Source organism: Heteronotia binoei, chromosome 3 (genome assembly GCF_032191835.1).
Source record: "Heteronotia binoei isolate CCM8104 ecotype False Entrance Well chromosome 3, APGP_CSIRO_Hbin_v1, whole genome shotgun sequence".
Classification (NCBI taxonomy): domain Eukaryota; kingdom Metazoa; phylum Chordata; class Lepidosauria; order Squamata; family Gekkonidae; genus Heteronotia; species Heteronotia binoei.
In genome coordinates, this window is record NC_083225.1 from 167740310 (window position 1) to 167884488 (window position 144179).

At 42.3% G+C, this 144179-nt stretch overlaps 1 protein-coding gene across 1 annotated transcript; it reads left to right on the forward strand.

Annotated features, from left to right (window-relative positions):
• The first annotated feature begins 919 nt into the window (after positions 1-919).
• On the forward strand, positions 920-110184 carry CWF19L2 (CWF19 like cell cycle control factor 2). The gene is made up of 19 exons (XM_060234864.1): positions 920-1161; positions 20969-21079; positions 23207-23323; positions 24855-24968; positions 32896-33015; positions 34579-34663; positions 35986-36101; positions 37263-37733; positions 37923-38176; positions 47133-47229; positions 47634-47729; positions 68076-68201; positions 68980-69117; positions 87078-87290; positions 90947-91063; positions 100239-100394; positions 103922-104002; positions 108307-108408; positions 109564-110184. The coding sequence occupies exons 1-19, from the start codon at positions 1078-1080 to the stop codon at positions 109702-109704; spliced, it is 2739 nt and encodes a 912-aa protein (XP_060090847.1). The 5' UTR covers positions 920-1077; the 3' UTR covers positions 109705-110184.
• The last annotated feature ends 33995 nt before the right edge of the window (positions 110185-144179 follow it).

Consider the following 144179-nt stretch of genomic DNA (forward strand, 5'->3'; position numbering starts at 1 on the left):
TTCTGCAATTAGGTATGAGTAGTAAAGGGCCGAGACATCCCTGGGATGTTACTGATGGTTCTTAAGCAGCACTACTGGCTTTTGTCATCGTGTTTGGTGGAGAAACTTCAGTTGTTATCATGGCCCGTGCCTTTGCTGGTTGTGGACATCTTATTCTTTAATTTTGCTTGCATATTTTTGAGCTTTAAGCCAACTGAGCGTTTTTGCCAGTTATAGAGAAATGTGGAGACCCTTTGGTTCCTTGAAAACTGAGTACAATTGTCTCCACTGTTTTCGATTACTTGTTTGTTCACAGTTCTAGTAATCCTGTGCCTGAGGAAATTATTAAAACAGGAAGTGAAAATTAATGGTCCTGTCGCATTTTGCCATTCATGGGATTAAGGCGTGTGGACCATATTGTTGAAACTATGTATTGGACACTGTATGGAATTGCGTATTATATGTTGCAGAGTATGGATTTTTAACCTTATACCTGTTCTATTAAATCGTTATTCTTGCTTTGTTAAAATTTGTTGCAATTGTTTACATATAGCCATTCATCACAGTAACCTTTTTCAGGTCAGTGGTTGCCATTTCATACTGGAGAAGATGCAAAGTTAGTTATACAATTTTGTTTACTACATGTTTCTCCTGTCCTTCCTACAAAGAGCTGGGGGTGGCTCTCCACTCCACTTAGTTTCATCTTTTGAGGTCGCTGCGCTAATCATTCTCCGTCAGCCTTATTACAATCTATCCGTATTACGTATTATTATAATATTTTAAAAGAACAAAATGTCGTTCTCCATAAATTTAACCCCCCCCCCCAAACCAACAGGGCTGCCAGCACTCATTGAACAGCGTTCTTCATTCAGCCGATCGACGTGCATTCAAATACAGCGCGGAGGCGTTGACAAGACAACGCAGAACGCCAATTGTGACGCAAAGAGCGGCACGCGTGGGCGGAACGACGAGAAGCAGAGTCCCGCGGCTTTGACGTTACGTCGGTCAAGGGGACTGCGCAAGCGTACTGAAGAGCGAGTCAGGGGCGGGCTTGCTTTACGGCAGCAGCCAATCGCCCTCTTTTGGCCCTTGACAAGCATGGCGTCCGGGTTTGAAAGCGAGTGGAGTTTGGCGGCGCGGAAGGAAGAGAAGCGCCGCCAGCGTGAGGCGTTGCTACAGCAGGTGACTGGATCGGTTCCCCCCCTCCCCCTTCGAGGAAGCCCATAAAACGATGGAGCGGTTTCCTCACCGTTCCCAGGTCCTTTCAGTCCCTCCTTCTCAGTGCGTAGAAGTGACTGGGAAAATAGGTCCCCTGTAGGAATTCCCTTCGTTTCTGAGCAGCCGTACTCGCCTGCTATGGGGTGCCTTCTCTAGGGAGTCGCTCTAATTTTAGGGGGCGCTTCTGGGAACTGTAGTTACTCTCAGCTCCCTCTTCAAACTACAATTCCCAGGGATCTGTGGGAGGGGAAGGGCTGTGGCAAGGCAGGTAGGAAAGCCAGCCCCATAGTGTGTAAGGCAGAAAGGCCCATTGTCACATTGTTTGCAGACGGTCTTCATTGATGCACCTGTTACTCCTCAGCCCTGTTATGCTTTGGCAATAAATGTAATTGCCGTGATGTTTTGTGCCTTCCGTTCCGTCCACTTGGTTTTCATCCCTCCTCAGGGGTGACAAGATTAATTTCCTGTATGCTTGTTTGTAGGAAATTGCTTGAACACTGTATACTGTGTCACAGTTCTGCATGGGAGTGCACGTGGGAAGCAGCTGCCAGTCATTGCTTGCGACAGATTACATTTGTGATCCATTATTAGCGTGACAAAGGAAATGGTATTTGTCTGTGTGAAATGACTCTTGTTTTTAATAAATATTGCACCACTTTTGTAAGACTTAATTGATTCTCACAAGGCTCAACCTGAAGAGTAACACTCTAGTTTTGCATGTGCAACTGCTGATAGACATCAGAACTCCCACCTCACCTATATGTGTAAGGATTCTTCCACCTTCTTGATAATGAATATGTTAGTGTGGTTAAAATAAAATGCTAATAGGGTTATTTCCACATCCTGGTTGCTGTTTTTTTATGCAGAATGCAGAGAAAAGTGGCTTTAGCCCAATTTATTTTTAGGGCATTTATTTCTTGTGGAATAGTAGTAGTAGAATTCATTGTAAATGACCAAAGATTGTTACAATCTTGGACTAAATACCATACATAAAACAGCAGAGAACAATGATAAAAACTGGTTAAAAGGAATGTTAAAATTTCCAGACCTTGTAGGGACAGTAAAAGTAAAAACATACTAAGACATCAAGCATTGTCTGTACAATAGTAAATAACATCTACAAAGTACTACTTAGTTTGCTTTCTGTAAATAAAAAAGCACCCTGGTGGTTTGATGGGATATACTGAGCCCCAGATGAGTAAAAGAAATAACAGATAATTTTTGATGTCCTTGTAGCTAATTCTCTAGCATGAACAGCTTGCACTGACCAAATTAATCTAGTCAAATCAACCCCCTAAGTATTTAAAATAGAATCAGAGTTGGAAGGGACTTCCTGGGTCATCTAGTCCAACCTGCTGCACAATGCAGGAAATTCACAAACACCCCCCCCCCCATTCACAGGATCCTCATTGCTGTCAGATGGCCATCTAGCCTCTGTTTAAAAACCTCCAAGGAAGGAGAGCCCACCACCTCCCGAGGAAGCCTGTCCCACTGAGGAACCGCTGTAACGATCAGGAAGTTCTTCCTAATGTTGAGTCTGAAACTTTTGATTTAATTTCAACCCATTAGTTCTGGTCCTACCTTCTGGGGCCACAGAAAACAATTCGGCACCGTCCTCTATATGACAGCCCTTCAAGATGGTGATCATATCACCTCTCAGCCGCCTCCTTTCCAGGCTAAACTATGGGGGACCTCCTCACTAGAAAAGAGCAAAAGTCCAGTAGCACCTTAAAGCAGAGGTGTTGAACTTATTTGTTATGAGGTGCCATAAAATATAATGCCAGATATGGAAGATATAAACCTTATAAAGGACACAGGCAAACCCAGTTAACATTAGTTTTATTCAAAGTATGAAGATGCTTAAAACATTAACATTCTTACAGTATGTCCTTAAAGTTTCTTCCTGATGCCCACCTTCCCACTTCCACTGACCATTACTCGTTAGCACTGGGACAGCAGGGGTGGCCAACGGTAGCTCTCCAGGTGTTTTTTGCCTACAATTCCCTCCAGCCCCAGTCAGCATGGCCAATGGCTGGGGCTGATGGGAGTTGTAGGCAAAAAACATCTGGAGAGCTACCGTTGGCCACCCCTGGTCTAGTGGGACATAATGCACAGCCTCAGTCATCAGGCAATAAAGATAAAGACCAGTTGCTCATGGGAAGGATAAGAACTCTGGATGGGCTGGTTCTGGTCTGCGTGCTGTATGTTTGACACCCTTGTCTTAAAGACTAACAAAATTTGTGGCAGGGTATGAGCTTTCGTAAGTCACCGCTCACTTCAGTTAAAGCTGGAATGGGAGTCCATCCGTCCTATATATTGGAAAGTAGAATAATTTCAGATGCCAAATGACAATAGTAGATGAATGGCAATAGCAGTGAGGTTTGATTGGATTAGGTGTGATATGCAGAGGGATAGTAGGCATGGAGAAATCATCATTGGTAACGAGACAGGAATCCTAGGTCTCAATTGAGTCTAGGTGGATGCATTGTCTTGAGCTTCATTATCAGTTGCAATTCAACAATCTTTCTAATCTCACTTTAAAATTCCTTTGTAAGAGAACTGCTACTCTTAGGTTAGCAATTGGATGTCCTGGAAGGTTAACCCACAGGTTTTTAGATGTTGTGGTTTCTGATGTCAGACTTATGTCCATTAATTCTTTGTTGAAGGGATTAGCTTGTTTGTCCACTATAGAGGGTGGAGGGGCTGTGGCTCAGTGGTAGAGCTTCTACTTAGCATGAAAAAAGTCCCAGGTTCAATTCCCGGTATTTCCAGTTGAAAGATCTTGCAATATGTGAGATGAAAGACCTCTGCCTGAGATCTTGGAGAGCCGCTGCCAGTCTGAGTAGACAGGGATTCCATATAACAGGGGTGGCCAACGGTAGCTCTCCAGATTTTTTTTTGCCTACAACTCCCATCAGCCCCAGCCATTGGCCATGCTGGCTGGGGCTGATGGGAGTTGTAGGCAAAAAAACATCTGGAGAGCTACTGTTGGCCACCCCTGCCATATAAGGCAGTTTCATATGTTCCTGAAAAACGATGACCTTGGATTTTTGATAGTTAACTGTTTGGCTTCCTCCAGACAATAATAGACAAAAGCCTCTAGCAGAGAGGACAGTCCTGATGTTCTTGATAAGGAACAAAAGGTAGAATAGAAACGCTGATAAGCAGCAAAGGGTAGAATAGAAAATTTAACATTAGCAATGGATGGAGAATAACAGTCCCGGGCAGAGACAGCAAAAATAAAAGATGCCATAGGATATCTGCAAGTCAGTTAACTATGTAGTTACCAAACTGATCCCAAAGAGTAACATTTGACTTCTTCACTTGCTGCGGAGGCAAATAAAAATTTACTAAGACCTACGTTGAGCCTATCTCAACAAGAACTGCTAATGTCCAAGGGGGGAAATGAGGAAGTTGAAAGCTTGTAAAACATAAGGAAAGGAAAGATCCCCTGTGCAAGCACCAGTCGTTTCCAACTCTGGGGTGATGTTGCTTTCACAATGTTTTCACTGCAGACTTTTTACGGGGTGGTTTGCCATTGCTTTCCCCAGTTATCTACACCCCCCCCCCCAGCAAGCTGGGTACTCATTTTAACGAAATCGGAAGGATGGAAGGCTGAGTCAACCTTGAGCCGGCTACCTGAAAACCCAGCTTCGGCTGGGGATCAAACTCAAGTTGTGAGCAGAGTTTAGGACTGAAGTACTGCAGCTTTAGCACTCTGTGCCACGGGGCTCAGTGATACAAAACTAAGGGTTTTCCCTTATCACCAGATTTAATAGCATCAAGTGAATAAGCCTGAAACCCATAGTACAATAATTTGTCTAGGACGGAAGTGGGGAACCTTTTTTTTTTTTGCCAAGGGCCATATGGATATTTATAACATCATTCGCAGGCCATAAAAAAATATCAACTTAAAAAACAGTGCTCCGCCAAGAGAGAATGATTCAGGTCAGCAAAATTACTGCAAATAATTGTTTTTCTATTTGAAGTCGTGTAGGGAGAGTCTAATCTGGCGCACACACACACACACAGCCCGCTGCCCTAGGCAAATGTGTAGGTTCAGAGCCTTTTTGTAGAAAAAGCCCAGCAGGAACCCTGTAGCATATTAGACCACCTCCTCTAATATTAGCATATTAGGTCACACACCCATTAACATATTAGACCACACCATCTGGGATAATCAAGTGCAAACTGAACTGTGACAGTAACTTTTCCAGGCCCTGCAGCAATTCTGGCTGGCCAGCCAGGCCCCAGGGAGGCTGCCGCACAGTACATCTGGGCCCTGTGAGTCCTGCCTGGCCCTGGGGAGGCTGCTGCACAGTGTGGCTGGGCCCCATGATCCTCGCTGGCCAGCCAGGCTTCAGAGAGGCTGCCACATGGCTTGGTTCGGCCCAGCAATCCCTGAGGGCCACACCAAGTGACCTTAAGGGCTGTATACGGCCCTCAGGATGGAGGTTTCCCACCCCTGGTCTAGGGCCCTGGTCTCCTGAAGAAACACACAGTCATTCTGCGCCAATAGTTCTTTAATTACTGGGGAGGAACTTTTAAGTTTCCAACCATCAGTGTTCCCAGAGAGCAGTTTCACATTGGCCCTTTGGTGCATTTGATGCATTTTCCAGTCATAGTCTCGCATGGTTTTGTTGGAAAGAATCATTACAAGATCTAGTTTGTCCAGTTATTTTAGGTACAAGTGGAAAACAAGAATTCTGTTTAACGCCAAAAAAGCAACATGACCTTTTGAGCATCCACCCCAGAACCCTCAGATCCAGATAAAACATTTGTAGTAGCCTAGCAACTCTTGTTAATTCATCAAGAGGAACTTGAAACCCCTTCTTTGTCAGTGGCTCTATAGCGGCCTCCAGAACTACTAATGGCTGATTAATAGGACATTGGGTTAATTCAGAGGAGTTAACTTCTATGCTAGAAAAAGAGGTTCTCTGAAGAGTTTTCAATCAGGTGGGTTTGCTCTCCAGAAGATAAAGCCCCAAATGACTCAGTCAGGTCTGTTTCCACTGGTTCAAAGTGAAATCTTGTAACTGCCTTAATAGTCTCGTCCTTGATGAAGGAGCGGTCATTTTTTAATGTCGAATCCTTGGAACTAATAATTGCTCTTCTTTGCAGTTCCTAAAGAAGGTTTAATGCTTAATTTGATGAGAAATTGATTCAATTTTTGTATGTGGACATGCAATGCTGCTTTGCTTGGGATTAGTTAACTAAATAAATGAAGGTTCACAGTGAAAGCAATTTCCTTAAGTGTGCCATGAAAGCAACATAATAGAAGACATGCCGTCATTTTTCATGCATGTTCACTTAGGGGGGGGGAATTCTCATGGAGTTCAGTGGGATACATTATCAAGCACAAAAATCTTTGTGCTTGACAGCAGCCAAGAAGGTCAGAGCGCCTGCTCCGGCTGCAACGCCACTGAGGATGTTCTCCACAGCCGAGAACGAAACGTCTGGAAGAAAAACTTTCTCCAGTAGAACACGGCACTTGAGCCCAAAAGATTCTACAAACCCTAAAAATCTTTGTGTTGTATAAGATACACAGTGTGATCTGTGATATCTGGCAGTACTTTCTTACCATGATAAGCTTGAGAGGATATATGTATTAGTTTATTAAACCATATATGTGCCAGTTTTGGACATCCAGTAGCTGTAGAGACAGCCTTTGATAAAGTACAATGGCAAAGTATAGTTAGACAGGCAGCAACTAATATATGTATATATGGTATGGGTAGCTATCCGTCTCCAATGATGTATGAGAGCTTGTGTTCCACTCTCTTACCCTTCTCCCCTGTCAGTTGTAGTCCTGATTGTGCTGCAAGTAGATAAGGGTGCTGGAAGACCCCCTGAGCACTTAATTCCTGTTGGAAAAGCCAGTGTTTGGTGTACAAAGAAGAGAAGACCCTGCAGGGGGCAGCAAGAGGACAATTAGATAGGATAGTGAGATCAGCACCTTCTTCTGTTAAGTGCTGCTGCTACTCTTTCTCCAGATTGCTACTCCTAGGGCAATTTCCCCCTTCTTAGAAGTGCCACACTTAGTTTTACCCACTCTCTCAGCTAGTGATGTAGTTAGGAGCTTCTCTCTCTCTCTACTTTCCGATCAAGTATGTTAATTCCTAAATAAAGCTTTATCTACTCTTTAATTAGGTTGTGCACTGTTGCTGCGTTAATTACTCTGCAACACGAAGATGAGCTACATAGTAACAAGAACAGTAATCCAAAAGAACTGTGTACCAATACTGTACATAAAATCCAAAATATAATAGACAAATTAACGTACCCTACAATTCTATATTTTCAAAAAGACAGTACCATACATATATTATACAAATTGTCTTCAAGGGACATAAGGAAGGAGTGTGGTATTTCCAAGGCACACTATTCATAACAACTCCTTAAATGTTCAATATGTTCAATTTTAGTCTGCAATTGTTTTTCACCATATAGATCTTCCTTCTTTCTCTGACGTGAATGCTAGCTTACTCCAAACATGTTTCCCAAATGCTTTCTCAAAGAACAGATCTGATTAGATTTTGTTCCAGGTCGACACTCTGTTATAATTTCAACTGGGACATAGTCCTCTGAAGTGGATCATGCTGAAAAGCTGGTTAAGAGTGTTAAGGTAGCGGTTAAGAGTGTTGGGCTAATATCTGGGAGCTCCAGGTTCAAATCCCTACTTGTGCCATGGAAGCTTGCTGAGTGAGCTTGGGTCAGTCACACTCTTTGCCTAACCTACCTTACAGGGTTGTTCTGTGGATAAAATGGAGGCTAGGAGAATGACATAAGCCACTTTGGATCCCCAGTGGGAAGAAAGGCACAGTATAAATGAATTAAATAATAAACAAATTGTAGTACACCTACTTCTATAGACTTCCATAGAGAGCTTTGAGAACTTTACGTATAATATTCCTGTTTGAATTGCGTAGAAGTGCAGTACTTAATTTGTTGACATTAGGATTTATATCTCCTCTTGAGAAACAGAAGTGGTCACCTTTTTTCTTTGAGAATGGGTGGGGGGAATTCCACTTGTGCTGAAGAACAGAAAATAAGTTAGCTTGTGATAAACCCTCTGATAGCAGATGACGGTAACCTACTGTTTCTGCATGCTGATGTACACTTCTCAGAGTTGTTGATGTTGGACCAGTTTAAATTTATTTATTGTGGGGCTAGTATGTGCTGTGATGGATTTATTTTATTTTTTGGATTTGTTGAAATTCATTCTGAATTAAGCATTGGCATTTGCTTGAATATATGTGATATTTTCTGTAGGCACTGGATTGGATCTTAAGGAGATTTCTACATGCAGAAGGTGTCTTCTGCTCACAAAAATGGGCCCCTACACCACACTCATCTACATTGTTGTGTGCTGAAACTGAAATGAAATCTGAAGCTCTAGGGAGAAATGACATACTAAAGAACTGTTCTGGTTTATGCCCTTGTACAAGCGGAAGCATAAATGCTTCTGTAGAATTTATTAAGTAATTGTAGCACTTGCATGAGCTCTGGTGTAAATATGGAACCCCACCAGTGGCTGCCTTTTTTCTGCTTGTATTAGATTGGCTTTTGGATCCAATCTAAAATAAGCAGACTTGGAACTAGAATTTTATGTGATTTCCATAATACATATGCTTCTGTTATTTAACTAGTATTCCACAAGAGAAGGAAAGGTTGTTAGTCTTGAAGATGGAACTGTGCGTTAAGAGCAATATAGCAAAGACACCAACAACGACATTCCCAAATTGAATTCCTTCCATTCTTAAACTCTTGTTATGATATCATGTGTGTTTTCCCAGTCTTCACCAGTGGCAGCCAGTGAAGTGATGCATTTATTTATTTATCATATAATAACTAACAAAAGGAGCATATCATAACATAAAATAGGTATCCAAGTTGATACAGCAGGTATGCAGATATCCCTAAATATGAATATTTTCAGAAAGTAGATTTTTAGTTTATTTAATCTCAGCGGGGGAGAGTTCAATGATCTCTTTCACATGTTATTGGAAAGCAGGACACTGACATTCCCGTAACACATAGAAAACAGTTTGGCGGTCTGCACCACAATTGAATTTGGGCCCTGGGATTTTACCCCATTTAAACAGCACAAAGTGGGTAGCCAGTAGGCTGGAATGAGGTTAATACATCTGCTGACAGTGCTCATTGTTGTGTTGAGTTGGACATCAAGTCTGTGGACCTGGAGGCTATTGAGCCTCCCTGAAGCAACATATTCTGCAGTACTATACACCCAAAGCTAAACAACTTAGTGTTGTTGCAGACTACATAATTGTACTACATAATACTTGAAGAATGTTGTTCTGCATGCATATTTTCACTGCTACATTGGTAAGATGGTCTTTATAGCTCAAGGTCGTATCCAGGGTAATGCCAAGGCACTTAGGAGTATTGTTGTGTGTAAGTTGGGTGCTATTAAGGTAACCATTCGGTTCACGATTGGCAAGATTGTTCTTGAGATGGAAACAGGAGCATTTTGTTTTTCCTGGGCTTGGGATAAGCCACCATGTATGGTAGTAGTTAGCCAAAATTTCAGGGTCCCTAATCAGTGTTTACTCAGACCTATCAATAGCTTTCTGCCTTACTGCAATCGCCATGTCATTGGCATATGCAAACTTCCTGGATATTGTCTCGGGAACATCAGAGATGTATAGATTGAAAAGAACTGGAGCAAGGGCTGAGTCCTGAGGTAGACTGTTATTCAGTTTCTTCTGTTTGCTGATTGACTGACCCATAATTACTTGGAAAGTTTTGTTGCTGAGCATGTTATTTAAAAGTTGAAATACTATTCTGCAGGGGAAAACTTGTACAGCAGAGCATGTACAACTGGTAAATACAAGTGAAAGTTGTGTTGGAACACTGCAGAATACGTTGCTAAAGTTTGGGAGGCTTTTGCGATCTCCCAGTGCTAGTAGTCTTCTGGGTTTAGTAAATGATGATTTGAAGAGAAGGTCTCTCCCACCGAACGGAGAACAGTGACATGTGTGAAAGGGGAAGGCTTGATTGTGTTCTGTTCACTGGTTTGTGATGAGTCATCAGAATATAGATTAGTTTAATAGAAATGCAGGATTTGGAATATTTTTGGAAAACAGCTGTGGTTCCAGAGGGGATGTCAGAGGTGTATCTGTTGGAGCTGCAAACTCCTTTTAATGCTGGAACTAGTATTTCCAGTATTTCATATTACAACATGTTGAATTGAGCATATACTTGTTCTGTCGGTATCTGATAATTTTGGGAACAAATGCTAAGGCAAGGTTGCACTTTGAATTAATATTTTATTTTTTAAAAATGTGCTTTTTCAGGGCCTTCATGGGCTACATTTGGTTTGAAAGTCTGTGATACGAAGACAAGAGTTAATTTACTACTTCATTTTATGGATATTATTTGGGAGTAACTTCTTGAGTTCAATGGGACTGACTCCCAAGTAAGTGTGAACAGACTTGGTACCTCAGCAATTGCTCAGCATTAATTATTATAATTGGATTATTGTATCTTGCCTTTATTTATTAGAATGGAATTCCTGTCAACAGATACATTAATTTTACATGTTCTTTTTCTTCTTTTTTTAAAAATATAATTCCTAAGACCAAACTGTGTCACTGTTAGGGATGGGCCTATTTGTGGTTCATTCTGAATTGGTTTGGGTACTTGCGCTATCATGACTTGCAAAATGAAGTGGCTTGTTTTCTGGGCAGTTTGTGTCGTTATTGGTGGGGGATCCTCCTCAAATGATACAATGTGCCTGGTGTGATGGCATCACCTGGATGCGATGCTATTGCACCAGGTACTTCACCCCGGCAAACGTTTGCGGTTCACCATTGCTTTCTAGCCTTCCCGAACCAAACCAACTGTGACGGAAAGCTAGGGGTTAACCAGAAACCTAAGACGCACGGCGCCTGCGTCAGGTGACCTGAGGGTAGGGGCAAAGGGCTCCGAACTCTCAGAGGGGAAAAAAAGAAGAAGTTGAAAAACAGAAGCTGCTGAGGCAGTGATTCAGTCAGTTGGTCAGTGTTGGAGCCTGACAGAGACTGAGAGGGTCAGTTCAAGCCTGCCAGAGAGGCTGAGAGGACAGCTGATCCTGTGAAGGAGCTTGAGGCGGAGACGGGGAAGTCTTCCAGAGACTGCAAGCTCGACAAAACCAGCCAAGAGGGGTGTGTGTGTATGAGTCAGTTAAGACCAGAATGGTCACAGACACCTAGAGACTACTCTGAAGATCTAGTGAGGAGTTTGAGGGAGTGGATGTGGGTCTGAGACACCAAGAGGGCTGAGAGGAGAGACTCCAGTCGAGGGGTGAGACTAGACACATCAATCCCAAGAGGCCAGACCTTGGCTAGAGGTGGAGAGTGAGTTATAGGGAAACTGTGGACTGTGTAACTGTGAGAGACTCCAAGAAAGTAAAAGTGATTGTAAAGCTTGAAACAACTGAGCAACATTTTAGCCTATGTAGATATCTCCCATATCCCCAAGTTAAAGACTTTGTGTTACAATAAATCTGTGGTTTAAGTTAAAGTTCTCAAGAGCCTATATTTTGTGGGAAGAACAAACAAAGCTGCTGTGGTCCCATCAAATAAACAAGTAAAATACCCCGAAGAGACTGAAATAAAGAGGTCCAGTGAGGCCTTGAGGCGGGCGCTGCTATACCAACAAATCACATTTTGTTCAGAAAATTAAAAAAAACCCATGAAACGAACTGAACCATCGAATCAGGCAAACCAATGAACCATGAAACAAAACAAACCACAATTTTTGCGTTTCGTGCTCATCCTAATCTCAATCCTTTGGACTCTAGCCAATGGAATGGCTCATTTATTTATTAGACTTGTATCCCACACTCCCTGTTGAATCAGGTTCAGGGCAGTTTACAGATCAATAAAATTCCACATAAAACCAATTTAAAACAATATAAACATAACACAATAATACATTAGACAATACAGGTGCCATATCAAATTGGTTCACATGTAATGCCAAGCCATGGCAAGGTGATACATGAGTGAGTCTCAGGCTCTGTGCTCCTGCCCTTGCACCTTCCCACAGTTCCTTATTGGTGGCAAAATGTAACTTGCTGTTTTGTATGAATAATGAAATTTTTACTTTGCAGGGAAATTGCAAACTGTGGATTTGATGGTTTGGATGAATGGCAGGCTATGCTTTAAGAAGAGTAGGCCTAAGAAGAATAGGGCTGTGCTCAAGCCTGAGTTTGCTGATTTGATGCTAATTTGGATCTGAACTGAGCCAGTGTTGCTATTATGTTAACAGAAGTGGTAGACTTCTTTATACATTCATACATATTCATAGTGATGTTTCTTTCTTTTATCAAAGATTTCAGGTTTTCACGGCTGCTGCTTCTCTCAAATGTGAGGGTTAACACTGAGAAATGTAGAAGAGGGACTTGTGGAAACTACCAGATCTCTCAGGATTGAAGTTATGTGACAGTGTGAAAATGTTTTTCATAGGTTTGTTGGAGCTATTGTGTAGGATTTTACTAGACTTCAGTATCCGTCCATCAAAGGCTTTTCTCTGAAATTTCTCACAGTGGAGGGCTTATAGAAGGATTGTTAAGGAATCCTTTTGTCTTCATCTTGGTTACATGTCTTATCTTCACGTACAGTCTTGCTTTGCTAGAGTGGCTTTGGTTTGCACTGCCTATTATAGAAGGGCATCAGCAGTAGAATTTTGACTAAAAATAATGGAACTTTTTATTTTTTGCATAGTAGTATGAAATTTACTGCAGGTTATCTCATGCAGTTGAGTTAGTAAGGAATGAATTTGGTTTTTAAAAGACATAAAATATTTTTTGATATTTTTGTCTACAATATGTATTCAGAAGGCATTTAGAATTTGTCAGAGGACTATGCAGTAATCTAAGACTCTAAGTGATAGTTGGAATGTGTGAGTGGAATGATGTAGATAGGAGCAGCAGTGATTCTCATGACTTTCTGTGGGGCAACTTAAGTTCAAATCTGCTTGGGAGAAGAAATAAACTGAAATAACTGGGTCAACAGAGCAGGGGGCACCACAGCTCTGTAAGAACCCCTTTCTAGCTGCATGTAAATGAATGGCTGCCATTCATTTGTTTCTGGAGCAAACAAGGTGTCTTACTGGGTGTCACACAGCAGGGGACCAGGGAGGGCCTCCTCTGGCTGCCACCACTCTGGAAAGGGTCTGTCTGGGAGGGCCCAGAGCACCCGCCCAACCCCTGTGTCTTCCTTCTTAACAAACATGTTTTGTCTATGACCAAAGAGATCCTGGTGGAAGCTGGTTTCAGGTAGCCGGCTCAGGTTGACTCAGCCTTCCATCCTTCCGAGGTCGGTAAAATGAGGACCCAGCTTGCTGGGGGAAAAGTGTAGATGACTGGGGAAGTCAGTGGCAAACCACCTTGTAAAAAGTCTGTCATGAAAACGTTGTGAAGCAGCGTCACCCAGAGTCGGAAACGACTGGTGCTTGCACAGGGGACTACCTTTAAAAAAAAAAAAGCGAGATGTGAGGACCCAGGCAGTATAACAGTGACAACAGGTTTATTGTAAGTGCTCAAGAAGAAACAAGTGGATTGTAAAAACTTTTAGGCAACAATAAATATGGGGAAAACCCCCCAGTAAAGGTTGGTACAAAGAAATAAAAGCCCTGACACATTTAACTAGATGTTTGCTTCTTCCAGGAGTGGAATTCTAGCAGGTGCTTCTTTGCATATTAGACCACGCCCCCAGATGTAGCCAATCTTCCAAGAGCTTACAAAAAAGAGCCGTGTAAGCTCTTGGGGAATTGGCTACATCAGGGGTGTGTGGCCTAATATGCAAAGGAGCTCCTGCTAGCATTCCATCCCTGCGTCTTCTTTTAACACCAAGAGATTCACCCTCCTTGGATGAAGGATCCTTCTCTAGCTGCCACCAGCACAGCCTTTCCAGAGAGAACAACCTCCCTCTTTAGCCAGGCCTGTTTATTCTTTCCTCCCAGATCCCACCCCTCTGGGCAAGTTTTCCCTCCAAAACTGCTTTCCACCCAATCAGAGGGGCAGAAGGGATCCTGGGAAATGTAGACCCTGTCACTACTCCAACACAGCCTTCCCTGGAGCCTGTAGGCTGCATTAGCCTAGGATCATGACACTGGGAAAAATTTATTTATATTGTTATCCCATTTTTCCCCAACAGGGAACAAAAGTGACTTACAATATCATTCTCCCCTCTTCTCCTACATTTTATCCTAACTACAACCTAGTGAGGTACATTAGGCAGATAGGGAGTGATGACTCCTAGATCATCCAACAAGCTTCCATGACAGAGTGGGGATTTAATCCGGTGTTTCCTAGATGGTAGTCCAGCACTTTAACCATTGCACCATGTTGGTAGTGTGCTAAGCTTAAACCCTGCTCTGTAATCATAACACTGAGCAGTCCAGATTTTACAAGAAGGATCCCATAGGATCATGTAGCATGTCGCAATGCAGCAAAAGAAGACACTGTAGAAATTTTTTGTTTCCTTCTCCAGTTTTCCTCTAGTTTGGTACAGTGTTTAAGAGCGGTGGACTCTAAACTGAAGAACTGGGTTTGATCCCTTACTCCTCCACATAAAGCTATCTGGTGACGTTGGGTCAGTCCCAGCTCTCTCAGCCCTGTCTACATCTCAGGGTGTCTCCTGTGGGGAGAAGAAGGGAAGGTGTTTGTAAGCCACTCCTAGATTCCTTTGAGTGGTGAAGGAACCAACTCTTCTTCTCCCCCCCCTCCCAACAATAAAGTAGGGTTGCCAAGTCTGACTCAAGAAATATCTGGGGACTTTGGGGGTGGATCCAGGAGACTTTGGGGGTGAAACCAGAAGTATGGGTGTGAAAAGCACAAGTGAACTCTGAAGGGAGTACTGGTGATTATATTTAAAGGGACTGCATGCCTTTTAAATGCCTTCCCTCCATTTGGAAATAATGGATAGGGGTACCTTCTTTTTGGGCTCATGGAATTGGACCCCCTGGTCTAATCTTTTTGAAACTTGGTGGGGGGGGGGGGCGGTTTCAAGGATAGGTGCTGGATGCTATACAGAAAATTTGGTGCCTCTACCTCAACAAACGGCTCCCCCCAGAGCTCCAGATGCCCGCAAATCAATTCACCATTATACCCTATTGGAATCAGTCTCCATAGGGAATAATAGAGTGCCCAGCAGACATTTCTCTCTCCTCTTTCTCATGATGCTGAAGTGAAGGGGGGGGCTCCAAACCAGGGGATTCCCTGCCTCCACCTAGAGATTACTATGGGAAGTAATTGTATTATTATTAATTGTTGTAATTCATTGAATATAAATGCATTTTGCAAATAATTATGATTTTACTGAATTGCATATTCGCGGACGTAATTGTTGTTTTTGGACCACCTAGGGATTGGCAACCTTACTATAAAGATACACGTCTTGATAGTTACCACACCAAACTGAGTTGTATACAAGACACGAGCAAAGATTGTGTACTTGAAGTATTTCTGGGATTGTGAAAATATTTCAAGTCGATAGGTTGCATCATGTGAACTTTGTTTATTCTGTGATGTCATGGCTTTGTAAAGAAATCTCTGTCTCCTTGTCTGACATCAAGTAAATTCTTGCTGTTTAGCAGGAGTTTCAGGAGATTGTCTGTTTCTAAAACAAAAACAGAGCAAACGGGCAAAGGAAGTGAAACCATGTCCTACATCTTTCCACTTCCCTCCCCCTGCATTGGCTGGGTGGGGAAGCACAAAAGTCAAGCTTGCACGTCTCCTGACCAATGTTCCCTCTAAGCTGCGGAGTCCTGTGAGCAAAAATTCTACTTTGTGAGCTACTGGCGTTAACGTTGTGAGCGTCTGCATAAATTAGTGTGCTCTGGTGTCATCCTTCCTGAGCTAAAACAGAAATGTGTGAGCTGGAGGCTAAAAATCTGTGAGCTAGCTCATGCTAACTCAGCTTACAGGGAGCACTGCTCTCTCCCTTTACTATTCTTCTGGCTGCCTGGGAGAGAAAAACCAGACAGCAAAGCACCAAAAGAGCTCTTAGATGTGAATGTGTCCTTCTGGTTCTAAATGTTGTAAACAATTTTGTTTGAATTTGGAACATTTTCTGTGTTTCTAAATGAGACTTGATTTGAATGTGTGCATGTTGTGTGTGATTGTGATAGTTGTTTTAAACCAGGGTGCAATAAATCCCAGGCACCAAATGGCCATGATGCCTAGATATTTCACTGTGGCATCTAGTATTGTCAGCAGTGATTTTGTTGTAGTGTGTCTTGTCTATTCTCAGTGAAACTACAAAGCTTATTTATCATTTTGCTTCAGACTGTTTTGTTGTACGACATAAAAATCAACGTACATGAAGTTCCTGTCATTATATGAACACTTATATGTTAAGGTTATATGTAAACATAATTTTGCACCATTCAATGGTGATGCATGAATTCATTGCTTAACCAGTTGCTTTCTGTACTGGCTCCAGTATTGATTGAGTCTTTAAGGTAATAATGGGATTATGAGAAATTGGGGGAGAAGTTAAGCTAGGAATTAGAGGTTACTTTTGGTTGTGATGCTGACAATCAGGCTTTGTTGTGATGATAACGACAGTATCTTAAATAAAATTATGAGGAACTATGAAGAGGTTAGGATCAATGTTTCCTCCAAGCCAGGGGTGTCGAACTCATTTGTTATGAGAGCAAGATCTGACATAAATGAGACCTTGCTGGGCCAGGCCATGTGTGTCACAAAATGTAATGAGAGGTAGCAGAGATATAAACTTTATAAAGGACACAGACAAACACAAATATTTTTTAAAAACTTAAAACATGCTTAAAACGTTAGCACTGGTTGGTGCTTTCTTTGTATTTTTCCCATGCAATCCAGGTTTTCTCAATTGCACAGCAAAGCTACTGAGCCAAGCCTTTCTTCCTTCTATTGGCTGAGGCTCCTCTCCTGGCCTGCTGGGAAAGGAAGGAAAAAGCCAGAACTTCCTTTGAAGCAAGCTGTCCATCCCTCCCTTCCTCTCCAAGGGAGGAGCCTCAGCCAATGGAGGAAAGAGAGGCTTTGCTCCATAGCTTTTGTGTAATCAAGCAAACCTGGCAAAGCAAGCTGTGATGCAGAAGGAAACAAGAGAGGGAAGCAGATGACAGCCAGTTGCTTGAGGGCCTGATAGGAGCCTTCCAGTGGCCTGATTCGGTCCCTGGGCCGCATGCTTGACACCCCTGCTCTAAGCTGTGGAGTCTTGTGAGCAAAAATTCTACTTTGTGAGCTACTGCTCACAAAGTTGTGAACATGATTTGGCTGCTGCATAGATGAGTTTGCTCTGGGGCCATCCTTCCTGAGCTAAGACAAAAATGTGTGAGCTGGGGGCCAAAAAACTGTGAGCTAGCTCACGCTAATTCAGCTTAGAGGGAACACTGGTTAGGATTAGCGTTTGTAGTGATAGGTTTTCAGCAATGATTAGAAAATACGGGCATTAAAATATGAAACCCTGAAGCCTGCCTCCTAAATTTTTGGCCTGGCTTCTACAGCCAGAGAAAATTGGTCAGGGCTTTAAGCGTTTGACTTCCCTAATGCGTTTGGAACAATCAAAGTTAAATGCATCCAGGGCTCATGACACAAGGCAAAAATCACAGAAAAATATAAATAAATTTGCAAGGACAAAAGAGAACCTAGTCGACATTTCTGTGCTACTAGACAGGTCTAATGAGCTCCGAATGAAATGCTTACCTGGTAAGGCTTGAGGAATGTGAAATGATCTGGCTTGGTTTTTATAGCACAAGAAAGAAACCTGCAACCAGCAGGGGATTTAATTATAAAATGCAGGAGGGAACCAAAAGATTGATGTCAGTAAGAAGCGTGGGATTGTATTTGGCAAATGGAACCAGGGGTCACTGTCTGGAGCTGAAAGTGAAAATCAGTTCGGGCAAAATTATTTGTTATTGTTAGGAAGGTTGAAATAGTGGAGACTGTCCCTCTGAAAGGATGGGATATTTTCATAAGAGGGGATGGAAAGTAACTACTGTATGCTTTTGGAGACAGAAGTACAATGGGTATTATTTAGTTTGGGGCTGCAATTGGTTTTGGGATTACTGTTGTAAAGGTTATGAAAAGAGGATAAGCTTGTTTTTGGATTTTGCAGCTCATTTAATGGGAATGTATTTATTTTCTCTATCCACTTGTTTAGGATTTTGCTGCCGTCTCCAATCTGACAAGCTCTTCTCCTTTGAGCTATTTTTGTGGTTCATTGTTTCACATTGCTTATTCCTGAAACTAGCCTGTAGCTGCTTCCAAGGGGTGAACAGCTCCATTTAGGCAGTACTGTTGGGCATAGAGAGGTCTTTCTCAAAAGCTGTCAACAGCAATCCTTTAAACAGTAATGTCTGCAAATAGGGCTTAAACCCAGTACTTTCTGCCTCTGATAGCAGGACGAGCTATTGCTTCTTCTCCTCTGCACCTCATCTGTTCTTTGCTTTGCATCAGGTTTGTGTAGGATTGGTTTGCACTCCTAAGCTTTCAGTGCAAAGATCAGGGTCATCTCACAGGACAAATGCAGTGTTGTAAGTTGTGGTTTTTGTAGGGTTGCTGCAGTCTTTGTACCTTATCCTAGACATCTGTTTTGCCGCACATTGTTTTTTAGGACTGGACAGCTAACTTTTGTAAAATGTGAGGCAGTAATTCTGTAAGGTAGCGTCAGTTATCATTCCCTGGTTGAGTGATCAATGTGATGGATGGTCCGATAAGTCATTGTGTTTTGCCTGATAAATTCTTCTACAAGAGAGGAGGTCCTACAACTGATTGACGAATTAAAAACTAATAAGTCACCAGGTCCGGATGGCATACATCCAAGAGTTCTGAAAGAAATCAAAGGTGAACTTGTGGATCTCCTGACAAAAATATGTAATCTTTCATTAAAATCTGCCTCTGTTCCTGAGGACTGGAAGGTAGCAAATGTCACCCCCATCTTTAAAAAGGGTTCCAGAGGAGATCCGGGAAATTACAGGCCAGTCAGTCTGACTTCAATACCGGGAAAGTTGGTAGAAACCATTATCAAGGACAGAATGAATAGGCACACTGATGAACACAAATTATTGAGGAAGTCTCAGTATGGGTTCTGTAAGGGAAGATCTTGCCTCACTAACGGGTTACAGTTCTTTGAGGGGGCGAACAAACATGTGGACAAAGGGGACCCAATACATCTTGTTTACCTTGACTTCCAGAAAGCTTTTGATAAAGTTCCTCATCAAAGGCTCCTTAGTAAGCTCAAGAGTCATGGAGTAAAAGGACAGGTCCTCTTGTGGATCAAAAACTATCTAATTAATAGGAAGCAGAGAGTGAGTATAAATGGGCAGTCTTCACAGTGGAGGACGGTAAGCAGTGGGGTGCCACAGGGCTCAGTACTGGGTCCCATGCTCTTTAACTTGTTCATTAATGATTTGGAGTTGGGAGTAAGCAGTGAAGTGGCCAAGTTTGCAGATGACACTAAATTGTTCAGGGTGGTGAGAACCAGAGAGGATTGTGAGGCACTCCAAAGGGATCTGTTGAGGCTGGGTGTGTGGGTGTCAATGTGGCAGATGAGGTTCAGTGTGGCCAAGTGCAAAGTAATGCACATTGGGGCCAAGAATCCCAGCTACAAATACAAGTTGATGGGGTGTGAACTGGCAGAGACTGACCAAGAGAGAGATCTTGGGGGTCGTGGTAGATAACTCACTGAAAATGTCAAGACAGTGTGCAGTTGCAGTAAAAACGGCCAACACCATGCTGGGAATTATTAGGAAGGGAATTGAGAACAAATCAGCTGGTATCATAATGCCCCTGTATAAATCGATGGTGCATTCTCATTTGGAATACTGTGTACAATTCTGGTCACCGCACCTCAAAAAGGATATTATGGCATTGAAAAAAGTGCAGAAAAGAGCAACTAGCATGATTAAAGGTTTGGAACACTTTCCCTATGAAGAAAGGTTAAAATGCTTGTGGCTCTTTAGCTTGGAGAAACGTTGACTGTGGGGTGACATGATAGAGGTTTACAAGATTATGCACGGGATAGAGAAAGTAGAGAAAGAAGTACTTTTCTCCCTTTCTCACAATACAAGAACTCGTGGGCATTCAATGAAATTGCTGAGCAGTCAGGTTAAAATGGATAAAAGGAACTACTTCTTCACCCAAAGGGTGATTAACATGTGGAATTCACTGCCACAGGAGGTGGTGGCGGCTACAAGCATAGCCAGCTTCAAGAGGGGTTTGGATAAAAATATGGAGCAGAGGTCCATCAGTGGCTATTAGCCACAGTATATTATTGGAACTGTCTGGGGCAGTGGTGCTCTGTATTCTTGGTGCTTGGGGGGGGGGGGCAAAGTGGAAGGGCTTCTAGACCCACTCGTGAACCTTCTAATGGCACTTGGGGTTTTTTTTGGGCCACTGTGTGACAAAGAGTGTTGGACTGGATGGGCCATTGGCCTGATCCAACATGGCTTCTCTTATGTTCTTATGTTCCAATGGTTCTATAACTCTTGACCTATGTTGCAGAAAGAAGACTATATGTTTGTCCTGGTGGTGATCAAACTCTATTCTTTGTATATTTGATCAAGAGAGTTACTGTTTATCAAGGCTTAGATTCTAACAAGTGTTGCGTTCTCCACTGTTAGAGAAAAGAGCACAGCCACTGCGAGGCAGTTCCATGTATTCCAGTGGCAGTGAGTACTTATAAAGTACTTAAGAACGAAATGCTGAAGGAGGAGTGGAATATTTATGTGTACTGTCTGGAATTAGTTTTCATCTTTGTTGTCTTTTCCGTTTTAGGCAAAAGCTGATTATGAAAAGGAACAGCGACTCAAAGAGCTGAAGCGACTGCGAGGGGAGGATACGTGGATGCTCAGTGATGTGAATGCACGTGTGGAGGAGTTGGAAAAGGTGGTGCTTGTAGCATGATCTTGTAAAAACCTGTGCCTCAGCACTGCTAAACGTGACCCTGATGTTAGCCATGCAGTTGGTTTTAATGTGTTCTTTTAGAAAACATTTCTAGTCTCTTCACTGACTCTAGGCCAGTAGCAGTAGTTTTAGAAGAAATACCAAGTGTCTTCTTAGCAGTCAGATTTCAGATAATTAATCAACTATGCTAAAGCATAGGCTGTAGTAAGACCCATTGCTGGCACTAGTTATAATCCAGGCCCCCTAAATCCTTCTCAAATAATAATAAAAAAACCTTAACTCTTTTGGGAAATTTCAGGATCAGGGTTTGATGGCTGTTTAGAGGAAAGCGCGCTGCGTCTTTGCCCCTTATCTGTTTGCAAATTAATGTTGAAAGGGTAGTCTGCACATTTATCAAATGAATAATAAAATGTGGCATTGGTGTCAGTGCTAGATTCCAGTCTTATGTAGTTGACACTGAGATGTCTGTTTTTAATTTGCGTCCTGTAAAAACTGAAATATTGTGTGGTTTAAAGAGGCTGAACACACACACACACACACGCGCAGCCTGAATATTTTGTAAGAAAAGCAAAATGTGTAAGTGGAATGTCATTAATAACTTTTGATTGGCGCTTTGATTGGCATGATTAATCAGCGAAGCCTTCAGTCGCCAATCTCCTGTGATTGAATTTGGTCCCCTGTTAAGTCACAGTGATGACTTATGCAAGGTTTTATTTGGGATTCTTGAAGGACCTGTTGCTCTCCAGGCTCCCTCTTCTCTGGATTAGAGCTGACTAGGAAGGAATTTTGCTTTGATCTTTCCTTTCGTATCAGAAGCTAACATCCAGTGTGGGAAGGATGCCCTGAAAGACTGGGTTGTCCTCTGAAACTGGTTTTGCAAGACATATTGGTTAATTGCTATGATAGGGAATGTTTCATGCTCTCAGATATTTTGAAGAGAATTGTTCAGGATAGGGAACTCCTAAATGGAGTTACTGTTACTGATGTAACAAACACGGATTTGAGCAGACTTCAGAGGATGGTGAAAGACAGGAGGGCCTGGTGTGACTTTGTCCATGGGGTCACAAAGAGTCGGACTCAACTGGGCGACTGAACAACAGCAAATGGAGCTATAGTTTCACTTCTTTGATAAATTAGCCCTTAGTAGCAGTTGAACCCTTATCTTCAAAATATTCAGGAGCGTTTCCAGCATGAACATTTACTCATATTTAAACAAGTTAAGTGCTTGTAAACCAGATTGTTAATCAATTGAAAAATCTTTAATTGGCTTTGAATCATAATGCCCATCTCTCTTTTAAGTGTATTCTTCGTTTTTGTCTTGGAACATAGACATCATTCAGCCCAAATTCTTTATAAAATGTTTTTGGACATTGTTCTGTCCAGGTGTACTCAGTGTGATGCACAATGAAATACAATGTTAACAGATTAAAAAAAAAAAGGTCGTTTTACTGACCTCGGAAAGGTGGAAGGCTGAGTGAACCTTGAGCCGGCTACCTGAACCCAGCTTCCTCCAGGATCGAACTCAGGTTGTGAGCAGAGAGCTCAGACTGCTGTACTGCAGCTTTGCCACTCTGCACCATGGGGCTCAGTTATATGCTCAGCCCTGAGCAAAGTTATACCCTCCTATGTCCATTGAAGTAAGTGGTTTTAGGAGGGTTTAGCAGTTGAGTTTAACAGTTTAGGGTTGTACCTTGACAAAGAGTCCAGGATTTGTTGGGTCCTGAGATGTTCAGGAGAAAGGAAAGCATAGAATATATTAAGTAAATAAATAAAAACAACAACAGCAACCAAGATAGGATGCAGTAGCAATGGAGGATTAGTATCATGGTTAAATTGATGTTTGATATCTTCAGTTTAAAAATGGTGCCTTCCTGTACTGGCCTGACATGTTGATATAATTTGAATTACTTCTGTCTCCTGCTCTGCAACCAGGAGGTTTGAATTGTTTTAAAGCATTGATTTTATTGGTCTTAATGTAACAATTTGAACTGTTTGACTGTGTTGTAATCTACCCTGAGCCCATTTGCAGGGTAGGGTGGAATATAAATTCACTAAAAATAAATAAGTAAATACATTAAATAAATAAAATATAAATATATCTTTATGTAGGAACATTCTGTTACCAAAAAGAAGAAAAAGGAGAAGCACTCGAAAAAATCAAAAAAAGAAAAAAAGAGGAAGAAGCCTAAAACCGAAAAAAATGTTGAATCATCCGATAGTTCTTCTGTAAGTTGCTGTGTGAAATCCCCGTTAGTAGAAGGGTATGGCCAACAATATTTGGGCCTGTAATTATGTGTTTCTAAAGATGATTGTTGTGCATGTTTAATGTGCACAGTTGCTGTTGTATTATGTTCTTAAAAGTATTCAAAACAAAACAACAACTTTAGATCCAGTCTACCCATTTCTTATTGTGTATGTGTGTGTGCACGTTCATGCAAAAACTACTTAGAGGTTGGAAGAAAAGACTTCCTCTGTCTCTGTTACAATCAAATACATCAATAGAGACCCACACAGTTGATTTGGTAGACTAATGGAAAGTAGTATCAGTGGCTAATAATGTTGTTTCCCTATACAGCAGAAGGTTGGCATTAATTTCCTCTCAAGGTTCCTCTCCTGAGAACAGTCATGCAGTATGCACAAGCACAGATGTCACTTGCATTATTGCAGGCTTGATTTTCTTGTGGCTGCACTGGCAGTGCTGCTTAGGGGCCATCACAGAATGTTGTAGCACATGCCGGGAATTTATGAGCAGCCAGGTTCCGCTTCTGGCATCTCTGGTTAAAGGATATCTGGTTGCAGGTCCAGGAAAGAGCTCTGCCTATCAGAACAGATAATGCTAGGCTGTATTGGTTTGACTCTGCGTAAGGCAGCTCCTTCTGTCTGAGAGCTAGGACACTTCCTGCTGGTCTGTGGGCTTGATTCTGCCTGCCCTCATTTCAGTGTTTCGGTTATTACTGTAGCAAAATTGGAGTCTTCTGCCTGCAGCTTGATTAGCTCCTCCTCCCTGCCTTGTTAAAAAGTCTCCCCCCCCCAAGAAAAAGTGAGATTTGTAATTACTCCCTTATTTCCATTTTGAATTTTTATAAGCCCAAATAGAATTACAAATTTGCAGAAATCATGTTGTCCACTTTGACCTTTGTAAGAAGACCTTGGTTTTCATTTAAAATGATCATTTTGTACACCTTTAAAAAAAAAAAAACATGGTTGTGTGTGTGTGGTGATCTTACTTTTAAAATATGTCTTATTAAAACAACTTTATATAGTGCCCATGTGGGAAATATCCAGATGAGCCCGTTGCTTCTCAGATTTCTTTCTTGTAGGCAAAAATTGCATCCATAAGTCTAAGATGCAGCCCTCCTGGACTTAGATAGTTTTAATCTGAATGTCTCATTCACGCCATTATTTTTCAGTTTTTTAAAAATCTTATTTACTTTATAGTCTGCCTTTCTCACTGAGACTTAAAGGCAACTACACTGTGTAAGTCAGTACAGTCAACAGGTTGGCACACCCAGTAAATGATGCAGTAGGATTTGGATTGCAGAAATCTGAAACCAAATAGATACCTGAGCAGAGCAGAAATGTCTGAATAGTCTCTTCCATGCTGTACTCTTCTTTCTTGACAAAAATTGATTTCTTATATCTTTATTTTTGTTGAAGTGGATGAGAAAATCCTGTATTGCTAAACAGATGAATTTTAAAAGCATAAAGAAGACAAGTTTTATCATTTTATAATGAGGGGAAAAATATGTCTTCCTAGGATTCTTCAGAAGAATGGGTAGAGGCTCCTGTTTCAGAGTCCTCTAGCACAGAAAATCCTTGGAACGTAAAGAAAGAACAGCCTAGCACTGTAGAAAGCCCAGCAGCAGTTCAGGTAAGAGTCAGAAGTTCCTATTCTGAAGTATAACTGGGTTTTACGTCACACACATTTTACATGTTCAGTGCTTTGTTATTTAGTGTTTATGTAGTTCTCAAGAATGTTCGAAATATTTCCAACACATTCTTAGCACCTTGTCGATTTACTGTGTTGTTATTGGCAGCAGGTGGCGGGGGGAAGAATTGAGGCGCAGAGAAAGTGACTTACTTGGTGACCAGGGACTTCCTGGTTCACAGCTCATTTCCTTAGGCAGTGTCCCACTTTATTTCTTTGTTCTTGAATAGTCCATTTTAGATATGATGCTTTGGAAATGTAAAGGAAGAAGAAGAAGACTGCAGATTTATACCCCACCCTTCTCTTTAAATCAGAGACTCAGAGTGGCTTACCATTTCCTATATCTTCTCCCTCCACAACAGACACCCTGTGAGATGGGTGGAGCTGAGAGGGCTCCCACAGCAGCTGCCCTTTCAAGGACAACTCCTGTGATAGCTATGGCTAACCCAAGGCCATTCCAGCAGCTGTAAGTGGAGGAGTGGGGAATCAAACTCGGTTCTCCTAGGTAAGAGTCTGCACACTTAACCACTACACCAAACTGGCTATCTGGGTCCAAACTGGATCCAAATGTGCTGCTACACCAAACGGGATCCAAATGTGCCCTTTCCCCTTGTGGGAGGAGTCCTTCCACCATCAGAAATGGTCGCAGTACCTATGTATGCAGCTTATGCAGTAATGTTTAACTAAAATAACTTATTTCCTAATCTGACAAAAGCTCTGCTGGCTGAATGGGACTACCATGCCATGCAAACAAAGATCTTGTAGCATAGCTTGATTTGTAGCAATGCAATCCTCCCTGTTGCAATCAGGACTTAACCCTCTTTCTGTGTTATTGGTGTAGATGATCTTTTGCTAGAGTACTCCTGAGGTGGGTGGTGGCCTTTAACATGAGGCACAGTTCCTCCTTACTATGCTGTGTCCTGATCTACCGTTTCTGAGGATTGTGTGTATTATTCCCTATTTCATTTTGAGGACATACCCTTGGGGAATGGAATATGACAGAGACAGCATGAGGGCAGTGAGAAAATGTTATGTGCCAATTAATTGGTCCAATTAAAACAGAACTTGGATTCTTGACAAAACAATGAGAATACTGTTGTGCATACACATGCACACAGACGTACACATAGTCTCTTTCTGGAATTCTTTTGCAACAGTACTTAGCTTTTAGAATACAAGCTCCTGGTTTCCAAAATCTGTATTAGTTTTCCTTTCCAACTATATAATAAAGCGTCCTTAGAGATACCACATTATTGTTGAATTATTTAATCTTTTTTTGTTCACCAGAGAACATACGGTAGAAATGTTGGGAATATTTTTCTTATTTAGGGTACAGCGGCATCCTGCTGATGCATGAAAAGTAAAAACTTTTTTCTGCTCAGTGAAGTTGAGAAACAGATGTCTTTCCTTTCAAACAGCTGGATTCAAATTAGTTTGGTGTGAGTGGCAGCCAGGTGATGTGGGCTGAGGATACACTGCTGCTAAGTGTCATCATGCTGTCTTGAGGTTTTTTCTCATGTTGCATGTCACTGTGAACTCCTAGCTAGCTGCTGTACACTCCCGCCCTGAGGACTTTTTCTGCCATCATTACTCTCCAGGCTTCTCCCCTGTTTCATCATGTTAAGTCTCCAGGCAAAGTTTGTTAGTGCCTAGGCTCTTTTATGACTAAGGTGGTTGGTTCTCTTTTGTCTCCGACTTCAAATCTTCTTGCTTGATTGATATGGGCAGCTGTAAAGGGTGTTTTGACATCTTCGCAACCAACTTCAGGCATAGGACATCATCACTTGTTTCTTTTCTTGTGAGCTTTCTGTCTAAGGGTAAACTCACTTCTCACTTAGGCTTCTTGTTAAGCCCAAACTTATGTAGGACCTTTATACATTTGTGATTCAGCTGCCCCCTTTCAGTACTATTGTTTGATTGTCTGCTAAGGATCCCCTTTTCAGACTGGTTATGTCCCTGCCCCTTCCTGTCAATGGTCTCTCTTGTACATTTTCTTCTGCAGTGTCCTTATGTGCTCCAGTTTAGACTAAAATGGGTTATGCCATGCTTTGATAAATGGACTGTTCTTCTAGCGACATTAGAGCAAAAGGTTCTGTTCCTCTTAGAGAATTCTGATTCCAAATATACTTATTTTGTTGCTTGATTTCTAGAGGCTGCAGAGAAGTGTTGAAGGGAGATATTCTTAGACATGGGTTTTATTTAAGTGTTTCAGTTGTATTGTTCAAGATCTTGGTCTAAGAACAGGGGATGAAAGTAAAAATGGATTCAGCTTGTGAGCTTTTTGATCTGCATAGTCCTGATGAGATAATTCTCCTTAATTTAGCCTATGAGCTTCTCCGATCTCCCCACGTACATCACTTCAGTAACTGAAAATGCTTATATTCATTATTTAAATCTTAGGGCTGTAAACTTTGTTCTTCAGCTGTGGAACTAAATACTCTTTCTACTCCTTGACAAGCACTCTAAGATAGTGCTTGCAAAATCTTCTTTAACTTTTTCTAGTGCATAAATGTACTAAGTAAGGAAAGATGGTTTTGATCCAAGTTGGCCATTGGTGGGCTGTTTTCCTGCGGTTTTATCATATAACATTGCCACAACATTTGGAAGTTGGCCACTTGGGTGGAATGGCTCCACCCAATAGGTCCTATTGTTGTGGCTCCCAATGTTAGATACCATAATACACTGCAATGGGGAAGGTGGCCTCTACAGCAACACTATATGAATCCCCAGACTCACAGTCTGTTCTGCTTTCACACTTCCAAGAGGGTTTCTACCATCACAAGAGAGTTTAAACTGAGTCTGTCCTCTTTGTTGTTTGCTCTTGTTTTAGAACTAGAACTGAAGGCAGCTGTCACCCTTTCTATCCTAGCCAAAGGACTGTGATAATAGGAGGAGGAGAAGGGTGGATCTATGCAGAATTGAATATCTCTTATGACAAAAGATGGTGGGGATAAATATGGACAGCCACATCTGAATGGGCATGTATTATGTCCCTACACTGGGTTGAGATTGTTACTTTGTTTCAGTGGTCACTTTATTCTTGTTAAAGTAGAAGATTTTCTTCAGTAAGGTTTCCCCCCTCTTCATATGACATCCTTGAATGGAGTAATACTAGCCTGAGTTGGAAGGGCTAGAGCACATGATTTATTCAAAATGTCCTGGAGTTGCTCTGCAACGTCTTTTTCTGTTATTTTGCCCAGATTCTGGCAGCATCCATTGCAGTAGCCAGCTCAAACTGATCCATAAAGGGAATAGATACTGTGTTGAGGGTTTCTAGTGCCTCAGCAGTATTGTGACCAGTGTCAAAACCAGAGAGTATTTGAGAGACTTCCTCTGCAAAGAGTTTGTGTGAAGAAATGCATTTTTTGGGTTGAGGTCTGCCCCTCCTCCAAGCAGGGAACAGAGATTTGGAGGCATTAAAAACTTAGAAGGAATTCAGGGAGAAAAGAGCGAGAATAAAGCCTCTCCAGGTGTTGAGAAATCCTCAACACAGTCTCCGTACCCTCTTTAAGTCACCTAGTTCCATAATAAACTAAGGTTCAGGATTCTGTCTTGAGAGTTGGCGACGTTGACAGGGGCCTACCAAGTCAATAACTTCCTGGAACTTCTTATTCCAGGCATTCACTGCAATCTCAACAAGGCTGTCAGATCTAGTAGCCTTTAGACAGATGATTAGCTGCCCCCTTGCTCCTGCAAAGTGTCAGTGCCACATTCATCTGCACCTTGAGGAAGATAGTGGTGAATCTGAAGTCCAGGTTGAATCTCCAGTCCACAGATTATCTCTCTCCCCCCTGATTCAGAGCAAAAAAGTATGTCCTTTGTCATGTGTCGGGTCTGTTACTGCTTGAGATAGGCCCATAGTGGTCAGTGAAGTTATAAAACCTCTTGCTAGCCCTGCTAAGGTGTCAGGGATGTTGAAGTAACATAGAACAATCAATCTGGGCATCTCCAGCATTAATCCCAAGGACAGAGAGAGCCACTGATTATAGTGGGTAAGAATAGCAAACTGTAATCTGGAGAACTGGGTTTGATTCCCCATCTCCACTCTTCCACATAAAGCCAGCTGGGTGACCTTGGGTCAGTCACAGCTCTCTTAGCCCCACCCTCCCTACAGGGTGTCTTTTATGGGGAGAGGAAAGGAAGGTGATTGTAAGCTGCTTTGAGACTCCTTCAGGTAGTGAAGAATGGGGTATAAAACCTCCTCTTCCTCCTCCTCCGATAAGCACACCCCACCATTTTCATCCAAACATATTTGTCATGCAAGCCAGAGAAATATTTTTCTCCTCCATCCACTCAGATAGATGATTAGTTTTATACCTCACTGACCTTTTGTTGCACAGTATTAGCGATGATGCTGAGAGTGAAGGAGCTCTTAGCCTTCATCTCTCATAAACAAACAGAGATTATAAAAGCAGCAAGTTTGGTTATGTATTCTCCTCTGCTTTTAGCTCCTGTACCCCAGGATCTCCTTGATCCCTCATGTATGGGAATGCCTCCCCGGTGCATCCTACCTAAGTACAGAATCACCCCTAAAACCGTGTCCAGGAATCTGCACACAATGGTTTTCTACCTTCCTGTCATTTATGTGTTTAAGGCACATGGAGGTATAATGCTTTCTTATGGTTGTGCTTTCCAGGGTGTTCATGTTGCTATTTGGGTTTGTCTGATTCTCTTGCTTATGGCTTGGTAATGCTTCTACCCAGATGCAGAGTGACCTCAGGCTAAGAGCCTCAGAATAAAAGCAGCAGCAGAGTTAGTTTTTATACCCTTCTTTTCTCTACCTTTCAGGAGTCCCAAAGGTGCTTCTCCAGATTAGACCCCACTGCTCTTAACCACTACGCCATGCTTGCATTTCAGCTCACTCGAAGCGGTTCACACCCTGACAGATGTGCTAGTCTTTCTAGGAGGCAGTCCAGTCTATTCAGTTTTACTTGGACAATTCAGTTTCCTGGGTCTACCTGCTTTTCCTATATGAATCTATACAGAAGATCTAGTGGTGAGATTTTCTTTAGGCCATATCTCCCGTAAATACATTCCAGGCAGACTATACTAATCCGGGCTCTGCAGTTCTAGATCTCCCATGTGAAGAAGTCCCGCCTGATTCAAGTAAATAAAAATCTTATAGAGCAGATGCTATTTTGTAGCTGGCAGTGTCTTCCTATTCATTTCCCCCCCTATCCTAGGCTTTTAAAAATTGTTTTGCTTGAAAGGCCTACGACCTGGCCCTTGACACTGTAGTCACAATTTTATGCTTCCAAATGCAGGCAGAAATAAGTATGTGCACTAATTGGAGCCACTTAATGGTCCATCTGATGCTTGGGCACTGTTTGCGTAGCTAGGTGTCATGAGAGCTCTGCTGTGCACCTGTGACCCATAATGGATGGGGCTCCTGCCAAATTGAATGCAGCAGAGATTGAAGCCGTGTGCATAGAGAGCCATCTCCCCCCAGCACTCCTAGGTTGAGGTGGTATAATAATAATAAATTTATTCTTATATCCCGCCCTCCCCCGCCGAAGCGTTCTCCTGAAGGAACTATTTACAAAATGTGTGACCCTGATGAAAGAATGGAAAAATTTGTATTCATATTGATGAGGATGCATTTGTGTGTTTTCCCAATGTGTACTGCTATCCTTACTCATAATTATACTGTCCAGACTATGCATACATGAAATGACAGAGGAGAACAAAATTGTTGTCTGCATATGAAAGATAGTTAAAGAACTTAAATTTTTACATTTTAGTTTGAATTGTTCTCTACAAGTTACATATAACAGAGGGCCCTAAACATTACAAACAGGGATGTCTAAAATTTTGCAGTTTACATAAGACAGAAAGAAAAGAAAGCAATTATAGCAACTGACAGCTTATATTGAACATTAAAAGGTCAGTTTTATATAATAAATTATATTTAGGAGAAAATGTTTTGCCAGTTAGTGCTTTGACCTGAGTTTATTCTTTTTTAAACAGAATTTGTTTTGGGTTTTAATGTGCAAAAGGAAAAGGAGTCATTTCTTGGTAGAGCTGGAAGTATACCTTTCAGCTGGATGACCTTTGTTCTAGCATCATCATTTCCCTGATTTTAGAGTAACAGGCTGAAATTGTGGGGTGTTTTCTTTTCCCGTTTTTGAGTTATTTGTAATTCAGCAGCCACCAAAAGTAAGTTGGTAAGTTCTTGCCTGTTTGGTAGAATCCATTTATCATCTTTGTGTTCCAGTAGGATTGTTTGGGCTTGAAAGGAAAGAGTACGTGGTGATCTTTTGAATATGATGTTTAATTAAATTTTAAAAATTCTGCAGTTTGGTACAGGGCTACCAGGTATGACAGAAGATACACATTTCTCCTCATTTTGTCCTGTATGGAAATGAGTATCCTTTGTGGATATGTTGCAGCTTTCAAGGACAAATACCACTGCACGATGTTGTTAAAAGAGGAGTTCCTTTTTAATAGTAAAAGCAGGCAGAAGGGTAGGTTAAACCAGATATGAGATCCTTTGAAGTCAAGAGACAAGCCAATGCCTTTTCCCCATTTATATACCAATTGATCATTATTTGTTATGATCATAGATCAGTTGACCATTTATTTACATAACTGGGAGTCCTGTGCCAAGAAGGTGTCTCCAGTATTCTATATCAAATAGTATAGTTTTACATAGATAGCCAGGGTGAGTTATTATCATCTCAAACTGTGTTACCTTCCTGGTAATTCGTTTTTTAATAGCTGGGGGATTTATGAAATGTTGCAATAGAAGATGTTATGACTAGGGGATATTCTTTGCTGAAGTTGTTTCCTCTATATTTTGTTTTGAGAATGTTACCCCTTTTATAGTCATGCCATGTATCCTTTGTAGATTATACATCTTCCAAATAGAAGAACCCTGGTCCCTGCCTGGAGGAAATGAATCTTAGGGATGCCAGCTCATTTCCAGGCTACAGAGATCAGTTCCCATGGAGATAATGGATGCTCTGGAGGATGAACTCTATGGCATTGTTCCTCGTTGTGGTCCCTGTCCTCCCCAGGCTCCATCCCCAAATCTCCAGGAGTTTCCCAACCTGCATCTGGCCACCCTACCCCTCCATCCCCTGCCCAGTGGCCAGGGGAGACCTGGCAACCCTATTCTTAACCCAAGAATTGTATGCTGAAAATATGCCTGGAGCTAATTTTTTTCACAATTTATTTCCAATTTTGATAGTAGCAGTTAAAAAGGGAGTATTTTATAGATCTTTGGAATGTTGTTTATTGTGTATCCAGACAATTTCCTTTAAAGTGTATTTGTTAGTACAGTATCTCTCAGTGTCTACCTACTATCAGGATTTTTTTTCTGTGTATGGGAAAATATTCCTGATCTGATATGCTCCATACTGAAGGTAGAGGTCCCTTTCCCTCTTTATTGGGAGGATGCCTAAGGATGTGTTTGGAAAACCTTGCTTTTTTTCAATCCTGGATTAAGCTGTAATCTTTTGCTGGTCTTTGATATTTTTGTAGGTAAAATTTACTGGTATGTAGTAAAACCTTCATTTTGGTTGTATATTTTCTGTTGAATTAGAAAGACTCCATCGTACCCATTCTGCCAGATCTTTTTTGATTCATTGTTTTAGTTGATAAGATACATTTTCCTATGGGTTTTCATGTAGTGGAAACCCGTATGTATTTTTATTTCTCATAAAAAGAACTTTGAATAGAACACCCAGTTTTTTGTATTAAAAGGGAGGGGCTTGAAATATTCATGACATATTCGTGATCTGTTCTCAGCATCATTGTGTTACCCTTGTTCTTGAATTTGTACTACAAGATAAGGATTTTTCTGAATTTAAAAAAAAATTAAATGTAACGGTAAAATCAAGTTAGATTTTAAAATTTGTTTTGTTTACAGAGGGATGAGTGGATGACCTTAAATTTTATGACTATGAAAACACTTTCTTCAGCATCACTGAAGGCTGAAAAACAGAAAGAAAAATTATTGGAGCAACAAAAAGCTCAAGCAAGTGAGCAGGTTGGTTATGTTGTTAATGCTAAATTGTTCAGGGTGGTGAGAACCAGAGAGGATTGTGAGGAACTCCAAAGAGATCTGTTGAGGCTGGGTGAGTGGGCGTCAACGTAGCAGATGCGGTTCAGTGTGGCCAAGTGCAAAGTAATGCACATTGGGGCCAAGAATCCCAGCTACAAATACAAGTTGATGGGGTGTGAACTGGCAGAGACTGACCAAGAGAGAGATCTTGGGGGTCGTGGTAGATAACTCACTGAAAATGTCAAGACAGTGTGCGTTTGCAATAAAAAAGGCCAATGCCATTCTGGGAATTATTAGGAAGGGAATTGAGAACAAATCAGCTGGTATCATAATGCCCCTGTATAAATCGATGGTGCAGTCTCATTTGGAGTACTGTGTGCAGTTCTGGTTGCCGGACCTCAAAAAGGATATTATAGCATTGGAGAAAGTCCGGAAAAGGGCAACTAGAATGATTAAAAGGCTGGAACACTTTCCCTATGAAGAAAGGTTGAAACGCTTGGGGCTCTTTAGCTTGGAGAAACATTGACTGTGGGGTGACATGATAGAGGTTTACAAGATAATGCATGGGATGGAGAAAGTAGAGAAAGAAGTACTTTTCTCCCTTTCTCACAATACAAGAACTCTTGAGCATTCGATGAAATTGCTGAGCAGACAGGTTAAAACGGAGATTGTCGACCACCAGGGATCGGACCTTTTCAGTTGCAGTCCCCTCCTGGTGGAACCAATTGCCGGAATAGGTTAGGGCCTTGCGGGACATCGCTCAGTTCTGCAAGGCCTGTAAGACCATTCTCTTCCGGCAAGCCTTCAGTTGACTGTAGGAGAAGGAAGAATCCTGGAACAACTGTCATCTTGAGAATTAGTAACATCTGATTTAGTACCAACTGTCTACAGTTTTTAATTTATATTGTTCAATGATTTTATTGATTTTATGATTGTGATCTGTTGTAAGCCGCTCTGAGCCCGTCTTGGCAGGGAGGGCGGGGTATAAATCAAATTAAACTTAAACTTCACCTTAGAGGCATTGCTAGCTAGTGCCTTGATTTGGCCAATTGATTCCTGTTGTGTAATAGGATAAATGTAACTTGAGCAGACAGACCATTTTTAGTTTTAAAAAATATTATATAGGTGTTCAGACAAATGACTTACATATACCATTGTTTGCTTGTTCTATGGGTGTTGCTGTTCCGTTGTTAATGGCTAAAATACAGCATTCATGTAAGCCTTTATATTACAGAAGAATAGGTACCGTAATTATTTTCTGTATGATTTTAAGTTGCTTGTGATAAAAGCAAACCATGGCAAACCATGTAAATATTTTATTTCTTTAATGTATTGCAGATTTTTGAGGGGAGGGGGAACCTTTCCTTTTTCAAATCAGGTAGTGAATTTAAAAAAGTTTAACTTTAAAAAAATGTGTTTACAGTCTTCTTTTTTTAAAAGACAGAGTGGAAGGGGATGGCCTTGATACCCATAGAGAATGACTGAGAATGGTGAGGGGTGAATGGGTATTTGACAAATTTGTAGTAATCTTCTTCCCCTCTCTTTCAGTTCCTGCTTTCTGAAAGAGAGCTCAACCCATACTGGAAGGATGGTGGCACGGGTTTACCATCACAAAAGGATAATTCAGTAAAAGGTATTTTATTTATTTATTTATATATAAAGTTTGTGTCCCTTCTCTCTGTGGCTTGGGCCAGCAAGATGGATAACAATTAAAACAAATTATAACATTAAAAATTATAACCTAAATTGAAATACATAACATAAAAAGCAGAGGAATCAATTAAAACTTAAGGCAGGAAGAAGGGGTCATGGAGGGAATGCCAGATGGAACAGAGAGGTCCTCACTTGTTAGCATAAGCAAGTGATAGGAGGGGGGACCAAGTAATATCCCTGGGAAGGAAGTTCTATCATTTCGGTGCCACAGCTAAGAAGGCAGCATCATCATTTTATAAAAGTTACGGATCGCCCATCTGTCTTCTGTATAACCCCTCATTAATGCTAAATTAAAACTAAATTAATATTTGCATGCAGGTTCTCGTGCTTCCTCTGCATTAAAGTCGCGGCACATAGCTTTGTAGAATATTTTTACCATCCTTTAAAAAAAAAAGAAAAGAAAATCTTGAGTAGCTTGACCTTAAGTTTCGCAATGGAGATTTCCGTTGTAGAACTAATTAAAAAAAGAAGAACCTGATTGTGGCAGGACATGATAAATTGTTGTCATCTCATTTGGTCTCTTTCATTCCATTACACAAATTGCAGCTTTAAAATATTCAGCCACTGAACTCTCGGAATCTCATTTTAAATGGAGCACGTTGTGGATGCAGTCTGTGAAGAATATTATTTATGTAACCTTTTCCACTTCAGTTCTTCCCTTAGTGTTCTGCAGCAAGTGCATATTTTTTTTTTTAAAAAAATGATTCTTTTTAGTGGATTGTGTATTCATTTAGAATATAGCACTAAGTCTGTAGTGCAAGAAATGGCAGAGATTGCTTTGACTCTAGGAAGGGCAAACTCTAGTGCATCCATATCTCCATAGTCTGGAAATTTGTAAGGCTTCAATTCTGTGCATTTCAGCTCTTTGTGATGTGAAGAACAGTAGAATGTAGACCTTGAAGGCCTTTAATAGCAAAAGATGTTATGCTTCAGCACGGGTTTGCTATTTGCTGAATGTGCTGGAAGAATTATTCACATAAAAATGGAGAGTTTATTAATTCTGTCCTTCATTTCAGACATTCCAGTATAGGTTCCCCCCCCCCCTGAAATTGAAGATGAGCTATATTTCTAAATAAGTATAAGAGCACGGGTGCCGACTGGAGAACTTCACAAGCATTAATACATTTCTGTCTGTGCTAAAGTATGTGTGCGTGATGGCGCACCATATGCAGTTAGTAATGGGGTTATGATATGAATTTGTAGCATGCAACTTTCACTTTAAAAATTACTTTTGTTTTGTAGTGGCCGTGGTAGAAGATGGTGGGTTAGGCTGGCTGAAGAAATCCTACCAAAGAATGAAGGAGCAGTCTGAGAGAGAGAACAGGGATTTGGAAGAAATCATAGCCGAAAGATACGGTGTAAGCATTGAAAGAAAAATATTTTCCCCTAGTATTAAAAATACCAGTTGAAAGAGGGAAAAATGGATCTCTCTAGTAAATGGGCAAACAAGTAAAAATGGCTAATGGGATTAGAACAAAGTTTGAGTCCAGTGGAACCTTTAAGACTGGCAAAGTTTAATTCTGGGTATAAGCTTTCGTGTACATGCACCCTTTTTCAGATACATACTGGCATTTTTACTAATTGGTCATTTGGTGGGAATGTGGTGCAGGGGAACTAAATCCAGCTTCCTGTTTCTCTTCTTGAGCAACTGATTGGTGCATTTGCCAGTTTCAACTCAAAGCTATGCATTTGGACCCTGGCAGCTGGACTGGGGGAACTCTACCTTTAACGGAGCATATATAGTTGATCCCAGGGCTTTGATCCCAGTAGCAGGAACTCCTTTGCATATTAGGCCATGCCCCCTGATGTAGCCAATCCTCCAAGAGTTTACAGGGCTCTTAGTACAGGGCCTACAGTAAGCTCCAGGAGGATTGGCTACATCAGGGAGTGTGTGGCCTAATACCAGTTCTTTAGATTCTCTGTTAAGTGCTTCCCTCATGTCAGATCAGTCCGCTTCTTTGAGAAGTGACATCTAGCTTTTTTATTCTCTTTGTTTTGCTTTAAGGCAAAACATTGTGATATGAATTCTTCCCCTACATCTTTCCTCAAAATGTGGCCTATTTGGAGCAATTTGAGACTGTTCTCTGTAGAAACACAATGTTAAGAAAGTGCAGGTGTTTTGTGAGTTTCCAGCTACCGCAGCCATGCATAGTACTTAAGAACAAAATTTTGTCAGTAACAGCTCTTAAAAAGTGTTGCACAGAATTCAGTACCTTCTTGAGGGTGGGGGTGGGGTGAGTTGCCACCAGCTCTTGGATTTATGTAGTAACAGCTACATCTGAGAAATTGGCATGTGAATGATATGTCTCCTCCTTTTTGTTGAAAGCTCACAACCTTCTTGGAAGAGTGGCAAGATAAAAATGTAATTAGTAGTGGATTTCCATGAAACATTATCAGACTTATCTAACTTATGATGCAATTTCAATGTCATTCTTTTAAAATCTGACATAGCACATTTCCTCTCAATATCTGCTTAATATGAAAATGCTGTGTGTTTTCTCCTCTTTTTTTTGCTGCAGTCAGTAGAGCTGTTTGAGTCGAGATTAAAAGAAGCTGAGAGGGCTGCAGTCCAAAAAGAAAATGAGCATCGAAGATGGCAGAAGTCTGAATATTCAGAAGAGAGTCGTGTGAGACAGAGGAAGGACAAAGAGAAGCAAGGGGAGAGGGATGGATATAAAGGAAAACCTAAGAACAGGGAAGGCAAAGACTATTTTCAAGAGACAAGAAATTACGTGAGAGATAGACTCATGGAAGATAAAGATCTAAGGCATAGTAGTAAAGGCTCTGCAATGAAAGATTTTTCTTCTAGGACTGCACAGCATTCTCATCAAAGAAGTTGTGAGGAATCATTACCAAGCCCTGCGAAACCTGCATTTTGGAAGCCTCATGAAGATGGAGGGCAAGAAGTGCAGAGCTTTTCTTCATCAAAATTACATACTCAAGGTTCTGTGACTTGTGGCTTCAGAAAGCCTGCTTATGATACTGAGGATGTTCCAGTGAGACATGGCTTTAGAAAGCCTGATTACAGAACTGAGGATGTTCCAGTGAGACATGGCTTTAGAAAGCCTGATTACAGTACTGAGGATGTTCCAGTGAGACATGGCTTTAGAAAGCCTGATTACAGTACTGAGGATGTTCCAGTGAGACATGGCTTTAGAAAGCCTGATTACAGTACTGAGGATATTCCAGTGAGACATGGCTTTAGAAAGCCTGATTACAGTACTGAGGATATTCCAAGATGGCGCCGAACACAACCAAAGGAAGGAGATGGAAAACCATCCACAACTGAAATGGCAACCCTTGATGAAAAGCAATCCAAAACTGAAATGGCTATCACTAGCATAGAGAATGATCCAAAAGAGAAAAAAGAAGAGATTGCAGAAGATGTCTTGGAAAGCAAGGAGCCATCCCACAGTAAATCATCATATTTAGGGTATCCAAGAATTTATTTTGGGGAAAGATCTTGTGTAGTTGCAGGAAGGATGCAGCTGAAATATGCTTTTTAGAGTTGTGATCTTTATTTTTACTTATAATTTTATTACTTATATTTTTATTTATAATTTATTTATAATTGCATTTGTGGTTGAAAGGCACCCAGGATATTAGATAAATTCCATATGAGAAAAGTAAACAATACCTAATTTTTAGGGAGAAAAATACATTCTGGGGGTTCCAGCCAGCCTGGAAATAATACCTACTGATCTTCAAATGCTGGGGGGACATTCTGTATTTAATTAGTGGGAACAGAAATATACTTTGCACTTGCTCGGGAGCATTTTCATTTGTCCTTACTCCATATGTTTGAGTATTGAGAGTTTTATTTATTTATTTATTTATTCTATGACTTATATCCCGCCCTTCCCATAAAATGGCTCAGGGCGGCTCACAACAAACGATAAAACAATAAACAAAGTGCAAAATTGTTACAATTAAAAAGTCAAAACATTTAAAAACCTTAAAATCTTAACATTAAAACTATACCGTATATTTCACTAAAGTCTGATAAGCTACATTAATCTAGTCAGGCGTAGGCTAGCCGGAAGAGGCTTGTCTTACAGGCCCTGCGGAACTGAGTAAGATCCCGCAGGGCCCTCACCTCTTCCGGCAGCTGGTTCCACCATGTGGGGGCCATTGTAGAAAAGGCCCTGTCTCTGGTTGTCGTGAGACGGACTTCTTTGGGCCCGGGGATGGTGAGAAGGTTTTGCGTCCCAGACCTCAGTACTCTCTGGGGAACGTGTGGGGAGAGACGGTCCTTCAGGTAGGCAGGTCCCAGGCCATATAGGGCTTTAAAGGTAATGACCAGCACCTTGTACCGGACCCGGTATATTATTGGAAGCCAGTGCAGAGCCCGAAGACCCGGCCGAATGTGCCCCCACCTTGGGAGGCCCAATAACAGCCGGGCCGCGGCATTCTGCACCAGCTGCAATTTCCGGGTCCGGCACAGGGGCAGCCCCATGTAGAGGGCATTGCAGTAATCCAACCTCGAGGTGACCGTAGCATGGATCACTGTTGCTAGGTCGTCGCGGTCCAGGAAGGGGGCCAACTGCCTTGCCCGCCTAAGATGGAAAAACGCGGACTTGGCAGTGGTTGCTATCTGAGCCTCCATCTTTAGGGACGGCTCCAGTAGCACCCCCAGGCTTTTGACCCTGTCCGCCGCCATCAGCGGCGCACCGTCAAAAGCTGGTAGGGGGATTTCCCCCCCTGGACCACGACGGCCCAAACAAAGGACCTCTGTCTTCGCAGGATTCAGTCTTAGTCCACTCAGTCTGAGCCACTCAGCCACGGCCTGTAGTGCCCGGTCCAGGTTTTCTGGGGCGCAGACCGGTCAGCCGTCCATAAGTAGATAGAGCTGGGTGTCATCCGCATACTGGTGACACCCCAGCCCATACCTCCGGGCAATCTGGGCAAGAGGTCGCATATAGATGTTAAATAACATCGGGGAGAGAACCGCTCCCTGGGGCACTCCACAATTAAGTGTGTGCCTCCGGGATAGCTCCCCCCCAATTGCGACCCTTTGTCCCCGACCTTCAAGGAAAGAGGAAAGCCACTGCAAGGCCAACCCCTGAATCCCCGCGTCGGCGAGGCGGCAAGTCAGTAACCGATGGTCGACCGTATCGAACGCCGCCGATAGGTCCAACAGCATCAGCACTGCCGAGCCACCCCGATCCAGATGCCGTTGAAGGTCATCTACCAGGGCAACCAACACCGTCTCCGTCCCGTGACCTGGGCGAAAGCCGGACTGGAGTGGGTCAAGGACGGAAGCGTCCTCCAGGAAAGTCTGTAGCTGCCTCGCCACTGCCCTCTCGATAAGTTTGCCCAGGAAGGGCAAATTTGAGACCGGCCTATAGTGTGCCAATTGGGCCGGGTCTAAAGATGGTTTTTTTAAGAGGGGACGGACCACAGCCTCTTTGAGCGGCGCTGGAAAGAGCCCTTCTGTCAGGGATCTGTTTATGATATCCCGTATAGGATATCTGAGATCCCCTTGGCAAGATTTAATAAGCCAGGAAGGGCATGGGTCCAATTTACAGGTTGTTGGGCGGGCAGTTGAGAGAATCCTGTCAACTTCCTCCAGGCTGAGGGGGCCAAAACCGTCCAGAATATGATCCGAAGACATGCTCGGGGCCTCGGTTGCGTTAACTGTCTCTAAGTTGACGGGGAGGTCGAGGCAGAGTGATGCGATCTTGTCCGCAAAATAATTCGCAAAAGCCTCACAGCCTATCTCCAATTCAAAAGAATTTGGTCTGCCCTGGGGCAGCGTAGTAAGATCCCGAATTATATCAAACAATTGTGCCGGGCGCGAAGTTGCGGACGCAATCTTATCCGCAAAGTATGTCTTCTTTGCGGATTTGATTGCCATCTCATAGGTCTTCGAACTCTCTCTATAAGATGTTCGGGTTGCATTGAAAACAGATGCCATGGCCAAATCCTGGCCATCTTAGCACAACTTCAGACTTGGAGCTAAATATAGGGAGCCCTCAGATGCATAATTTGTTCTTGATGGAACTGTGCGGTCATCTACAGGGCTTTTTTTTTTGAGCAGGAGCGTGCAGGAACAGGAGCATACAGGAACACAGTTCTGGCTGGCTTGGTGTCAGGGAGTGTGGCTTAATATGCAAATGAGTTCCTGCTGGGTTTTTTTCTACAAAAAAGCCCTGTGTCGAACAATTGTAGCATCAGAGCATGTGGCCTAATATGCAAATGAATTCCTTCTGGGCTCTTTCAGCAAAAAAGCCCTATATGTCAACATCTAGGATGGGGTGGCCAAACTTGCTTAAAGTAAGAGCCACGTGGAATAAATGTCAGATGTTTGAGAGCCGCAAGACATGAACATAAGGTTTTGAGAGCCACAAGACATGAACGTCAGATGTTTGAGAAGCGCAAAATGGGAAGGAAGGAAAGGTGGAAAGAAAGCAACTTTAAATGCATTCTCTAAGCTACCAGCTGGCTTGGCTTGGAGAAGTGATTTAAAGAGAGAAATGCCTTCTCCAAGCCAACCGATGGGGTGGTGGGGGCTTCAAGAGCTACACAATGTGTGTGAAAAAGCCACAGTTTGGCCACCCCTGATCTAGGACTTAATATTTGCCTTATTGTCTACAGATAATAAAATTTAAAGCCTCTAAATTCAAAGCGAAGAATCTTTTAGGATTGGCTTTTCTTTATTGCTAGAGGTTGTGTGGACAAAAAGTCAGGCAGCATGGGCAACTGTAGTGAGAGAAGGGAGGGAAATTGCTCATCTGTTTCTTTTGAGCCCCAGCATATGGATGACGTTGCCCTTACCTTTCCCCCTTCCTCACGGCAGCCTCAGCTGCCTGTGCTCCATGACATCTTGTTCATGCAGGTCCCTGGCATTGCCTTTCTTCTGTTCTGCTTCTGCCAGGACTTGGTGGTGCATAGGATCCAACTGCTTCTTGGTTACTTCTTGGATATGGTAGTAATTGGTAGCAGAGTTTTTAGTAAGCTTATACTGTTTCCCTATGAAATGGATGTGTGCCGTGTAACATCAGTGTATCATTTTCAGTTTCCCGTTTTTCTTACTTGAAAAAGGCACAAAACTTGAGTTGTAGATTTGAAAGTTATTTGCTTGCGTACAATTTTGCAGCATGGTTACTTACCCCCTTTCATTTCCCATGTTGAGTTAATTTGGATGCAGACAACATGCTGTAGTTTTCAACCTGAATGACAATAGAGTATTGCTGTAGGCTGCTAAAGACATTTTCTTTGCCTTATCTTCATTCTGCCTGTACTTTTATTGTGGAAGTAATGTGTTTCTGATTCTTCAGGGTGAATGGCATTGTATACATGTGGCGTTGATAACACCAGAGCTACTTGGAAGGCTGGAAACACTTCTGCACCGCACTTACGATGCACATTTACCCAAAGTGGAATTGAATGATGGTTTCACTCAACCGCTTCCTACTCACCACAGTGCAGCATTTGTAATCTCCTTGTGCTTTTAGATCAGAAGGCTAAGTCTTGAGAACAGGACTAATGTTCATTAGGTATCCCCATTATCATATGCTTGAGAAGCTTGGATTTATCTTTGGAGTGACTGCAAAGCACTGACCCTGAATGCCATTTTTAGTTCACAGATTTTATTTTGCATTACTGTTCTGCAGGATTCTTGAAGAGATGCCATTTTGAAGCTTCATAGGGCTATCTAGTGTGTTCTTTAAGTACTATGGAAGATTTCTGATCTGAATTATGGTTGTGGGTAGATCAACAGATGTGATCTGGATATTTCTTAACAGATAAAGTTTGGATGGTTTAATTGTGATAACTCCCTTTGATTTTCTCTTTGCTTCTCCCCACCCCCTCCCGAGCATGTGCTTTGCAATATGGAAAGAATTTGGCTGCACATCAATCAGTCCTTGAGGATGATAGCTCTGTTTGTACCCAACTGATTGGAATAAGTAGACAAGTGATAGAGTGCCTTACGCTGCTCTGATGCTATGATATTCTTAAGTGTGGGTCTTCTGGTTCTTCAGGCGAGGAGTTATAATAATAATAATAATAATAATAAGTTTTTATTTATACCCTGCCCTCCCCGCCGAGGCAGGCTCAGGGCAGCTTACAGAGCATGATACAATATCATGGTACAACAATAACAATAAAATCAGTCAACAATATAAATACAAATATAAATTAATTTTGAGAATAAGTTAAAACAGTACAGTGGTGCTACAATCTCCATTCTATGGGGAAGTGCAGAGTCCTTTGTACTTGTTATTTGGATTTTTATGAGGACCCGAGCAGCTCATTCAGTTGTCTGCATTCCTCAGTTAAGGATCTGGCTTGGATAATGGATTGGCTTTCACCTGGGAGTTCATGACCTGCTGTATGTGAATGGAGTTATTCTGTCTCTGAGAATGTGTATGATTTTTGATGCTATTTCCCTGGAGTCTGACTTGCTTCTGCCCTTGATCAAGACTGTGATATAAAGGGCATTTGTAATGTGCAAGGGCAAGCAGTTAGTGCCCCATGAGCTAAGTTCGGAGCCTGAGAGCCTCATGTCTTTCCCAGAAGGTTAAACCAAGTGATGACAGAGGGCTGTAGGGGAAGCTACAATGGTGGGAACTGGATTGGTCAACAGGTTATGAGAACAGTGCATGTAGAAAAATTAGGACACTGCTCTTCCACTGCCTTCTTCAGGTGGTAGGCTGGCAGAAATGGATGATAACTAGGATTATGCTGCGAGGTTATTCTGTGGCTACAGAAGAAGGAACTCTGCTTAAAATTATGTGTATGGCTGGATCTAACCTGCCTATCTGCATCCCTCAACCATTGTTCATTGAAGACCATATTTATTTAAGATTATTTAACAAAGTTTGACTCCAGTGGCACCTTTAAGACCAACAAAGTTTAATTCTGAGTATAAGCTTCTGTGTGCATGCACATTTCATCAGATGAAGTATGCAGTGCACACAAAAGCTTCTACCCTGAATTAAACTTTGTTGGTCTTAAAGGTGCCACTAAACTGAAGCTTTGTTCTATTGCTTCAGACCAACACAGCTGCCCACCTGAATCTTAGATTATTTAGGTTATTTCAGCAGCCAAAATGATGCCAGTGACATGTCATAGGAACGTGGTAGTTGTATGTGGGCATGGCATAGGGCTTGGATTTGCCCAAAAGTAAAGCAGCAGTCAAACCAGATTCATTGTAGAGCGTGAATTTAATGAAATAATCAGGAAGATGTTTTCTTATTGTATTCTTATTGTGCATGTCTGTGCCATCAGTGCAGTGCCTGGCATTAGCAAAAGAGTCATACAACTGGGACTTGAGAGAAAAACCAGATTATTTAGAAAGACATAAAATGTCTGATTAAAGATGCAGGGCACTAAGATGAGTTTTGATTTGTTTCATGCTGTTGGTAAGTTCCATTGTTTCCACTTCATCCTGTGCTCTATTAGCTATTGAACTGAAATTGAAGAGGGTGGAGTTCAGAAGAATGCCCCTAAACAAATTATTAAAATATCTTGGGCTTGATAAAACTGTGTTTTTCGTATTCAACGCTATTTAATCTTGGTGCCTGGATTAATCATATTGAAAGAGTACCAATGGTTTATGAAGGGCAACAGAAAGGAGGACAAATATTGATATGACACAAATTCCAGAGTTCTTTTCTCTTTTAATGTTTAATGAAATGTTTGGAAGCTCTCATTAACTACTCTTTTATTTATTTTCAAAATGTTTATGTTGTCTCTCCAGGGAATTTGCTCAAGGTGGCATAAAAATTAAATACAGTTTGTTAAAAAAATCAATATGTATTGATTAAAACTCAGCAGCAGCATAAAACCACAAACCTAAAAACAAGAACCACTGAGCAGCTTAAAATAAGTCTACAGATGAAAACACTAAAAGTTTATTTTTAAGCCTCCTTTCTTTATATTATATATAAAGATTTACAGCAAATTGGCATGAGTGGGTTGGGTTCCCTTGTACATGTACAGATGTCAATTTCTAAGAGAAATCTCAAGCAGTAAAGAGCTATCTGTAAACATAAGGGTAAATGATCACCCTCCAGATATGGGAGTACGTGGAGGTTTTTAGTCAAAGGTAGTAGAGAATTGCATACCAGCATATAATCAATAGTGTTCATTCTCCTTCCTAACATAAAGGTTTATTCGCCTGGGTGGTCACCATAGAATGCCCCATTTAAAATATGGAGCTCTCTTCTATGTGCTAATTTGGCCAAACATAGGCCCGCCAAGTTTGCACCACGATCTTTAAAATATCGTATGAAGGGAAGTCTAATCAGTCCCTGTTCCTTATCTCATGCAGTAATAAATTCCACACATGAATTACTGCACAGGAATTACTTATGTTCCAGAGCTTTAATTTTTAGTTTATTTCTTGAAAAATCACCTTCTTTCATGAGCTAGATTTGAGTCCATGAGCACCTTAGAGACCAACAATATTTTCAGGTAGATTGGAGTCCAGAAACTCTCAAGAGACCAACAAGAGTTTTGAGAGTCAAGGCATCTGTTTGCTATTATACCTCCAAAATATTGTTGGTTCTAAGGTGCTACTGGACTTGAGTCTAGCTGTTTTACTGATTTATTTCAGAGAGGTCTATCAGTGACTACTAACCATGGTGACTGAGGGGAACCTCCACATTCAGAGGCACTAAACCTCTGAATCCTAGAACCAGGAGGCAACATCAGGAGAGGTCTCAGCTTCTATGTCCTGCTGTTGAAACTCTTTGGCCACTGTGTGAGACAGAGTGCTGGACTAGATGGACAACTGGTCTGACTCAGCAGGGCTCTTCTTATGTTCTTATATGACCAACATGGCTACCCTCTGAAACTCTCGTTGGTCCCTAAGGTGCTACTGGACTGACTGGATCAGTCACAATTCTTTCAGAGCTGTTCTCTCAAGAGCTCTCGTTACCAACTGTCTGCACTCTATGCATAACCTCATAAACCCCTTTTCCCTAGTAATTCTTGTCTCAAAGCTGCAAAGTCTCAGCCTCTTCAGTAAGGAAGGAAAATCAGCCCATTGAGCTCTTGGGTTGCCATTTTGTCACTTTCCCCTGCTCTATACTCTCTCTTTTTACAGTTTAAAATAATAGCTCAGAGTATGAGAGGCATGATAAAAAGAAAGAGGGGATAGAGAGGGAAGAAGACAATAACTAAATGAGTTCTTATTCCATTAATTTGCATAGGACTTTACAGAGAAAAATAAGCAGAAGGAGCTCTTGCCTTGAGGAGTTTGCAGTCTGAATTTTGACTGGACAGCATAGGGATGGGTATTTGGAGCTGGCTTTATGATGACAACAGGTGTAGTGGTTAGAGTGTTGGACTAGGGCTTGCAAAACCAAGTTTGTATCCCCATTCCGCTGTGGAAACTCACCAGGTGACCTTGGACCTGTTTTGCTTTTTCAACCTAATGTCCGTCACAGGTGGGTTGTTGTGAGGATATGGTGAAGGAGGACAGAACGATGTGATAAGCCACTTCAGGTCTCCATTGGGGTCAAAAGCATTATATAAACAAAGCATAAAAATAATTAAGATAGATTCAGGTGGGTAGCCATGTTGGTCTGAACCAATAAAACAAACTTTGAATCCAGTGGCACCTATAAAACCAACAAAGTTTAATTCTGGGTATAAGCTTTCATGTGCATGCATGCTTCTTCATTATACAGTAATAAAAACAGGGAGGGATGTGTTGATTTTTCTTTTGTGTGGAAGTGGTTTTGAACTCCTTGGGGGAGTTAAAGATTAGGCACTAGGCAGAAAATAAAGATGGAAGGTACTAGTGTTGCTACTAATAATAATAGCATATGACAATTCCAAAAATATCTTGAGAAATAGTTCTTCCTAGCCTTGCTGCGAATCTGAGTAGCAGTTTGGTTAGAAAGCTGCTCATTTAGTTCTACATTGCCCTCATGGCAATCAAGTAGGTTTTTAGAACACATTTTCTTTCAGTATAAAGGACCTCCAAACAAACCATAGGGGGTTCACACGTGTACTAGGCTTATTTTCTGTAGGTACACTGATGTGCTTGAACAGTGGACTCTGGTTAAGAGGAAGCTCTGTTTTCTACTTATGATTCAGTTCCTATCTACATTCTGGAAATTGTTGCTATTTGTTTTAGCAACTTGGACAGGGTTGCAGACGCAATAGGGGGAAATCAGTAAGACTCTATGGTTTTTGCCAGATTGCTTAACATTTATAAACCAAATACAACCGTTATATGACTTTTAAAGTATTGTTTGAGAACAATGTAAGAACATAAACTGGGGGAGGGAGAGAAAAAATGACTTCAGAATTTAATTTATTTTTTGGAAAACTTGTGTTCCAGGCTAGTACATTAGGAGACTTACTGTAATTAAATGTTTTTCCTTTCCTCTTGTCTGGATGTTGAATGCTTTGTGTGTGTGTTCCACCAGTTCTGCTGCAGAGGATGAAAGTTCCCATATTCTAAGTGAAGAGGAAATGAATAAACTGGGAGCCAAGATTGTGAAAGCAGAATTGATGGGAAATATGGTATGTAAAGCAAGAGGACTGAATATCTTTAAGTCTAAGGTTCCATGCCCCCCCTTTTTGCTCACATTGTTGTAGTCTCAAGGGACATGGTTGTTTGGGAGCCCTGTGACCATTTGCTGATTAAACCCATTTAGCAAAATGTGCCTTTAATCTCTTTGGAAGCCACTTCAGAATTGGTTCTGTTATTTTAAACTGATTTGTCTTTTGTACATATTGCAGCTGGAAGCAGGAATTTTGGCTGCTTGCAATAATGGTTTGTTTACAGGGTATTGACATCATAGGTTTGTAAGGTGATATTTAAAATGCGGATTGTGGAGAGAATGTATTTTAACATAAGATTCATTTGTTGTGCTTGTTAGAAGAAGCTAGCATGGCTAACTTCAGTGTTTTTCTTCTGTCCAAAGGATTTAGCTGCAAAGCTTCAGACCCAGCTTGACAAGGCACGCAAGCTAAAAGAAAGCAGAGCACAGATTCCAGCTAGAAAGTCTGAGGAGGAGGAGGTAAGGAAACAATAATTGTCTTGAGTATTAAAACAAAAGCAACAGTGAGCAATGCACAGTACCAAGAACAGTGACACTTCCAAATGGACTTGTTAAACATTGGCAGAGAAAACTTCCAAACAGTTAGGATATGTGTTATGTAAACAACTTTGGAAGTTTTTAAATAGAAGTGAGGTAGCCATCTGACAGCAGTGCTGCTATATCAGTAATGCTGGTTCTTAAAACTTAGGCAGATCATGAGAGGGAGGGCAGGAAGGGTTGATGCCCTGAGCCTGCTTTGGTGGGGAGGGCGGGATATAAATTGAATAAAATCAAATTGGTGCTTAGTTCTTGTGGCCCTTTTTTACATGCCCAGAGAATGCTTTCTACAACTTTGGAGTCAGCCAGCAATTTTTCTCCAGGCCAGTTTAGCCAGGGATTCTGGAGGGCTTTTTGCCATCTTCTGGGCACGGAGCAGATGTTATTAGGGCTGTATGTGAGTTGTTTGTGAGTTTCCTGTATTCATGGGGTTGGACTGGATGACCCTGGAGGTCCCTTCCAACTCTATGATTCTATGGTTCTATGATTCTACTGTAAAATAGGCCTTTTGAGGATTTGAATCTATTCTGTTATAGTAATTTTTGTTTCTTTGATATGTTTAGAAGCACACACTGTTGAGCTGTCTCAGCATTGCGTAATAATTTTGCATAATAACTTAGACAAGATTTCTGGTAGTTTTGGAATAGACTGTACCTTAAACACCTCACTTGGTTGACAAGGCATGTAAGAATTTGTCAGTGCTCTGGTGTGTTCTATACTGTTAAATCTTCTGATAAGCATAAAGAGTGTGAACCAAGTCTTCTGAGGATGTGGCCAAAGGTAATCAAGAAGTCAGTAACAAGATGCTCTCGAAAAAAAAAATAATACTGAACTAGAGGAAAAATAATTGGCAATCCAGGGAATTTTTATTGGCTTCCTTGTAGTGTCTCTAATTATGCCAATATCTGCTTTCTGCATCACACCTTAACTTTGTGGAGACTAGCATCTATAAATCATCATCTTAATTGCAATAGAGTTAGCTCTGAGACATCAAATTAGGGGACAGAAATCAATTTTTGCTTTCAGGGACTGTGCTGGACTAGTTGTGCCTGAATTCAGGGGGGCGGACAGTAAAATGAAGAAGTATCCTGCCCTAGTTTATGTCAGTGAAGGTCTCTGTGATTAGATGGTTTTATATTAACTTGTCTTAAGTGTACAAAATTGTCACAATTCATTTTGATTAGTACTCCCATTCACCCGCAGGTTTATTTTGCACTGTAGAAGGCCAAAAAATTGGGTTTCATAGAACGTTGGTGTGTGTCCATCCATTAATGATGATGTAGATAATGCCAGATGAACTACATTTGGATGGACTAATAAGAAAACCATATATTGTGCCAGTTGAAGTAATTCCTCGCATAGAGATAGTAGAAACAACTTTGATATTCGTTTTCTGTAGGTGTTGTAAGACATGCCTCATTGAGCAGCTTTTCACTCTGTGAATGGAGTGGAGGGACAGGTGTTTCTGAGGGTTGGTTGTTATTTCAGTGATTTTTGCTGGAGAAGACCAGTGGTCCATCAATTCAAGCATCCTGTTTCACACAGTACCTTGGAGAACCAGTAGCAGAACACAGAGGCTGAGGCCTTCCTCTTACGTTACCTTCTAGCACTAGTATTCAGATGTTTGCTGCCTCTAAATATAGAAATTCTCTTTGATCCCCATGGCTAATAGCCACTGATGAATCTATCCTTGATAATTCTATCTAGTCCTCTGTTAAAGCCATTTGTGCTTGCAGCCACTACTACATTCTGTGGCAGTTAATGCCACCGTTTAATCACTTTAGTAAAGAAGTATGTATGGTTTTTTTTGCTGGTTGGTTTTAACTGTAGATTTGTATTGCTTTGTATCATTGTATTCTGTTGTGAGCAGCTGTGAATGCAAGGAAACGTTGATATACAAATCTCTTAAATACGACTCCCTACTCTAGGGTCTAGGATATGGATTTGGAGAGGGGCCATGGTTCAATGATAGACAGTTTGGTGAAGTGGTTAAGTGTGTGAACTCTCACCTGGGATAACCGGGTTTGATTCCCCACTCCTCCATATGCACATGCTGATGTGACCTTGAGTTAGTCACAAGTTCTCACAGAGCTGTTCCTCAAGAGCAGTTTCTGTTAGAGCTATCTCGGCTCCACCTACCTCACAGGGTGTCTGTTGTGGGGAGGGGAAGAGAAAGGACAGGCGCTCTGAGACTCCTTCGGGTAGTGAAGGGCGGAATATAAATCCAATCTCCTCCTCTTCTTCTCCTTCTTCTTTTCCTTCTCCTCCATCTACTTGGAATGTAAAATATGAAGAATTGGTCCATGAATGAAGAGGATGGGGAATCTGAAGTTAAATAGCACTAGACTGGTGTTAAACTCTGCTTGTGCTTCAGTGGGCAGAGCTGATTCTCTTGTAGTCCTCTTTCTGTTGATTTCTTTTCTGAGAAACTGTTACTTTAGACTGCCTTAAAGTTTTTATAGTGCTTATATTTGGGGATAGTTGTTGTATTGGGACATCTGTTGTCATTTCTGTCTGATTTTTAAACTGCAACCAACTTCCTTATCACATGTACAGAGCATGTGTGATGGAATGCATTGAAAATCCAATTTATTGTGCAGTTGGGCATTCTGCATCTTCTCACAAATTGCTTTTTGCTCTAACATCCATCTTCTTTCCAATTCAGCTTGCCGTTCTGTTTTGGTGCTGTGTTGTTTTTGGAGTATGCCAGCATTAATTAAAGAGGAACTAAAGTGATAATAATGATACTGTATTTGTGAATCCAGATTGGAGGATTGCTAGCATGCTTCATTTTTATTTTGCTGTTTTCAATAGCCAACTGCAGTTTTGATCTATTTTTTTAAAAAATAAGGTGTTAATGCAAGTTGTCATGGAACTCGAGTCAGTTTCTGATGTCTAAATAGTTTGTGAAGTCACAGACTATCTGCCAGAAATGCTATTTCTAGCAGAACTGGTATGGCTTTCAGCAAACAAATATTTCAATTTAAAAAGCTATTAGGGTTGCTAGCAAGCCAAATAGGTAGCATAATTGACTATGGATTGTAAATGTAGCTGAATGCCTAAGCGAAATGGCGGTCCCTGTAAGGACCAGGCTGAGACCGTGAATGACTATACAAAGTACTATACTAGGAGTTTGTGTTCCACAGCTCAAAGCCCCTGAGCTAGTAGAACAGGAGTTAGAAGAGACAGAAGCAGCAGGCTGGGTACAAGGGAAAATCTTTATTCCAGGCCTGGCCAAACTCAAAGCTTTCTAATGAACTGGCCGTAAAAGAGCAGATGTACACCCCACATACGTTCTTTTCCTAACAAGCTCTGAGCAAATACTGTCGCAGGTAGTTCACTCGGACAAAATCCCAGTGTCAGGCCGCGCAAGGTTTGTAGTTCAAAACCCAGAATCACATACCTAAAAAGTTATCAGAGTTAGTTACGATCTTCAGCAAGGCAGAAAAGGATGAAATTAGACAGGTTTATAAGAATGACTTCAATTAGTAGATTAAAAATGCCATCCTAACCAAATCTATTCAGAATCCCTCTGAGGTCTCTTAGGTGGGGCTTATTTCCACGAAAGTGTTCTTAGGATTGGACTCTTAATTAACAAAAGTTCCAGACAGGGTGAAATTAATAGGTGTGAAAAATTTGATACAGTGTTAAGAGACTGGGCTGGGAACTGAGAAGATCTACTTTTGGAAACTATTTTTGGGGAAATGTTTAGTTATTGCTATTGGCTTTTGTTTATTAAAAATGTACACTTATTTTCATTTCTTGAAAAAGTACCTATTCTGAAGTTTTATATAGGCACATTCGGGGCTTTGTTTGTAGAACAAGCCCAGCAGGAACTCATTTGCATATTAGGCCACACTCCCTGATATCACCATTGTTTTATATAGGGCTTTGTTGTAGAACAAGCCCAGCAGGGACTAATTTGCATTTTAGGTCACACCCCCTGACATCAAGCCAGCCGGAACTGCGTTCCTGCTTTTTTAAAAAAACCAAACCAAACCCTGGGCATATTAATTTATTGCAAGGCCAGTAGTCAATTAAAATTTGATTGCCAGTAAGCAATTAAAATTTGATTGCCAGTAGCCAAGGCTTTAGATATCACTGTTGGCGTATGATTGGCCTAGGCAGCAGTTTTGATTGCTTATTGCTTATGTAAACTGGGAAATAAAGCAATGTCAAAGAGGATTTTGTCCTTTTAATTCTTCTCTCAAAAACTCTCAATTCGTACTGTAGAAATTCATAAGACATTATTTTACTAAAAATTCTCCTGTAGCTTAGAGTTGGACAGTTTGGTTTCTTTTTTTAAATGGTTAACTTCAGTTTTAAGTAATCCAATAATTCATTTTTTTCAAATAGGTATGCAAGTAGTGAAAGCAAGTCTCTTGATTCCTGTGTGATCATTCTAGACAGTTCTTTAACAATGATGTATAAGTTCTATGAAGGAAATTAATTGAATGAAAGCATTTGAGGAAAAAAGTTAAATTGGAACCCCGAAGAGAATATTTTATATTGTTAACATTTTTGTACATTATGCGAGCTTATTCATTTAAAAATAATGAGGTGCATCTCTGAAAATAAGAAAGCTCAATACACTTAATAGCTGATTCAGAAAGTATTCACTCTGGGATCTTAAGAGGATTAGTGAATTTATTATGCTATTGACAGTGCTTCGGTAAAATTATGAGCGCGTATCAAAAGATTAGAGAAAAAGAATATCCTCCTCTTTCCTTTTTGCGTTCTTGTATATACAATGGCATCAGAAAATTACTTTCTGGTCTGCAAATAACTTAGGTGTAGGAAGTCATCTTCTGCTGGTACAGAATTTTGACAGGATTCATAAAATCAAATTAATTCAGGGAATGAGTACAAATGTATGTCACAAAGCTGAATGACAGTTTCAGAATAACCTCTAGCGCTTGTTTTCTTTCTGTCTCCAACTCCAAATGAAAGTGAAAGAATCTTTTAACAGTGGGGATTGCTCATTTCCTCCTTGAAATGGATTTCCCCTCTTCAGCAGTAGTCCAGCTCCAGTGTTCATGCTAGTTAAGGCTAGCTGGGATAGTTCAAGAAGTTTCCAACACTGACTAAGCAGGTCATCTGGTTAACCATATGATAGGCTTCCCAACCCTCCCACCCTGGTGGGGGACCCCCAAATTTTCAGCCTCCTGCCCCGCTCTTAAAAAATCTGGGGGCGGGGGGAGAGAGAACATACCTGTAGGCATCATGTTGTTTTACAGCTTGGGATGCGTTTTTAAAATCTGTCCCTTTAAGGCTGCACAGGAAACAGGAACGGCCCCTCCCTTTCTTTTCCTGTGCAGCCTTACTTTCGTTTTCACAGCGAGCAAATTCTGCTGGAAGAAGACCAAGTATGGTAAGTATTTGTGTGTGTGTGTGTATGAGAGAGGGAGGGGGCAGGGAGGGGGATTCCCTGGTATGGAGGCCCTCCCCCCCTTTAGAAAGCATGGAGGGGGGAGGGAAATGTCTACTAGGCACTCTATTATTCCCTATGGAGAACGATTCCCATAGAGAATAATAGGGAATTGATCCATGGGTATTGGGGGCTCTGGGGGGGGGGCTATTTTTTGAGGTAGAGGCACCAGATTTTTAGTAGAGCAGCTAGTGCCTTCCCCCAAATATCCCCCAAGTCAAAAAATATTGGACCAGAGGGTCCAATTCTATGAGCCCCAAAAGATGGTGCCCCTATCCTTAATTATTTCCTATGGAAGAAAGGCATTTAAAAAGGCGTGCTGTCCCTTTAAATGTGATGGCCAGAACTCCCTTGGAGTTCAATTATGCTTGTCACATCCTTGTTCCTGGCTCCACCCCCAATGTCTCCTGGCTCCACCCCCAAAGTCTCCTGGCTCCGCCCCCAAAGTCCCCAGATTTTTCTTTAATTGGAGTTGGCAACCCTACCATATGATGATTAATGACACCGTTGCTTGGTTAAAGTGAGAGGCAGAAAGTTGCTCTTGAACAGGGTGCTGACAGTCTGGGGGTGGGGAATCCCTTTAATAGAGGCTTAATGGGATATTACGTACCAGGTAATGTTTTTTACTTTTGTGCCTTAAAAAACTTCAGCAGCCTCTTTCCACACATCAAGCCTTTATTAAAGAGACAGGACATTTTCTGCAACCCTGCTCATAAGATAGAATATACAGTTCTTCAGCCCACTCCCATTCTCCTAAAAGAGCAATCTGGCTTTGCCTGTACCATATTTAGGGGTCTTCCAAGCCCATATTGAGCCATCAGACTTTTGGAAGCTCTAAATGCAACCACTCTAATAATGGGTGCATTTGTCATGTTCTCTTTGACTGGGAAGAGGTCACCATGGGACATTTATGCGGATGTTTAATTTCGAGGCAATAAATGACTTTCTCATTGCTACTTCAGGAGCCAACAGTAGAAGAGATAATTATTCCAGCACAAGTTCTGGTCCAAATAATGCGCTAATTACTGTGGTTTGTGTTTAAATACCCTTTGCTAGTTGGAAGGGAACGACAAGAGCCATTGCAAAAATTAAACATTTTATAACGTACACAAAGTTGACTTAAGCAACATGAGAGATACTCAGTTTAAATATTATATACCACAAATGGAAAAAGGTTATAGCATGGGCGAAGAAAGCTGATTGAAATGGAAGAAGCTGTGGCAAATAAGCTGCATCTGCAAGTTTAACAGAACGCATAATAAACCTGGAAAAATACAAAATTTGACAGGTTGACAATGGTGCATCAGGAAGAATGCAGATCATTTTATGAAGCTTGATGCCTGCCAGAGAGTTGCTGGAACTAAATCATCATAACAAAACCAAAAGGGATTCAGCAGGTACCCACTCAAATTCTAAAGAAGGTATTCGTGGCTCTTTAGAAAGTTCTGTTCGGGCTTTTATTAGGAAGTGAGAACTCTTAAAAAAAAATTCATGAGCTAAGTTGTTCACACAAAAATGATCAAGGAGGCGTTTGTATTTTAAATTTTTGTTTCGAATATCTATAGTTTGCCTTTTGATTGAATGACTCTCAAGGCAAGCTCTGTCTTTCATTGTGCTTTGAACTGGTCTGTTAGATTTTGAAGTGGCTAATAGTTTGAGGTATATTTATTGAGCTACACTGTCTGGAGTCTGCCTTTCTCAAGGTGGATGATGAAGTGTAGGTCAATGCAATCAGTAGGATGACACCTAAAAAGTAATGTAATAAGAATGGAATTGCAGAAATCTGAAACAAACCATAAGTATTAGGCATGTTAATGCCAAAAGTGGTATTAAGTAAGTAGAAGAAAATGCAGTGAGAGCGAGATAATACATACAGCAAACAGATAATACATACTATATGTAGTAGTATAGACGTGTTCTCTTTAAGTAAAGAGAACCATTCTGTTATAATTCAGATCTGTTACCTTTTAAAGAATGCCCTAACAACATAAGAAGAGCCCTTCTAGGTCAGACCAGTGGTCCATCTAGACCAGCATCCTGTCTCACACAGTGGCCAACCAATTCCTCTGGACGTCTAATGCCTTCTTGAACAATGCTGTTTTACACAGTTTGCAGAATGACAGAAGTATGGGAGCCTCCCTGAGTTCCTCAGGCAGGTCATTCCACAAGGCAGCAGCTACAGCTGAGGTGGCATGTGTATGAGCAGTTGTTGATGTTGCCCACTTGTACATTGGCATTTGCAAAAGACCCTGCCCCAATAATCAAGGCTGCTTTGGCAGAGCATAGGAGGAGAGGTGATCCTGCAGATATGGGGTCCAAGGCCATGAAGGGTTTATATGTGATAGCCAGTAATTGATGAGCATCCAAAGGAGTGACTGCAGAATGGGTGAAGCGTCACCCTGCAGCATTCCAACATGTTTCCCTAATCATTTTGTTAAATAATGTAGGTTTTATTGTTGACTTCCATAATTCAGGATAAATAAGAGGAACGCTTATACACATTATCTCCCCAAAAGCAACGGTAAGCATTTGTCAGAGCTGACAAGAGATTTGGTATCATGGGGGTTAGTGAACGGGTAAGTGCACATAAAATATGCAACCCAATACAGAATCTTGGATGATACCAGATGTCTAGTAGCAGATGGGTTGTGGCCTGTATACCCCCATTGCAAATGTTTTCTAGCTCATCATAATTTCTAATATTTGCCAGTTCCTGTGGTTGAATCTCAACTGACACACGCAGTTGGTACTACTGTCTCTTCAGTAAAATTGGGTTTATGTTTTTGCTGTTTGTCCAAATAAAATGGGTAATGCCTGTCAGAGAATCAGTTTTTACTGGAGCAGTGTTTTTACTGAGCTGTGGCCATGTTCCCCAAATTTCTGCTAAATGAGGGACTCTCCCCTCCCAACCTAAAAGTTCTAAGAAGAGGAAATTTTTTAGTTATGTGTTTCTTCAGGAGTCACTATATTTAGAGCCAGTTTGGTGTAGTGGTTAAGTGTGCGGACTCCTATCTGGGGAGAACCGGGTTTGATTCCCCACTCCTCCACTTGCACCTGCTGGAATGGCCTTGGGTCAGCCATAGCTCTGGCAGAGGTTGTCCTTGAAAGGGCAGCTGCTGTGAGAGTCTTCTCAGCCTCACCTACCTCACAGGGTGTCTGTTGTGAGGGAGAAAGATAAAGGAGATTGTGAGCCACTCTGAGATTCGGAGTGGAGGGTGGGATATAAATCCAATAACCTTCTCCTCCTTCTTCTTCTCTTTCTTCTTCTCCTTCTCTTGCCTCCTGATTGGAAGGATAGCTTAGAAGAGTGTTTCAGATACAGATACAACAAGCAGTTTCCTCTTAAGATAGGTAATTCTCCTGAAGTTCTGCATCAGAAGTAAATGAATGATCCAATCACACCCAATCTAGAAATGTATTAGGAGTACCTGACCCCAGTGGAGGCCGACTGTGAGGAGGCAGGACCGAAGCAGGAGTCAGGAAGCAATATGGTAGGCAGCATTCTCCGTGCATAGGGTGGTTTGGTCTCCTATAAGTCTTTAATGACTGAGTATTCTTATTTCTCATAGTGCACCATTTGGGAATTACTGAGACATGGACATGTTGAATTGGTTGTGTAGCAAGGAATTGTGTAGAAATGCCTCAGGATGGGGTCCTTCCTATCACAAGAGGAGGGAAGGACTTGTCCCACATGCATTTTTCATTGAGCACTGGCAACAACTAGCATAAGGTCGGAGTAAGTCATTGCAAAGCCTTGAAGTGACTAGACTAGATGTTTTGCAAACTTGTCTTATTTATTTAAATAAAGACATTTATGGCCTGCTTTTGGATCCATAGTGATTCACAAGATGACTTACAGTAAAACTAATGCATCATCAGCATCGTCATCGTCACCATCATCACATCCCTTAGGAATATAATTAGTTCTCTGAACCAGCAGTTCACAGCTGCAGTTCTCAGGGCGAGGTAGAGATAAGAAAATATCTTTTGCTCCAAGAAAGAGTTGCCGTCTTAATTAGCTAGCTATTGAAGACAATGCAGGAGAGGGTGGGAGGTGCCGGGTTACATAAAGTGCTAGTAAAATAAGGACTCCTGAAGGAAAACAAAAACAGTTTGGTCTTAAAAACTGGCAGAGAAAGTCTGCTAAAAAAACCCAGTCTCAAGTGGAACTGCTTTATTAAAGCTAAAAGTCATTAGTAGGATTAAAAAAACCTTTAAAACCGCAAAGTTCCAAAACAGTTTCTGGCGATGGCAGCCTCCCAGAAGTCGTCCCCCAAGCAAAGAAAATCATCATATCCCAAAACAGGAGGGTGAGCAAAAATGCAGTGTTCTCATTAGCCTAAAAAGACTCTGCTGTACTTGAGTCTTCTGTAACCAAAAGCTTGAAAGATAAACCCTGGAAAGCATCGTTTTTTTGCACTGCTTGCTACTGCCCTCTCAGGAGGCGCACCCAATGCAAAGATGAAGGAGCTGTAAAGTCAACACTTGCAGTCCATTTTGAAAAACCCAAACCACAGATTAATTGAGCATGATTTGGTTACATCGCTTGAATCAGTGTGACACAATTAGGAAGGTTTTAGATTTTGAAAAGTCATTTTCAAAGGAGCTCATCAGTATAAACAGTATGCCTAATTGGTGTTCTAAGGTTCATTAGTCAATGGTCTCTAAAATGTAAGGAAAACATTTTTTTTTTATGAAAGTAATTACACAGTTTTAAGATGAGTAATTAAGATGTGTTCCTGTCTGTGTTAGATGAAGATGTCTGGCTTTCAGCCAGTGCATCTGGAACATTCAGATGATCTTTCAGTTAAACTGCACAGCTTCTACCATATGCACCCTTGAAATATATTTAGCTGATGGCAGCCTGACAGCTGAGGCCACTGAAAACCACTAGGTGGGCAACAACTTGTTCTCCTTTTACTACCTCAGCCAGATTGTGGGTCTTGGTTGCGCTCGTGGCTTAAGAAGAGCCCACTCTTGATTCCTTGTCCGAAGGTGTTTCATCCTTGCCAAATGCAGCCATGCCAGCGGCTGCTTACAAGCATATTTTGAAGACACCTTGAAAGATGGAAGATGCCGTCCCTTGTGTAATGTAGGTCTCTTGGCTGGCTAGCAGCCCGGATGCTGGTGATGACCTCACTGATTAGCTTGAACGGCAGAGAAGAACTTGCAGAAAGCCAAAACATTCACAGGAAATGCATGCCAAGAAATGAAAAAAGTTGTTTGTATCGACTGAGTTGTTAGCTGCAGCCGCTGTTTGGTTGCTTCACTTTTTAAGTAGTTCATATTGCGCCTTTTTGGTGTAGAAAGCTTTCAAGGTCTCTTAAAGAAAAAAAAAATAATCTGTCAAGGGCAGAAACTTACAGTAGTACCCGAAACCCTCATTAAAGTAAAGTAAAACCAGAGGGAGATTAATCAGAAAATGCCAAATATGGTCACCTAACAGATACACAGGAGGACAGATCTGGTGCCACACAAGTGTCTCTAAGGAGGGCATTATACAGTCAGGGTACTAGAAGCCCCCCCCCCCCAACTTGCTAAGTATTATTTCCTTTACCAGCGAATCACAGCTGACTCATGGCAACCCCATGGGGTTTTCAAGTCAAGAGACGTTCAGAGGTTGTTTGCTGTTGACTGCCTCCATGTCATGACCATGGTATTCTCATCTAAATACCAGCCAGGCTGACCCTGCTTAGCTTCTGAGATCTGATGAGTTCAGCCTAGCCTGGGCTATCCAGGTCAGGGCAATCAACCACAGTTGAGAGCTTTCTTGGCTTTTCCTAGACCAGGGGTGGCCAAACTTGCTTAATGTAAGAGCCACGTAGAATAAATGTGATATGTTTGAGAGCCACAAGACGTGAACATCAGATGTTTGAGAGCAAGAAGGGAGGAAGGCAGGCAGGCAAATAGATGGAGGAGGGAGGGAGAGGTGGAAATAACACAACTTTAACTTTAAATGCATTCTCTGAGCCTGTCAATGGAGTGGGGTGGGGAGCTTCAAGAGCCGCACAATATGTTTGAAAGAGCCACTTGTGGCTCCCGAGCCGCAGTTTGGCCACCCCTGTATTAGACCAATTTACCACTGCCCAGCTGACCAGTGACTACAGACTTCACTGGACCTTCAAATTGGCCTTGCTTGCCTGTCACTATCCAGTAACAGACATGAAGATGTCTACTTGGAGGACTGCCATACCCCACATGAACCTAGCTTTGTTCCATATGCCCCACTGACGATGTTCTGCAGGTGGTTCTACAAGACAGGGTCTTTACTGTGGTGGCAGCAAGACTGTGGAATGCTTTCCAGCATGAGACATGTTTTACCCCCCCTTTTTTTTTATATTTTGCTTTGACAAGCTTTGGTTTAAATTAGCTTTAATTACAATAGTTGCAATGATGTCTTTGTGTTTAAGGCCTTGTTTTTCTATAACCCATTTGGTTTATTTATCTGATTGCTGGATTTTTTTTTCCATCGCTGATGTTATTGTGATGAGTGTTATGTTTTATTTGGTTAACTTGAGTTAACTTCAGGGGATCAGTGCAGCTGAAGAGCAGAATACAAACACTTTAAATAAAATAACCATCCCTGAAGCTTCACACTGGAAGTTCAGTATAACCAAAAAGACAGCGATTGTGAATAAGTTTTTTTTGTAGATAGGTGATCTGAATCTATGAATGCAAATAGTATATTTTATTCCTGAGAATCTAGCCGTTACGAGTATCAAAGTCAGTTTCTTCATCTAAACGTTATACATCATTTATAATGCCTTCGCTGTGTCATGCCTAGATTAATTTCGTTTGGCTCTCGGTGGAGAGCTCTGGTTATTCTTGCATCCTCTTTGAGCTCATGCAATATGTATCTGCTCATTATATTTTAAGAAATGAATTTGTTTCCGTTTCTTTGTGGGCAATGATTACCCCCCCCCCCACCCCCAATCTTTTTGATAGAGGGACTTTTGCAATTTTTATCACTTACTTTAGCCGTTAAGTGTTGAGCAGCAGTTCCAGTTTAGTAGTTGGCGACCTCAAATTATCAGTCGACTGTCAGCTTCTTTTGCTCAGCTGCTCAGAGTCAACTGGCTGCTCTTCAAATTAAACTGCGTGATATAGGAGAGCTCTTTCATTTGCTGCTGTTCAATTATGGAACAGCCTGCCTCTCTTGGGGGGGGCAATGCCAGGAATGTATTTTACTCAACATGCCATCCTTAGGGATTCTAGTTTTTGTTTTCCTAGGTTTTATAACGGGGTATTAATAGGCAAGAGAGAACTGTGGTGTATTCAGTTCACATGGGGGAATATAGACAGTAATCACCTATTTGGAAAATGAAAGAGACTTTGTACACTTACATTGGCCTGGGCAGCATGTGGATGTCCAGAATTCACATAAGGTGTTCTAGCTTTAGAAAAAGTAAGACTGGATAAAAACATTAGAAGAATCCTGCTGGATTAAACCAGTGGTCCATCTAATCCAGCATTTTATCTCACACAGTGGCCACCAGTTACTGTGGAAGGCCAGCAACAGGGCACTGAGACTAAGGTCTTCCCCTGACGTTGCTTGTCACTATGCCTAGTAGTCACAATAGACCTTTCCTTCATGAACCAGTCTGATCCTCTTGCAAAGCTGTCTATAAAATTCTGTAGGCTAATTGAAAGGTTATCTTTTTTTTTAAACTCAATTTTTTTTATTTTTTATTAACAAAAACAAAACTTCCATATAATAATGTTTGCTACAGGTGGGTGCAGATGTAACATGAGGCCCCTGTGAACGATGGTTTGCAAACTGAGCGATGCCTCGAGATGAGTTTTCTTTCCTTCAGAGCAATGTGGCCTGTTGTGTCTCATTTCTAATTATGGTTTCATGTTGCATCATTGCAGTCCATGGCTAAGAGCACAGTAGGAACCCTATTAAACTTGGTTTGCCAGCTTGCTTGAAGTCACGGTTTCATTTTCTGATTTATGAAAGAATCTACTTTGCCACAAACATTTGTTTGTATTGATGCATGTGCAATACGAAACCATAATTAACACTTCAGAGGGAAATAGCTGTAGAGAGAGCGAAGGGAAGTGGAAAGGAGTACACCCTCTAAAGCCTGGCTTCTCAGACTTTGCAAGTTGTGGTCTTCTAGCATTGCATCTGATATATTTGGAATTTTTTCAGTGATTCAGCTGCATCACTGGAACATAATTTCTATTACGCTTCACATTCAGCCTTGTAGGTGACTCAATAATTGTTTTATACTTCTGGTAAAATGTTCCAAACAGAACTTGGAACTTTGAATTGAATTTTCTTCTTCAAGTGAAAGTGGTATGCCAAGTGATGGGGCTGGTAGTGGAGAAGTTGGCATAACAACAACAACAACAAAATTTTATTTATATCCCGCCCTCCCCGCCGGGGCAGGCTCAGGGCGGCTAACAACACAATAATCTAGTGCTAGCTTGTATTAGTGCCTTGCATGCATTTTCTTTTCCACATGGAGAATTTTGCTAAAGGAGAAAGGAGTAAAATGCTTACAGAGAAAACGGAAGTCTCCTTGATATGCCCCTTTAAAAGCTATCTGAATCTTCATACTTTCACATTTAGATTTCTGCATAAACTTTCAAGTTTTGTTGTCCAACCCAAGACAATGACTAATATGCTTAAACTAGATCTGTATGAATGTGCCTCACCCCTGGAGATTTGTTTAATCTCTTGCATTTCAGGTATTTTTATTATCTCTCCAGTCAAATAAGTTGTGTTGAAGAGGTGTTTAAAAAGTCCATCAAAAGTGAGAGACTTCAAATTGGATAATTCCTTCTCCTGAGAAGATAACACTTCACTTTCTTGTCAGAAGATGTGATTGCTGGGAAAGGTTGCTGGAGAAGGCAAACGTGTGTAGACTTCTTATTGGAAACCAAACAAAACAGAAACTTAAAAGAAGAGTGCACCATTTTGAAGTCACTATACATGTTCTATTACATGACATTTACCTTTTAGCAGTTAGTAGTTCATTCTCCTCAATTAAATGCCTCCTTTAAAGGATGTGGGCTATTCTGGAGATTACACAAACAAAATGTGATTGGTAGGGTTGCCAACTCCAGGTAAGGAAATTCCTGGAGCTTTGGGGGTGGAGCCTGGAGAGGGCAGGGTTTGGGAAGTTAAGGGACTTCAGCATGGTATAGTGCCATAGAATCTACCTGCCAAAACTGTAGGGTTGCCAGCTCCATGTTGGGAAATAGCTGTGGGGAGTGGGGGAGCCTGAGAAGGGCATGGTTTGGGGAGGGGAGGGGCTTTAGTGTGGTATAATTCCACATAGTCCACCATCCAGAGCAGCTATTTGCTTCAAGTGAATTGATTTTAGTCATCTGGAGACACCCGGAAACCAGTAGTAATAGCAGGAGATTTTCAGCCACCCCCTGGAGGCTGGCAACCCTACAAAGCTTGACATTTTGTCCAGGGGAACTGATCTCTTTCATTTGGAGATCAGATGTAATTCCAGAGGATCTCCCGAGTCCCACCTGGAGGCTGGCAACCCTAGATTGTAGCTGGAGCATGACTTCTGTGCCACTATATTGGGTGGGACGGTGTTGAGCAGCAGTTCCAGTTTAGTAGTTGGCGACCTCAAATTATCAGTCGACTGATTGGGAGGGACGGTGGCTCAGTGGTAGAGCATCTGCTTGGGAAGCAGAAGGTCCCAGGTGGCTCAGTGGTAGAGCATCTGCTTGGGAAGCAGAAGGTCCCAGGTTCAATCCCCGGCATCTCCAAAAAAAAAAGGGTCCAGGCAAATAGGTGTGAAAAACCTCTGCTTGAGACCCTGGAGAGCCACTGCCAGTCTGAGAAGACAATACTGACTTTGATGGACCAAAGGTCTGATTCAGTATAAGGCAGCTTCATATGTTCATATATTAATTTGCTATTGAGCAGTGGAGCTTCCTAAGTAGGGTTGCCAATCCCCAGGTGGGGGCAGGGGATCCCCCGGTTTGGAGACCCTCCCCCCGCTTCAGGGTCATCAGAAAGCGGGGGGAGGGGAGGGAAATGTCTGCTGGGAACTCTGTTAATCCCTATGGAGATTTATTCCCATAGAAAATCATGGAGAATTGATCCACGGGTATCTGGGACTCTGGAGGGGCTGTTTTTTGAGGTAGGGGCACCATATTTTCAGCATAGCATCTAGTGCCTCTCCCCAAAATACCCTCCCAAGTTTCAAAAAGATTGGACCAGGGGGTCCAATTCTATGAGCCCCAAAAGAAGGTGCCCCTATTCTTCATTATTTCCTATGGAAGGAAAGAATTGAAAAGGTGTGCTGTCCCTTTAAATGTGATAGCCAGAACTCCCTTTGGAGTTCAGTTATGCTTGTCACAGCCTTGATCTTGGCTCCACCCCAATGTCTCCTGGCTCCACCCCCAAAGTCTCCTGGCTCCACCCCCAAAGTCCCCAGATATTTCTTGAATTGGACTTGGCAACCCTATTCCTAAGTAGTAAAACCACTTTCATTTTCTTTTTAAGGGGAGGAAATCTGCAGTGTGTGATTCTGTTAAAAAAAGATTTAAAATAAGCCAGGGCAAGAGAAGTTGTCAGGTCCCTAAATGCTGTCTTGAATTTCCAGAACTGATGGGCAGTGTGGTTCTGGGAATTTTTCCTATTCTAGATTAAGCTAGAATCAGTTGGCATTAATTCTCATTTCTTAATTCAGTTTAATTTGTTAGAAATAAGTCCTTAATTTCTCTAACAGCTAAATCCTTTGTCTGCTAGGAATCAATATTGGGGCCTAATTGGACTCTGTATACTATTGAGGTGAATTTTAGACCCAGTTGTTATTAATAATAATATTTTATTGCATTTATAATTATAATTGGTTATATTGCAGTTCCTGAATATTCAAAGCAGTTTGCAGGTATCTGAACTGAATAAGAACTGGTGATTTAAAAATATATTAAATTGGATTTTTTAAACATTTAAATTGCACTTAAAATAAATAGGAATCTTGTGGTACCTTGTAATGTTAAAAAGCACCACAATAATATCTTATCCTAGAATAAGCTTTTGCGGATTACAGTGTACTGTCTGAATTGAATACCCAAATATTAGTCCATGCTAATAAATGACTCGGCCATCTATCTTATACATTGAGTTGCCTTTGTGTACATAAGAATTATTGGCCTAGGTCTGATGCACAATCCATTAAGCACAGTCAGTGATATAATAAATCATGGAGTTGAATTCAAAGTACCACAAGCAAAGCGAAGTTTACAGAATGCTTAGCCCTCTGTAGTCATTCTTGCTGCACAAAATGGGAATGTACCAACTGCTAGTCCACTAGTTGTAAGTGCCATTGTGCAAGTAGAAGAGAACCTTTGGATAGTAGGCGGGGCTGGGCCTGTCACTAGGCAATCTAGGTGATTGCCTAGGGTGCCAGCCTTCTGGGGGTGCCAAATTGGCCACCTGCCCCCAATGTGACTTGGTGACGTTATCAGTGCGGGGGGTGGGGTGGGGCAGGACGTTAGACAATCTAGGGCTGGCCCTGGATGTAGCCTGTGTACAGTTTTGTACTTTTGTGAGCTTCCTATAATACAGACTAACCAGTGATCCCAGACTGTGGGATTTATTTAGGTATTTCAATATTTATACCTCACTTTCATTACAAGTGGAGTCCCAAAGAAACTTAGAGCATTATTCTCCCCACTTGCATTTTATCCTCATGAGAGCTACTCTGTGAATAGACTGAGAGCAAGTGACTGTCTCAAGGTCAACTAGTAGCTTGCGCAGTAGAATGGGGGGAGACTTGTCTTAGCAGTAGTATGTGCGAAAAGGATCTAGGGGTCTTAGTAGATCATACGCTGAACATGAGTCAACAGTGTGATGCGATGGCTAAAAAGGCAAATGCAATTTTGGGCTGTATCAACAGAAGTTTAGTGTCCCAATCATGTGATGTGATGGTATCGCTTTACTCTGCTCTGGAGAGCCAGTTTGGTGTAATGGTTAAGTGTGCGGACTCTTATCTGGGAGAACCGGGTTTGATTCCCCACTGCTCCACTTGCACCTGCTAGCATGGCCTTGGGTCAGCCATAGCTCTGGCAGAAGTTGTCCTTGAAAGGGCAGCTGCAGTGAGAGCCCTCTCCAGCCCCACCCACCTCACAGGGTGTCTGTTGTGGGGGAGGAAGTTAAAGGAGATTGTGAACTGCTCTGAGACTCTAAGTGGAGAGCGGGATATAAATCCAATATATTCTTCTTCTTCTAAGACCTCATCTGGAGTATTGTGTTCAGTTTTGTGCACCACATTTTAAGAAGGATATAGACAAGCTGGAATGGGTCCAGAGGAGGGCGACAAAGATGGTGTGGGGTCTGGAGACCAAGTCCTATGAGGAAAGATTGAAGGAGCTGGGGATGCTTAGCCTGGAGAGGAGGCAACTGAGAGGTGATATGATCACCATCTTCAAGTACTTGAAGGGCTGTCATATAGAGGATGGTGTGGAATTGTTTTCTGTGGCCCCGGAAGGTAGGACCAGAACCAATGGGTTGAAATTAAATCAGAAGAGTTTCCGGCTCAACATTAGGAAGAACTTCCTGACCGTTACAGCGATTCCTCAGTGGAACAGGCTTTCTCAGGAGGTGGTGGGCTCTCCTTCCTTGGAGGTTTTTAAACAGAGGCTAGACGGCCATCTGACAGCAATGAAGACCCTGTGAATTTAGGGGGAGGTGTTTGTGAGTTTCCTGCATTGTGCAGGAGATTGTACTAGATGACCCTAGAGGTCCCTTCCAACTCTATGATTCTGTGATTCTAGAGTGGGGATATGAACCTGGATGTTCCATCATGCTTGCTCTCCTGGATACAGTAGCCTGTATTTCATCTAGAGCAGGAGGGTTGAACTCATTTGTTATGAGGGCCAGAGCTGACATAAATGAGACCTTATCAGGCTGGGTCATATGTATCATAAAATATAATGCCAGGTAGCAGATATATAAACTTTATAAAGGATACAGGCAAACACAAAGTTTTTAAAAACTTAAAACATTCTTAAAACATTAGTACTCATTGGTCTTAAAGCTGTTTTCTTTGTATCTCTCCCGAACGATCCAGGGAACTGGGCAAAGGAAGTTATGGCTCTTTCCTTCCTTCCCCATGGGACCAGGAGGTGGGGGGACCAGGAGGTGAGCCTCAGCCAATAGAAGGAAGAAGGGCTTTGTTTAGTAGTTCTGCTGTGCAATGGAAAGAGTCTGGGAAAGCAATCCCTCCCCCTCTTCCTCCCCAAGGGAGGAGCCTCAGCCAGTGGAGAAAATAGAGACTTTGCTTTGTAGCTCCTGTGCGATTGATCAAACCTGGCAAAGCAAGCTGTGATGCAAAAGGAAGCGAGAGAGAAAGAAGCAGATGACAGCCAGTTGCTCGGGGGCCTGATAGGAGCCCTCTGAGGGCCTGATTCGGCTCCCAGGCCGCATGTTTGACACCCCTGATCTAGAGAGCCTTGATGGGTCACCACCAGGTGCTTCCTAATATCATGCCTTTGAACTGCAAGAGCTCTGCAGTGGGTGCAGTTCTCAGATTATGAATAGTAACACAACAGCAAGGACAGTAGTTTTTGTCTCCCTGTGAAAGGGTACTTTGCCCTTGCTTATGGACAGTTCTGTATACTTGCAGCCCCATCTTCTGCATTAGAAAGAAGACCTTCCTATCATTTGTTTATTAGATTCACTAGTTTGCAAAATAATATGGACGCCCAGTGGCAGCGTAAAGAGTGGCCTTCTTTGAGGTACTGACTCTTCGTAATTGTTTCAGTGCTGGAAAAGGCCCAGACAGTAGCTTAGGACACTTATGGGCAGAAAGGAAATGATGAAGAATAAAGGTATGGTTTTTAAAAGGTTTGCCAAGGTAAAATACCCGCTGTGTTAAGGAAGGAACAAGAGCACTTTATGATTAAAATGTGTACAGCTTTATTTTTCTTTTCACCCTTTATCCATTATTTTTGTGAAGGTTTTTTTCTGAAGAATATAATTAAGCCCTTAGAGCCCTGATGCTTTCATAACTGCAAAACTTTCTTACTCTGCCGGTGCTTCCAGGGATAAGCTGTCATTATGGGCAGGATGAGCAGATGTGAGCCAGACACATTGTTCAATTGTCTGAAAATGGCTTTGGATTGAGATTTATATAGGTGTTTATCAAGCTTGACAAAGTCTGTTTTAATATACCCAATTTTGATGACATTCCCCTTATTAGAGCTAATTTAATCAATTAAAATACAATGAGCTGCTGCTTTCTAATTACTAAGCAAGAAGCTTAGACACAGCCCCTCTAATTTGGTTTTATTATCTCTTCCCTCCCCAACAAATTTAAAAATAATCTCCCCACTCACTGAAATCTCATTGCTTGGGTCTGATACAGAAGAAACCCTGGACCCTTGCCAACCATGTTTTATGAACCAGAAGCCAGCTTTAGGAGTATATACTCACTCCCACCTACTTTTCTCAGAGTTAACTTTTCCTTCTTTTCCCAGCCTTAGTAATATTTCAGAGTAATATGGGGCACCAATGCTTAACCATGGCCTGATTCCCCCATTTTGGTTTATTTAGAAACTATAGTGAATTTGCTTTCATGGATGGCTCAGAATGGTACATCTAAATGTCCGTCTAAGGCCAGATATTCTTCAGAGCAGGAATTATAGAAGATGACCTCTGATTTTCTTTCCATGAATAATTTCCCTTTGGTTAGTTTGTTTTCTTTAGTTTTTTTTATAAACACATACACTTTTTTGTTTTAGAAATCAGTTATGGACATTTAAAATGAATATAATACATCTGTTTTAGTGCTTGTATTTCTCATTTTTGTTTAGCTTCTCTACCATATGTTAAAACCTGTTTTTGAACCTTGTTACAGACGACAAGCATCCAAGAAGACTATGATGTTATCCTTGTGAGAACTGATAAATCTGGTAGAAGCTGGCCTGTGAATGCTCCAGGAGAACCAATGGAACCAAAAGGAGGAAGGAGGAAAAGACAGACTGTGTGTATTTACTTAATAATTATAAATTCTTATTTCACTGCTTATTTGAATATAGTTCCTGAGCGATCTTTGTGAGTGTATCTGGTGGAAACAGAATCAAATGTAACAAGAACTCCAAAACAATGTAAGAAAGCTGTTAGGGTAGTTCTGAAATACTTTGTTATAGAATGGAAAACTACAGCTCTACAAACTCTTTTCCCCCCAAAGTTTTATTTGATCTTCAAATGTGTCCCAGGGAAAGAACAGGGGAAGAGGAAATTCTAAAATGTTGACATCTAACAAATTGTATTCTTTAGAATACAAAATAGGGGTTGCAGTGCAAGTAGCAATTGCAGAGGTGGCATGTTTGCCGACTCCCATCTTTCACTTGTAGCTGGTATGGTTGACAGCTGATGCAACAGTAGTTGAGAAGATGGTCTTCCTTTAACCTTTTCCTTTGACTCCTGTCTAAAGTGATAGGATTCACAGAATAGCCCATTTTGCAAAAACATTGATCAGTGCTTTTTTTTTTTTGGCCAAGTTATAAAAGTACCTGCTTATGGTACTTTTTATGATCAAGCCCATCTTGAACAGGGCTATGAAGAGGCCTGTTGTGTTAATACAATGAATGAGAAATCAGATAGCTACTATGAATTCACTTTGATATCAGTTTTGAACTACATTGCAGAAATGAGGGTGTCTGTAAAATTCAAGCTCTGGCCTTTCTTGTAGTTTTTTCTTAAAGATAACTTGGCACTCACATCAAATTAATGTCCATTTTCTTGCTATTCACTTTCAGATCACTACTCACATGGATAAGGAAAGGGTCAGATATTTTCAGGACGATGATAATCTGAGCCTGAAGGATTTGGTCAGGAATGAAAAAATGAGAACAGCAGAGGATCAAAATAAGCTTTTCATGAGAATGGCTTCAAAGGTAAGGCTTGATGTGTCTGGATGTATATTAAAGCTGAAGAACATTTTCCATATATATATTCTTTAATTTAAACTTTCAACTTTCTAAAAAAAGTCCTGTTTGACGTACAATATCCTGAGGTGTCTTGAGGCTTTTATGTGGATATTTTGAGACTCTGGCAAACTAGCTCAGTGACTGACTTTATTCAAATACAGGTTTTTCATTTATTCACTATTAGACAAAAGTGCTTCATTTGTATGTGCATGCTGATGGTCTCTCACTTCCCTCTGTGATTTAAATATACATTTCTGACAAGACTGTTCTCCTCAATTTTACTATGGATTTTTCTGCAGTAGTGGTTTTCCAGTTGTGTTTTAGGGGACCTTTGAATTCCTTGGAAGCTTAACAGAGGTTCCTCAATGACCAGATCTGTAATAGTAGGTAAATTTCCTTGAAAGACAATTGTTCACCTTTGCCCATCTTATTCTTCAGTGGCTCAGTGCAGCCAATTGTTGGGTGTGTGCTATGGTGTGCATGGAACTCAGCCCGGAAGTGTGGTCAGGAATCTTTGTGAGCTGATGATGTGTCAAAGGACGTGCCCTGCATAAGGAAACACAAAGCTTCCTGTCTTTAGAATAGTTTTACAATATTATCCTGTACAAATAGTTACGTTGTACATTTAAGAGATGTACAGTATTTAAGGTATTTGGCATGCAGTCACAGCTGACTTTTGGTGACCCTGTGGCGTTTTTAAGGCAAAAGTCGTTGAGATGGTTTGTTGTTGCCCGCCTAAGCAAAATGACCCTGAATGTCTTTGGTGGTCTCCCATCCAGATACTGCTTAGCTATTGAGATCTGACAAGATTGGGCTAGCATGGGCTATCCAGGTCAGGGCAACAAGATATAGTGGGGTCTCTTATTTATAACGTTTGCTGGTTAAAGGTTGTACTTTAGTACATTCAAGTCTTACTGTTTTTCCTAACTCTTAATATATGCAGTGCTTCTCTTCCTGTAGCAATTTGATAATTAGAATCGGTTACCGTAAAAAAACCAGATGTGAGACTGTCGGATTGAAACTATGAAAGATGTTGGATTGGATCCAAAGGAGCAGTTCTTTGCTGCCTCCCCCTTCATACTACTTTCAGTAAGATGGAGAAGTGGTAGTGGAAGGAAGCTTAACCCCTCCATGCTCATGGTGTCTTTGTTCCAAACCAGTCCCCTCCCTAATTTCCTTCCTTCTTGGGCTTCTAAGCCCTTGTTTGCAAGGGCAGACTTTCATTTGGAATCCTGTATACTGGATTGAGGGAAATGGAGATACAGTGTGGTTTAGTGTTAGAGTATCAGACTAGGATCTTGGGAGAGCCAGTTTGGTGTAGTGATTAAGTGCACTGACTCTTATCTGGGAGAACTGGGTTTGATTCCCCGCTCCTCCACTTGCAGCTGTTGGAGTGACCTTGGGTCAGCCATACTGCTTGCAGAGTTGTCCTTGAAAGGGCAGCTTCTGTAAGAATTCTCTCAGCCTCACCTACCTCACAGATTGTCTGTTGTGAGGGAAGAAGATAAAGGAGATTGTAAGCTGCTCTGAGACTCTGATTCAGAGGGAAGGGCGGGGTATAAGTCTACAGTCGTCTTCTTTTTGAAAGATCCAGGTTTGAATCCCCACTCTGCCATGGAAGCTCACTGAGTATCCTTGGCCCAGTTGCATGCTCTCCGCATGACTTACCTCATGGGATTGTTGATGAAGTTATCAAGAACCTAAAGGTTAATATACAATAAGGGCCAAAAATTAAAAGCAGAATTTAAAATAAAATCATAACCAAAAATACATGTATTTTATTACAGGCAGTTAAAGGCATTTTTTGTAACAGGAACTCCTTTGCATATTAGGTCACACACCCCTGATGTAGCCAATCCTCCAAGAGCTTACAGGGCTCTTCGTACAGGGCCTACTGTAAGCTCTTGGCGGATTGGCTACATCAGGGGTGTGTGGCCTAATATGCAAAGGAGCTCCTGCTACAAAAAAAGCCCTGGCCATACATGGGCTGGACAAGACAAGGAAAATGTTATTATAAGATGGCTAGCATGTTTATACAATATGTCATTACTTTGTAATACTATAATAGCTTTGCATGTGACTTTCTAGTATCCTAATTTGAAATTAACTTTGAAAAAAAAGAAACTTTGAAAGTTTGTCCTCCATAAAAGTAGAGACTCCTGTTTTATTTTCACCAACACAAACCCCTTTTGAGGCAGGTTAGAGTGAGAGAAGGTGATTGGCCCAAGGTGCCCCAGTGAGCTTTGTAGCTTAGTGGAGATCTGAACCTGGATCTTCCCAGGCCGTGTCTGACATGCCATCTCCTACACCTGACTGGTTTTCACCTTGTATGTCACCATAATGCAACCATACAAAAATATATAAGCATTTGAATTGTGACTGTACGAACTTTGAAAGGAAGTTCAAAACAGGACAGGCATTTTAAAACATTTGCACACTAGCAGCTGGAGCCATTTTGTCAGTTCTGTTAATGAAATTCACAGAAATTGCCAAGCATATAATGGCTTTCTCTTCCTTTCTTTCATTTTGTGAGACAAATGAGAAATATACCCATCGAAATGAATGTCGTCTTGAAGGGAGGCAAGTGGAACTTGAGGAAAATCTGGAAATGATATTCTGCCTGGCATATGAGCAAAAGGGTCCCTTCAGTATTGGAAATAATTTCATTTGTCTTTTTTGACTGTGGTATCGTGGGCTCTCTCTCTCTCTGAAGCCCATGCCTTTTCCTAAGGAGTAAGTTCTGCTGCATCTAGGAAATACTGAAGTGTGATTTCAGACGTGGACTGAACATAATGTACATTGTAAGAGAAGCAAGAGTTATCTCTTGTCTTGCTTTAATACACCCACTTCCTAAAACTTCTTCTGAATTTGTGCTTGACAAGAAATCTTCACATGGAGGTCTTTTGCTACGTGAAAGTCAAAGAGATTTCAGTTGTGTGTGCAGAGCTGTCCAAAAATGATTTTGAATCTGTATTATCCTCAGCAGGAATCACGAGCAGAAACTGAGCTGTGAAGGAAGAAGGCACCTTGTAACAAAGCTGTCTTGAAATAATCAGTCTTAAGAAAAGGAGAAGAGCAAGAGTAGTAAAATGAGGCCTTTGGTGCATTTGTAGGCTGAGTTAATCTAGCTTTAAACGTATGATTTCTGTGAATTTAGTCATTCTACACAGGATCACACAATTTGCCATATTTATAGACTGCATTTAAGACAGTGGGAGTTAAAATGACCCAGGAACAAGCCGGGCTGATGGAAGAGGCAACAGGGGAACTGTTGACATTCATCGCTGGTGCCACTGGCCACATCTGAGCTGAGTGGACTCTGCCTCACTGGCAGAACTACTGGAGTGACCCAATTGGAATATTCCTTGTAAGCTAAATGGCCAGTCCACTCCCAAAGCATTTTGAGTCAAATGAACAGATGGGCCCTGCCCTCAGACTTAGAAACTAAAAAGACGCACAATGAAAGGAGGAGAGGAGGGAGAGCAGTTCGACAAAAGAATTAAAATTTATATCCAGCCTTTCCTGAGAGACTGGGGGCTGTGCCGCACAGTGGTGCTTAGACCAATGCCCTCTGGCAAAGCCAGAAATGTCCTTGCCTTCACTCCTGCAGCATCTGGGCTTCTGGAAGAGAACAGGCTCACTGTACCTGCTCATTTTCCAGCCAGGCTGACCTCTTTGTCAGGTTTTTGAGACTGCAAACAAAACATTAATGTAGGGGCCACAGAACTCCTTGTATAGGTGCTCGTTCATGTCCCATCAATTCTGTGGTGGGTGGGTCAGGGAAAGATGTATATTTCCATGACTAATACCATTCATCTGTTTCTGTGCACTTTATGAACGCTCTGCATAGCAGTAGCCACTGAAACATAAAAATCCTTCCTCATCATACCAATGAGCTATCAGCCCAGACTAGGGCCCTGTTGTTTTCTGTTTTTACTGGAATTTACTTCTTCACTAAAAAACAAGCAGATGGGATCTGTGTGGGTCCTTCCCCCCCGCCAATTGCAAGTACCTTCCAAAGTGCAAGCGTCTCAGCTTCATACCCTTTCCCAGTGCATTATGTAGGAATGGGTTGGTGGTGGAAAATGCCATCAAGTCACAGCTGACTTATAATAATAATAATACATTTTATTTATATCCCGCCCTCCCCGCCTAGGCAGGCTCAGGGCGGCTAACATGTCCATACAATAATTATACAAACTTTTAAAATCAACATTACTCTTAAAACCATTCTAGTTTAAAATTAACAATAAATTAACAGTAAACATTTCTGGCGCTATTCTGGCAGTTGGCATGATGGCGAAAGTCACTGAGGCGAATCCATCAATCCTTCAATCAGCAATCCGCAAAGGCCATCCTGAAAAGGATGGTCTTGCAGGCCCTGCGGAATTGGTCAAGGCTCCGCAGGGTCCGCACCTCTTCCGGGAGCTGGTTCCAAAGGACTTATGGCGACAATGTGGGGTTTTCAAGGCAAGAGACGTTCCGAGGTGGTTTGCCATTGCCTGACTCCACGTCACAACCTGGTATTTTTTTTACGGTCTCCCATCCAAGTACTAGCCAGGGCTGACGCTGCTTAGCTTCTTAGATCAGATGAGATCAGGTTAGCTTAGGCTGTCCATGTCAGGGCAGGAGTGGGTTGTTATATGATTATTAACTCCTACATGCTGTATTATTTGGCCTTTTCTGCTTATGCTTTGAATTTGCACTTTCTTGGTATCTGTCTAGTGGCCCTTCCACTTTTAACCTCTGGGGTCTTAGAAACATGGGGTGCAATCAGATGTCTTACACACACATAATGCCCACTTGGTTTCAGTGGGGCTTAAGCTCATGCTTTTTGTCTCTCTTTCAAAATACATAAGAACTTACTTCCCTTACATTTCTGCAAAACTTGCAGGAGCTGAGGTAGACTGAGGTATGTTGTTTTGGTATGGCTGCCCAGTATCATCGATGAAGCAGGCATGCACCATGTTCATTCAATACCTCTATTTTTACTTGCTTTATTTTGGCGAGAAGGTACTGTTGGCAGACATTCTGTGGTGGAAAGCGCCATCAAGTTAAAGCAACTTATCGGGGCCCCATAGGGTTTTAAAGGCAAGAGGTGGTCTGCCATTGTCTGCCTCTGCATAGCAATCTAAGACTTCCTTTGCAGTCTCCCGTCCAAATACTAACCAGGACTGACCTTGCTTACCTTCCAAGATCCGACCAGATCCAGCTAGCCTGTGCCGTCTAGAACAGGGCAGATGTTCTACTCATAGGTTAATTAGTCAACACATTTATGTTTCAGCAGTTATGGTGGTATAAAGGCTAGTATTAAGGAAATTTGCATAAAGAATCTTTATCAGTGCAAATTAATTAGTTCAGTAAGAGCCCCTCCTCCCAAAAAAGCGTGCGGTCATATCCCCACGTGTGAACAGAAAGCACTTTTACACAGATTGCGGGCAGCGGTGGCATTCCCTTCCAGAAGAGACCCTTCGCAATTTATGATGTGTGCCCCTCTGGAAGTTCCCCTGACCTTGCAGGCAGCTTTTTAGGGGTGTTATTGGAAAGCAGGGTGTGTGTATGACAAGCTCCATATGCAAGCGGGACTTTGTTGGCGGTGATTTGGATTCTGCCCTGTGAACCCTTTAACTTTTCGAATATTTGTTTGCAGTTCATTCAGCCTCATGTTCACAAATACAAGCAGTGTTCAACTTTGTCAGCCTCCTGTAGTATATTTGGAATATAATGTTCCTGAAATATAAATGCTACCATTTAAAATGGATGATGTCAGTGTTGCCATGGCGATTTAAAATCGCACTGATCCAGTTTGCACAATCTATACACCTTTTTCCCCCCCTCTGGCAGATTTTCAGCAGCAGCAATAACTCTCCTCATGTGAGGGGCATCTTGAATTATGATTGCGTTAAGAGTTATTACTGGGGAAAATGAAGACTTTAATGGGTGAATGCAAGAAAGAAATAGATCTGCTGACGAAAGGCGATAAATGGAAAACTAGTTACAAAACTGTGGTAATAAATAGAGCCAAATACGCACACACATGTTGTCAGCAGGGTTTTATGTAATCAGAAATGTGTTTTTTCCTTTTCTCCTCTATATGTGGAGCTGTCACTCAAAAGAGTAGCGCTTACTCCTCAACTGTGTGTGTTGACGATCTCTTCTAGCAGCATTATCTTTGTCTAGGGATTAATTATAGTATGTATATAACTATTATATTGCCACTTAAAACCGTAATTTTCAGCTCTGAAGGGGAAATGAGAAGTAAAAGTTGCAGTGAATACTCATTTTGTGCCTGAGCATCCTAGCCAACACTGCTCCTCTTCTCTTCTTGCAGTACAAAATAAGTTCCTAAGAACATAAGAACATAAGAGAAGCCATGTTAGATCAGGCCAATGGCCCATCCAGTCCAACATTCTGTGTCACACAGCGGCCAAATATATATATATATATACATATATATATATATACACACACACACACACACACACACACTGTGGCTAATAGCCACTGATGGACCTCTGCTCCATATTTTTATCTAACCCCTTCTTGAAGGTGGCTATGCTTGTGGACGCCACCACCTCCTGTGGCAGTGAATTCCACATGTTAATCACCCTTTGGGTGAAGAAGTACTTCCTTTTATCTGTTTTAACCTGTCTGCTCAGCAATTTCATCGAATGCCCACGAGTTCTTGTATTTTGAGAAAGGGAGAAAAGTACTTCTTTCTCTACTTTCTCCATCCCATGCATTATCTTGTAAACTTCTATCATGTCACCCCTCAGTCGACGTTTCTCCAAGCTAAAGAGCCCTAAGCGTTTCAACCTTTCTTCATAGGGAAGGTGTTCCAGCCCTTTAATCATTTTAGTTGCCCTTTTCTGAACTTTCTCCAATGCTATAATATCCTTTTTGAGGTGCGGCGACCAGAACTGCACACAGTACTCCAAATGAGACCGCACCATCGATTTATACAGAGGCATTATGATACTGGCTGATTTGTTTTCAATTCCCTTCCTAATAATTCCCAGCATGGCGTTGGCCTTTTTTATTGCAAACGCACACTGTCTTGACATTTTCAGTGAATTATCTACCATGACCCCAAGATCTCTCTCTTGGTCTGTCTCTGCCAGTTCACACCCCATCAACTTGTATTTGTAGCTGGGATTCTTGGCCCCAATGTGCATTACTTTGCACTTGGCCACATTGAACCGCATCTGCCACGTTGACGCCCACTCACCCAGCCTCAACAGTTCCCTTTGGAGTTCCTCACAATCCTCTCTGGTTCTCACCACCCTGAACAATTTAGTGTCATCCGCAAATTTGGCCACTTCACTGCTCACTCCCAACTCTAAATCCTTATCTTCTCGTCATCCCTGTGGTCCAAGTCCACATAGAAATCCCATGAACTGATTGTATCCCTGTCCTCTAATAATATTTGCACAAATACCCAGGGAGAATTCCAGATGCCCGCTGCTGCATCCCTTTGCGGGAAGACCCCAGTCTCATCCAAACCTGTAGAAAGTGATACTGAGAACTGGTGAGCTCCTGCATTGAACCTATGAAATTACTTCACACCACATTGGATCATTGGTTGAGTCTAGCTCAGTACTCTGTGCTCTTATTGGCAGCAGCTCAGGCAGAGAGGTCTCTCTGATACCTGATCTCCTTTAACTGGAGACATCAGGGGACTGTACCTGGAACTTTTGCATGCAGATCACATGCTATACCAATAGACCTTAAACCCTCCTGTTCCTCCGTTCAGAAGCATATAGTAGAGCAAGCAGGGGCCATTTTGTAGAAAAATATGCTGCCTCCTCACCAACCAAAAGCAACCCAACGCAGTAAAGAGAACCCCGGGTGGGTGAGGGCTGCTTGGGCTGGCTAAAGATCCAGCCAGCTCAAGCAGGCCTCGCTCGCCTGGGGCTCTCCTGGGCCACCCCCACCCCCGTAATCAAAAGGCCAGCAAGCCACTCACCACCCAAAATAATGTAAGAAGTGGAGAAAGGGTGGCAGGGGCTTCTCCAGGGGTTAATGAGGACTGCTGGTGGCTGGCTGGCTGCCCACTCTCCTAATTCAGGGGTTGTTATGCAACTGCACCTAGTATTCAATGGACAAGGTAGGTGGGGAAGAGGAGGAGGGGGGACCATCAGAAAGGTTCAGGAGCTGCACTCCTGTGAGCTCCTGCTGAATCTGAGGCGTGAGAGTAAATATTGGTTTTTCCAGTCTAGTTGGTGCTAATTTTCTGCTAACTTTGTACATTTATGGGATTGGAGAGTAAAAGCCTTGTAGTGTCACCAAGCTGCTTCAAGAAGTAGTAGAGATGGGGAGGGGAAATGGAGCAAGAAAGATTAGAAATATTTTTTTAAAAAAACCAATGAAAGAAAAATGGAAAAATTGAGAGATGGGAGTAGAGTGTCACGGCCTGGGGCCGGGTCAGGCAAAGTCCAGGGGCAGTCCAAGGTCTGTAGCTGGTGAGCAAAGAGGGTCCAAGGCGCCAAAACCGAATCACAGTCCAGGTATCGCAGGTCAGAGGTTCAGAAGCCGAAGTCAGGGGGTTCAGAAGTCAAAGCCAAAGTCAGGGGGTCCAGAAGCCAAAGTCAAAAGCCGAAGTGGATGCTAGAACATCAGGTAAGTGACTAGTTGCTTCCACAAAGCCTCCTCCCAAAGCCCACAGCTATATAGCCCTCTGCTGTCTGTTGCCCATTTGGGCTAATTGCTGGCTCAGAGAGGCAGCCAGGATCCTGCTGAGACTCAAGTATCCTCACTCCTAGAAGGGCCAGAATCCTTTCAAAACTCAGGGCTCAGGGAGCGTCTTGCTCGTGAGCGTGCCGCCCTCCTCCGATCCCTGAGGTCCTGACGAAGGCGGACTTGTACATGAGCCACCCGAGAGGGCGAGGCAGGGGGGCTTGGATCTTCTCCAGCAGGAGGCAGGGGCACTGGTGCAGGTGGCAGGGGCACAGTTTCTTCTGCAGGCTCAGCTTCTTCTGCAGGGTCCCCAGTACCCATGACATAGAGGGACTTGTGTCTACATAGAAAATACATTCTGTGGGGCTCAAAGTGAATGGATTAAAAATATTTAATATACAGCATTCGCTTTAAAATGTGACAAACATTCTGGTGTGGGTGATATTTCAGGATGGGCTTCCTTTATTAATAACATTCTTCATGTAGAATTGCGCTCTGCACGCCACCCCTCCTTCGTCTTATAGACAGGGTTTGCTTGCATTGTTTTCTAATTCTGTATTTGTAGTCCTGTTGCATTATTTGTTGGATATCTTATGGTGTTTGATTACAGTTTTTAAAAATATTTTGTTTTTTGTTTTTTAAATTAAAGGGAGCATATGGAAAATAAATAATAAAAATATAAATCTAACATACAAGAATCCAATTTAGATCATTGGACACATATAACAAACAGTTTACAAAAACACGACATAATATGCTAGGTATTAAGAATTAAGAAACAGCCTAACAACAACAACAACAACAACAAATTTTATTTGTATCCCGCCCTCCCCGCCGGAGCAGGCTCAGGGCGGCTAACAACACAGTTCAGGGTTAAATTATACAAATGAATAAAATTACATTAAACATTATAAGCATTTAATTAAAATCTGGTTAAGTTTTAAAATTAAATTGATTAATTTTTAAAAGTGCTAATGCTATGTTTACTTTTTCTGATGGCGGTTTCCTTCGCAATTTCCATTTTCATCCGCGAAAGCCAGTCTGAAGAGGAAGGTCTTGCAGGCCCTGCGGAACTGTTCTAGGTCCCGCAGGGCCCGCATTTCCTCTGGAAGTTGGTTCCATAGGCTCGGGGCTATAGAGGAGAAGGCCCGGTTACGGGTGCTTTGCAACTTCACCTCTCTCGGTCCAGGGATAGTCAGCAAGTTTTTCCCGGCTGACCTCAGTGCTCTCTGGGGGTTCATACAATTCATTCTATCAGGCAAAAGGGAAATATTCCCAAAGAATTCCAAAACCGGGGCCCAAAGCAAATCATAATCTATAGTCAAATCAGTATCATTTTCAAAGAAAGGGTTATCCACTGTCTTACCCGTTACATACTGGTCCTATAACTTATCATACCACATTTCAATTGTGGGGGGATTGGGGGGTTTCTAATTTTTAGCAATCATCATACAAGCTATCGCCTGCATTGTCTTGTCATGATCAAAGTTTTCTGATCTTTACTCAGCAATTTATCAGGCCAGATATCAAATAAAAGAAGTTTTAAATCTACTGGAATGGTTAGATCGAATATAAGTTTTATTTGCTCTACCACTTTATTCCAAAAATTTGACACTGTTGGACATTTCCACCACATATGATACAGGGAGCCTTTAGTTTTATAGTTCCTCCAACAATCTGGACTTGAGACCCTAGAGATTTTACTCATTGTGACAGGGTTTAAATACCAAAGTAAATACATTTTTAAAAATTGGAGTTGAATACCAATGCTTTTAGTTTGATTTAGTTTGAATACCAATGTTTGATTGCATTTTAAAAAAAACATTTTGTAATCCACCTTTCGTCTCAGCAAGAAAGGAAGGTTATAAATAAAATCAATAAACAGACTTATGGATTATTTGCTTAGCTTAGAGTGTGAGCCTGACAGTATGGTCTCTTGTGTTATTTTATCATATCTTCAATTCCTCTTTCTTGTAAGCCTCTAAAACAGTAAATAATAATAAATTACAGAAAATGGTTATACATTGGCTGATGGGCATCCTTGTCTTACAGTGTGGAGTTGATTTTAAATGCCTTCAGTTCCCTTTTAGTTGTTCAGGGTACCTAACCAGGAGGCTGAAGTTGGTTCCTTATTCATTCCTTATTTGTTGCTTATTTGTGAATTCAACCAAAACACTGAGGAGAGTTTGAAAGCTCTGAACCCTAAAATAAGGTCTGAACCCCCATATATCGTACATCCCTGTATTCAGGGGACTTTGCCCTTCGAGAGGACATGTGCTGCCCCATGGTCTAAAGAGCAGTTCTCATGCCAGCTGCTCCAAAGCAGGACACTCAAACAGGCAGACACTGGGACCAGGCTGTACCCCAAACCAAAATTTGGACCACCCCAGGAGACCATCCCCATGCTCAAGACACTGACTGTCCCCTGCAAGAAGACATGCAGTGGTGCCCGGTCCAAACAGTGGTTCCAGTGCCACAAACTTCCATTTGGAGTGCCACCTAGAAGCCTGTATTCCAAAGGAGATTTGAATAAGGAATTGTTTTGACTGCTTGCCCTCTGCACCCCAAAATGCACTATGGACCACCACGTGCCATACACCCCATGTTCAGCGGACTCTGCCCTTTGAGAGGACATGTGCTCATTTCTGATCCAAAGAGTGGTTCTCATGCCAACTGCTCCAGAGCAAGGTGCCCCCAGAGCCAGCAATTCTCCCTCTAAGCTGTACAGTCTTGTGAGCAAAAATTCTGCTTCATGAGCTACTGGCATTAAAGTTGTGAGAGAGTGATTTGGCTACTGCATAAATTAGCTTGCTCTGGGGTTATCCTTCCTGAGCTAAGATAAAAACGTATGAACCAGAGTCTAAAAAACTGTGAGCTGGAAGGTCAGATGCTGAAGCTAAAGCGCAAATACTTTGGCCACCAAATGAGAAGGGAGCACTCACTGGAGAAGATCCTGATGCTAGGAAAGACAGAAGGCAAAAGATGAGATGGCTGGACAGCATTACTGATGTAACAAACACGGATTTGAGCAGACTTTGGAGGATGGTGGAAGACAGGAGGGCCTGGCGTGACTTTGTCCATGGGGTCGCAAAGAGTTGAACTCAACTGTGCGACTGAACAACAACAAAGCCCACACTAACTCAGCTTAGAGGGAATGCTGCTGACCAGTTGTATTCTGTTTCTTCCTCTAGAACTTTCCTAATCTTGTGCTAAAAAAAATCTCTCTACCCCTGTGCAGAGCCAAACCACAGTTCTTCTCCCCCACCATATGCCTTTTTGAGTGCTGAAACAACTCCCCACTTCTGTTCTGACACTTGAGAAGGCATGTGGGCGGGGGGGGGGGTACAAGATCACCTGGTTCTGTTTGATCACAAGCCCAGCGGGGATTGGGCCCCTGCAGGATTTTTAAATGGTCAGATTCCTCTCTAAAATGGCATTGGCGGCTCCAAGTCTGATCAGTAGCTGCCATAAGATCTAGTTCAGCCCCACTCTGATTAGTGTTTGCATGGGAGACCACCAAGGAATTCCAGGTTCACTGTGCAGATGATGATCTAGGTAGGCAGCCATGTTGGTCTGAAGTAATAGAACAAAATTGGAGTCCAGTAGCACTTTTAAGACCAACAAAGTTTATTCAGAATGCAAACTTTCATTGAAGTGTGCATACACATGAAGGCTTACATTCTGAATAAAACTTTGTTGGTCTTAAAGGTTCTACTGGACTCCAGTTTTGTGCAGAGGATGGCAACGGTAAAACCCTTCTTTTCCATCTCTTATCTTGAAGGCCCTATGAGTTCACCATACCTCAGCTGCGTCTTGATGGCTCTTTAGACACACACACATCTTTCTTTCCTGGGTAACAGAATTTGAAGGGAAGAGCGGGGTGGGGGTGGGAGGGGGGAGATCTCCCAGCGGAAGAGCTAATCCTAGGAGAGATAGGGAAAGTCACACCTCAGCTACAGAGTTTGAAAGACAAATGGTCAAGTGCCACTTTCCCTTGAACAGGAAAGGCAGGAGATTTATCTTTAGGGAAGGGAAGAATGAAAGGGGCATAAAAAACCCTGACCACAAGCAAAGGATGTGTGTGTGTGATTTGTTGGCTCCCCGTCACCTTTCTTTGATGGAATTGTTTTCCAGGCTTAGGAACGTAGAAGCACTCACAAGCCCAAGTGACATCCTTAGATGCTTGGTTTTGCATAAGGAGAGGAAGCGCAAGTATTGTCAAAGGAGCTTGAGTGGAATAAAAGCGCTGCTTACAATCACTGTTCTTTTCCCTCCTCTTCATCTGAAAAGCCACTTATCTGCTCTGAAAAACAAGCAGCTGCCTAGTTCCAGTCAAATTGTCTGATCGGAAGCCCGGCAATCACAGGAACTTTTGTGTGGTGTTGGTGGGGGGCATCTTTCCTAGGAGTAATACAGCTTTACACATGTTCGTGCAAGTCCTGCCAGGTGTATCCCGTCAGCATTTTTCTTTTATGCAAAACCCTGAAAGAAACGTTCACAGTACGATTTGAAATCCACATGAGGTCTAGTGGAGAGTGGCAGAATTCTTAATGCTGAGAAGACAATTGAGGTCAGGTTGGGGGTGGGGGGTACTGAAGTTGGCCCTGATATTTTAAATTTTATTTTAAAGAGACTGGTGCCTGTCTGTCATTTCAGAGGGGGAAGTGCATCTTTTGGTTTAAATGGCTTTATTTTCTGACCTCCAAAAAAAAAAAAACCCCTCCCGAATCTTTTAGTCTGATTAAAACATAACTGTGACTGCAAGCAAAGTACCCCTGTAAGTGTTCCAGGCAGCTGATGGTATTTTGAAAATACATTAATCACATATGCCAGTTAATACATGTGTAGCGGTAGCAGGCGGGAAATGTCTGGCCCCTGCAGCCTGCTAATAGTGTGTCTACGTTCCAAGTGTCTGGGCTTGTGATAAGATCATGGGAATGGTTTTGCCTGGATCCACTTCATGTTTAAATTGGAATTTTTGTTTTATTTTTATTTTTTGACTGTTTCAAATATTCTATTAATTGACAAAAGCATTTACAAAGTAAAATAAGTCATATAAATAACAGAAATTACATGTAGAAGACAAAGAAGATGATGATAATGGATTTATACCCCACCATAAACTGTGATCTCAGAGTCTCACAATCTCTTTTACCTTCCTCTTCCCCCCATCCCCAAAACAGACACCCTGTAAGGTAGGTGGGGCTGAGAGAGCTCTCACAGAAGCTGCCCTTTCAAGGACAGTTCTGTGAGAGCTATGGCTGACCCAAGGGCATTCCAGCAGGTGCAAGTGGAGGAGTGGGGAATCAAACCCGGTTCTCCCAGATAAAGAGTCCACGAACTTAACCACTACACCAAACTGGCTCTACATGAAACTCAGGTGGATTAGAACAGTGCATAAAAGCAATTTAGGGATCAATATGAATTAAAATACGGTAACATCATAAGTTACTACTAAAAACTGAAATATACAACTGTTAGCAAAAACTATTGCTTGTATTGATAAACTACAAAAAGGAAAAGAGTATTTTATTTTTATTTGTTAGTTTGTTTTTAGACTTATATGCTGCCCCTCCTCTGGACTGCAGGGCTGGGGGCAGCTCACACCAATAAAACAATCCATCAGTAAGGATAAAAACATACATGCAAAAATAATTTAATTACAATCTATAAAATGCCTCCCTAGTTTAAGCATAAGAATAAAAGCAAATCAATTTGGTACCCAACAACCAGCACCCCAGACTGTTGTGAAACTTCCAGTCTCACTGTTTGCTCATTTCACTAAGAAGCAGAATTGACAAGTGAAATTCCCTGTGCAAGGAGACCGGGGAAGAAAAGCATGGTGGGAGAAAGTTGTCAGGTTTTGGTTGTTTTTCTTGTGTTTTTGAATAAGTCTGGATGAGCACTTGCACTGCTCTAGATCTGGATGGCTTATCTAAGAGGGATGGGTGGTGGTCTTTGCGAAAAATGAGTAACAGCATTCATAGTTGCATTTTTTAAATTAAGCAGAATAATGAAGTGATATTAAGTTGTGGGAAATTGTATTACTACATTCAGGGCTTTTTTTGAGCAGGAATGCACAGGAACGGAGTTCCGGCTGGCTTGGTGTCGGGGTGTGTGGCCTAATGTGCAAATAAGCTCCTGCTGGGCCTTTTCTACATAAAAGCCCTGTGTCGAAACAACGGTGACATCAGGGCGTGTGGCCTAATACGCAGATGAGTTCCTGCTGGGCTTTTTCTACCAAAAAAGCCCTGCCTACGTTCTGCAAAGTTATAGTTGTAAATTAGTCTGTCATTTTTGCACTGTGTATGTTCTAAAATTCAGTATTGTGCTGTCAGTATACTGATGTTAAAATGAATACTGATTTTTGAAGCAATGAAGGATGGATTTACATTAAAAAAAGTAGTTATGCAAACTTTTTACAAGTCTCCTGCAGTGGTTATATAGTCTAAATTAAGTGAATTTAGCAAAAGTTTTTCAGGGTGTGGCATTATAACACAAGTTTTGTGGATTCTCACAGCTTGAGGAAATTTGTATTGTACATTGTTAAGAGTTTTTGGAGCCAAATGTATATGGTTTCTATGGAAACCACATGAAAATGTGTCAAAGAGACTGGATTATATCACAGATTGGAACACATCACTCTTATACTGCTGACAGTTTTCCTCTTCCTTACTGAGGAACAAAGGCTGATGTGATGTAGTTGTTTAGAGGATTGGCTTTAGACTGGGGAGATATAAGACCAAGCCATGAATCAGGAATTTAGTGACCTTGGGCTGGTCATCGCCTATCTCAGAGCATTGTTGTGGGAATAAAATGGGGATAAATATGCTATTCTGAGCTCCTTGGAGTTCATATACATCTGAGAAATAATTATGAATAATCTCAATATCTTTGGTATTTCGGTAGAAGGCTTGCAAAAATTCTTGTACTTAATTTGGCCAGTAAAGTACAATGAAACTTGGGGTGCATGCATTAGTCAACTCTTTCACTGTTTTTATTCACTTTTGATGGGTCCATATTTTTATACACTTTATTTCATGAATTTGTCTGGAGAAAACTGTGTGTGCATACATCCATGCGTGCAAAAGCAGCAACCTCTTCTCTACCTAAATCTCTTTCCTCAGTTATTGTAATTTTACTTATTCTATCCCGCCTGGTATTAATTATTGCTTTCCTACCACCATCTTCCTTGACGTTTCTCTGACCCTTACTAACCTCCCTTTCCCCTCGCACCATTGTTCCATTTCCCTTTGGATTGTTTCTGACATTCAGTACCTTACTCAGGCAATTTACTGTGACTGTAACACGCCACCCAGTGAGTGATACAGCCTCAAGTGGGAATCTGGACTGAATCCCATGAGATTGGCAGCTGAAAAATGAGCCACTGCAAATATAGCTGTGGCTGTCTCCATGGACAATATGTCCCTTATATTGCACATGTAGGTGTCACAGTTGAGTACACTGGGGTTCTTTCTTCCTTTCTGCCCCAGGTTATGGTGGTTCTTTTCATCTCCTTTCTTCCTGCCTCCATTTGTACATGTCTGTCAGATATCTTTCCTATCCTTCTGCACCTTCTGACCTATTTGCCTATTTAGGGTATTTATGCATCCTGCCTTTCTCATGATGCTGTCAGGACCCAAAGTGGGTCGCGACAACAGTCACTATACAGAAATAGACATAAATTAAAATCGTTTAAGTGCATCATTAAAACACATAAACCAGAGCCCAGCTCTCTTTTGCAGCCTTGCTGGAAGCCCACAAGGATAAATGCCTGCTTCATCCCTTCTGGAAGGCTGTTCCATAGCAAGAGGGTAGCAACAGAAAAGGCCCAGGGCATAAAGGATTGCGTTCTCCAGAGCAGGGAGAGCCAAACTTGCTTAATGTAAGAGCCACACAGAATAAACGTCCAATGTTTGAGAGCCACAAGACATGAACATCTGATGTTTGAGTGCAAGGAAGGAAGGAAGGAAGGAAGGAAGGAAGGAAGGAAGGAAGGAAGGAAGGAAGGAAGGAAGGAAGGAAGGAAAAAAATAGATCGGGAGGGAGAGGTGGAAAGAAAACAACTTTAAATGTATTCTCCAAGCTGCCAGTTGGCTTGGCTTGGAGAAGTGATTTAAAGAGACAAATGCTTCAAGAGCCACATGTGGCTCCTGAGCCACAGTTTGGCCACCCCTGCTCCAGAGCAAGGGGCCAGATGTACTCCTTATGCCTAGGACTGGCTTCTCTCTTTACCAACTCTCTCTTCTTTCAGTTCCTACACACTAGTTTCCCTTACTTGTCCTGACCTGGATGGCTGGCCCCAGGCTAGCCCTGTCTTGTCAGATTTTGGAATCTGTCTTGTCAGAGCCACATAGAATAAAAATGAGATGTTTGAGAGCCGCAAGACATGAACATCAGATGCTTGAGAGCAGGCAGGATGGAAGAAAGGAAGGACGGATGGGAGGAGGGGAGAGAGAGGTGGAAAGAAAGCAACTTTAATTTAAACACATTCTCCAAGCTGCTGGCTGGCTTGGAGAAATGATTTAAATAGAGAAATACCCTTTTCAAGTTGGCTGACGGGGCAGTGGGGGCTTCGAGAGTCACACAGTGTGTGCGAAAGAGCCTCTTGTGGCTCCTGAGCCGCAGTTTGGCCACCCCTCGTCTAAAACAATGCAATGGCATGCGGTAGGTAATAAACAGGGAACCATAGGGCCAGGATTACAACAGTTAGAAACAGTGCAAGAAATTATCACAGATGATATGTCAAACAATGCAAATAATGTTAAATGGATATATAACAATGAACATGCTTCTTTACTTTTGCATATTTCTCCTTGTCTCACATGAATATCCTATATCCCCTTTCCCCCCCAAAAAAACACACAAGGCTGTGGCTCAGTGGTAGAGCATCTGCTTTGCTTGCAGAAGATCTCAGGTTCTGTCCCAGAATCTTCAGTTCAAAGAATCGGGTGATGTGAAAGACCTCTGTCTGAGATCATGACAGCTGCTGCCAGTCAGAGTAGACAATACTAACTTTGATGGACCACGATGGTCTGTTTCGGTAGAGGGCAGATTTGCATGTTCATGCATGGATGACCGTGGTTTTTTAATCATCACTTTAATCATGAGAGATTGGGCTTAGAGGTAGTGACCGCTGAAGGCCATTTAGAGAGCCTTGTTGACTGAGCAAGGATTTGAATGCAGGCTTCCACCATTAAAGGTTGTATAGTCTGTTGTGCCATAGTGCCTAAAGCTGTCTTTCCTTCCAGTTTTCAGATAAAACTGACAGGGAGTACTACACACTGGACGACATGTTTGTTTCGAACGTTGCCAAGGGTGAGCGCAGTGGTGAAGAGGAGGAAAGACAGAGGAAGCAAGCTGTCCAGGAGCACCGGCAGCTTGCTGCGTGCATGGAAAAGTGTCCCCACTGCTTCGGTAGCCCCGAACTTCCAAAACATCTGATCATTGCAATAGGTAGCAAGGTAAGAGGATAGCCGAGCTTGTTTTGACATGCAAATTGAAGAAATGAAAGAGGGCTGTTTTTTCAGTGCCAGAGTTTTTATGAGATTAAAAGTGAAATTGCTTCTTATGACGTGAGTTATTGTCTTTGAATGTTCCTGGCCCTCCCAATTAAGAGAAACAAACCACTTCCTCCAGGGTGAGACACAGATGATATTGCACCGTCTCGAATGATCAAGTTAATATTCCACAGCACTACAGAGGCTCTGGATTTGGAGATGACCTTGCTGCAATGATACACAAGAGCGGAATATTTAGAGTAAATAATCTGGAGGCCAAAGTGCAGTTCAGTAGTAAGAGAAAAAAGGGTCACAAAGGAGAGAAGTTGAAATTAGAAGTTGTAATAGAAAATGAGGTTCACAAAGACAGAACAAAGTCATCCAGATAGAGGCAGCTCCATCTCTTCCTTTTAAGACACATTTTGGTTTGACCTGAAGAGGACATCTGTAAATTTACATCAGATTATGTCCCACTGCAAAATAATCATTGTCTAGAATATGAAACGTTTCTCCCACAAGCCAGTAGTAATTAAAATGAGAGAAAAATAAGGTGGGTTTTTTTTTCATGTATTCTGAACATTTTAGTCCTACTTTGCAATTTAAAACAGCAACACCCTGTCATGGCAGCCAGTAGCTAAGCCAAGATGCACAGAAAGAACAACGCAATAAGTGAAACATTTAAAACACAGCTTTTTTAAAAAAGAAAATCACAGTCTGCTTTTGCCCTGTCAGTTTCTAATTGGGCCAAACCTTGTAATGGGAGAACCTATGACTTCCCTCACTTTTTTCTCCCTCTCTCTTTCTCCCTCTCCAAAATTTTCCCCAGTACTTCTTGTCTCCTCTCCTCTGTTAGTTGATAGATTGTATGTCCGGATTTCATAATGTTTCAGAACCATGATAAAATATAAATTATTTAAAAGTCAGCCAAATGTCTTTTTAAATGGAAAGATTTTCCCCCTCTTTCCTAAATGTCCGAAGCAAACTGGCCATATGCTTGTCGTAGGCAGAGGGTTCCATAAACGGAAAAGAAAGCTTTGCTCCTTGATACCATAAACTTTGCTGTGGTATCTGGAGAGCAGCATTATCTAAAGCTCTCAAAATGTAGGAAGGAACATAGAGTAGAATGTTCTTCTTCTTAAATTGCACAGATATTCCCTTGCTTTCTAGATGTATCCATTTTTTCTAATAGCACTCTGTTTATGCCTTGAGTGAAGGAAAACTAGTCCATGCCTAATAACATGCTGGCTTCCTTCATTTTTAGTGCTCATACTGATTGATAGATGGAATCATTACATTTTTGCATGCGCTTATAGTATGCTAGGGAGCCCCATGGTGCAGAGTGGCACTCTGTGGTATTGCAGTCCAAGCTATGCTCACGACCTGAGTTAGATCCCAGCAGAAGCTGGGTTCAGATAGCCAGCTCAAGGTTGACTCAGCCTTCCGTCCTTCCAAGGTCAGTAAAATGAGTACCCAGCTTGCTGGAGGTAAAGTGTTGAGGACTGGGGAAGGCAATGGCAAACCACCCCATAAAAAGACTGCCAAGGAAACGTGATGTGATGTCACCCCATGGGTTGGTAACGACTGGATCTAGGCACAGGGGACTACCTTTACCTGCCTATATTATGTTATGTTGTTCTAAATGCCATATTTGGATTTTTGGTGGTTGGGGGACTTAAAATGTTAGTTACATCCAACAAGAGGTGTAATTTATATAAAGAGCAATAGAAATATACAGTAACTTGGCTGGAGGCCATGAAAAAGGTAGGTTGAACATAAGTGTTCTTATAGTACAAGCCTAAGAACACATGCCTGGAAGCGAGCCTATTAAGTAGATCGACTTAGGATGGCAGTGTTAGTCCACAGTATCCCAAATGAGAGAGAGAGAGAAAGACAGAACAAGTTTTCCAGTCCTCATGGTGTGGAGGCACACTAATAAAAAACTGAAGTTCTCTGGAAGGGGAGTGCCAGATACTTCTGTTCCTTTTGTGGGCACACAGTTACAGAAAACTATTTCATAAGCCTATAATTTTTTAGTGTTACGACTACAGAGCCTGCCTCTATGCATACAAGCCTAACTGCTCCTGGAAGGATTTCAGTGAATCATTTTGCAGCAGCAAAGCACAGGTTGAATCAGCTTTGCGTGAAATTGCAGCTGTGATTAAATGTGACACTTTAAGCATTGTCTGCATTACCTGGTATCTTCCTGATAACGGTTGGCGCAAAATCCCTAGATGGTAGAATAAAAAGTCTTTCAGCAGTATGTTTTATGATACAATTGCCATCATAAAGATTTTTGGCGTAGCAGAATATACCAGGGCAAAATGATGTCCATGAAGTTAAGGCTGACGCGCTGAAGCACAATCAAAACAAATTGCCTTAAGTTTCATGCGTGAAATGTGGCTTTCAATGTATTATTTGGAAAGACTTGGGATAAATGTATTGTTATTTTGTATTTCGCTTTAAAAGTGCGACCTTGGAAGATTTCAGCATAATGTAAAACATTCTGATAGGGAAGGGGGGGGCATGGAGAAGCTTCTTAAGAAGGTATTGTTAAGCTTCTCTTCTGTAGGAGTGCACCAGCAAAAAGCAGTCAGAAATGACTGGTCTTCCAGCTGAAAAACATTTTCTTATTGGAACTATGGTTTGGTAAATCCTTTTTGTGGTTCTAAACCAAAGTGCAAAAAGCATCACTTGTATGACAGTGGCTCAGACTATAAATAAGATTGTGGCTTCTTTAAAAAAAAAAGTTATGATTAAAGCCAAATGAACCTGAAGCAGAGTCTGAATTAAAGGTGGATGAGTAAGAAAGGAGTTGGTCTGCTGTACTATTGGTTGTTTTCATTATCAAAAGGTACAAAATCTGCAAAAAAAAAAATGATCCTGGGCTGCCATGTCTCTTGATCAGGGCGTCACATTTCCACAGTATATCTATCCAAAATTTCCTTTATAGTCAAGGAAATGAAGAGGAAGGTTATTTCTCCTCATTCAGTAAATGAACACTTCTAACCACAGTAGTCTATCTGTTAGATACAGTGGCGGAAGACCTATTTTATGTGGGTATCTATGTTAGTCTGTAATAGCCGAACAAAATTTGAGTCCAGTAGCATCTTAAAGACCAACAAAAGATTCCTGAGTAGAAGATTCTGTGAGTCAAAGCTCACTTTGTCAGGTATATGGAAGACCTATGTCTTTAAATGTGGGTCTGCCCCAAATTTGTACTGAGTGGAACTGGGGTCCACAACAAAAGATGTGCCTGGGTGAAGGGTCCCAAATCCTTCTCTCCCTGCCAGCAGTTTACCTTTTGGTAAACCTTCTCTACCAAATGCTTTCCTCCCAGTCAAATTAACTTCCTGTGTTGGAGTGCACTTAATAAGGAAGTGATGTCAAGAGAATATGGTAGAATGGTAAGCCCCAGGACCAGGGAAGAGTTTATCTATGATTAGGGAAGACCTACATGTAAAGACAGGGTTCTGCTCCCATGGATCTAGTTTGGCTTCAGCTTTCTTTTGGGGAGGGGAAAGAAACAGGGACTGCCTTTATTTAATGTGGCAGTAACTTTAGATATGTGCCATTTAACAAGAACTTAAACATTCATGTATTTCCTTCCGTTCCCTGCATAGGTCTACTTATCACTGCCAAACTACCAGTCCCTTACTGAAGGTCACTGCCTGATCGTCCCTATGCAGCACTACACTGCAGCCACGCTCCTGGATGAAGACATCTGGGAAGAAATCCAGGTAGGCAAAACTTCAGGTTCAATGCAGGCAGGGTGGATTTCTCTTGGCCACATTTCTGTAATGAAATATATATGCTTTGGCCACAATTCAGGCAGTGGCTTGAATCCACTACTAGAGGATTTCCTCAGACAAAAGGATTTCTGCCTATGGATTATGACTTTCTCATCTCCCCAATATTGGATGGGGGGAGCATTTATTCCATATTGGAAAGGGGAAGTCAAAAAATCATGCTCTGTGGGTGGAAGCCCATCCACAGAAATGCTCTGATGGACCTAAGCCAAAGTCTCATTCACATCCATAGCTCTTGGAAAGGACCACCATATTCAGCCTGCCAGCATCCCTTGTACTGCAGTTCTATTTTCAGTGATTTTTCTCCCTCTCCCCCCCCCCTCCAGCACAGGGGTTTTGAACAAACAATATTTCATAGAATCATAAGAGTTAGAAGGTACCTCCAGGATCATCTAGTCCAACCCCCTGTGCAATGCAGGAAATTCACAAGTACCTCCTACCCCACACTCAGTGACCCCTGCTCATTTTTTTTTTTAGCTTTAAATTATTTATTTAGTCCAAAAAAAAGATACAGTTATCACAGAGCTTATCAAAACATAAAAAGAAAACAGAAAAGAAAAAAAAGGAGAGAAAAACAAACAGATACAGCTCTTAACCTGTTGTTATCCTTAAGGAGGATCTTCTGTGGTTTTATATCAGCAACTGGCATTGTTTCACACAAAGCAAAAACAAAAACATAGGATTTACACGAATTGTCACTGTAAATTCTAGTATGTAGAACAATATTTACAAAAATTACCATCTATCATCTTTCCTGTGGGACCTTCTGTTCAAGTTTATGCCTTTTTTCCTCATACCATCTGTAAAATTTCTCCCATTTCATACTAGCCTCAGGTTTGGAGTCCCCTTTTAACATATTCGAGAGTATGTCCATTTCTGCTGCATTGAAAATTTTATCGACCACCTCATCAATTTCAGGACAGTTCCCTTGTCGCCAATATTTGGCAAAAACTATTCTCGCAGAGGTGAGAATATACACCGTCATGTGAATATCTGCCATGGGTACTTCTTTCCTGACGAATGACAACAGCATCAATTCCGGTTTAAATTGTATATCTATTTGCAATATTGCCTTTAAAAGCTCATAGATCTTTATCCAAAATTTTTTTGTAACCTTACAGTTCCACCAAATATGAAAAAAGGAACCTATTGCAGAACCGCATTTCCAACACTTGGGTGAAATAGATTTATTTATTTTAGATAATTGCAGGGGGGTAATATACCATCTATGAAAAATTTTTTAAAAAAATTTTCTCTGAAATTGATTGGCTTAATATGCTTATAATTCATTCTCCAGAAGGAGGCCCATTGTTCTAGATCTACGGTCCTCTGCAGGTTTTGGGACCACTTTATCATTGATTCCTTTACTGACTCATCCTCCAGTTTGATTTGCATCAAGTAGTTATAAACTTTTTTGATTACTTTTTCGTCCTCTCTAAATAAAAGCTTATCGAAATCAAAATTATCTTTAGTAAAACCCTTAGGCTTATCCACATTGTATTTCGCTATTACTTGGTTCCTCGTCCACCAATCAAGCTTTATCCCTCTGGATTCAAGATCTTCATTCCTTCTAAGATTATCTTTCTCATCAAGTAGATCTAAATATCTGGCCTTCCTATTGGAACTCCATAATTGAGGTAGAGTTGAGGCATCTTCCGGGGATAGCCATCTCGGGGTTTTGGCATAGATCATTCTTCTTACCTTTAGCCAAATCCCATAGATAGTTTTACGTATTAGATGATTCTTAAAATAACTCTGTCCCTTGGTGGCATACCATAAGTTCGCATGCCACCCTGCCTGGAGATTAAAGCCTTCGAGAGCTAAAATTCGATTATTCTCTAACAGGATCCACTCCTTAAGCCAAAGTATGACACACGCAGAGTGGTATGTTTCCCAGTCCGGAAGCCCTACACCGCCATTCTCCTTTCTATCTTTTAATATTTTCCATTTCACTCTGGGTTTTTTTCCTTGCCAAATAAACGCTTTGGTTAGATGATCTAATTTGGCAAAGAAATGTTTCTTTATCACGAAGTTAATCGTTTGGAACAGAAACATAACCTTGGGAAGGATAGTCATCTTAACAAGTGCTATTCTGCCCATAAAAGAAAGTTTCAAATTGGCCCATTTCTTTAGTAAGGACTCGATCTCTTTTAATAACGGTATACAATTATTATCGTATAGTTTGCTACATCTACTTGAAATCTCTATCCCCAAGTACTTGACTTTCGATTGATTACTAAAGCCTGTTTTCATCTCCAATTCTTTAATCTCCTGTGAGGAAATATTTTTAGTAAGCATTTTAGATTTCTGCTTGTTAATTCTTAATCCGGCCATGGATCCATAATCAGCCAATTCCTTTAAAATCTCATCTACAGAATCCTTATTATTTTGTGAGATCAGGGCCATATCATCCGCGTAGGATAGTACCTTATAAGATTCACCTTTAATATTTAATCCTAGTATTTTAGTATTGCCTCTTATAGAGGAGTTTAAGACCTCTAAGGACAGAATAAAGAGTAACGGCGAGAGCGGGCATCCCTGTCTCGTGCCTTTACATATTTTTATCTCCTCTGTCAAACCGCCGTTGATGATTATTTTAGCCACCTTTAGGTGGCTAAAGTGACCCCTGCTCAAAGCCCAGAATATGGCAAAAAAAGAGGGGAGGATCTCTCCAGGATCCCTGACAAAATGGGCTGGAAAAAAAGGCTGCCTGACCACAGAGTGGCAAACAGCATTTCCCTGGCATGTAAGAAGTGTTCTCTGGGCATATATTCAGTGTTCCTTCAAGCATTCAGGAGATGAAGGTTTGTGAAGATAGGGTTTTTTTTTTTTTTTAAAAGTTGAAATTTAGACAGTTGCAGAAAGTTTGGATCAAAGCACAGCTTTCTACAACCAAGGATTTGCTTCAGTCTACAAGTCTGAAAAATGATGTGCAACATAAAAATAAAACTGAGTTGATATTGTGAAAGTTAAGCAACTTTATCAGTATGCCAAATTTTCAGGTGATATGGTTGAAAATAGAGAAACTGTCCTGTTTCTTCAAATAAAAAAAAAGTACAGTGATTGCACATCTATCTAGAACAAAAGAGCACATTAAATATCCACAGAGTGGCAAAAAAGAGTTCAGGACCAATTTTAAATGGACAAACTGTTTTGTCAAACCCCTGAGGGCAAGGGGGAAATACTTCTGCTATGTGGTATTCTTTCCTCTCTTATATAGAAGGAGCAAGAACTGCTTTGTTGACATATAAGAGATATAGATATTAAATAAATAAATTCCCTAAGTTAATGATATGCTATGTGAAGAAGCACTTTCTTTTGTCTGATTCAGCCAGTCAATTTCACTGGCTGACGTTGGGTTACAAGTGAAGGGAAGTTATGGATGGGCGGGGGGGGGGGGGGGAGTTCTCCGTCTCCATGCAGTATGATTTTATCCCCGTCTTAATCAGTGTTTTCCCTCAACTTCAAACTCTAGCTTTTACTTGTTGAGAAGGTGCAACAACTCCTTGATCATTTTGGTAGGGCTGTCCTTTTTCCCAGCTATACCATATCCTTTTTGAAACAGTGCACAAACCATTCTAGATGGCAGCATCCCAAATGTATTTGTACCATGTTTCTGCAGAGGCATTGCCATACTGGCACTTTCATTTTCCCTCTCTTTCCTAATAGCCTCCACAATGGAATTCTGCCTTCACTGTGTTTACTGAGTTGATATTTTCAAATGATTACTTCACCTGTCAGTGTCTTTTTACAGGCAGCACAGAATTCTGTCTGGGGAAAGCAGGTTTTTTGCCTGGAACAACTTTGTATCTCTCAACATTCTTTTGCAGCCTCTTATAAAGCTTCCTTGCCTTTGAACAGCTTCATAAGGACTGGTATATCTGCACCCCTTGCTACATTTGCACAGTCTTTTGGTATCGAAAGGCTGCAAGATGGCTTGTCTCAGTTTCTGTTTCCATGATACAAACTTCTGGCATTGGCTGTGACTGATCCAGACACACACACACTCTCTCTCTCCCCCCTTCACTCATGTCTGTCCGTCCATCCATCCCTCCCTCCCTCACAATAATTTTAGCAATATAACAACCTAGTCAGATATTCTTTTTCTCATAATATTTTATTTTATATCCAATCTTATATATTCTGTAGTAGGAGTGGCCAGTGGTATATCTCCAGATGTTTTCTGCCTATAACTCCCATCAGTCCCAGCCAGCATGGCCAATGGCTGGGGCTGATGGGAGTTGTAGGCAAAAAAACATCAGGAGCGCTACTGTTGGCCACCCGTTCTATAGAATTACATGCATAAACTCATAAGAGTTTTAATGAAATCTTTGCATAACAATCATTATGATCCATCACGTAGATACACGATCCCTATTATTTCTTATTAAAATTGTCATATCATATTAAACCATTCAAATACATAACTGCAAAGATTGATTGATTCCAAAAATCTGCCAATTATTTTCTAATTCCTCTTTTTGTCTTTGATTTATGTAGTTTGTCAATTTTGCCATAATTGCATATTCTTGCATCTTGTCTATCCAATGTGAATCTCCTGCAAGTTGTAGCTTCTGGCCTGTGCTATCTCCTGACTGAGAATGTCCAGAGTTTGCTGGCACAATGCCCTCACAGGGCTGTGGATTGGGCATGATGCTTCTGGTCTGGAGATGAACACAGGAGAAAAAGACTAGGGCAGGTGTAGGCAACCTTCTTTTATCTGCCATGCCATCTCTATGCGTAAAAGGGGGGGGGGGAGAGAAAGATGTGGGCAGGGCTTTTTTGTATCAGGAACTCCTTTGCATATTAGGCCACACCCCATTATGTGGCCAATCCTCCAAGAGCTTACAGGGCTCTTAGTACAGGGCCTACTGTAGGCTCCAGGAGGATTGGCTACATTGGGGCGGGGAGTGGCCTAATGTGCAAAGGAATTCCTGCTACAAAAAAAGCCCTGTGTGTGGGTTGTACTTGGCCAGCAAACTGAGTTCCAGTGGTACTGCCAGCACCTCAAGAGCTTTCCTGAAACCCTCAGTTCTAGAAGACAAGGATGATGAGTCTGTCTACTTTCCCCCATGCTTGCAGCCCCAGTATCTCTGCTGATATCTTAGTTGCTTGTTTTGGCTGCTTGGCCAGAAAATTGGTCCTGCATGCCAAGCAAAATGTTCTGTTGTGTTTGGCACACAAACCAGGAACTGCCTATCTTTGACAACAGCATGGCTGTGAAGGCAAATGATGCAGTTCTGTTGCTGAAGCTGAGTGTGCCTGGTCTTCCAGCGTGACTTCAATGGGACCACCCTGGGACCATATGTAAGCATCATGGAGCTCCTCCAAGTGATGGCCAGTGCTATAAATGAATGGAATTAAAACATAATCTAAAACATTTTTATTTGAATCCAAGATAGCTTTGACTGGAGAATTTCAGACCTCTGGCAAGGGTAAGTTTATTGAGAGCTGGTTTGGTGTAGTGGTTAAGTGCACAGACTCTAATCTGGGAGAACCGGGTTTGATTCCCCACGCCTCCACATGCACCTGCTGATGTGACCTTGAGTCAGTCATAAGTCCTTGCATTGCTGTTCCTCTCAAAAGCAGTTGCTGTTAGAACTCTCAGCTCCGCCTACCTCACAGGGTGTTTGTTGTGGGGAGGGGGATGGGAAAGAAGATTTTAAATTGCTCTGAGACTCCTTTGTGTAGTGGGGTATAAATCCAATATTTTCTTCTTTTCAGATCCCTGATAAAAACTAATTTGTGTAACTCATTTGCAGGTCATGTTAGTATCACTGTACTGTAATCCCTTAAAAGTTTAAATCCTTTATCTTGAGGCCATGGTCAAACAAGCTAAAATGACAATAACCCCTCTTTAATGAGGATTTGTAGTAGGTGGTGGTATCAAACGAGCCATATTATTTTTATTGCATTTAAAGGAAGGGATGCTTTACACTTGAGGATACTGTTAATTTGGCAGGATTAATGGAGTCAGCTTTAGGTCATTCAAGTCAGAAGCCTTCTAGGGCTTGGTCTCATGTGGAGGCTGCTAGAGTTTGACAAGGAGCTAAACACAGATTAAACGCTGGGAAAGGGGAGAGAAGACTTTGGATATAATGGGAAAGAGTAATTAAATATGCTTGGGAAATTCTGCAAAAACAGTTGCAAGAGCCTTCTGTTCTGGAAAATGCATCTCTCTAGAGTAACACGGTCAATTATGCGCCCATTAGATAAATACAAGTCAAGTCAAGCCGTTACAATCACTTTGATGAGAAGCTTCGGAGCTTCCAAAAATTTATTCTCTAAGAACGCAATGTCTTGCATGGTCAGTTACTGTGCAAGATGCCTTTTCTTTATAATCAGTCAGGGTGCTTGGCACAGAAGAATTATTGCTGGTCTCATCTCTAGGTACCATAGACTAGAGATGGACGCAAAAAAAACCTGGGTTGGTTTGGGGTGGCAATTAAACCAAGCAATTAAACCAAGCCAAAAGGCCCCACCCAAACCAGTCTGGTGAGTTCGGTTTCCCCTTTCATTCGAAAGGAGGGGGGATCATCCAGGAAGGGTTAAATGGCTGGCAGCCATTTAAGCTGTCCGTTTTGCTTCTCCCTGCTTTGAAGCAGGGGGCAGTGAAATAAATGGGTTTAATGGCTTGCAGCCATTTAAACCTAACAGCTGACGGGCAGACCCGCCCCAGTTAGGTTTAATGGCTGACAGGTATAAATGGCTGACTTGAGACCATACTGCCTTCTGACTTGAGACTTGCTACCTTCTGGAGTGTCTCTTTTGCCTCAGTATCCATTTAGGAAAATGCATAAAGGCTCAGCCAGTTCTGCTGTGAAACTCTTCTTAGTTGAGAAGACAAACAGAAGTCTCATAGCATGTTCAGACAATTATGTTCCATCTGGATCTTCTACTCACACAAGTCTCGTGAGTTTGCAACTGACTTGTGGCAACCCCAGCAAAGGGCTTTCAGGATGAGAGAGAAGCAGAGGTGGTTTGCCATTGCCTTTCTCTGCAGAATAGTCATTGGTGGTTTCCCAACCAAGTCCTGATGCGGCTTAGCTTCTAAGATCTGATGAGATTAGGGCTATACCATGCCACCTTCCCTACAGATGTACTTCTTGGAAAAAAATACATTTAGGAAATGATTTGTGTTCTGTGAAGTGACCAGATAATGATGAATATATGAAGTTGTCTTATACTAAGTTCAGCCCTTAGTCTTTTGATGTCAACATTGTATGGTCTGACTGGCAGCAGCTTTCCAGGGTCTTCTGGAAGGGATATCCAGAAGCCTTTCACCTGACTCTTTTAATTGGAGATGCTAGGAACTGAACCTGAGATCTTCTGCATGCAAACCAGATGTTCTATTACTGAGCTATGGGTCACTCCCCAAAAGCTGTTATTCAGCCATTGGAATTCAAAGAGCACACTGGTGGGTTTGTGCATTGCTCAAATGCTTAAAAGATGCTTGTTCTAGCATCTGCAGCGGCAAAAAGTGCCTTTCTCCACATAATTTGGCTCAGAAGTCTCCAAAACACTCTTGGCAGCATGGCTGTTAGTAGAAGTGACAGGCAGTAATGTGTCAGCTATTGAATTAATTCTTGGTCACAGCAACTGGAACAACATAATGCTTACCGGTGTGTGGTTCTTGAAGATGCTAGCCAGGGGGCCGTTTGCATTGAATTTGCATTCAAATATCCTTGCTGCTCGGACAGCCTGGTGCCAGTATTTTTGGTTGACAGCCCTCTGCTTGGCATTGTGGCATTATTGGAGCAGTTGTACTTCTACAGTGCTAGTCGTAAAGCCAAGTCAGAAGTTTCACATGGCCTAGAGGTATAATTTTTGCAGTGACTTGTCAGCTTGACTTCACAAGCACAGTAACCTTTGCCTTTCCCTCCTCTGTTGTTTCTAAACCTGCCCCTATTGCTTAAGAAAGCAGAGTGCTGTCTAGAGTGGGAAACAGTGTTCAGGTTCCAAGATTATTAACTAAACATTAAAATATTGTTTTGGAATAATCTAATCTGATGAGGACTCAGTCTGCACGCATGGGTTTTATTTTGTCCTGAGAAGCGCATCAAAAAGCCTCGATATTCTTTCTCATACCTGTGTTTTGAGGACAAACTGTTTAAACCATTTCCATATTTTTACAAAAAAGGCAGTTATATGTGGAAGTTGCCACTAATGGAAATTTTATGTGGAGATTGCCTCAGTGAAATGCACCTTAACTTTACCGGAATGGTGAAGTTTACAGGATTTAAAATTAAATGTGATTTCTGTAATATATGGCTCTAAAGCTTTACAAATGATCAGTGGAGGAGCTTCGGAGCTGGGTTTCCAGCTGGATAGAAGTTGAAGAAGCTCAGTTTGAAAGAAGTTCTTAGCACCTGCCTCCTCTCTGCCAGGAACCATTACAGAATTTCATGTTTGGGTGCCCCAAATCAGCTCTCATTTATTGGAAATCTAAACCATGAAACTCAGAGATATCTGGCTATTTGTTCATTTAAAAAATTGCCAGCTTCCAGGTGCCACTATGGATATTAACTGATCCGTAATCAACTGTGACATTCTGTATAGAGAGGATGGGGCAGCATGAAGGTGGTTCAAATCTGTTATAATAACAAGCTGGGTAAACTCGTGCACAATGCAGACAAAAAACCTCTAAGATTGCTTTTCTTTAAGGGAATATTAGTATCTGACTTAAAGGTCAATCACACCTGATGAAAATGTCAGTTTTTGATAAACTGTGTAATTGGAAGAACGGAAGAATGGTGGCATTTGGAGTCAACAGAAGACGAGGCATTAACTTTTGGGGGAAACAACGGTCTTGAGACCTCCTGTCGTGACTGTTTCCATTTTCATTTATGGTGCCCTCAAATTTTCTGAACTTCAGCATAGCAGTCATTTGCCTGATCAGAAGATACCCGACAGTGGCATTATGCGCATTGTATAAATTTTTAAAACGAATCCTAATGTCCCAAGGATGAGCTCGTTATGCCAAATGCAGTGTGACATTAGTCTATAAAACAGAAGACTTTTCATGGCTACTGGATACTAGTACAAGTGTGTTATGTAACCTTTTTATCATTGGAGACTATAGTTAACAATTCCAACCCTTCTCCAGGCATTCAGAAAAACGTTGGTAAAGATGTTTGAAGCTGAAGACCTGGACTGTGTCTTCCTTGAAACAAACCTGAGCACAAAGAAGCGGTACCACATGGTGTATGAATGCATCCCTCTCCCAAGAGAAGTTGGGGACATGGCTCCCATCTACTTCAAGGTATTTAGGATGTTTATTCTCTCTCTCTCTCACCCCTCAGTTTTATGAATGCATTGGTTGCTGTACTTTAAAGCTGAGCAATTAGGGCTGCCAACCTCCAGGTGGTAGCTGGAAATCTCCCACTATTACAACAGATTTGTTGACAGAGATCAGTTCACCAGGAGAAAATGGCCTGTTTGGTAGGTGAATTCCACAGCATTATACCCCACTGAAGTCCCTCACCTTCCTCACATCTGGCAGCCCTAGCTAACATGAAGTCTTGTTAACTAACATGAAGCTCAAAAAAAATAAAATATGGCTTCATATAAACTTTATAATTAACTTACCCTCTGTCGTCAAAGTTAAACAGTTACCGCTCTTTTTTTAGCGGTTGAAGTGCAGTTTCCTAAACTACCTGTTCGTGCAAAGTGGGAAGGGGGAAAGTGAGCCAGGTGGGTGTGTTAAGTGCCATCAAATCACTTCTGACATATGGCAATTCTATGAATTAATGACCCCCAAAACATCCTATCATTAACAGCTTTGCTCATGTCTTCCTTACTTGAGTCAATTCATCTCATGTTGGGTCTTCCTCTTTTGCTGCTGTCTTCATATTTTCCTGGCATTATTGTCTTGTCCAATTTTTTTTAACTTTTTTTAAATTTGAAGTATTTGAATCCTGTTTCCATATAACTCAAGCAATACATAGCATATATAACATATATCAATATATCAAATGCTTCTCCCCCCCCCCTTTTCCTTTTCATTCCCTCCCCCCACAAAACGACCTGTAATAATATCTTATTGAGCACACCTTTTGGAATTTAATTAATATATCATTGTTGGCCCCTCCTGCTTTTTCCCATCTTATATACTCGGACCACCTTTTCTTAATTTCCACAATCTTATCGTCACCTAGCTTTTCCTGTTTTATATCGATAATATGTCCGACTGGATCCATTCATATAAGTATCCGTTCCATCTGTCTATAGTCTGTTTTGTAGCATCTTTCCAGCCAAATGCTAGAACTAAATGGACAGTTAAAATCATAGCTTTAAATAGATTCTGATAGGATTTATCTATTTTATAGTTCCCCAAATATTGTCTTGTCCAATGACTCTTGTCTTCTTGTAACATGACCAAAATATGACAGTCTGTGTAGAACATTTTTAAACTCACTTTTTCTTTCCTCACAACACCCCTCTGTGGTAGGTTGAGGGGAAGAAAAGGACTAGTCTAAGGCCACCCAGCAAAGTACATGGCAGAGGGAGGGGGCTGAACCCTGGTCTTCCAGACCCAGTCTAACCACTGCACCACACTGATTCTTACCAAGTCAATAGCATTGCCTGGCTTAATCAGTATGAATTCTGTTTAGATTAGGGGTGTGCAAAAAACCATTCCCCCCCCCCCATTGGGGTCTGCTGAACCTGGAAATATACGGTATCCCTGAATATTCCCAAATACCAATATTGGTTTCATATTGAGATTTATTTATTTATTTAATTTATATCCCACCCTCCCCACCAAATGCAGGTTCGGGGCGGCTCACAAACCAAGGGTCGACACGAACACATTAGTGTGATCGATACAATAAAACAACAATTAAAACATAAAACATAAAAACAATTTGAAACAATTTCATGTGCTACAGTCATAATTTCAGGCAGTGATTTAAATTCTGGTGGTTAGCTATACTCAGAGGTCTCAGGATCGCCGTAGCGCAGTGAAGTAGGCCATTGGTGGTGTTCTTATGGGCCAGTCCCATTGCTGCAGATGTTATCATTCATATAGAGTGCCGTTTTGCAGGCCCTGCGGAACTGTAAGAGCTCTTGCAGGGCCCTAACCTCCACCGGCAACTCATTCCACCAGCTAAGAGCAGCAACAAAAAAGGCCCTGGCTCTCCTTTTGAGCTTTGCTTCTCTGATGCTGGGAACTGTCAACAGGTTTTGAGACCCGGACCGAAGTGCTCGCTGGGGCATGTGCACGGAAAGGCAGTCCCTAAGGTATGCAGGACCCTGGCCATATAGGGCTTTAAAAGTAATAACCAGCACCTTGAAGCAAATCCAGTACATTATCGGTAGCCAGTGCAATGCTTTCAGCATAGGCTGAATGTGTTCCCGTAAAGGAACTCTCATAAGCAGCCTGGCTGCAGCATTCTCCACTAGCTGAAGTCGCCGGATTTGGGACAAGGGCAGCCCCATGTAGAGAGCATTACAGTAATTAAGTCTTGAGGTGACCATAGCATGGATCACTGCTGTCAAGTCGTCACATTCAAGAAAGGGGACCAACTGCCTTGTCATCCGCAGATGGTAAAAGGCTGACCTGGCAGTGGCAGCTACTTAGACCTCCATTGTTAAAGAAGAATCCAAGAGCACCCCTAGGCTTTTAACCTTGGGCACCAGCGTGAGCTGCGCTCCATTGAAGGTTGGTAAACAGACCTCTGGCCCCGAACCGTGGCAACTCAGATACAGGACCTCCGTCTTCATCAGATTTAATTTCAGTCCACTCAGCCTGAGCCAGGTAAATTCAGCTCCATTATACCCTATGGGTATAGGATATTATGTAGAAGGAATTTAAACTTTAAGTGCTTGCTGAGTTGCGCTGCCATGGTCTGCTTAAATGCCTTCTATCTGTGCCCCCCCACTGAATAATATCAGCTGTTATTCGGGTACGGCTATTTTGGTAGCCGAATACAGATCTCTGAATAAATTCAGTTGAATAAATACTCGAAAAATACCGATGAGGTATTTTTTCAGCTCAGAATACACTGAGTGCACACAGTCACAATGGTTTCACAGTTTCCCTGTACTGTTTTATAGTGTGGATAGGAAGAGGACTATTATGGCCTGGAGTTAAGAGTTCAAGTGGGCTGTAAGGGTTTGGATGTGCATTTAGAAAGACTTTGAAGACATGAGAGCAAAGCATACAAGGCAGAGACATCTGTCAAGTTTCTTTTCATGGGCACTAACATACCTCTAATGATTCTGTAGATTTTAGTGAGCTTGGATGTGTGTGTATGTGTGAGTGAGTGAGTGTGAAGGGAAATGTTGGTTAAAGCTAGTTTATTTTAATTATTTTCTTTCAGGCTTTTCCAATATGAAAAAGTATTGCCTGAAAGCCAAAATATAAGTATTGTAGATTTCACTTGATTTAGTGAGTTTTAACTTGAATTTTTAAAAAATGTATTAAAAAGGCAAAGGGAACTTAATAAGTTCTCGGAACATTTCTATGTCCCTTTTATCTCCATAAACTGAAAGTTCTCATTTCAAGGTGATTTGTGTCTGGCTCAAGTTAGATAGCAGTTCTGAAACATTATTTTTTAAATGAAAGGCATGGAATAAAATAAGTATGTCCTCATTGTTCTTTAATATATGTAAACTGAATTCTACAAATTGCAGGATGTTTTCAAGTTAATTTCTTCATTATAAAATTAATACATTATTGAAATTGTGTGCTCTTCTGATCTGCTTTTCTTTACCAATTAACTTATGTGTCATGACATATTGTGTTGTTCTAAGAGTGTTTCATATTCTGTTGAAATAATTTTTCAGAAAGCTATAATGGAGTGTGACGAAGAATGGTCCATGAATAAAAAGCTGATTGATCTGTCTTCAAAAGATGTTCGCAAATGTGTACGTATTAAAACATCCCGTCCCTTGTTTGACACAAACCAGTATTTTGTGTGTGTTAGTGATTTCCTGTGTCTGACCTAGATATTGAAAGGCAGAGCTGAGAAAACACACAATTTGAAAATTCAAGATTTGAATTCACAGGCCAATCACAATGAAGTTGGTACAAAGATTTTCAGTCTGAGTTCTGAAAGTTAAAATGGATAGAGATTGGTGCTAGAGCTAGTCACAGTGGCTCATGCCTGTAATCCCAGCTTGAGCCCAGGAGTTCGAGGTTGCCGTGGTCTATGCTGAGAAGGTGTCCTTCCAAGCTCTGAATCAGTATGGGGCCACCAGGTTGCCTAAGGAGGGGTGAACCAACCTAGGTTGGGCACAGAGCAGATTCGTGTTGATGAGACAGCTCAGTTGAATGAGCCATGATGGAAACTGGGAGAGGGATTTTTAACATGGCCAATGTTAGCTATCAGGGCAAGTATTGGATAGTATTTCGGCTTCCCATTGTTATAGATTGTGCAGTGGAAGAGCATGGGTATAGACTTAACATTGTTTCCATATACTTAAGTTATAAAAAGGATGAGGAACTTCAGGTAAGGAGAATTATCTCTTTTTGTTTCAGCACATTCAGAATCAATGCACCATTTAATTTAATAGCCGCAGAATTAAATTTCAGGACCAAGTGCTTCTAATGTAGCAGAATTTATGCTCTTTTCCCCCATAACCAATACTAAACTGGTTATAGGAGTATGGCACCAAACTATTTTTGCAAAGCAAATTTAAGCAAAGGACTTTTAAAAGTGAAAATTCAGAAAGGGAGCTTTTTGACAAGCTTAGGTAACTTCGCAGTGAGGAGCGAATTTGAAGGCCATTAAGGCTCTGAAACATAAGCACGTGTTATCAGTTTGTGCATCACTCAAGAATATAATTAGAGGTATTGCTGAATTTTGGCTACCACATTTCCTAGGCATGGCGGACTAACTGTAACCGTGATGTTTCTGTCACCTGTGAGGGTATAAAGTGCCAGTGCAGTATGGCTTTTCAAGCATAATTTCTTTGGGCAAAGTGGAAACGTGAACCAGCGCATTACAGTGTCATGAGTCATGAAGGAAAGAAATGTTATATTCCTGAAAAGTCATAAACAGACCGTATCATGATCATGAGCTTGCAGCCCAGACTGTGACCTGGTAAAGTGCGTCCATGTTTTCCCACCCCTGCTTGGCTGCTGATGTCCTACGTTCCTGGAGACAGATGGAAGTTTTGGTACCGTTGAATGTAACCTGGAAAAATCTTTACAGCTCTTAGCAACATAGATTCCTCAAAATGGTTCATAAAACACCCATAACTTTCCCAGGGAGTCCATTTTAGTGTTTACTACAAAGAATATACCTGTACTTCCCTGAGAGCCATTTTCACAATTTTATAGCATTTATGTCTCCTTGTGGGTATGTTATCCTTGTGCCACCATTTCCTGTAGTAAACATACAGTTAAGAGGACAGACAAGCTCCTCTGTTCAGTCTGCATACATGAGCAGGGGTGCTGTGTTCAGAAACTCCCCCCCCCCTTCAAGATCATGAGTTCAAGTGTTTGGTGATGTCCATGTGTTCTCACGCTTTTTAGGTGCTTTGTACTAGGAGATATCACTGCTGTAGCCACATCAAACTTGATTGGTGTGTAAAATATTAAGTTACTTTGTTGTCCAAACCATGAGAAAGTTTTAACTATCTGGAACAACTTCCTTTGATGTGCCTCATGCAAGATAAGCTCAGATCTGTGTTTAGGGGATATATCCGCACCAGCTGTTCTTAGGATTTCTGGCTAAACATACTGCACGACTTTCCCAAGATGCTGATTCTTATTAATGTGCTACTTCTGAGTTTGTTTGTATGTCTGTTGGCATTTCATTGGTAGTTCATTACACAGGCGCTGATCAAATCTGGGCAGTAATCACAGAATTCCTTGCTTTACTTCTTCTGTTAAGATAATTATTTGCAAACCCTGCATTCTAACACTCCGCAGTCCTGGCTGTGGCATTCCCTTAGAGAAAGGTCTCGTTCCCCTCCTCTGCTCAGTTCTAATTCTCAATCCACACCAAGTATTATAGCAGGGGCATCGAACTCATTTGTTATGAGGTACAGATCCGAAATAAATGTGACCTTGTCGGGCCAGGTCATGAGTGTCATAAAATGTCATGGTTATAGGATGGGGGAGACTTGTCTTAGCAGTAGTATGTGCGGAAAGGATCTAGGGGTCTTAGCGGACCATACACTGAACATGAATCAACAGTGTGATGCAGTGGCTAAAAAGGCAAATGCAGTTTTGGGCTGTATCAACAGAAGTACCATCTTCAAGTACTTGAAGGGCTATCATATAGAGGATGGTGTGGAATTGTTTTCTGTGGCCCCAGAAGGTAGAACCAGAACCAGTGGGTTGAAACTAAACCAAAAGAGTTTCCAGCTCAACATTAAGAAGAACTTCCTGACCGTTAGAGTAGTTCCTCAGTGGAACAGGCTTCATCGGAAGGTGGTGGACTCTCCTTCCTTGGAGGTTTTAAAACAGAGGCTAGATGGCCATCTGTCAGCAGTGGAGATCCTGTGAATTTAGGGGATTGTGCAGGGGGCTGGACTAGATGACCCTGGAGATCCCTTCTAACTCTATGATTCTATGTAATGCCAGGTAATGGAGATACAAACTTTATACACAGACAAGCACAAAGTTTTTTAAAACTTAAAGTAAAACATGCGTAAAACATTAGCACTCAGTCTTACAGGTGCCTTCTTTGTATCTCTCCCATGTGATTCAGGGAAGCAGAAGACAGCCAGTTGCTTGGGGGCCTGATAGGAGCCCTCCAGGGGCCTGATTTGGCCCCTGGGCCGCATGTTTGACACTCCTGTATTATAGGATGCCTACAGTGTCTTGCAAGTAATTATAACCCAGATGTCTGTCCTCATATTCATCACTGTAAATGTGTGCTTAAATCAGTGCCATCCCAGAATTCCAGGAGGATTCTGCATCCCGGAATCCCAGGAGGAAGGAAGAGTGTATTTCTGTAAGGGACATGCTATCAGGAGTACAAGGACATCAGTGGGTGACAATGACCAAACTTAGAGTCAGTCTTCCACCTTGGTTCGCTGCACCATTTCGCTTGCCCCAACCAGTCCTTTAAGACCAATGATATACCATTAACCAAAGGCAAAGTTCAGATCTGAATGGAAAGATATAATGAAAATAGCAAATCTGATTTATCCCTTGGTACTTCAACCTACCTGGAAAATGATGCCCCCGTCATAGCATACTTGTTCACCACTTGCTATCAGGAGTAACCCATTTTGCTGTTTGTGTTCATCTCTCTCTTTTTTTAAAAAAAAATGCAACCATATAACTCACGTAAGTGTGTGGAACTTCCATAAGAGCCACTTTCATGTTTTTCTGTATTGCAAAAATTTCAGACATCATAAAGTTCAATAGACGCTTTTATTGTTCTTTGTAAGTGCAAATGTGCTCTGAGCTGAGCTGAAGATCTCTTGCTGATTACTAAATATAGAATAGCTACTTGATTGAGCTTTGCACAGGCAGTGAATAAAAAATAAGAACAGGAGAGCAAGCCCTACTGGATTAGGCATAAAGGTCCGTGTATGCCCAGCATCCTGTTCTACGCAGTAGCCAACTGGATGCTTAGGCTGAGTTGATTAACTGCTTTCAGGCTCACCAGCATAATTTTCAGGCCATGCAACCATTTGGCACCCATCATTCATGCTTCAAGATATCTAAGTCAGTCAGTCCTTGAAAACTGCTTGGAAACTTTAAACGGTGCAGCATGTGGCTTCCAGGAGCACATTACTCCAGTAGTGTGACCTTTGCACATGGCATCTGGTTATCCTTTGGCACAATTTGAGGGTGGCTGCTTGAACCTATGAAGCACAGAAATGACTTGGGTCCAGCCTTCCTGAGACACAGCCTCTTCCATGCTTCCCCAGCTGAAATCTAAGACACACCCAAGGGCATGAAGAAAGATCCCCCACCCCATTATGAAACTCCCCTGTTGTAGAATCACCACTATCCAAGCCTGAGAACCTTCCAGAAGCACTGAAAGAGTTGCAGTTGTGGCCTGAACTTCAAGGTGCAGGATTAAATCATTGTGTTTTCCTTTGTTATCCACTCTGTGGCTACGTGTCTAAATAAATATGACTGCAGGCTGCATGTGTCTGCATAAATACATTAGCTGTCAACTTCTAAGCAGCCTAGGGGGAGCTGATATTAAACACCTTTCTTTGAAGGATATCATTAACGTGCTGTTTGTTTTTGTGCGTAGGTTCCAAAAGGCTTGCCCTACTTCTCGGTAGACTTTGGGCTACAGGCAGGGTTTGCCCACGTCATTGAAGATCGGCACAAATTCCCTCTTTATTTTGGGAAGGTATGGAAACCGACAGTTCTCGTTCACATCAGAGAATGTAGCGCATGGCATGTTTCTCCCCCATGTGATCTCGAAAGAGCCTGAGCCCTCTTGTGCTTGCGTTTGACGGCAGAGTTGAAATAAGCACACCAGCTTCATTTCTGCATGCTTGAGGAGAGCTGCAGTCTCTGCGGCTTTGTCATTAAGCAGTTCCACAGGATGCTGAAATCCTGCTGTGCAAAACTAGAGCCTTGTAAAACGTAAGCTTGAAGGCAAAAGCTTTAATTGTGTAGTCAGCCTAATCAATATTATGATTAGAGACACCAGCATGGTTGGGGCAGAGGGGGAATAAAAATCCTCTTTTTTGCGGGGTGGGGGGGTGGAACATGATGAAATGTGTACAGTGCTTTGCTTCAATGGAGCCAGCTGCTTATGAGCTGTTCCCCATGTGCTGTGCTGAGCTTAGCGCTTACGTTAGCACTGGATTGCAGAAGGCGAAGTAAGCGTGGCTGAGGACAGACAGGGTCTGTCATTTAAGTAGTTCCGCTACTGACCTGGATGGCTCAGGCTAGCCTCATCTTGACACATCTCAGAAGCCAGGCAGGGCCAGCCCTGGTCAGTATTTGGATGAGAGACCCCCACCAGAGAAACCATGCGGAGGAAGGCAATGGCAAACGATCGCTGAATGTCTCTTGCATTGAAAACCCTACGGAGTCACTATAAGGCTGCTGCAGCTTGATGGCACTTTACACACACCGTTCTAATGCTGGGATCTTCACAAAAAGCAAGAGTCATGGTAGATATCAGCTTGAGGACAGAAGGCTAATTTCTTTAGCATAATCGATAGAGTAATTTTAGAGAGACAATAATGGTTTTAGGGGCTGACAGAGGTTTGTTTTGTTTTGTTTGTCAAACGGGATCTGAAACACAGTGGAGGTTGCCTTTACCAGAGATTGGAGATCTTGCTTTTACCTCCTTCTCCCTGTCCACCCACACAGTCTTTTGCATAATGCATTTTACCCAAATGTGTGAGTCACCTGTTCTTAAAATGCAAAGCTGGAACGATTCCTCCCCCCCCACCCCAAACTCCTTTTGCAGTCCTTGTTTGGAACAGGTGTGGGCTGTCAAGCATAATTAAGAGTAATACTGTTCTTCTTTTGTCCTGCCTTTTAAAAGGAAATCATTGGCGGTATGCTGGATTTGGAGCCCAGGCTCTGGCGTAAAGGACTGCGCGAGAACTTTGAGGACCAGAGAAAGAAGGTGTTGCATTTTGCTCAGAGGTGGAAACCATATGATTTCACCAGAAGCAAAGACTGATGATCTGAACAGTGATTCTGATACTACCAGGTGCTGGAGACGGAAGCCCTAAAAACCACCTGAAACCATACAGATTGTTCCTGTAAAAAGAAGGAGAGCAGCACTTCTTCAGCAATTGACAGATGCTTGCATATTCTTAGAGAACACTGTAAGAGACAGACAACTTTAACGGGGCAGTGGTTCAGAGGCAGAGATACAAGAATACCTGCATTCTGTTTTTGTGCCGCGGTGTGGATGTTAATGCTTGGTAAAAATTAAGCTATAATTCTGATAAATGAGAAGGGTACAGAAATGTCTTTTGGAAGCTTTGCTTCCCAGCTCCTCCATCTTCCTGTGTACATTCTATAAAACGCTCTCCTGTCTTTGCAGTCTACACAGTGCAGTGTCCTCCCCCCTCCTTCAGCACTATGCCAATTCTTTATATTTTATGCCTTCAATGTGCTGCTCAAGGTGTACATTAAAAAAAACAACAACCCACAATGCTTTTAATGGTATCCTGTTGTTCCTTGGAACGTTCTGTCCAAGCCGCAGTAATGCAATTAAAAAGAAAATCGGTTTGATTTATAGGAAATTAGATTCTGCATGGCATTTTAATAGGAAAAGGAAGACAGTGTTTAATAGGAAAAGGAAGACAGTGGCTGAAAAGCATAGAGAACGTAAGATGGGGAAGCAGAAATCTTTCTCCGTCTCCTTGCAAAGTTCCAAGCATCCCTTTGTTTTAAAATATTGCAAAGGGTTTCGAAACTGAGTTAGCCCAATGTGATCTGGGCTGTGGCAGCTCCAGGAAACCAACAGTGCCAGATTAAACCCTGTGGAGGCCCCTAGGCAGTCAAAATCTCAGGGGCTTCCTTGCAAATTATCTCAGAGTCAGAGTGCCCGCCCTGCTGCCCACAGCCCCTGCTGCAGCCTGCAGGCACCTTCTTAAAAGCCCCTTTGACAAAGCTGCGGGGGAGAGGCAGAGAGAGGCAAACTTGGCAATAACGTCAGCAGTAGCCGCACCGGGAAGTCAGGCAAAGAGTGCCTCAGTTGCTGGCTGTGTGTGCAGGCTGGGAGGACTGCAAGCAGGGGGGAAACTGGGATGGGGGGGGGGAGCCAGCCAGGGGCCCCTAAAGGCATGGTGGCCCATAGGCCATTGCCTACTTTGCCTAATGGTTAATCCGGCCCTGAAACTCAACACACTTTGCCCAGGGATCTATAAGAGAGTTTGATTTGATAGGGGATATCCAGGAGTCTGGAGTCCCACTTTAAAAAATGAAATGTTCCTGTGGATATGCCGTATCTGCTTCCCCAGGGACATGGACCAATGGACAGTTGACAAGCCCTAGGAGAGGCTTGTAGGGCTTGTAAACAGCCAATCAGAAAAAAAGTGGCAAAGCACAAATTATGTTACGTTTACAGCAAGTCTCATTTTTCCAGAGGGATCCAAGTAGAGGAAATTGGACAAATATACCTGTGCCAGCAGGCAGGCTGCTTTAAAATATACATTTTGGGGGGAAATGAGACCAGACAGAACATTTTAAAAACCTGGCCAGAACTGGCCATTTTTGATACATGGGACCAGTTATTCTATTCGCTGATGTCCCTGCTTTGACAGCGGAATTGTCACAGCAAATCACTTTGAAATATGGATTTGAGCATATTTTATTTATGGCTCTGCTGGCTACTGCCCATTATTTTCTGGTGCAATGAAATGGCTCAATCAGATTTGCAGGGTTGAAGAAAGTGCTGGTAATCAAGGTTCTTGTGTTTCCAGTTTCACAGGAATGAGAGCGCTGATGAAAAACTTTTTGTCTCTTCCCCTCCCCCAAGACTCATTGCTACCAAAACAGAGCTATCCCTGTGTTGCTGCACTGCACTTCTCTGCAGTGAGAGGCACAGAAAATCTGCTATGTATCAGCCTGCCTGGGCATATTAAGATTGTTAAATGGTCCTCTTTGCTGAAACTGGTGGTTGCTGAAGTCATGTGGCCTGTTTTTTTGAACCACTGGCCTTAGGTTATGATTCCTTTAGAACTGAGGTTTGCACTACCCTCTAAGGGTGGGAGGAAACCACCCCTCTTTTGAAAGCATTTGAGAACCCCCATGATGCAGCAGTTGTAGTGTTAGACTAGTGCCTGGGAGAATCGGATTCAAATCTCATATCTGCTACGAAGCTTGCTGAATGAGCTTGGGCCAGTCACTCTCAGAAAGCCAGTTTGGTGCAGTGGTTTAAGTGCGTGGACACTTACCTGGGAGAACCAGGTTTGATTCCCCACTCCTCTACCTGCACCTGCTGGAATGGCCTTGAGTCAGCCATACTCTCCAGGAGTTGTCCTTGAAAGGGCAGCTTCTGTGAAAGCTCTCTCAGCCCCACCTACCTCACAGGGTGTTTGTTGAGGGGAGGAGGTAAAAAGAGATTGTGACTGCTCTGAGACTCTGAGGTTCAGACTATAGGGTGAGATATAAATCCAATATCATCATCATCATCATCTTCTGAACCTTCCTAACATCATCTACCTCCTCATCTTCCTCTTCTTCTCTTTAACCTCCCTAACATAATTTTCCTCCTCCTCCTTTCTTCTTCTTCTTCTTCACCTTCTTTACAGGGTGATTGTTTTGAGGATAACATTGAAGGTCAAGAGTGATTTCAAGCATGGAGAATCCAAAGACTAGGCATTTTCATCCCTGCTATTTTGCAGAGCCCAATAAATCCGAGATGTGGCAGGAAAGAAAGGAAAATAGGACGTGGTATGATGTGATGACTGGATAATTACTGGAGCTGGCCCTATAAGGAGGAGTCATCTCCTGTCTCAGCTGGAGGCACAGGGTGCCTGAGGCCCTCTGAGTCTGCCAGGTGGGAAACTGGGATCTTTCTTGACCTTGGAGGCACGACGTTGGATGCCAGAGATCAAGCCTAAACTTTCTGTGCCTCAGCCCGACTCAGATTCATCACAGGTATCATCAGTAACTTATAAATCTGTTTCCTGTCAAATTGAAAGGTTGAATATGTAAATAAAATTCTATTTGCATTCAGTAGTAATCGTAAGATATTTCTTTTGGCATCAGAACAGTAATCATTAGCCTCTGGGTTGGAATCCTCATGTCCTGGGTTGAAACTCCCTGTAGAGTCCCTTTTCAAAAACTTCTTTTCTGAAGGGCCTTCTGTTTATGCAGAAGCTCCATGTGTTCTACAGCTTCTCTTTGCACATATGACGGAGCAGCAGGATGGGGAGGGCTCATTTTTAGCACAGGGGAGCACAAGGGCTCACCCCTCCTTACAAAAACAATTCCTTGCATTTTCTTTCTTCCTCCTAGCACAGTTTGGCTGGCATGCCCCAGCGGTATAGCTTCCAATAGTTCATGTGTTCTTTCCCACTGAGGTCATAACTCAGGACCCGCCTTTCCTGTCAAGACTAATGTCACATGACTTCCTGTTACATGCTTGCAGCTTGTTGGCTCCTCTGCTGCCGCCTAGTGGCTAATGGTGTGGACTGGGTTGGTAAAGGTCTGAAGCTCACTGTTATAATGTTCTGTCCTTCGCTAGCACATGATCTGCTTCCTTGAAATGATCACTTGGCCTTAAATAGTTTGCATATTCATTTAATTTTACCCTTTTTGTGTTGCCTGGGTGCCCACCTTCCAGCCTAGGGTGGTCCTTCCCCATGAATAGAGACACTTTGATACCCAGAGAGACCCACAACCTCCACACCAGTGCCCTCAGAAATGCCAGGGAGAAATGGGGCTGCCAGGAGCCATTGCTGGACCTGAGAGAGATACAAGGTCCAGTGACAAGCTCGTTGCAAAATTCCTCTTTGCTCTCCCTCCTCCCCCTATTTTCTCACCTATGGGAAACAAGGGATAGGTTATTGCAATAATCCAAAGATCCCAGTTTCGAATGGACTAAGAGGCTACCTGTTGTCAGGACAAGGTACACAGGCAAAAGGATTCTGCCTCTGGCTTATCCTCCATGGTATGATTGAATTATTTCCTGTTACTAATGGCATTTTCTCCCTCTAGCTATCACCTTGGGTGTGGATACATCTATTCTAATGTTTGTCTGCATTAACATAACCAATTTTCCTTCTGCCATACTGTAGAAATTTCTAGTACATTCTTCCTCCAAGCAATCGCTTTAAGTCAATCTTCCAAAATCTGCATTCTCCTCTTCAGGCCAGGCTATCAAGGAACCTAGGCAGCTCCATCCAGCTACCATCCTATGGAATTTGCCATCACACCTATTAAGATACATCCTTCTTTTTTGTCTAATACCTGGGAGAACATAGACTATGTTTTTGTTAGGACTCCTGAAACCATTAAGTCTTTTGTTATATTAGTCCGACATTTATGTAGCTTCAGGATACATTTTGGGTTTAAATATATGATACGTCATATTTTTGTATCACGAAGCCACACTCCTGGGTCATATTAGGTATTCTCTGTTTGGAGCGCTGGTCGTTCTACATGCACTCCTTTTGTCCATTTTCATGTTGAACCATTCTCCAAGATCTGATATAGCAGGGGTGGCCAACGGTAGCTCTCCAGATGTTTTTTGCCTACAACTCCCATCAGCCCCAACCAGCATGGCCAATGTCTGGGGCTGATGGGAGTTGTAGGCAAAAAACATCTGGAGAGCTACCGTTGGCCACCCATGTCAGATATAGTATTACTCCATCTCTCATACCCCTATCTCACCCACTTCTCTCTTTGTTTCTATATCTTCTGTGTAAGCCACCCCATTGATATGTGTGTATGTTTAGATTTTGTTATTTTCTTTTATAAATAAAACCCATTTTATTTGACTTACTTGGCCTGGTTATTAGCTCCAATAAGAGGGGTCTACTTGGGACTATCTCTGTAAAACACAAATAATAGGTCTTGCTTTGCCCACCTCTTGCTACGCTCTCCCTTTTGATGCTGATTTCCCCAAATAAAGATCAAAGGCAATAATTAATAATTCTGTGTATTGAATGTTCTCTCTTTCCCCATTGAGCTCTTTGTGACTTTCCAAAGTTACCATGGAATAGACATCTTTGCAATAATTTGTCTTGTTCATTTTTGCTTATTTGAATTGATTTTGTGTTACAAGATGCCAAGTACTTGGCCCATAGTGGAGAAGTTTGGACTATTGCTAAAGGTTCATCCAAAATAAGCAGACACTTTCCAGAGAGATGAATGTTGTTGTGGTGTTGGCCCTATCCAGCTGTTGGAAGGGCTAAGAATTTCCACTGGAGAAGCACAACTGAAATCTGTTCCAGGAGAGAGGTTATGGGAACTGTTTTTTTTTAAGGAAGGAGGGGCAGCCAAACTCAACAAAGGAAGACTGGGACAACTCTTAGGAGGGTGAGTCTTTCCTTCCAGCAAAGAAAAAGATCTGCAGAAGCTCCTGAAGGAGGAAGCAAAGCCTCCAGTTCCATTCTGTTCCCATTCTTGGTTTGCAGGTCTTGCAGGCTACATGCATTGGAAGACCGAGCCTACGATCACACATACTAAATAATGCACTTTCAATCCACTCTCAATGCACTTTCCAACTGGATTTTACTCTGTGAACTGGCATATTAGACCACACACCCCTGATAGGCCACACACCCCAATCCTGGAGTTTACAGTAGGTCCTATACTAACAGCCCTGTAAGCTCTTGGAGGATTGGCTATATCGGGGTGTGTGGCCTAATATGCAAAGGAGTTCCTGCAAAAAAAAAAAATCCCTGAAAATTTGTAATACAAAACGTTAATTCTCAATTATAAGTCTAACCCTTAAAGTAAAGATGTCCATAACCCTTCAACGGCAGCTGATATAGAGTGTATTGCAGTAGTCTGATTTAAAGGTGATCAGAGCATGGCAAACTGTAGTTAGATTACTAGGACTTTTCCTAAGCAGGCACATATATAGTTATGAGGGAGGGGCCATGACTTAGTGGCAGAGCATCCCCAGGTTCAGTTCATGGCATCTGCAGTTGTAAGAGCTCTTCTTCCAGCTAAGACCTCCATCTGAGAGCCAGGAAAGCCTCTCCCAGACTGAATAAACAATACTGACCTTGATAGACCAACAGGAAAAGCCTCTTCTTAGCTCTCCAGTGTCCCTGCCGCTTCTTACTGCTTTCCTTAAGGAACCTGCATTAAAACCTGTGGGGAACAGTCACAAAAGGAAGTGAGCTGAATCCCTGGCTCTCTCTTGTGGAAGTCCCCAGCCTTTTAAAGTCTGCAGACACGTTTGGAACTCTGACACAGGGTGATGGGCCTACCCACAAAATGGCTGCCACAGGAGACAGAAGCCACCACAAAATGTCTGGGGAGCTAAATTATGCCTAACTCTAATAATTAACTCTTCAACATTTCACACAGAAGCTCTGTTTAACAGGATGTCTTCTTAAATGAACATATTGTTTAAGAATATTTTCTTGCACACAGCTTACGTTCAGCTACACGCCGAAGACACGTGCGGTGTGGTTTCAGGTTCTGCAGTGCAGTCCTTTTACTGGGAGGCTTAGAATTGCCTATGCATCCTGTCGTATGTCATCTGTGCATAGAGCAAAGCGTGCACTGATTCTTGTAACATTTGGTGTCTGAAACATGCCAAAAATACTTGCAGCCCATCAGCAGAGGTTAGAATGTGCTGGATGTGGAAGCTTTGGGTGTCGTGTGTTCCAGGGAAAACATACTTTTCCCTGTGTGGTGGTGTCAGTATGTATTTGTCAGTGGCATTTCTTGCCTCAGGCCCAAAGAGCAGCAGAGTGAATTCCTGCATTAAGAACAGTTGCTACTGAAGTGGCTGTCTGAGAATGTGTTATTGTGTTGTGAAGCAAAAGTCTTTACCTGTTCTCCATAGGTTTTAGTGCAGGTTCCGTAAGGAATACAGCACAACCCCAGATGAATGAACTGATAGATTAATCCAAAACCCTCTTAAAGTCAGGCTCTTCGGATATCTTAGAACAGTGTATTACAGTTCGTTTTCCAGTCAGCTTTCAAGAACTTCAGTTCAAATATTTTAAAAATTAGTTTTGGAAAGGCATGGGAATTCCTGTGTAGACAGGTCTGTGGACAGAGAGCTAGTTCGGTGTAGTGGTTAAGTGTATGGACTCTTTATCTGGGAGAACTGGGTTTGATTCCCCACCCCTCCACTTACAGCTGCTGGAATGGCCTTGGGTTAGCCATAGCTATCGCAGGAGTTGTCCTTGAAAAGACAGCTGCTGTGAGAACACTCTCAGCCCCACCCACCTCACAGGGTGTCTGTTGTGGGGGGAGAAGATATAGGAGATTGTAAGCCGCTCCGAATCTCTGATTCAGAGAGAAGGGCAGGGTATAAATCTGCAGTCTTTTTCTTCTTTGTGATTGACTCAAAGTACCAATCACATACAATATAGGGGTGGTGGTAAAAGGGAAGGGATGCTGATTCTGATTGCTTCTACTCCAGATGGACCATTGTAATTGTTCTTAAACACCATTCTCTTCAACAGGTAATCTGTACTGAGATGTACTCTTTTGCTTGCTAGCTCCGTACTACTGTTGTTAGAACAGTGTGTGGCAATATTTTAAGGGAAGTGGAAGCTGGACAGAACAGTTGCGTAGATCCCACCAAGAACTTTGAAGCCACTGGGTTTTAGAAGGATGTCTAGGGTTGCCCTGTAAATTCCTTGAGCTGATCGTCTGAGGATAAGGGTGACTGTATTGTTCTTTAGTGATTTTGGCTTGAATTCTACAAGATTTTCTAGTGGAGGGAGTGTGTGTGTATGGCTCTGGAGTGGGAGGGGGAAATTTTGCAAGAAATCATTTCTCTCTTCAGATGACAAGATTTATGCTCTGAATATTTCTTCAGCCTTTTGTGGTAGGGAATTAGATTAGGATCAGGAATACCCAGGTTTGAATCCCCCGCAGACTTGCATGAACATAAGAACATAAGAGAAGCCATGTTGGATCAGGCCAATGGCCCATCCAGTCCAACACTCTGTGTCACACAGTGGCCAACCCCCCCCCCCCCCCAAGTGCCATCAGGAGGTTCACAAGTGGGTCTAGAAGCCCTTCCACTTTGCCCCAGCCCAAGCACCAAGAATACAGAGCATCACTGCCCTAGACAGTTCCAGTAATATACTGTGGCTAATAGCCACTGATGGACCTCTGCTCCATATTTTTATCCAATCCCCTCTTGAAGCTGGCTATGCTTGTAGCCGCCACCACCTCCTGTGGCAGTGAATTCCACATGTTAATCACCCTTTGGGTGAAGAAGTACTTCCTTTTATCTGTTTTAACCCGACTGCTCAGCAATTTCATCGAATGCCCACGAGTTCTTGTATTGTGAGAAAAGGAGAAAAGTACTTCTTTCTCTACTTTCTCCATCCCATGCATAATCTTGTAAAATTCTATCATGTCACTCCGCAGTCAACGTTTCTCCAAGCTAAAGAGCCCCAAGCGTTTTAACCTTTCTTCATAGGGAAAGTGTCCCAAACCTTTAATCATTCTAGTTGCCCTTTTTTTGACTTTTCCCAATGCTATAATATCCTTTTTGAGGTGCGGTGACCAAAATTGTACACAGTATTCCAAATGAAACCGCACCATCAATTTATACAGGAGCATTATGATACTGGCTGATTTGTTTTCAATTCCCTTCCTAATAATTCCCAGCATGGCGTCGGCCTTTTTTGTTGCAACCGCACACTGTCTTGACATTTTTAGTGAGTTATCTACCATGACCCCAAGATCTCTTTCTTGGTCAGTCTGTGCCAGTTCACACCCCATCAACTTGTATTTGTAGCTGGGATTCTTGGCCCCGATGTGCATTACCTTGCAGTTGGCCACATTGAACCTCATCTGCCACATTGACACCCACTCACCCAGCCTCAACAGATCCCTTTGGAGTGCCTCACAATTGTCTCTGGTTCTCACCACCCTGAATTTAGTGTTACCTGCAAACTTGGCCACTTCACTGCTTACTCCTAACTCCAAATCATTAATGAACAAGTTAAAGAGCATGGGACCCAGTACTGAGCCCTGCGGCACCCCACTGCTTACCGTCCTCCACTGTGAAGACTGCCCATTTATACTCACTCTCTGCTTCCTATTAATTAGCCAGTTTTTGATCCACAAGAGGACCTGTCCTTTTACTCCATGACTCTCGAGCTTACTAAGGAGCCTTTGATGAGGAACTTTATCAAAAGCTTTCTGGAAGTCAAGGTAAAAACATCTATTGGGTCCCCTTTGTCCACATGTTTGTTTACCCTCTCAAAGAACTGTAACAGGTTAGTGAGGCAAGATCTTCCCTTACAGAACCCATGCTGAGTGTTCCTCAATAATTTGTGTTCATCAGTGTGCCTACTCATTCTGTCCTTGATAATGGTTTCTACCAACTTTCCCGGTATTGAAGTCAGACTGACTGGCCTGTAGTTTCCTGGATCTCCTCTGGAACCCTTTTTAAAGATGGGGGTGACATTTGCTACCTTCCAGTCCTCAGGAACGGAGGCAAATTTCAATGAAAGATTACATATTTTTGTCAGAAGATCCAGAAGTTCACCTTTGAGTTCTGTCAGAACTCTTGGATGTATGCCATCCGGACCCGGTGACTTATTAGTTTTTAATTTGTCTATCATTTGTAGGACCTCCTCTCTTGTCACCTCAATCTGACTCATGTCTTTCAACACCCCTTCCAAAATTAGTGGTTCTGGAGCAGGCAAACACTTCTCGACTTCCACAGTGAAGACGGAGGCAAAAAATGTATTCAGCTTCTCAGCCATTTCTCTATCCTCCTTTAGTAATCCTTTTACTCCTTGGTCAACCAAGGGCCCAACTGCCTCCCTGGCTGGTTTCCTGCGTCTAATATAGTTGAAGAAATTTTTATTGTTGGTCTTTGTTTTTTGCTATATGCTCCTCATAGTCCTCATGTGGAATTCACTGCCACAGGAGGTGGTGGCGGCCACAAGCATAGCCACCTTCAAGAGGGGTTTAGATAAAAATATGGAGCAGAGGTCCATCAGTGGCTATTAGCCACTGTGTGTGTGTGTGTATATATACAATTTTTTTGCCACTGTGTGACACAGAGTGTTGGACTGGATGGGCCATTGGCCTGATCTAACATGGCTTCTCTTATGTTCTTATAGTCCCTTTTTGCCTGCCTTATCACAGTCTTGCATTTGATTTGCCACAGCCTGTGTTCCCTTTTATTAATCTCTAATTTATTAATTAGTCCTAGCTTTCCACCGCTTAAAGGAATTCTTCTTACCTTTTACAGCTTCCATTACTTTGTTAACCATGCAGGCCTTTTCTTATACCTGTTTGTGCCTTTCCTAACTTCTGGTATATATACCACATGGAAGTTCACCTGGGACCTTGGGCCACTCCCACACTCTCAGCCTAATCTACCTGTTGCACAAATTTGATGTGAAGATAAAATAGAGGAAAGGAGAACGGTGTAAGCCACTTTCACTCCCCATGGGGGGAAAAGGTGGGATATAAATGAAATTAAAAAGAGCTAAATCTATAAGAGTTAAATTTATACTGCCTTTATTGAGCAGGTTTCCTTGCTGTTCACATGCTTATCATCTGTTATATCTTTTGGCTGGCAATGACAGACATGCTACTTTTTCTGTGGTAAAGCTTATATTTTTGCTCTTAGAATTAGGCAGGCATCTGTTTAAACAATATGATAGACATGCTACTTTGTCTGTGGTAAAGTTTATATTTTTGTCCTTAGAATTAGACAGGCATATGCTAAAAATATCTCTGGGGTTAAATATTAACGTTGGTGTTCTGTTATTAGTTTCACCAAGGTGCTTTGGGGCACATAAGTGCTCTGATTTTGAAACAGGAACAGGAAATAAGATGTAAATGTCAGAAGTGGCTTTTTAAACATTAATGGAATATACAAAGCAGCTACAGAATAGGGAAACGCCAGCACATGCAGCCAAAAGTTAAAACAATTAGATATAATTGCAAATATCCTGCTGGGAGTCTGAAAAATAAATTAGTAGAAATGATGTGAAAAGTTCCCTGCCCGGTGGGAAAATAGGGCACACAGGACATTTCCCCCATCCTGCCTTATTTACTAAATTCATACTGAATAGTTCATAATAAAACAAAATAAAAAGTTACATACACAATTAACATCACAATAACAAGGAATAAAAACCCCAGCAGAACTAGTTTTTAAGATAGCCAAGTTCCATTAAATTCTTTGTAATAAATGTTTTTCAGCCACTGCCTGAGGGCTAGCACAAAAGGAGATGGAACACTTTGACCTCTAGCAATGTCCTTGGTTTTTTCTTGATGCTTCTCTTTTTAATAGCAAGCAGAAATTTGTCAAGAAAAGCCAGAATTGCCATTCTAAGTAGTAGGCTTATGGGAAGATTTACCTGCGCACTAAAAATAAAAACATGATCAAAATTTTGTTCCAGGATGAATTGTGTGACGTCTGTGCATGTATTACGTATATGTATTTTAAGTGCCTTTGTTATAGTCTGGAACACCTCCACCTGAAAAGCTGATTTTTTTTTTAAATTACTTTAAAAAGTAAGACACTTCCTCTTCCCTTCTCCCTCTTATCCTCACAACAGGTTAGGTTGCAGTTTGAGTGACTTGCCCAGTTTCACCCACTGGCTTTTGGAATTTATGTGGTGGTTTAACACCACGAGGTTAAAGAGCCCCGTGGCGCAGAGTGTTAAAGCTGCAGTACTGCAGTCCTAAGCTCTGCTCACGACCTGAGTTTGATCCCCAGCGATAGCTGGGTTTTCAGGTAGCTTGAGGTTGACTCAGTCTTCCATCCTTCCAAGGTTGGTTAAAATGAGTACCCAGCTTGCTGGGGGGAAAGTGTAGATGACTGGGGAAGACAATGGCAAACCACCCCGTAAAAAGTCTGCCGTGAAAACGTGAAAGCTCCCAGAGTCCAAAACGACTGGTGCTTGCACAGGGGATCTTTCCTTTCCTTAACACCATCAGCTTTGGTTTTCTCAGCCCACGCTCATCAGATTGTGGGAGCTGGGGGATTTGAGCAGGGAAGGCTGACATCATGGGAGCTCTGTTGCTAATGCACTTTATCTGTGCTGTACCAACAATGGGTAAACCACAAAAACCTTGTCCTTGTGTGAAAAACACCTCTGTAGTGAGCTCCTGGAACTTTTCAGAGTTACCGTGGAATAGCCGTAAACATCAGCGGAGCAGTTGGTGGGAAATCCGAGCAGACGCTGCGCGGTGAGGAGGAACTTCACTCCGCGGTAAGCTGTGTGGGAAAAAGCTCAAACTTTTCCCACAATTGGACAATCCTCTTTTTTAGGGAATGAAATTTATTAATCTCTGGAGACCCATTAAAATGAAGTCTAAATTTATTTATTTCATAACTAGCATTCTTGAAAGGAGTTTTTTTGGGGGGGAGGGAGGGGGCAGGGGGAGATACTTATTAGCATCAGAGTAACAGGATAGGAATTGCAGGGATGTATCTTTGTGGTTCCAAGAATGTTCTTTGGCCTTTTCTTTGGATCTCTGGTTTCACTAGAGAACCATAGGTTTGTACAGTTGGAGAAGAAAATTATCATCAGTTTGTCACCCAACACCTGTAGGAATAAGTAGCCTTTGACCCTGGCTGCAGCTGGCTGCTGAACTGTGTGACAAGCAAACTTTCTCTTTTCCCATTTTAAAAAAGAAGCCGCTAAAAGTAGATCTTAATCCCTGGGGGCGTGGGTGGAAGAGCAAAGTGTGCATATTCTTCCAGGATATTTATAGTATTGTCAGCCATGTTTTATAAACTGTAAAATTCTGAGGGCACTTTGTTCTTGTTGACTTGAATTACACTAGCAAGCCACAGTGTCCTTAATCCAGTGCCTCTCTGACTGTGTGTTGGAACTAAAAGTGGGTGGGGAGGGCGAACAGCATGAATTTTAGAAGGGTAGGCTGTGGGAACCTCAGGGGCAGATCTGGGTTGACCTCTGCATAGTGTACAACAACCCTGTGAGGTCACCGAGTGAGCTTTCAAAGTTAGGGTGTGGGGTTTGGAATCCAGGTCTCCCCAGCCCTAATCCAGATCTTTGGATCACGGTTCCTCACTGGTACTCAGCATTCCAGCCCTGCTTATCAGCTGAGATGGCTGAATGTCTCTAATCACTTTAAACTCTTGGGAGGTCACAAAACTAGTTATCCAGTTTCTTGTCTGTGCTTCAAACTGTTTTGAGCGACCAGGGGTTAACCCTACCTGAGAGAGTTAATTTAATTTAATACAAGCAAGACTCTGGCACGCTAACTAAATCTTGCTTTGGCTGCAACAAAACTCTCGAATTAGTTCTAAATCTTATTTCCTATAATATCTTAAAACCTAAGCTATTAAGGGTCACCTCTGAAAAGAAGATATTGCTGCACTTCTGGATAATGCTTGTGGCCTGTGGCTCCAATGTGACTTTTGCTTTGGCTTCAGTAATGTCAGAGCTTTTTTTTTTCTGGAAAAAGAGCTGCTGGAACTCTTAAGAGGGAAATGAAGGTGAAACACACAGATGTTCCTCATGAACTTTTAAATTTTTGGGAATTTTGTTTCCATGAAGAGATTTCAGAACTCCATTCTGCTGTGTTCAGAACCCCATTCTGCTGTGTTCAGAACTCCATTCCGCTGTGTTCCTACAGAAGAAAAAGCCCTGAGTAATGTGCTGGAGAGCCGGTTTGGTGTAGTGGTTAAGTGCACAGACTTTTATCTGGGAGAAATGGGTTTGATTCCCCACTCCTCCACTTGCACCTGCTGGAATGGCCTTGGGTCAGCCATAGCTCTCGTAGGAGTTGTCCATGAAAGGGCAGCTGCTGCAAGAGCTCTCTCAGCCCCACCCACCTCACAGGATGTCTGTTGGGGGAGGGAGGCAAAGGAGATTGTGACCACTCTGAGATTCAGTGTATAGGGCAGGATATAAATCCAATATCAACTTCTTCTTCAATGAATTTCATAGAATCATAGAGTTGGAAGGAACCTCCAGGGTCATCTAGTCCAACCCCCTGTGCAATGCAGGAAATTCACAAATACCTCCCTCACCCCCCACAAACCCAGTGACCCCTGTTCCATGCCCAGAAGATGGCAAAAAACCTCTGGGATCCCTGGCCAAACTGGCCTGGAGAAAAATTGCTGCCTGACCCCAAAGTGGTGATCAGTATTTCCCTGGACATGTAAAAATATGCAGATGACACCCAGCTCTATCTGTTGTTGGACGGCCATTCAGACACTGGTCTGGATCATTTGACCAGGGCTTTGGAAGCTGTGGCTGGATGGTTGCAACAAAGCCGGCTGAAGCTCAATCCAACCAAGACAGAGGTCCTGTACCTGAACTGTGAGGGACTAGAGTTGGGCCTCAGACTCCCAACCCTGGACAGTGCATCTCTTGCACTGGCTCAGAAGGTGAGGAGTCTGGGAGTGCTATTGGATGCCTCACTTACCATGGAGGCCCAGGTCACAGCAGTTGCTCTGCCTTTCACCATCTTTGGCAGTCTAGGCAGCTGGTGCCCTGCCTATCCCCTCAGGATTTGGCTACTGTGATCCTGGAAGCGACCGTTGCATGGATCTGTAACTTGCTCTACGCAGGCTTATCCTTGAGGCTGATCCAGAAACTCCAGCTAGTGCAGAATGCGGCAGCATCGCTGTTAACTGCATTGCCTTTATGGGCAAGCATTCAGCAAGTGCTGCGACAGCTGCACTGGCTACCTATTGAGTATCGGATCTGCTTCAAGGTTTTGGTACTGACATTTAAAGCCTTACGCGGTCCGGGACCAACATACCTGAGGGACCGCCTTTCCCCATATACGCCCCAGAGGTCGTTGCAATTGGCTACGCAACACCTCCTGACAACCCCTGGCCCTAAGGATGTCTGTCTTGCCTCAACAAGGGCCAGGGCCTTTTTGGCCCTGGCCTCTGCCTGGTGAAATCAGCTCCCTGTGGAGATTCAGGCCCTACCTGAACTACTGCCATTTCGCAGGGCCTGCAAGACGGAGCTGTTCCGCTGGGCCTATGGTTGAGGCAGGGGGTGTCCTATTATTCCAAAATTGGCCTCCCTTGTGGTGACATTGTGCTATCCTATTGCTAATACCACCGTTGTGGGCCTATAACTGGTTACTTGATATGCTGTGCCCTGTCCATCGGTAGTGCATTTTTATTTATTGTTTTTACTGTTTAATTTTAATGTGGTGTTTTAACTTGGATCTGTAGGTTTTTATTGTTATTTATATGTTGTGATCCACCTTGAGGGCGGAATATAAGCCTACAAAATAAATAAATCAATAAAATAAAAAAGGGTACAAGAACTAAGCAGTGATGCAACCCTTCCTGCCCTCCTTCCCATGATCTTCCACCAAAAGGAAATGTCATACTTTTTGGCACCTGCTGTGGATGGCTTCAGAGGTGCCTTCTCGCTCTGGAAGGGGCTCTCCGCTGCAGCAGAAATACCTGCTAAATTCCCCACTGTGCACAGAAATGCTTATTGCAACCATCCTCAATTAAACAGATGTACTCTGGCTCATCAAAGAAAAAGCTTACAAACCACATTGTCCTCCTCTGTAAAGAATTTCATTTATTCCTTTTAAGATGTATTGCTTGTCCTGAAGAAGGTCAAAGTACTTTCCATTTTAAAAATCTAATACAATTAAATATGTTAAAACACACCATCCTAAGACCACCAAGGGCCAAGGTAAACCCAGAATTTGGCCACCACATCTCCTGAATCACTCTTCCTTGCATATTGTTCTCAGTTGCAGAAGAAGGGACTGTCTGTCCTCTTGTCTTTTGGCAGCATTTTCTCAAGACAGAGCTGCCACCAAAAACATTCTTGCTCAGGCTGCACTGGGAGTTTTCCTTACCTCCCTCAACGAGGGAACAGAGAACAAACTCTGGTGGGGAGGGCGTTGTACAGTTCACCCCAGCTTATATGCAGACAAGCAATTCTTCAAACATGGGCCCTAATCCATGAAGGGCTTTGCACCATTTAAACAGCATACTCATTGGAAGAAGAAAAAGAAGATATTGGATTTATATCCTGCCCTCCACTCTGAATCTCAGAGTGGCTCACAATCTCCTTTATCTTCCTCCCCCACAACACTTTGTGATATAGGTGGGGTTGAGAGAGCTTTACCAGAAGCTGCCCTTTCAAGGACAACCCTGCAAGAGCTATGGCTGACCCACGGCCATTCCAGCAGCTGCAAGTGGAGGAGGGGGGAATCAAACCTGGTTTTCTCAGCTAAGAGTCAGTGCACTTAACCACTACACCAAAGTGGACATCTCCCAAAGTGACTTACAACTATAATTAACAACATGAAATAGTTAAAAAAAACAAATACAAAAAAGCAGAGCATAGGCAAAAATCCATTTCCATTTCCTTTATTAGCTTTTATGACCAAAGGTCTTATGCTCAACCAGAATGTATCAATGGGGGAGGGACGGTGGCTCAGTAGTAGAGCATCTGCTTGGGAAGCAGAAGGTCCCAGGTTCAATCCCCGGCATCTCCAAATAAGGGTCCAGGCAAATAGGTGTGAAAAACTCTGAGACTCTGGAGAGCAGCTGCCAGTCTGAGAAGACAATACTGACTTTGATGGACCAAGGGTCTGATTCAGTATAAGGCAGCTTCATATGTTTATATATATATATATGTTCAATTATCAAACATAAATACATAGATATACAACCAGGCAAAAATTGATAAAATGAATGGGGCAGAGAATGAAAATAAAACCAAGGGCCAGAATTAAAAGGATCTTTCCCTGCATGGCATTGCTGGGGCAATCTTTTCCTTCTCATGTTAGGATGAAAAGAAAACCCCCTCTGTCCCCTTCCTCTGCATTTTTCCACTTAACTGTCTTGATGTCATTCTGAACAACAAACAAAATGGAGTTTGGGGGGGGGGGCAGAGCATCAGTTATAGCACAGTTCCTATGTTACAGTAATACAAGTGGCAAATGTTTTTCTCTGCCCTCAATTAGCATTTGAAAAATTCTTGAAGTGCTTTTTCCCCTTTCCCCCAAATGGTGGGAGGCCAGTTCGCCTATGGTCATGTAAATGGCCACAATGGGATGCCCATTACTTTCCAGCAATTAGCATTACCTAATGATTGACTTATTCTGGAGCAGCACAATGGTAAATGTGCAGGTTTTTTTTATTTAATAGTAGGCAGGGAATCAGTCTGGTGGCATGACAGTAGAGAGGAGGGCAAAGCAGTTTGCATCTGGTGTGAAAGGAAACCACAGCTAACAAGGATGAAGAGCCTGATTCCGGTGTGCTATGTGGAATCTCTGCTGAGAATGCAGATTGAGAAACGAATTGCACCGGCAACAGGACAACCATGGAAAGCAAACAATTCACACAATGCCTGAGAGAACAAAACTCTGCTTGTCGATAGCTAAACTGCAGCTGCGAGAGGGAATAAGATCTAATTTTAAAACATGCCACTCACAGGCAAGAACTCACCCATGCCAGGAATCCATTATTTAAAGTGGGCCCTCATCTTCTTCACAAGCAATGATAGAATGCCGGAGAGCTGTAGCCCAGACAAATGTTGAACTGGGCTGGTATTTTATAGATAGTTGCCCAGTTCAGTGGAAGACTCGTGTGCTCTCTTTGTCTGCAACCATCACATTAAACTGGGACTAACAAAAGCCCTGTTTCTGGTCACACATACTGACCCGTGGAGGACAGTGTACGTACAGAGCGGGTTTTATTTCTTGCTTGTTGTGCCAGCTATTAAGTGATTTTGTTTGTTTGTTTCAAGTGGCAGGAGAAGGGTCATAGCTCAGTGATGGAAGATCAGCTTCACATGAAGATCCTGGTTCAGTTCCCAGCATCTCAAGTGACAAGGATCATGTAGTCGGTGAAGAGACCCTAGAGAGCCACCTTCAGGCACAGCAGACGATACTGATCTCATTAGACCCAGGGTCTGATTCAGTAATCCCGTCCATGTACGATCTGTGTTCCATATATACCTGATTTTTCCTTAAATATGCAATGATTATTTAAATGCATAGTCAACAGAATGTGGAATTTAATCCCACACACAATTTTCCAAGTCTTCAGGTTTGTTCGTAAAGCTCTGTCTTACAAACACTTGTACGCATGTCCGTGCAGGATCTATGAGCATCCACTGTATCCTGTAAACAGGTCTAAAGGCAGCTTTGTGTCCTCGATAGTAAAGCTTTCTCAATCAAGTTGGTTTGGCAGCATGGCTCTGATGTAGTTAGAATCTGCACTGTTCATTGCCCCTCTGCAAATTACTTCTCGTTCTCCACTATTTACTTTGTGAAACTCTCATGTTCATGACAGAGTAACCAATTATGCCTTGGCATAGCGCTCCTGTTTGTTTTCCCAGCAGACAGCAGGGTCTTTTGAAGCAGCAGGGCTGAAGACAACCTCATGCTAATTCTGCTGTTTCTAGTTTAGCAACTTCCTAGCAAGGTTTAAAAAGCCTCTCACAGGGCGGTCACAGGACAGGCCAATTACATTGCACATTTGGATAGTGCCCGGATGCAGAAAATTTCCATTGCCATGGTTATCCTAGATTCTTTCTTTTTTAAAAATGGTGTTTAATTTTTAAAAACCTTTTGATGAGTTATAACTCCCTCCATCTTCCATCCCATAGAACGGGTGTCAAACATGCGACCCCGAGGTCAAATCAGGCCCCCGGAGGGCTCTTATCAGGCCCCCGAGTAACTGTTGTCTGCTTCCTTCTCCCTCTATCGCTTCCTTCTGTATCACAGCTTGCTTTGCCAGGCTTGTTCAGTTTGCACAGCAGAGCTGCTGAGCGAAGTGTCTCTTCCTTCTATTGGCTGAGGATCCTCCCCCTCCTGGTCCTTTGGGAAAGGAAGGAAAGAGCCAGAGCTTCCTTTCTATAATGTACCAAGCTGAGAGACGAGCGTAGGGCAACATGCTTTATTCAGGGTACATTATAAGATGGAGAGAGAGAGAGCACGCGGGCCGGGCCCCGCTTATATACATCGCCCGGAACCTCCTCCAGGCTGGACAGTCCAATCCTGGCCAGCCTATTTCCTGCCACTGGTGGCGATAGGCGGGTGATCAGCGCTCTGTGCGGAGGCATCTGGGTGTCCCCAGTCGCCTCCGCTGCTGGCGCGGACTAACGCTGTTTCTATGTTGCGTTATAACGAAATGGTTGCGTTCTGTGAACGCGATATGCTACACTTTCACCAGTTCCTTGGATCCCACAGGAAAGATACAAAGAAGACACCATTAAGACCAACAAGTGCTAATGTTTTAAGTATGTTTTATTTTAAGGTGGTTTTTTTTAAAAAAAAAATCTTTAATTGTGTTTGTTTTCTTTATAAATTTAATATCTCTGCAACCTGGCATTACATTTTATGATACATGTGGCCTGGCCCGACATTAGGTTAGATTCGACTCTCATAACAAATGAGTTTGACACCCCTGCCATAGACTCTGCTGCAAAATGTTAAAATAAGAAAGCAATACGTAATGCGGAGCTGTTCCACCAGGCCGACAGTTGAGGGCAGTGACAGGTTTATATCTCAGATTGGCCTCTCCTCCTTCTCGCTCCCTCTCCTTTCTAACAGATAAGCTGACTTCTCACTAGCATTGCTCCGCCCCCTCCCCCCCCGGCTTCTGTCCCCCCCCCCCCCCGCCCCGTCCCTGGCACTAGTTATTGATTTCTCAACAATTGCTCTGCAGGCGCATTTTGAAGCACGGCTCCCTCCAGTTCCCTTTGCGGTTTCTTAATCCTTAGAAGACAGCATCACAAAACCGTGAGCAGAACTGAAGGGAGCCCTGTGTCAAAATGCACCCGCAGAGCAACTGGGGGGAAATCAATCGCTTGCACCAGAGGAATCAGAAGCCTGGGGACAGAGCAACACTAGTGAGAAATCGGTGATAGATTTTAAGATAGTTATTTCCCCCTGGGATCTTACACCATCAAATAGTTCATAAATGTTGTTGTATTTTATCTTATTTATCAGAATTGCTATATGTTTTAAATTGTACAGTATGTTTTTATATATGATGTTATCCACCCTGAGCCCTGTTCACAGGGGAGGGTGGGCTACAAGTTGAATAAAATAAACAAAGTATTCTAGTGAAATCCAATTAAATGAAGTAAAATGTAATGAATCCTATGTTTTTTATCCAGTACCAGCAAAAACAGGTCCTTCAAAGCCAGCCCAAATTAAAGAATCTTTCTACACTTCAGAAAGGTCCTCAGGTTTCGGCTTTGCATGGAGAGTCTTCACTCTAGTAGAGGATTTTATAGCAGATTTTAGAAGTACCTTCTAACAAGGAGGTTGAGGCCTATTAGTCGGAGACAAAATATGAGCAATATTTTTTTCTACACTGAGCTGACAAGTTACAAAACTGAAAACTGTATCTTGAGATGACAGCTGAATTCAGAAGGCAAAACAAACCTCTGCCCATGAAACACACAAACACAAATTGCTGTTGCCAGGGGTCGTCTTGTAGAAAAATAGGTGGTGGAGCTCATCCAGGGATTGTTATGCAGCTGCACCTACTATTCAATGGGTAGGTGGGAAGGAGGAGGTGGGGAAGCCTCAGAAAGGTTCAGGAGCTGTGCTCCTCTGACCTCCTGCTGAATTCAAGGCCCGGCCATTGCATTTGCTCCACTCATTCCTGCATCATTCCCTCCCTGCCAAAACTTGATTAAAGTCTTCCTGGTTCGGGGAACCTGTCAATCAAGTTTCAGTTTATTCTGACCTCTGAGACTGTTGACATCAGAGCAAACTGAGGTTTGTTTCCTTCCTGCAAAGAGAAAGTCTAAACTGAGATTAAACCAAAGAACAAATCCCAACCTCCTGTGACTGCCTGTGTTTTCTCAAGATTACCTATAGCTAACCTGATGTCATATATGGCAGCCTTGGTTTTGTTAAGCTTAAGAACATACTGCATTTTGGGAACCAACTCGCTTTAAAATCCTGCCCAGGTAATATTTTCACTGGTGAGTAATGGGGAAAAGCTTTTTTTCTTTCTTTTGGCATATGGAAACTTGTACCTTGCTGCTACTTAGGCAGTTTTGCCAGTATTGAAGTGTTTTGACTTTTAAAGGTCATGTATATGCCAATTTCCTTTTTTAAAATAAGCCCAGTTTTAGCTTTTTAATTACAATTCTATGCCTTGAATCTTTCACCTTCAGCTTACCCGTGCTATCGCTGCTCTGATACTGTTGGGGTTGTTTTCAGAAGAATTTAATAAGCTGCCTGAAAGAGGTGATAGGGAGACCACTGAATTTTTCATAGGTTCTGATCACATTGCATCAAAGAAAAGAACTGAAATGGTTAGCCCAACGATGAGAAGAGACACAGGTATGGCCTCAGTTTTATCCCAGGACCTAACCGATATAGAGGAGATGCAGTGTCCTAATTCTGGGAAGAAGTACTGGAACACACTGGCAGGTGTTTCAGAAGGCGAGAGAACATTTTAATTTTCCAGGTCATTCCATTGCTGATCTAAGAGTGGCAGTCCACAAAGAAAGAAATTTCTAAAGGAAATTATGAGATTACCGAACTCAAGGTAATTCATGAATTCAGAACAATAGAACCCCCCCTCCCCTGGACTGAATAGGGACATAGGATTTTTATTTTACTACAGATGCTAGTTTTCTATCCCCAGGCATTTCTCCTTTGCTCTAATCAAGCTGATTATGATATACATTGTACTTTTGCATCCTTTACAGGTGTTCTTTACAACATGCCTCCCACCTTTTCACTAGGATAAAAGATCTCAGATTCTACTCTTCTGCGTCTGACAAAGGGAATTTAGAGTCTGAAAAACTAATACCCTGGTTGGTGTCTAATGTGCTACTGTACTCAAACCTAACAGATCGACAGTAGTTTTCCTTTGTAAGATTCTCAAGAAGTCATGATGCTAAATCTCATACACATTTTCAGAGTGGGGGGCTTTGAACAAGTTTGAGGCAAACCAGTTAATGAAAGCAGATGATTACTTTATCAAGACAAAAGGTCAGTGTGGGATGTGGCCCTGATGAATGAACAGAATGAGCTGGTCCTAACTCAAATACAAAGGAGCTTATTTTTGTACTGAATTCACCACATAATCTGACTGTATAAAAAGCGATAATGGCCTACAGTAAAATAGGAAGACATACAGAGAATAAGAGATTGGATTTATACCCCTGCCTTCACTACCGAGTCTCAAAGCAGTTTACAATCTCCTTTCCCTCCCTACCACAGATAGCCTGTGAAGTAGGTGGAGCTAAGAGAGCTCTGAAAGAAATTGCTCTTGAGAAGAACAGCTCTGTGAGAACTTGTGGCTAACCCAAAGTCACATCAGTAGGTGCATGTGGAGGAGTGGGTAATCAAATCCAGTTCTCCCAGATGACAGTCCACACACTTAACCACTATACCAAACCACTAAACCAAAGTGCCATCCTAGGTACAGCTCCATCCTTCTAAGGCCAGTGGCCTTAGAAGGGCATAGCTCTGTTTAGCATTGATCTGTTAGGTGTGGTTATTAGTTAGATAGCAATAGAGGAGAGGATGACTCCTGTAAAAGAAGTAGGATGAGAGTTCTAATACCATAAGAGAATAAAATCACAAGAGAGGTTTAGCTGATCATTTTCATTTGTATAATAAAACCAGAAGGGGGGAGAGAAAATAAATACACTGGTTTTTACAAAAGATGTTATTTATTTGTCTCTTTCTCCTTTTCTGGAGTAAAGATTATGTCAGCATTTCTATTTAGAGTTCTGGTTTTGTGTACATTGAAATCTAAGACAGGCTTTTGTTTTAATAAAAATTAAGAGAATAAAAAATATCCTCGATGCTGAAGATTTATATTGGTCCTCAGTCCTGCTGCATGCGAAAATCCTGCGCTGAAAATCACAGCAGGAGGTAACCGGATCAAAAGCTTGACTCATAGTAAGGCAGCAGACCTCTATTCAACAGGTGCGGCAACACGATTGCTAGGTAGAGCTCATGTTTAATAGACCATGTGCCTATAGAATCATTCAGAAATGCAAAGAGAGCAAGTGCCTGAGTATGGGTTCCAGTATAAGTTTTGCGGCCAGAGGAAGTGGTCTATGAAACGCAAACTCTACCTAGTAATCGTGTTGCCACACCTGTTGAATAGAGGTCTGCTGCCTCACTATGAGGCAAGCTTTTGTTCCGGTTACCTCCTGCGATTTTCAGCACAGGATTTTCGTATACAGCAGGACTGAGTACCAATATAAATCTTCAGCATTGAGGATATGGTCTTTTGTTTCAAGTATTCAATTTAATAATTATCCATTTAAGTATTGGTTGATTTTTGGTACTTGGCTCTTTGAGGAGCATTGCAAGGAGATTTGAATGTTGCAGTTTATCTGTAAAGTTGTATATGAATGCAAATGTTCGAATACTATAAAAACTTGTAGCATGATAGTATAAAGTGCATTATACACAGTGGGGTTTTTTGGGTTAGAGCAATCCCCAGGTGGGGGTAGGGGATCCCCCAGTTTGGAGGCCCTCCCCCCGCTTCAGGGTCATCAGAAAGTGTGTGTGTGGGGGGGAGGGAAATGTCTGCTGCGCACTCCATTATTCCCTATGGAGAATAATTCCCATTGGGTATAATGAAGAATTGATCCATGGGTATCTGGGGCTCTGGAAAAAGGAAAGGAAAGGTGCCCTGTGCAAGCACCAGTCGTTTCCAACTCTGGAGTGACGTTGCTTTCACAGCGTTTTCACGGCAGACTTTTTACGGGGTGGTTTGCCATTGCCTTCCCCAGTCATCTATACTCCCCCCACAGCAAGCTGGGTACTCATTTTACCGACCTTGGAAGGATGGAAGGCTGAGTCAACCTCGAGCTAGCTATCTGAAAACCCAGTTTCCCCCGGGATCGAACTCAGGTCATGAGCAGAGTCTTAACACTCTTGGGGGGGGCACCAAATTTGCAGCATAGCATCTGTTGTCTCTCCTCAAAATGCCATAGTTTCAAAAGGATTGGACCAGGAGGTCCAATTCTAGGAACCCCCAAAGAAGATGCCCCTATCCTTTGTTATTTCCAATGGAGGGAAGGCATTTAAAAGGTGTGTGGTCCCTTTAAATGTGATGGCCAGAACTCCCTTTGGAATTCAATTATGCTTGTCACAACCTTGCTCCTGGCTCCACCCACAATGTCTCCCTGGCTCCACCCCAGTGTCTTCTGGCTCTACCCCTAAAGTCCCCAGATATTTCTTGAATTGAACTTGGCAACCCTACCTGGAAAAGGCAGCGTTTGGGGAAGAAAGGGACTTCAGCATGATGCAATACCAAGAGCCCACCCTCTTAAGCAGCCATTTTCTCCAGGAGGCTATCCTGGTTGTCTAGAAATCAATTGTAGCAGTGGAAGGTCCCCAGATGCCATCTGGAGGCTGGCAACCCTAAACTCTCCCCAGGCTCCACCTTCATATCTCCAAAAATTTCCCAACCCAGATTTGGCAGCCTTAACTGGGATACACCTTTAGGTGGAACCAGACTTTACAATTCTCCTGAAAGTTGATGTGAGGTAGAAGATTCATGGGCAAGGTCTACACAGGGGCAGATGTGTGTGGTTTCCTCATAGCCAGGGCTGGCCCTAGACTATCTGGCACCCCAGGCAAGGATAACTTCTGGCGCCTCCCCCCTGAACTGATAATGTCGCTGAGTCACATGGGGATGCCCAATTCATTACCCTCAGAAGGTCTGCACCCTAGGCAACCACCTTGTTTGCTCATAGATGGTGTAGCTGCTGACAAAGAGAATATAAGAGAAGTCAGGTTGGATCAGGCCAATGACCCATGCAATCCAACACTCTGTGTCACACAGTGGCCAAAAAAACCCAGGCACCATCAGGAGTGGGGCCAGGACACTAGAAGCCCTCCCGCTGTGGCCTCAAGAATACACAGCATGGCTGACTTCCGGTATCCGGCGAGGCGAAGCGGCGGCGTCCCAAACCGCTCACGGGGGACACGCCGAATCTCTGCTTTCTTTGGGGGGCCGTTAGGTCCGTACCAGCTCCGTGGAGGAGCGTCGGTACTTGGAAGGGGCGAGGGGCAGGGGGAACCATTTGGTCCACCCCATTTAAGTCCCCCTCTTACCTTATCTTCCCGAGGGCAGAAGACGTCCTAGGACGGCCCAGCCTCAGCCGCCGGTCCAGAGGTGGTGCATGGAAGGAGGGCAAGAAGCGGTTTCTTTTTGGTTTTATTAACTATTTTGGACTTCGGGCGACAATCGAGATTTGGCATCGTCTCTGTAGCAGTTGGCCAGCTGGGGCTTTCCCCCCCCCCCTCCTCTCAGTTTGCCGCTTGCGGGGGTCGACGAGGAGGAGCCGACGACGGCCCGAACGGACGAGGAGCGGTCGAGTGATGTGCCCGCCTATTGCAAGTTGAGAGCTTGGGTCGAGAGAACTTTGTTTTCTGTTGGCGGGAGGACCCTACTTTCCATTCGTTTATTGTTGGCGGGAGGACCCTACTTTCTAGGACTGAAGGCGTTGCCCCTTTAAGAGTGAGGTGGGGCTGTTGGAAACGCCGGAGGATCTGTTTGTGATCAGCCTGCGGACTGACGGTGGCCGACAAGATCAGTTGTGTTTCTGGCTGTTTTTCTCGTTTTTCTTTCTATGACTGGGAGGTTTCTGCCGCCGCGGAAGGAGACACTATATTATTTTCAGCTTTGCTTTAACTGTTTTAACTGCTCAGAAGTTAACAGAGTGAAGGCTACAAGCAAGCCAGCCTTGTAATAGGACCCTAAGGAAGAGCGCAAAGGAGTTTAAAGGAGTGTGAGTCCCATTTGAAGAGTGAACTTCTGTCGGACTGGCTTTAGCGAAACTTTTTTTTTGTGTGCGGGACTGTTTGGAGTGTCTGGTTAATAATTGTATGGTTAGCCTTAAGGGTCATACTGTAGACTACTAAGCTAGTATTTTTCACCTGCTCAAGAGTGTAAGGGGAAACCCTGCTGTTTCAGGTCTTCAAAAGGGTTTATTCCCCTTTACAATTTGGTGTAAGTTCTTAATTGGCAAGACTAGTCGTTTAGTACTATTCTCTTTTCCCTTCCAGGATGTCTCAACAAGGTAAAACAAAATTTTCGCCTGGTCAGCCTAGAGCAGTAGGTGCCTCAATTCCACAGGACCCCATTAAGGAGTTGCAGCAGAATTTCAAAGAGGCACTGAATCAAATGCAAGTTTCTTTATCAAAGCAGATACAAGGATTAGCAGACAAATTGGAGGGTTTAGATAACAAATTTAATGATACTAAATCGGATTTAGCTGAAGTGGTGAAAATAACCAAATCAATAGAGTATAAATTAAATTTGACAGACACTAAGGTAAGAGATCTAGAGCAAAAACAGGTTGAGTTTAACAATAAATTGGCGCAGATGGAAATGGGGAAGGCTGAAAACACTCTCAGATTTCTCAATATACCGGAGGATAGGAATGAATGTTTGTTGAAATTAACGGCGGATGCTTTAGCTGCTACTTTAGGAATGCAGAGTGAGGAAATAGAGAAAGAGATAGATTCGATTTATAGGGTAAATACATTGTATGCCAAAAAGAATGATCTACCCCGGGAGGTACACCTGAAATTTACTCGAAGGATAATGAAGGAAAGGGTATGGAGGGAAGCCAAAGAAGCGCATATAATGATAAAGGAAACTAGAATCAAAATTATGAAGGAGATACCCTGGTCAATAAGATCTAGGAGAAGAGCTTATGTAAAGTTAACGGAGAAACTGCAAGACAAGGGTATTATGTATAGGTGGTTAATACCAGAAGGAGTGTCTTTTACATATGCAAATACAAGATATAAAATTGATACCATTCTTAAGCTAGATGAGTTTATTGCTAACCAGACTAGAAATTGGCAGAGGAGGGGGAAATTCAAAACGGGGAAAGGCACAGATGAAACAGAACCACAGACCGACCCCTCACGACTACCAGAAATTTTTTACTCTCATGATCAGGAGGAGGGAGAAGTAAGTCAGGAAGAAGAAGCCACACAAAGAGAAACGAGACAACAGAGAAAGAAAAAAGCTCAGTTGATTGATTGATAGAGAATATAAAATTAAATAAAACAAAATATGATAAATAAATTGAGGATTATATCACTGAATATCAACGGCTTAAATTCCCCTCAGAAGAGAAAGAGAATTTTCCTCCAACTTAAAAAATTGAATGCTGATGTTATTTGTCTACAAGAGACACATATTAAAAAGAAGGATGAGCACTTGCTTGTGAATAAAGGTCTTGGGAAAGCTATAATCACATCAGAGGAGAAGAAAAAGAAAAGAGGACTGGTTACTTATATTAGGGGTGATATCCAAGCGAATTTGGTCTTTGAGGCCAAAGATGCACGTTTTCAGGGTGTAGAAATTGTGTTCGATCAGCAAAAATTTCTTTTGGTCAATTTATATGCCCCAAATAGCTCACAGGGGGTGTTTTATAAGAGGCTATGCTCTAAGGTTAGAAAGAGCAAATATGAAAATTTTTGTATTACTGGTGACTTTAACGCAGTTACTACCCCTGAGCTGGATAGGAGCCCAATATTGGATAATAAAAAGAAAAAGAAGAGGTCAGGAAGTAACATATTACCTGAGACCTATTGCAGATTGGTAGATGATTATGCTTTAGTAGATATCTGGCGCACCTTAAACCCATCTAGAAGAGACTATACTTTTTTTTCTAATCGACATAATTCCTGGTCAAGGATAGATATGACGTGGCTATCATTAGGTCTGGTTAAGTTGGTGTATGAGGTTGATATTCTGCCATCCACAATAGCGGACCATGCCCCTATCCTTCTAGGGATGGGGCATAGTAGAAAGAAATCGGGTTGGAGAATGTATCCTGGCTTGATGAAAAACAAGAGATTTGTTGATTATATTAAAGAAGAGATGACCTTTTTTTTCCAATCGAACATACAGGAGGAGATCTCACACTCATTAGTTTGGGAAACAAGCAAGGCCTATTTCAGAGGGTTAGCCATTAACTTTATGGCAAATAAAAGAAGAGAGGATGCTAGAGCCATGACAGAATTAACGGACCTAATTAGACATAAAGAAGAGTTGTTAAAGTTAAACCCATTGCAAAAGGATATAAAGGTTGAAATTAGAACTCTCCAACATAAACTTCATCTGTTAATGTTGGAGGAAATAGACAGAAAAATTTTATACTCCAAACAGCATTATTTCGAAAAAGCTAATAAAGCCGGGAAATGGTTAGCTTATAAAGTGAGGAAGGAAAGGGAAAAAAAGACAATAATGGCATTAAAAGACAAAGAGGGAAGTCTTAAAACCCGAACTGAAGATCTAAAAGTAATAATTAAAGAGTTCTATACTGACTTATACAAAAAGGGGGTGATCTCTAAGGAAAAGCAAGAGGAATATTTAGTAAACAACCTTCAGATGAAATTAACAGAAGACAAAATAAAAATACTGAATGAATCGATCGCCATGTATGAAATAGAAGAAGTTTGGAACAACTTAAAGAAAAATAAGGCGGCAGGTCCAGATGGCATACCCCCCGACTACTATATCACTTTTAAAGATATCCTTATAGATCATTTTAAAAGTTTGACAGAGGAGGTTTGGTCCTCTGCAAAATTACCTGATTCGTGGGCAGGCAGTAATATTACGTTGATTCCGAAAACGGGAGGGCAATTGGATGACATTAGATGCTATCGTCCAATCTCCCTACTAAACGTGGACTACAAACTATACGCAGCAATTTTGGCCAACAGATTGAAAAAGGTTTTATCAGAGGTAATACATCCAGACCAATCAGGCTTTCTACCCAACAGATATATGCGCACCAATATTCGGATACTTGCAAATGCGATGGAATACTTTGATTTAAGTCGGGATAAACAAGCAGCCTTTCTTTTTATCGACGCTGAAAAAGCGTTCGATAACCTAGATTGGAATTTTCTGCTCAGTGTTATCAAGAAAATGGATTTTGGGAAGGACTTTGTTAGCAATGTCGAAGCAATTTATGGTAAACAGGTAGCTAGGATTATTATTAATGGGGAATTAACTGAAGAAGTGAGGCTTGAGAAAGGGACAAGACAGGGTTGCCCGCTCTCTCCCTTACTATTCATTTTATCCCTCGAAGTTCTAAACAATGTGATTAGAGGAAATTCGAAGATAAGGGGTCTTAGGACAAAGGGAGAAGAGTATAAAATTCTGGCGTATGCAGATGATTTGGTCGTAATTTTACAAGATCCGACTGAATCTGTGGAGGAGCTAGCAAAGGAATTAGATCAATACGGCGAAGTTGCGGGTCTGAAGGTTAACAAACAAAAATCAAAAATCTTGACTAAAAATATGACTCCACACGAATCCCGAGATATAGAGAGAAGGATGGATTTTAAATTGGAAAAAACAGTAAAATATTTAGGTATTACATTTTCTAACAGATGTAGTACAATTTATGAGAACAACTATATCCCGCTTTTAAAGGAAATGGATCAACAGATGAAAAAATGGAATAACTTAGGGTTATCCTTTATGGGGAGGGCCGCCCTTATTAAAATGTCTGTTCTCCCAAAGATCCTATTTCTATTACAAATGGTTAATTTTGCTGCCAGAAAGCCATTCTTTATCAAGATTAATCAACAGATAAGAGCATATATCTGGCAGGGGAAAAAACCTAGGATCAGGTGGAAGCTCCTAACCGATGTAAAGCAAAATGGAGGCTTGGCACTCCCTGATCTTGAAGTATACCATCTAGCATGTACAATACTTTGGTTAAGAGATTGGATACGCTTGGAAGACAAACGCATTTTGGCTATAGAAGGCTTTGATTTGAAAACTGGATGGCATGCTAATCTTTACTACTCGGGAGAACCTCGGAGATTTTTTAAAAACCACTTGATCAGGAAATCCCTCTATGAAGGATGGATTAAGATCAAGAACAAAATTTATGGTGAAAAAACTCCCAGATGGATCTCACCTGAGGAGGCCTCGGTCCATCCTCATTTGTGGTGCCCAGCAAAGTTGATTAGATATTCAGACCTACTAGACAACAAGGATAATCTGAGAAAGAAAGAGGAGCTGGAGGCTTCAGGATTTTATCTGGATTGGTGGATAATGGTTCAAATTACCACAAAATATAACAAGGATAGGGTCTCAGGTTTTTCTAAGTATAATTTCGATTTTGACAAAATTTTGGTCTCGGGTCCACGTAAAATGATTAAGAAAGTATATAACTACATGTTACAAAGGAAATTGGAGGATGAGGTGGTTAAATCGGCAATGATTAAATGGGCAAAGAACCTAGAGAAAAACATCACGTTAGAACAGTGGTCTCTCTTATGGAAAAATAACCAAAGCATAATAAAACCAGTTAGACTTAGAGAGAATTTTTTTAAACTTTTCCATCGGTGGTATATCACACCAGTCCAACTAAATAAAATAAACCCCTCCTACTCTCCAAAATGTTGGAAGTGTGGTCAATGTTTAGGTTCCTTTTTTCATTTATGGTGGTACTGTGAAGTAACTAAAAAATACTGGATTATGATACATAGATTACTAACAGGACTGCTAAAAGTGAACATTCAACTGAAGCCAGAGATATTTCTGCTCTCTTATGTTCGAAACGAGATTCCGCGGGAAGACGAGTATATTGCTGTTTATATTTTGACAGCGGCCAGGATACTTTTTGCTAAACTTTGGAGACAAAAGGTCGTCCCACTTCGAGATGATGTAATTTCTGAGATTTTAGATATTGCTGAAATGGATGTTTTGTCAAACTTGGTAAGAGGAATGTCAAAATGTGAGGCGATAAAGAAATGGGAAAAATTATATATTTGGTTGGAAGGAGGGTGATGTTTTGAACCCAATTAACGTTTATTGATAAAAACTAAATCGAGTTAAGTGGTTAAAGACAACAATGGTGGCATACCATAATCCACCTCTAATAGGATGTTTTTTTTTCTGTGTACAATTCTGTATTTTTTTGTTGATTAAATAAAAGCAAATATTGCAAAAAAAAAAAAAAAAAAAAAAAAAAAAAAAAAGAATACACAGCATCACTGCCCCAGACAGAGTTCCAACAATCTCTCTCGGCTTGACTTCGCGAACGAAGATTTAAGAAGGGTGCAGTAGTCCACGTCTGCTGCAGGCTTGCTGGTGGCTGACAAGACCAATGCGGGACAGGCAGATCCGGCCACAGTGGCTGCAGGGAAAAGTCTGATTTGGGGTTGGTGCTGTAGCAGTGCGATTCTTCCTCAATCTCCTTTTGTCCTCAAGACCAGCTATGCGTGCGTTCTCAAAGGAAGAGACAGCTTGGTGGATGGTGTGCCTCCATGCTTTGCGATCTGAGGCTAGGTCAGACCACTGGTGATGGTTGATGCGACAGGTGCCAAGGGATTTCTTCAAGGAGTCCTTGTACCTCTTCTTTGGTGCCCCTCTATTTCGATGGCCGGTGGAAAGTTCGCCATACAGAGCAATCTTGGGAAGGCGGTGGTTTTCCATCCTAGAAATATGCCCTGCCCAGCGCAGCTGCGTCTTCAACAGCAGTGCCTCGATGCTTGTAACCTCCGCCCTCTTGAGGACTTCAGTATTGGTCACAAAGTCACTCCAGTGGATGTTGAGGATGGTGCGAAGGCAGCGCTGATGGAAGCGCTCAAGGAGTCGCAGGTGATGACGGTATAAAACCCACGATTCGGAGCCGTAGATGAGGGTTGTCATCACAACCACTTTGTAAACATTGATCTTTGTGCCTTTTTTCAGATGCTTGTTGCTCCACACTCTTTTGTGCAGTCGGCCAAATGCACGGTTTGCCTTTGCCAGCCTGTTGTCAATCTCCTTGTCGATCTTGGCATCTGAGATCGACAAGGAGATTGACAACAGGCCCTCCCGCTGTGGCCTCAAGAATACAGAGCATCACTGCCCCAGACAGAGTTCCAACAATACGCTGTGGCTAACAGCCACTGATGGACCTCTGCCCATATGCTTATCCAATCCCCTCCTGAAGCTGTCTATGCTTGTAGCCACCACCACCTCCTGCGGAAGTGAATTCCATGTGTTAATCACTCTTTGGGTGAAGAAGTACAGCAGGTACAAGTCAGCTACAAAGTGCAGCAGCTACAAGTTTTCCTGTAGTTTCCCTGCTCCAGTCCACCAGCTAGTGGCCACCCCCCCCCTCTCCTTGCTCAGTGGATTGAAAACAATGAATGTTTCCTGCATAGTAGCACCCCAGAATGGGTGATGCAGTGAGGCTGTGGTCATCATGACTAGTGTTTACTTTTCTTAATGCCTTCAAGCTTCCACTGCAGTTTCCCACTAGAATCTTCTAGAAGGTGTGAGAGAATACTGGAATTGTCCCAATCTCATCGCAGGGCTTCCTCTTGCCAGCCAACCATTTTCAGAATTACCTTGTAAATATTCTGAGGAACTGATATCTAGGGGGAAGAGTTCTAACAGAAAGAACGCTGTGATAATGGCATCAATTTCAGTAAAAGATCAGATGTACCTCCGTTGAAGCAATGAGATGACATGAAGCAATTTTAAGGCCTATTACCTCATTACAAATGACAGAGCTGCATTTAGGCAAATCTGCACAAAGCAGACAAGCAATGTTTGGGAAAGTCAAGGAGTCATGCATCTAGACAGTGTCATTTCTTTCCGACAGAACTTTGTGAAGGTTTTGGAGGGAGAGGAGGAAGGAGATGGTAAATGCATGTCTAGTCAGCTTTGCAGTGGAGAGGAAGAGACCTACTAGCAAGACATCGTTGTTTCAAGTCACCAAGATGTGTTTCCATAGCTATACCCTTTGAAAATGGGTTAAAATTGTATTCCTAAAACCTGAGAGCTTGAATTGCCGTGTTAATAGGCTGGGCTCCTGTGCCTTTAATAGCTTTCTGACCTTCACAAATTCAACGGGCCACATTCTTTTCTACTGTATTTTTCGTGAGACTTCCTATTACAGCCTTTCCTTGAGGACCAAATCAGTTCATGTGTACAACCAGAGATTCCAGGTGGAGGGAAGGTTCTCCTGACCTTTTCTTTACTTCTGTTTTCCAGCACAACATATATGCACAATGGCATATATTGGTTGGAAAAGTGTGTGTGTGTGTGGGGGGGGGGGATGAAAATGTGTGATGAATCTGGAAGATGGTTCATTCACACATAGTAGTCAGCATTGCCATTGCTGTCCTTAATCAAAAGGTCACCTGCTGATGTGGCCTTGGGTCAGCCACAAGTTCTCTCAAGGCTGTCTGCTCAAGAGCAGTTCTGTGAGAGCTCTCTCAGCCTCACTTACCTCACAGGGTGTCTGTTGTGGGGATGGGAAGGGGAAGGAGATTTGTAAGTATCAGTCCCAATCTTCAGCTCGAATGAGCCACATGGATTATCAATAAACCTAACTTTGTTTCAAAATCCAAGGACTGGTTATTTTGAAATCTCATGCTTGACATTTTGGGACTGATCCTTTATTAAGAGTTCATCTGACCTGGCAACTTTTAAGCCGGATGGCTGAAAGAGCACCAGGTAACAGAGAACCTACTGATCCGTTCGAAGGAGTAGAAGTACAGACTCCCCCCTGGCACATCGTCGGGACTCGGAGAGTTGGGGGCCGTGGATCCCTGTTACACGTACAACAGCTATTAATCACCCCACAGAAGTGGGAGCCATGCTCCTCTACAGCCCTAATGGACGAGGCGCCAGCACACCACAAAATCATCCTATCGAGGCCGGCGCGAGGGAGCAAAAGTGGTGGGAACCCCGGGGGAGGCCGAGAGGACTGCCCCATAAGAGATGAGGACGAGCTGGGTGGGCCCCGACCAGAGGACGGCTGTCCAGCTGGGTCCGAGTCGGAGGAGGAAGATAGGGGCAACCCAAAAGAGCCAGACATCCTGGAAACTGTAAAAGGAGAAATGACTGCCATGGCTAGGGAGCTACGGGATGAGATCCAAGCCAATGCCACATTCATGGCAGAAGAGATGCAGAGGAAGATCGATCGGATGCTGAGGTGTGACTTCAGGACACCCCTGCTAGCTCCACCGGCTGTGTCAGCTCCAGTACCAGCGGCACCACCAGCCATGCCAGCACCCCCAGCGGCCCCAGTGGCCCCGGGACAACCCGGAGGCCCTGCGCTGTCAGCGGGACCCCCGGCCCCCCGAGACTACAGGAGGGGGCGAGAACTGGATGCCACCTTCGACGGCGACCCCAAAGAAGTGGAGTACTTCACCATTCAAGCCAATAGTTACATGCACTATTGGGGGAACACGTTCCCTGATGAATTCAGCCGAGTGGATTACCTTGGGTCAAAACTGAAGGGAGCAGCAAGAAGGTGGTATGTAAGCCTGTATGAGACAAGGGGCCCCAAGCTCAACACCGTGGGCAGGTTCCTGCAGGCACTGCTAACTCAGTATGAAGACCCACTTCAGGAGACCCGGGCCATCACTTCGCCCCATGCGCGAGATGCAGCAGGGGGCGAAGTCTGTGTGTGAGTACGCAGCTGATTTCAGGGCCCACTCGGCCAAAGTACGAGGATGGAGTGAGATGATGAAGATCGAGGAGTTCCAGAGAGGGCTAAACGAGAGCCTGTTGGACCGAGCCCTGCAGCAAGCCCGCCCTACCACCCTAGTGGGATG

What these genes read in the sequence shown, in the direction of transcription:
- CWF19L2 (XM_060234864.1), top strand. Translation starts at nt 1,078, where the DNA reads ATGGCGTCCGGGTTTGAAAGCGAGTGGAGTTTGGCGGCGCGGAAGGAA. An exon ending in GAAGGAGGAAAAGACAGACT is followed by an intron (nt 68,202 to 68,979) that starts GTGTGTATTTAC and finishes ATTCACTTTCAG; the next exon opens with ATCACTACTCACATGGATAA. An exon ending in CAAAAGATGTTCGCAAATGT is followed by an intron (nt 104,003 to 108,306) that starts GTACGTATTAAA and finishes TTTTGTGCGTAG; the next exon opens with GTTCCAAAAGGCTTGCCCTA.